Source organism: Lepidochelys kempii, chromosome 13 (assembly GCF_965140265.1).
Source record: "Lepidochelys kempii isolate rLepKem1 chromosome 13, rLepKem1.hap2, whole genome shotgun sequence".
In the NCBI taxonomy this organism is placed as follows: Eukaryota; Metazoa; Chordata; order Testudines; family Cheloniidae; genus Lepidochelys; species Lepidochelys kempii.
Genome location: NC_133268.1, coordinates 37699503 through 37830149, shown reverse-complemented (window position 1 = coordinate 37830149; position 130647 = coordinate 37699503). Strand labels below are relative to the sequence as shown.

Below are 130647 nucleotides of genomic sequence, written 5' to 3'. Positions count from 1 at the left end.
GAAGAGGGAATATTTGAAAGTGAATGTACCCCAAACATGGTGGGTGTTGTGGTGGGAGGGAGGCAGGGAGGGAGGAGAAATGGATGTGGGGGGAAGGATGAACGGACGGAGGGGGAATGGAGGGCAGGAGAGGTGGGTGAGGGTAGGATCTAGAGGATGGGTGGGAGAAAGAGAGGGATGGATGGAAAATGGAGGGAGGGAGAGATGAATGGGTGGGGATGGATGGAGAGATGAAGAAGAGGGTGGATGGAGGAATGGAAGGAAGGATGAAGAGGAAGATGGATGGGGTAGATGGAGGGATGAAGAAAATGGTGGAGGAAGAGAAGGAGGAATTAAGATGGTAGATGGATGGGGTAGATGGAGGGGTGAAGAGGATGGTGGAGGAATGGAAGGAGGGATGAAGACGGTAGATGGATGGGGTAGATGGAGGGGTGAAGAGGATGGTGGAGGAATGGAAGGAGGAATTAAGATGGTAGATGGATGGGGTAGATGGAGGGGTGAAGAGGATGGTGGAGGAATGGAAGGAGGGATGAAGACGGTAGATGGATGAGGCAGATGGAGGGATGAAGATGAGGGTAGCTAGAGAATGGAAGGAGGGATGAAGACAATGGATGGGTAGATGGAGGGATGAAGAGGAAGAGGGATAGAAACACTGACTCTCTCTCTCTTGTTCCCCCCATTGGCATGGGTTGGCACAGCGAAGAAATTCTGACCTATATTCTGGTGCAGGCCCCACCGCCCACCCCTGCCGCCCCCCGGCCCCGCTTCTCCCTCTATCTCTCCGCCCAGCTGCAGTATGGGGTAGTGCGGGTCTACAGCCGACAGTGCCACTACCTCATTGGTGAGTGCCCCCACATCATCCCAGCTGGCCCCACAGCCTCCATTCCCCAGTTCAACCCAGCAGGAGGGTTGGGAGGGCACGTTGGGGGAATGGAGAGACAGCTCGTATGATGTTGCCAAGGCAACAGCTCTCAACTGGGGGGGACATGCCCCCCAGAGGAGTCCCACTCCAATTTCAGGGCCCCTTGCTCCGACTTCTCACCCGCTTGGCGAGACACCTCTCACTAAGCACCAGACTTTGGGGAACAACCCCTCGGACCCACCCATTTCCACCCCTGCTCCAAAAAATATTTCAATTTGCTAAAAAGTTCCAAAACTGATTTCCCATCCAACTCTAGCCTCAACCTGAAATTGGTGTGAAACCGGTTTAGCTAAATAGGTGTGTGGATGCTCTTAATTTGGATTAAGAGCCATCAATGGCGAAGTGACTGACGCAGATTCAGGAAGCCAGTGGAGTTCGGGGTGTGATGCTGAAGTGGTTTAGCTGAAGGGGGTGTAGACACAATTCACTTCCAACTCAGCCTGGGTTGGGTTTAGGAACCAGTTAAAAACATTGTGGAGACAAGCCCTGGGGGTGGTCTAGATTTCTCCTCCTGCTGGGTATCCCCTTCACCACCGGATCTCACCCCCACCGCCTAGAGGAACTCCAGGCCCTCCAACCTCCCACCCCCTTTCCTGCCCCCCCGAGGAGATCCAGGCCTCCCATCTTACCCCACCCCCTGCCTGCCTCCCAGAGGAGAAGCAGCCCGCCCAATCTCACCCCCACCTCTGCCTGCCCCCCCGAGAAAATCCAGCCCCCCATCTCACCCCCACCCACTGCCTGCTCCCCAGAGGAGATCCAACATACTTTGGAGCGCCTGAGCCGGGCCCAGCAGCAGATCCGCATTGACATGGGAGACCTCGAACAGTGAGTCATGGGGAGGCGCTGGGGCCACCCCATAACCCCTGGGGCACTCCTGAACCCCCTTAGCACTTAGGATATGCCTGTAACCCCTCCCCTGGGGGTGGGAGGCCAAATGGCAAGGGAGAGGCCATGAGGGAAGCCTAGCAGTGGTCAGGGGTCAGTACCGAGGAGGGGATTAATAGTGGGGGGAGTAGAGGGAAGGGGGCTCAGTAGCAGGTTGGGGGGTAGAAGAAGGTCCTGGTAAGATTTTGGGGACCAGTTTGGGGTGGGGGAGGCTTTGGGGGGAGGCAGGAGGGCTGTGTGGGGGTCAGGGGAGCTGTGAGGGGAGTGGGTGTCTTTGGGGGGTCACTATCTCTCTCTGGGCTCTGACCCACATCTACCCCCAGGCCGGGGCTGCTGCTCCCTGACAACCTGTTGTTGATGGAGGCCCTAGAGGATGCACCCGACCCCTTCTTCGGGGTGATGGAGCCACCGCTGCCCAGCCCCACTGACATCCCACAGGTACCCCCCCGTCCTCCCGCTGCCCAGCCCCACTGACATCCCACAGGTCCCCCCCCGTCCTCCCACTGCCCAGCCCCCTTGACATCCCACAGGTCCCCCCTGTCCTCCTGCTGCCCAGCCCCACTGACATCCCACAGGTGCCCCCCGTCCTCCCGCTGCCCAGATCCCCATCCCACAGGTATCCCCATGCCCTCACTGACCAGCCCCACTGACATTCCACAGGTATCATCATGCCCCCGCTGCCAAGCCCCACTGACATCCTACAGGTCCCCTAAAGACTATCTGCAGGCCTCCCCTCTAGGGTCAAGTGGGGGATGGGGCTAACCTGTGACATTGCTTCTCCCCCAGATTCAACATATTCTGGAGGCTCCCACCCCCCCAGAGAGACCCACCCCATCCCCCCGGCGCAGGAGGCCAGGTGAGTCAGCGGGTTGTGGGGCAGGGGGGATGGTACGGATGGAGTCCCAGTGCAACCAGCATCCCACTCTAAACAGTAACCACAGATCCCCAGTATGACCAGTAACCACCGCCTCCCAGTATAACCCCTTACCACCATCTCCTAGTATAACCAGTAACCACAGCATCCCAGTATAACCCCTTACCACCATGTCCCAGCATAACCAGTAACCACAGCATCCCAGTATAACCCCTTACCACCATGTCCCAGCATAACCAGTAACCACAGCATCCCAGTATAATCAGTAACCACCATCTCCTAGTATAACCAGTAACCACCGCCTCCCAGTATAACCCCTTACCACCATGTCCCAGCATAACCAGTAACCACAGCATCCCAGTATAATCAGTAACCACCATCTCCTAGTATAACCAGTAACCACAGCATCCCAGTATAACCCCTTACCACCATGTCCCAGCATAACCAGTAACCACAGCATCCCAGTATAATCAGTAACCACCATCTCCTAGTATAACCAGTAACCACAGCATCCCAGTATAACCCCTTACCACCATGTCCCAGCATAACCAGTAACCACAGCATCCCAGTATAACCCCTTACCACCATGTCCCAGCATAACCAGTAACCACAGCATCCCAGTATAATCAGTAACCACCATCTCCTAGTATAACCAGTAACCACAGCATCCCAGTATAACCCCTTACCACCATGTCCCAGCATAACCAGTAACCACAGCATCCCAGTATAATCAGTAACCACCATCTCCTAGTATAACCAGTAACCACAGCATCCCAGTATAACCCCTTACCACCATGTCCCAGCATAACCAGTAACCACAGCATCCCAGTATAATCAGTAACCACCATGTCCCAGTATAACCAGTAACCACAGCATCCCAGTATAACCAGTAATCCATCACCAGTAACCACTGTGTCCCAGTATAACCAGGACATCCTGGCTTCCCAGTCTAGCTGATGTCAGAGTCCTGTCATGATCAGTGCAAGCTAGCAATGCCAGCAGTCCAGAATACCTGGCATCCCACTGTAACCAGTATACCCACTGTGCCAGTATAACCAGTAAGCCCAGGGCCCCCACACTTCTGATGTAACCAGTGGCTCAGTATAACCCCAGTACAGGCATCTTACTGTACCCGGTGCCCCAGTTCCAGGCCAGTTCATCCCAGTGTAACCAGTAACTCCAGGCTCGCCCAGCCCATCTACTCTCCCTTGCCCTCTGAACCTCCCTTTCTAATGCCCCCAATATCTGATCTGATGTCATTGCCCCCCCTCAAATTTCCCCAGGGCTCTGTGGGGGTGGCTGGGAATCAGGGTGGGTGTTAACTGCCAGCTCAACCCTTCTCTCACTCCACTCAGAAGCACCCCCCATCACGGTCGTGTCCCCTGAAATTATTACCATGAAGGAAGTGGAGCCCATCACTCTGCTGGAAATCGAGGTGTGGGGGGAACCATGGGGGCTGGCATCTGGGTGGAAGTGTGCGGGAATCTAGGGATTATGGGGGTCTGGGATCAGGGGGAGTCTAGGGGAACCAGGGCCTGGGGGGATGGGAATCTCAGCGTAGGATTATGGGGGATATGAGAAGTGGGGGAGCACATCCACAATGTGACACCCCCCTTTCTCCCCCCTCCCCGCCCAGGGCGAGCGCGACCTCCCGGAGATCACAGCACGTGAGATCGACCTGCTGGCCGAGCAGGAGGACTTTGTTTTGCCCCCTGCCTCACCCCGTGCCCCCCCCCGGAGACGCCCCATGGAAGGTGGGGGGGGGTCGCAGGGATCCTGGAGGGCTGGGGTGGGGGCAAGGGGCTCATCCTGTTGCCGCAGCCCCATCTCATGCCTCCTTCTCCCCTCCAGAGCTGGAAGAGATAAGAGCCCGGGAGGCTGAGATCACGGCCAGACTGTCACCCCCAACCCGGTAAGGGAGCAAGTGTGGGCCATCCCCATTAGGGCATGCCAGCCCCAGGGCAGGGTGGGGTTGGCTGGGGGGCTTGGGACCTTTCCCTCTTGTGGGGACCAGGGTGGGGCTGACTGGGGTTGGGGAATGAGGCACAGGGCCTTTCCCCACTGTGGGGATGCAGGGGTGGGGTGGGCTTGGGGAGCAGGGAATGGGGCATGGGGTCTTTCCCAGCTAGGGGATGTCAGGGTGGGGCTGGCTAGAGACAGAGAATGGGGCACATGGCCTTTCCTCTCTAGGGTGTACTGGCCCCAGGGCAGGGTGGGGCTAGTTGGGGGGCAGGGAAAGGAGCACGGGGCCATTCCCCTCTAGGGAGTATTGGGGTGGTGCTGGTCAGAGGGCAGGGAATGGGGCACGGGGACTTTCCCCTCTAGGGTGTGACTGGCCGGGAGCTGGGAATGGGGCATGGGGCCTTTTCCCTCTAGGGGGCACCGGGGTGGGGCTGGCCAGGGTCAGGGTCTCACCATCTCTCCCCACAGGGTGGGTGAGGAGCCCCCAGCCGAGGTGGAGACCCCCATCCTGCCCGAGGAACTGGCTCGGCTGCCAAAGGAGGAGCTGCCCCCACTCCCCGGTGAGTGTGGGGCATGAGGGGGGAAGAGAGCTGTGGGGGCGGGGCTCCAGCCTCTAACCCTTGTTCTGGGCTCTGCCCCACAGAGCTGAGCCCCCCGAGGGAGCCAGGGCTGCCACCCCCTCCCCCTTCCCCAGCTGTGACCCCCAAGGTGAAGCGGAGCCCCCCACGCAGCCCAGAGGTAAGTAGGGGGTCTGGGCCAGCCAGTGGCCTCTCCCAGCCAGGGCGCCCGTGGCTCACCCATGCCCCCTGCGCCCCACAGCTGGAGCTGGCCGTATACGAACCGGCCCCCCTGCCCACCCCCCGGCGCCAGCTCCGCTTCCTGGACGAGGTGACCCAGATCCCGCGGGACCAGTTCAAGAAACAGATCCTGGATGTGCGGGCCCAGTGCCGGCCCCTGGTGAGTGCCAGCCCCCCGGCAGGTCCCAGCCCTCCAGCACTAACCACTAACTCCCCCTGCCCTTCCCAAGCCGGGAGAGAACCCAGGCATCCTGGCTCCCAGCCCCCTGACTCCATCTGTTCTGCTCCAGGTGGTGGTGGAGGTGGCGGCCCGGCAGCGGAGGACCCCTGCGGAGCTGCTAAGAGCCCCCACCTATGGTGAGTGCCCCCCCCGCTCCCTCGGTCCCTGCACTGGGTCCCTAGCCCCCTCACCCTGTCTGTGTCCCCCAGGCTGGCTGCCCCCCGCACTGCATGCCCTGTGGCAGCACTGTGCCATCCTGCGGCCCGTGGACTACGCGGCGCTCTGGGCCGAGGAGGAGAGAAAAGAAGAGCCGGTCAGCGAACTTGAGGTACCTGGGGCCCCCCTGGCAGTTCCCGCTGTGTCCCCTGGACTCCACTGGCCGCCCACAGCCAGGGAGAGAACCCAGGAGTCCGGGTTCCCCGCCCCTCCCCGGCTTTATTCCCTAGCCCCCACTCCCCTCCCAGAGCCGGGGAGAGAACCCAGGCCCCCCTGCTCTAACCACTGGACCCCACTCCCCTCCCCAGGCTGTGAGTGTCCCCCTCTTTTGTAGGTTGCACGTGAAGCGCTAGAGCCCAGCATCCCCGTGATGGTCTCCTCAGGTGAGTTGCTCATGGGGGGGGGGGCACCGTGCTCCAGGGAAGGGGGAAAGGGAGCTCGGACGGGGGCACCATGCCATAGGAAGGGGGCTCAGCCAGACACTGTGCCACAGGGAGGGGTTGGGTCAGCCAGGGGTGCCAAGCTACAGGGATGTGGTCAGGGGGCTCAGCTCGGGGCACGGGGAGGGGCACTGTGTCACAAGGAGGGGCTCTGGGGTGGTCTCTCCCCTACACCAGGAAGAGCAGTGTGGATGGTAGTGTCAAACTGACCCCCCTGCTCCTGGCCCCCGGCAGAGATCTCCCTGGAGACCACCGAGGAGGAGGTGCCACGCCCCAGCCTGGTGACCCCTGAGGAGAGAAGGTGAGACCCAACATGGAGGGCAGGGGTATAGCCCCCAAGGATCTCCATTAACCCTCTGCCCTGCCCTAGGCTGGTGCCGGAGCCTGAGGAGGCCCTGCCCATCGTCCCTGAGCTGCCCGAAGTCAGCCTGGAGCTGCCCCCCGACAGAGACTTGATCACGCTGGAGTACATCCGCAGGTGGGCCAGGGCCCGGTGTGGGGCAGGGGAGAGCCGGGAAGCCGGACTCCTGGGTTCTACGCTGGCTCTGTCTCCCCTCCAGGTTGGTGGCAGCAGAGTTGGAGCAGGTCGGGGAGATGGATTTCCGGTCCCTGGTGCCCACCACGACCTCACGTGGCATCGCCAGCCGCATCTTCTACCTCTGCCTCGGTGAGCGGAGCCCTGCTGCCCCTAGCCGGCGGGTTGGGCTCCAGTGGGTGTGGGGACCTGCTGACTGGATGAGCCCCGGTGGGTGAGGGGCCCTGCTGCCCCCTGCTGGTAGGGTGAACCCCAGTGGGTGTGTTGGCATCAGCCCTGACTCCTCCCCGCTCTCTTGCAGTTCTCTGCGGGCTCCAGTTCCTGCAGCTGCACCAGACTGAGCCCTACGGGCCGATTCTCCTCAAACGTGGGGCCCGATTCCGCACAGGCTAGAGCTCCTGGTGTGGGGAGAAGAGGCTCCCCCCTGCTGACTGGGGCACATTTGTCTCCCTCACCCCCGTTACAAATCTGTTCTAATTAAAGTGTTTTGCCAGGAACCTGCTCCTTGAGTTATTAGGGGGCAAGGGGGAGCAGGTGCTTTTTCCTTTCATCTAGTGCTGCCCCCCCCACCCTGGCACCAGCAAAAGGGAGGCTAAGCATCGCCCCTGAACCCCCGCTGACAGCACGCCGCTTTCCTTTCTCACCTGCCCCCCTTCCCCTGGCAGGAGGGCAGAAGTGGGTCTCACCATCTTCATATCCCCCCTTCCCCCTAGTAATGGGATGGGTCTTTCCCCCAACCCCCTCCTTTCCCCCAACTTTGAGGTTCATGTCCCCACCCCCCCATCCCAAAGAGGCCCCCTGCCTCAGGCAAACATTATTTTATTCCAAAGATATAGAATATAGATTTTCTCTCATCAAAAACAACACAACTGTCAAAGAGGTGTTAAATACAGGAATGGGGGGGTATTGCTCAGACCTAGAACCACCCCAAAACACCACCAGCACTAAGAGCATTGGCTGATCTGGGAGGGGTAGAATGACAGCTGAGTGAACAACCAGACAAATACACCCGGCAGCGGGTGAAAAGTAAAATCACAGGTGAACTGATTAAGAAACAGGATGGAAACCGCTTCTCGCAAGGTGAAAACACAGGCAGAGCAGACTGCCTCTGAGACAAAACCACCCTCGGAGTGCTCGGCGAAGATACAGCCGAACCACTCACCCTGTGATTCAATTCTCCCCGTGCCATTGGAAGACACAGACCAACACATTAATGCCAAGACTAAAACCCTGCTGTAGATAGCGGGTGAAGAAATACAGGTGGCCTGGAGGACAATGCAACTGAGGCTCACCCCTGCAGTGTGTGTGGGGTGGGGTGGGGGGATGACACAGGAACACTGGTTCACACTTGGAAGTCAACTCTTCCATAGAATAAGTAACAGCTACGGGTGAAATGGGTAACAGGAAGACAGACTTCCATGTGAGATACTGGTTGGTGAAAATCTACAGGCAAACTGAGCAAAGAAATCCCCTCTCGTTTTGGCGGGGGGGGGGTAAGGGGGTGTCCAACAAGTGAACCGGGGTAACTACAGGATTCAGACTCCCTGCAGCCATGGTGGGTGAAAGAACAGGCAAAGTGGTTGAACAGCCAGACAAAATCCTCCCTCGTGGCAACAGTGAAGCAGCTGAACATGGTCATCCTATGAGTGTGCTGCATGGAAAACCTACAGGTGAACCGGTTAGCGATGCAACTCCCATCAGCAGAGGAAGAATAAATACAGGCAAGCAACGGGATCCAAAAACAACAGGCCAACTGGATAACAATGAGACTAATACTCCCCTTTAGGGCAGCAACAATTACAGGTGAGACTCCTCTCAAATCCATGGTGAAATACACGGGAGGATCCAGTTCAACACCATAACAATGGTGCTAACCACCGACAGAGCCAGATCACAACATGACTTGGTTTCGTCCCACACCAGTGCTGCATAGAGGTGGAAGAAGGATCAAACACCGTAACCGAAGTCCTCCTCCCGCTGGTGACAGGTACAGGCAGAATCCATTCATACCATGTCTCTAATATGCTCTTACATTGGCGGAGGAAATCAAACGAGAGGCAGCTCTGGGGAATGACGGGAGCTACCCCCTCCATGGGGGCAGTGGGTGAAAGTTACAGGCAACTGGTGACCAAACAGTACTCGGATCCCCCCTTCGCAGTGGTGGCAAGTGAGAAGACAGGCGAAGCAGACTCAAGACCACAGACTGAGTCCTCCCACGACAGTGCTGGATACAGGCAGACACAGTTCAATTATATGCCCCAAAGGGCCCCCCCAGTGATGAGAACAAGCTGGGGGGCCCAGAGTTGACCATTTGGGGGGAAGAACAGGTGGAGTTGGGTCCAGTTGGCCAATGGTGGGAGAACAGGCAGAGGGAGCTTGACTGTCCTCGCCAAGGGTCACTTGACCAAGGAGGGGCCGTGTCCCTGGAGGGGAGAGAAGGTGTGGTGAGAGTCGTTCTTGTCAGGACCCCCCACCTCCTCGTCCCGCCCCACTCACCTCACGCTGAGCTGAGGGCCCCGCGGATCTGGGCGCCGGCGTCGGGGGGCAAGGCCAGCAGGGCCGCCTGGAACTCCGTGGGGCAGCGGTCGGAGAGATGCCGCAGCAACGACAGAAGGGAGACCTGGGCGTCTGGGGGGAGCTGGGGGTTAGATGGGAGAGAGAACCCCCAGACCCGCAGGATCCCCCTCCCCAAGGCAGGGACACCCCTTCTTGCCCAATGGTGGGATCTCCAGCCCCCTCCCTTCGGGACACTCCCCAAACTTACCTGCTGGGAGATGGTCGGTCCCCAGGACGGTGCTGCTGGCCCGCACCACCTCCCGCACCTCCTGCAGCACCTGGGGCGGGGGGGGACACAGCGGTGAGACCCCGATACCCTCATCCCGTCACCCACCAGAGAACCCCCCCAGTCACCCCCCACCTGAAGGGGAGACACCCCTCTGCATGGTGTTCTGATCCCCATTGCGGTTCACACCCCCACTCCCCCTTAGTCAAGGGGATTTAACCCTCCCAAATCCTCAGATAAGACACCCAAAAGACCCCCCCCCATTCCTGGAACAGGGGCCCCCCACAGGCGCCATCACCCACTGGAACAGGACCCCCCCAACCTGCCTCCAGGCCTCCCATGGGGCGGTACCTGCTGGGGGGCGTTCTCGTACAGGAAACTGATGCACCGGAAAACAGTTTTATTTTCCTCGAAATCCTCCGTGAGGGGCAGGGAGCGGAGCAGGGCGGGGAACACCTGGGGGGAGACCCCGTTAGAGATCCCCAGCTAGCTGCCGAGCCGGCTGGGGCCAGCGCCCCCCTAGAGGAGCAAGGCCCTGCCCCCCCGCAAGCCAGCCGGTGCCACCTAGAGAGGCAAGGCCCAGCGCCCCATTCCCCGCCTCCCGGGGAAGGCCCCCATCACGCCCCCTCACCTGGCTGAGGGGCAGGGCCTGGGGCTGGCTCAGGACCATGCGGGCGACGGCCCCACAGACGTTGTCCCGCACGCGGGCGCTCGACTCCTGGGTGCTGCCCCCCGCCAGCAGGGCCAGGATCTTGGGGTAGTGTCTGGGGGGGGGCGGGTGTTAAGGAAAAGGGGAACAGCAAGGGGGAGATGGGGCCCTTCCTCCAATCCATCCCACAGCCTCTCACCCCCATGTACCCCTGGACCCCAAACAGAGACCCCCAGGTCAGACGCCCCCTCCAGACGATCCCCCCTAACTCATCCACCTAGCTGACCCCTAGTAACCCCCATAACCCCCACACGCAGCAGCCCCCGCCATGGGTCAGGATACGGGAGCAGGGCCTCCCCGCCGTGCTCGGCCAGCACTCCCAGTGCGAAGATGCCGTTGCTCCGCACCTCGGGGTCGGGGTCCCGGGCAGCCCGCAGGAAGGCGGGCAGGAGCCGGGGCACGAAGGGGGCCGTGGCCCGGCCCAGCCCCCCCAGTGTCTCCGCCAGCGTCCCCACAGCGAAGGAGCGTTCTGCCACCGAGCAGCTGGGCTTCTGGGGGACAGCGAAGGGGCCCGGATGCCTGGGTTCAGCAGGGGGTGAGTGGGGGGGCCCGCAGCCACCCAGGTTCAGTGGGGTGGCAGGATCCTGCCTGGACCCCTGGGTACCCAGGGGTGGTGGGGGAGAAGGGGGAACCGGCCCGGACGCCTGGGTCCCTGTGGGAAGGGAGAACTGGCCCGGACGCCTGGGTCCCCGGGGGAGGTGGGGCAATGGGAGAAGGGGGAACCGGCCCAGATGCCTGGTCTCTGTGGGAAGGGAGGGGAGAAGGGGGAACCGGCCCAGACGCCTGGGTCCCCGGGGGGACACACGACATACTCACCATTTTGTTGAGCAGCAGCGGCAGGAAGCCGGCGAAATACGGGGCGAAGGTGTCGCCCCCTGCCGCCGCGGCCAGAGCGGGGATCCCCTCCCCCGCGTACTCCAGCAGCATGGCATCGTACTCCGCCTGAGGGGAGTGGGGGTGAGCCCTGCTGCACCCCACGGCCCCCCAAACCCCTCCGCACTGCGCCTCCCATGGCCCCAGAATCCCCCCCAACCCCTGACCCCATCTCCAAATCCCCCCCCCTGCCGCCCCCCCCACAGCCCCCATTTTTTCCTCCCCTCCCCCCGATCTCCAGCCCCTCTGCTCCATGCAGCCCCCACAAAGCCCCCCACCCCCGCGTCACCTGCTCTTCATCCTCCTCATCTTCCTCGTCCAAGCCATCATCCTGGCAGGCTGTCTGGGGGGGGGGGGGGGGAAGATGGGAGCTCAGTGCTGGGACCCACCCCCCCCCCCCCATGTTCCCCCCTTCCTGTGTCCCATCCCCCACAAGCCAGCTGGTCCTCCCCCAAATCCCCCGTGTCCCGCCCAAGCCAGCCAGTCCCTCCTCCCCCGCCCCTCCTCAAGCCCCCCCCCGCCCCCCGAGACCCATATGTTCTGCCCCCCCTCGGCTGGTCCCCCACCAAGAGGGGAAAGGCCCCATGTCCCCCCAGCTGGTACCTTCCTCTCCAGCACGGCGCGAAGGGCCCCGCAGAGCTCGGCCAGGCGCCCTGGGCTCCGCAGCGCCTCCTGCTGGCAGGCGGTGAGCACCGCGCCCAGCGCCTCCAGCACCGCCATGGCCACCAGCCGCTCCCGCTCCCGGTGCACGCCCCGCGCCATGGCCGGCAGCGCCAGGCCCAGCAGCCGCTGCAGTGCTGGGGGGGCGGGTAGAGGGGTCAGTGCGGGTCTGCGAGCTTCCCGCACAGTGTCGTCCCCGCCCCAACCCCACGAGCTCCCCCCGGCCCCCAGAAGCATCTCTCCCTGGCCCTGGGGCTGCGAGATTCCTGCACGGTGCCCCTCTCCCCTGCTCTGTGAACTCCACCCCGACCCTGGGGCTGCGAGCTTCCCCCAGAGGTGACCCCCCTTCACTCTCCCCCGACCCTGGGTCTGCAAGTTGCCCCTGGTGGTGCACCCACGTTCCCCCCAGCCCAGCAACACCCCCAAAACCCAGGGCTGTGACTTCCCCCCACCCCCCCGATCTTCCCCCCTCCCCGCAGCCTGGTGGGGGTCCCTCCCCCAACTCACCGGCAGCGTGGGGCTCAGAGGGGTCCCGCTCGCAGACCCGATGCAGCGCAATGCAGAACTGGCCCAGGGCTTCGTAGGCGGCTTTCCCGGACCCCCAGATGAGGGAACTGGGGGGAAGGGGGGCGATTTGGGGGGTCACAGCTCCCTGCACCCCCCACATTACCCCGTTGGCTCCCCCACAGAGCACTGCCCAGGATCAGCGAGGAAAGAGTTAACCCTGAGGGGCCCCCCAGCCTGCACCTCCCACCCCCATCCCCTATCGCTAACCCCCTGCCGCCCCCCAAATCCCCCCTCCCCCAAACTTGCCCAACACCCAGAACTGCCCCCCGCATCTGCCTCCCCACTACCTCCAGCAGCTGGAAGACCTCCGGGACGCAGCTCTCCAGGTGGGGCAGGAAGGCGACGCTGGGACAGACGGACAGACAGGTTAGGGCCCCTGGAGATACAGCCCCCAGACAGACAGACGTGCCAGACCCCCTCCCGCTGCCCCAAGAGCCCCCCCCCATACCTGGCGTTCGCTGCGATCTCCCCCAGGGCGGCACAAGCGTCCTCCTTCTCGTCCACGTAGGCGCTTTCCACGCTCAGTCTGGGGGGGGTGGGGTGGCAGGGTCAGATGGGGGGCCCTTCCCCACCCGCTACAGCCCCCTTCTCCTCCCACCCGCCCTCCTTCTCCGCCCCCACCAGTCTCTGCCCCCACCCAGGACTCTCTCCCACTGCCCGGGGCTCCCCCACCTCAAAGCCGCCCCAGGTTCTGCCCCCCCACCATACCCGAACAGCTCTTCCTCCTCCTCGTCGTCCTCCCCGTCCAGATCTTCCTCCCCCTCCACCTCGGCCTCCTCGTCCTCGAACAGCAGGAAGGAGCTGGTGTCCCCGGCGGGGGGCTGGGGGGGGATGGGGGGCACGTCATGGTGCGATTGGGGGCATTTCCCCTTCCCCCAACACCCCCTGGTGCCCCCCAGCCTGAGTCCCTTCCCCAGGCCCCGGCTTGTGGGAGCACTGCTGTCGGGAAGCTCACAAGCCTCAAGGTCCCCTCCCCCACCTAGGTCCCGAGGCACGGCGGGGGGGGCAGGCTCCCGGCCCCGAGGCACGGCCCGGGGGGGGGGGGGGGGGGGAACGTCCCGAACTCACCACGAGGCCCTCGGTGGATTTGAGGGAGTAGAGAAGCAGGGTGGTGATCCGGGGCAGGTGGGGGGCCAGGTCGTTCCCCATGGCACAGGAGAGCGCGGCGAAGAGACTGTACCTGGGAGGGAGACGGGGGTCAGGGACTGCGGGTCGGGGGAGGTGGGGGCACCACCCGTGGGGGGCTGGGGGGGGGTCACTCACGTGCAACGCCGTAGGTCGGGGTCGTCCTGCCCCTCGGCCAGGCCCAGCCCCAGCTGGCAGCTCTCCTCCGCCAGGGGTCCCACGGCCCTCGCTCCCCAGCGCCCGCACCAGGGCCCCCAGCGTCTCTGCGGGGGAGGGGAGCATCAGACACTGCGGGCCGGGGGGGGGGGGGGGGAAGTCACCCACGGCCTGGCCCTGCAGGGGGCACTGCGCTGGGGGGGGGTGGGGGGAGAGGGACTGGTGGGGGGGGGTTAGGGGTCACTCACCCACAGCCTGGCCCTGCAGGGGGTGCTGCGCTGGGGGGGGGGGGGGGAGTGGTGGAGGGGGGGTTAGGGGTCACTCTCCCACAGCCTGGCCCTGCAGGGGGCGCTGCGCTGGGGGTGGGGTGGCTGGGGAGGTTGGGTTAGGGGGCAGGGTTAGGGGTCACTCACCCACGGCCTGGCACTGCAGGGGGCGTTGCTCCTGGGGGGCGGCGGGGGGCAAGAAGTGGCGAAGCTGCTCCAGGATGTGGGGCAGATACGGCCCCATGGCGCGCTGGGCGGCCGAGGCTGTGACGGATGGACGGACAGACAGGACACGGGGTCAGATGGAAACACGGACCTGCCCTCGGGGGAGACACCGAGCGCAGGGGGCTCGGGGATGGAGCTGGGGGTGAGGGCTCAAGGGGGGGCCAGGACCCGAAGGGGGGCCTGGAAGTCACTGACCAGTGGCCCCTGGGAGTACTGAGTTCGGGGGAGGGGGGTTGTCACTCACCCATGGCACCAGGGGGGCCGTGTGGGGGAGCCGAGGGGAGCAGTTCGGGGGGGGGGGGGGGGTCAGTTATCCGTGGCCTCGGGAGCCGTGGTGGGGAGCCGAGGGGGACGGTTCTGGGGAGTCACTCCCCCACCGGCGCCAGGCAGCTGTGGGGGGCGGTCACTCCCCCACGGCCCCAGGTGGCTGTGGGGGCGGTTCGGGAGGGGGGGGTCACTCCCCCACGGCGCCAGAGGGCTGTGGGGGGGAAGCCGAGGGGGACGGGTCGGGGGTTCACTCACCGATGGCCCCCAGCGTGCTGATGGCCAGCTCCTTGGGGCGGGGCCCCCCCGGGGAGCGCAGGGTCCCCAGCGTCTGCTCCATCAGCACTGGCAGGAATGGCTCGATCCCGGCCCCTGCGCGAGGGGAGGTTATAGCCCTGCCCGGACGCCTGGGTTCAGGGGGGAGGTTATAGCCCTGCCCGGACGCCTGGGTTCAGGGGGGAGGTTATAGCCCTGCCCGGACGCCTGGGCCGGTGGGGTCCGGATACCGGGGTCCCCCAGCAAGTGGGACGCTGGCTCCTCAGCCGGGGCTCAGGGGCACTGGGGGGTCCCGGGCGCCTGGGTTCTCCAGCAGGCAGGTAGGGGAATGGGGTGGTGCACCCGGACTCCTGGGTTCCCCAGCTGAAGACAGAAGGGGGCGTCCCGGGTGCCTGGTCCCCCAGCCCAGACGGGGAAGGGGCGCTGTCCCGGACGCCAGGGTTCTCACCAAGGCTCTCCACGAAGTTCTCCAGGGCGTAGTAGGCTTTGGCCAGGTGGCCCCCCCGCACCGGCTCCACCCCCCCCAGGTAGGACAGCAGCAGCGGCAGAACCTCCCCCGCGTAGGCCGCGATGTCGGGCTGGGGGGGGGGGTCGGTGAGAGTCAGCCAGAGCCCCCCCCATCACACCGTGTCCACCCCTCCTTACCCCACCCCCTCCCATCCATCCAGCCCCTCCCAGCGCCCCATGACTCCCCAGTCATGCCTCTTTACCCCGCCCCCCTTGATTTCCCTGTAACCCCCTGCAGTGCCCCCTCCTCACCCCAGCCCCCCCCCATCACCCCAGCCCTAGCCTCCCAATCTCCCCAATAACCCTGTGACCCCAGGGTACCCCTCCTCGCCCCAGCCCCCCAATCTCCCCAATAACCCTGTGACCCCAGGGTACCCCTCCTCGCCCCAGCCCCCCCTTCGCCCCTTGACCCCTCACTCCGCACAGACCCCCCCACTCCCACCCCTAGCCCCCCCGACCTGCAGGTTCTCCGAGAACTGCCCCAGGGCGAAGAGGGCTGCACTCCGCACCACTAGGCTCTCGTCGGCCAGCGCCCGGCAAATCACCCCCAGCAGGGACTGTAGGTGCCTGGAGGGGCAGAAGGGGTCAGTCAGGGGGCCCCCAAAACAAGCCTCCCTCCCCCGATTGCAATGGGCTCTGGCGAGCACATGTCCTATGCCCCGTAGTGCCACCGGTGAGGATTCCCCTGGGGGACAGGACAACGCTGTGCACCCAGCCCCCTGCTGCTGCTGAGCCCAGGGGTCCACAGAGCAGAAATGGGGCCCCCCAGCAGCGTGTGTCCGTCCCCTATGACCCTCGCCTACCTGGTGCGGATGTGATCCCCGCAGCCCTCGGCCAGCACCGCCAGCACCATGAGCCCGGCCTTGCGCTCGTAGGGCCGGGGGCTCTGCAGGGCCGGCTCCAGGTGCGGCATCTGGGGGTGGACAGAAGAGGTTGTTACCTGCCCCCCACCCGCAACAAGCCACAGGCCCTGCCCCACTCCAATGGCCCCGCCCCCTGCCCCAGTCTCACCCCTCCAGCCAGCCATAGGTCCCGTCCCAACCCCCATGGCTCTGCCCCCAGCTAGCGCAACCCCTGCCCCGCCCCGAGCCAGCCTGCCCCAGCCCCCATTCCAGCCCCACCCCCAGCTGGTCCACTCCTGCCATGTCACTGGCCCACCCCACAACCAGCCACAGACTCCGCCCCCAGCCCATCAGCCCCACCCTCCCCTTGCCCTCTAGCCAGCCACAGGCTCCAGCTCCCCACCCCCCCCACTCACCAGCTGGGGGAAGAGTTTTTCAGGAGGCAGGTGCAGGGCCAGCATGTCGATCACCTGGGGGGAGAAATGGAGGTGACGGTGGGGGGGTGATGGCTCTGGATTCCCCCCCGCACACACACCAGCCAGGGGTCCCCTCCCCCCCGGGCTCCTCAACCCACCCCCAGCGCGTTGTAAGGCCGGGTGGGGGGGGGGCACTTGGGGGTCTCACCTGGGCAGCCACGTGTTTGGGGGTCTGGGCCTCATCCCCCTCGTCCTCACTCTCCTGGTCCTCGGCATCCAGCTGCCCCAGGGGGGGCTCCGCACTCAGGATGGGAAACAGGGCGTCCAGCACGGGGGGCAGCAGCCGCTGCTTCAGCATGGCCTGGGGGGGCAGAACCTGAGCCCCGAGCCCCACCCCCCAATCCCAACCCCCCCCCCGATCCTCTGGCCCGCCCACAAGCCCTGCCCCAGCCCCCGAACCACTGGCCTGCCCCCCCGATCCCTAATCCCCTGGCCTGCCCTCCACACACTGAGCCCTGATCCCCCGTCTGCCCCGTCTCCCAACCCCCCAGATTTCCCCCCACCGTGCCCCCCCAAGCCCTGAACCCCAATCCCCTTGCTGCCCCCAAGCCCTGAACCCCACCCCAACCCCCCAATCTCCCACCTGCTTCCTACATCCTGAGCTCTGATCACCTGGCTGTCCCCCGATCCCTGACCCCAGCCCCCCAATCCCAATCCCCCGATCTACCCCCACACCCTGAGCCCTACCCCAGCCCCCCAAGCCCCTGGCTGTGTGATAAATGAAAGGGGGGGCGGGGGTAGCTCCCTTTTATGGACCCCCAGCCAGGCAGTTAGCTACAAACCCCGTTAGTAGCTGTTCTCTTCTTGCTTTACCTGTAAAGGGTTAACAAGCCCACAGGTAAAGGGGAGCGAGTGGGCACCTGACCAAAGAGCCAACTGGGGAGGGCGGGGGGCGAGAATTTTTTAAAATTGGGAAAAATGTCCCCCTTTGCCTGTCTGTTCTCCGGAGAGGTGACACAGGGCCGCAGGGCTGTAAGAAGCTGTAAACCAAGCCCGAAAAGCCAGCAGCTCAGACCTGGAACCAACACACCCGAACCCGAGAGGTCGGCTGGGGAGACGCCTTGTGGACGCCTCCCGGCTAACCCGGGTGCTTTTGATTTGCTGGGAACCGTTAAGCTGGACCCCAACAAAACCAGTCTTGACGCTTGGGGATTGCCTTGGCTCTTTTTCAATCGAGCAAGAGCCGAAGTTGCTGATGTATTTTCTCCCGTTCTGTTTTTGATACAATGTCCGGGATCGGATTTCTGTCCCCTACGCTGCTTAATTAGCAAGTGGCAACAGCTGATTGCTGGTGTTTTTCTTTCTCAGCTCTTCCCCAGAGTGGGGGTGAAAGAGCTTGAGGGTGCCCCACAGAGAGGAATTCCCAAGTGCGCCCTCCTGGGTTCTCGGGGGGGCGGGGGCGTTTTGCACTGGGGTAGCGGCCGCATCTACCCATCCAAGCTCAGAGAGAAGTTGGGACCTTGGGAGTTTAATACCCGCCTGGAGTGGCCAGGATTAAATTTTTAGAATCCTTGGGGGCCCCCACCTTCCGCACTCGAAGTGCCAGAGTGGGGAACCAGCCTAGACGCCCCCAAATCCCAACCCCCCCGGCTAGCCCACTGAACTCCAAGCCCCGAGCCTGCACCCCTGAACCTGCAGCCTGCGCCCCACACCCCAACTACCCAAACCCCAATCTGCCAGCCCGCCCTCAAACCTCCATCCTTCAGTCTGCCCCACAAACCCCGGCCCACCCCCAATCTCAATCCGCCAACCACCTTCCCCCCCCCCCAGCTCCATCCCTTGCTCCACCCCAAACCCTGCCCTCTCCCAGCTGCCCCCTGAATCCCGATCCCTGCCCTCCCCACCCCTATCCCCCCACGCCAGCCTCGTTCCTCCCAGCCAGCCAGCGCCCCCTGAACCCCAATCCTCATCCCCCTGAGCCCCCAGGGCCCTACCTTGCCCCGCAGTTTGATGAGGAAGCTGAGGGTGGAAAGTGCCTTCACCCGCAACACATCCCCCAGCACTCGGTTCGACGCCACCTGGGGAGAGAAGCAACCGTCGGCACTGCCCGGACGCCTGGGTTCCCCACTGGGGGAATGGGGCTCATGGAGTTGCCCGGATGCCTGGGTTCCCCCACCGAGTAGAGGAGGCTCATGGCTGTTCGGACGCCTGAGTTCCCCAGCAGGGATCTCTGTAACCCCGGGAAGTTGCAAGGGGGAATGTTGGGGATCAGGGAGTTACCCACATGCCTGGGTCCCCCCGCGGAGGGGAAGGGGCTTGCGGCCGCCTGGGTCCCCCGACTCACCTCCAGGCAGAAGCCGACAACGTCGGAGAGGTGCTGGACGATGACGGAGACCTCGCTCTCCATCAGCTCATCAAAGACCTCCATGGCCTCGCTGGCGTGCACCTGGGGGGGCCGGACACGCACTGGTCAGGGAGCCTCGACACATTTTGATACCTCAGACAACCCCCCAGCCCCTCCCCCACGCCAGTGCCCCCCAATGACCCTTCATTCCCCCCTCTCACCTCGTTAATGGAAATCAGCTGCCTGACGGCTGAGATAATCTTCGGGACCAGGGAGTGCATGAGATTCTGGGGGGCAGAGACAGAGACAAGATGAGGGGGGACCCCCAAGATACCGGGGGCAGGAGAAGGGAATGGCTGGGGGAGCCGGGGGATAGGGACTCGGGATCAGTGGGTTCTAGGGAACACGGTACGGTGGGGGACAGATAGGAGGCCCAGGGGGTTCCGGTGCATAGGGGGCTCAGTGGGGGACTTGTGAGGGGCTCAGGGGGGTCGGTGAGTTCTGGGGTATGTGGAGTCAGTGAGGGGCTCGGGGCGCATGGGGAAGGCAGGGGTGGGCGGGGGCTCAGGGAAGATGTGAGGAAGGCAGAGGTAGGTGGGGGGCTCAGGACACACCGGGGTGCACGGGGAAGGTGGGGTGCTCAGGGGGATGGGTGGGGCCAGGCTGGGGCTCAGGGGGCCGGGGCTCACCAGGTGGTCGGCGCCCAGCCCGGCGGCCATGGCTGCCAGCCCCCGCAGGCAGTAGTAGAGCGCCCCCGGCTGGCCGTGCTGGCCCAGGGCACTGTGGAAGAGACGCAGCAGGGCAGAGTAGTGGGGGGCGAAGGCCTCGGGGTCCGACTCCAGTGCCGAGCTCAGCACCAGCAGCGAAATCTGCGGAAGGGGGGAGGGACTCCATGGATCACAGCCCCCCACCCCCTCTGAGCCCCAAAATCACAGCCCCCCCACCTATCCCTGCCCCCCTTCCCCCCACCTATCCCCGCCCCCCTTCCCCCCCAATCACAGTCCCCAGCCCAACCCCCACCAACCAGTCCCCTGACGCCCCCCCTCCACCCTCAATCCCCAACTGGCCTCCCACAGATCAGAGCCCCACGACCGACCGGGTTTGAGAGACAGCCTGACCCTGCCGTCCCCAATCAGACCCCCTGTTCCCCCCTACCTGGCGGAGGTGTGGGTCAGGGCCGCGCACCCCCTGCTGGATGAGCTGCAGGAGCTGGGGCCAGCGCTCCAGCCCCTGGTGCCGCAGGAGCAGCGCAGCCAGCTGGGCCAGGGCCACCGAGACCTGGTGCCTGGGGGGAAAGACATGGGTGGGGGCACAGCGGGTGGGTGTGGGGGATAGAGGGGGGACCCGGGAGGGGGTTGGGGGGGACCCACACCGTTTGGAATTGCAGGAGGAGCAGGGGGGCTCTGGGGATGGGGTAGTGGGAGCTAGGGGGCTGCAGGAGTGGGAGGGATGGGGGTCCAGGGGCTGCAGGGACCGGGGCGGGAGAGCAGGAGACGCCTCCGCAAATCTTCCATTTCCTGCTGTAGGGGAAGGGGGCTGCGGAGGGGGTTATGGGGCAGCCGGGGGGAGGGAGAATGTCCCCCCCAACACTCACTCTGCTTCCTGCTGCAGGGCTCCCAGCACCAAGCTCTTCAGCCTGAGAAAGAGAGACGGGGGGGGGTCAGGCAGGGTGAACCCCAGCCCCCCAGACAGGGAGGGGGGACCCCTCGCACCCCAGCACCCACCTGTCCTGCTCCTCGGGGTTCAGCTTCCGCCAGTGCTTGGTGAGACGCAGGCGAAGGAGCACAGCTGCCAGCTGCCGGATCTGGGGGGGCAGAGAAGGGGGGGGGCTCAGCCAGGGGATGGGACCCCTGGGGGGGAGATGGGGGATCCCCTCGGGGGACAGACAAGGAGATGGGAGATCCACGGGGGATCCCCTGTGGGGAAGGGTGTCACTCACCTGGGGGTCCGGTGCCCCTGCCAGCAGCTGGCAGAGCTGGGGGAGCACCTCGGGGTGTCTGAAGGCCTCACGCAGCTGGGCCGTGGCCTGCAGGGGGGAGCAGAGATTGTCACAGAGGGGCCCAGATCCCCTGCCCCCCACCCCAGCGCCCCCCAGCTCTCCCTTCCCAAGTACCCCCCTCCCCACAGTGAGGCCAGCTCCCCCCAGCGCCTCCTTCCCCACCCCGTCCGAGCCCCTCAGCCCCGGACTCCTGGGTTCTCCCCCCACCTACCTGCTGGATCAAGGCGTTGTCCGGCTGCAGCAGGTCGGACAGGACCCGGCCCAGCCCGCCGGGCTCCATGGGGGGAGAGGGGTCCTGCAATGGGGGTGCTCAGGCCGGGGGGAGGGGGCCCTGCAATGGAGGGCTCAGGCCGGGGGGGAGGGGGCCCTGCAATGGGGGGGGGCCTCAGGCCGGGGGGGAGGGGGCCCTGCAATGGGGGGGGGCTCAGGCCGGGGGGGCCGCAGCAGGGAGCAGGGCCCTGCAATGGGGGGGGCTCAGGCCGGGGGGAGGGGGCCCTGCAATGGGGGGGGCTCAGGCCGGGGGGGCCGCAGCAGGGAGCAGGGCCCTGCAATGGGGGGGCTCAGGCCGGGGGGAGGGGGCCCTGCAATGGGGGGGGGGGCTCAGGCCGGGGGGGCCGCAGCAGGGAGCAGGGCCCTGCAATGGGGGGGGGGGGGAGACTCAGGTCGGGTAGGAGGAGCCTGGGCTCAGCAGCCAGCGAGTCCCGCACAGCAGCACGTGTGGGGGGGGAGCAGACGAGTCCCAGCTTCCGGGAGATAGAGCGGCCCCAGGCCCCGCCCCTCGTGCCCCGCCCCTCCGTGGCCCAGGAGGACTCGTGCAGCCAGAGGAAAGGCCAGGGGTTAACCCCTTCCGCGCCGCACAGCTGAGAGTTGGACACCTGGGTTCTCTCCCTAGCTCGAAGAGAGGAGTGGGGTCGGGGAGCCAGGACTCCCGGGTTCTATAGACACCCCCACACTAATTTTTATTAATAAACTTTATTCCGAGATCCATAAAAAGAAAGAGTCAGAACCAACCAAATCAAATACAAATAAAATAATCAACTGCCCCAGCCCCCCCCCCGGCGCACCCAGCTACCCCCCCCCATATACAGCAATAGCACTATCGGTGTCTGCACGCAGCCAGCAATGGGGGGGGGGTTGTGGGGTATAGCCCCCTCCCGACTGAGGTCTCTGGGATACTCTGCCAGCCCTACATGGGATCTGCTCTCCACTAGATCCTGCCCCCCCCCCGTGATCCATGCCATCACAAGGGGATCTTACCAGGCAATCCTGCTTGCTGGGGGGGATCTACTGCCAGCCCCACATGGGAGCCAGTTGATCTGGGGAAGCCCCCAGCGATCCAGCCAATTGCCCATGGGGTTATCTACTCCTCCCCATCAGGGATCTTATCATAGGATCTGCTCCCAGCCCCACAAGGAATCTGGCCTCCCTCTGCTTGCAACCTACCAGGGGATCCAGTTACCTGTGGGGGACCCAATCAGGTATGGGGGCCCATCCCCAAGAGGGGACTCAGCTGGCTGCAGGGGATCCACTTCCATAATGGATCCACTCTCAACCCCATGGGGATCCAGCAGATCCACCAGGGATCCACAATCTGCCCCATCCACATGCAGGGATCTCACATGGGGATCCACTCCCAGCCCCAAACAGGATCTACCTGTGCCTCCCCCTTTGGGAGGGATCCACTTTCAAGCTTTAGCCCCCAAGGGAATCTCATGGGGATCCAGGGAACTGGACACCTGCCCTCTTCCCCCAAGTCAGTCCATTCCCATCACCTGATTGGCCAGTCATCCTGACCAATAGGAGTGGAGTAGCTGGTCCCCCATCACAAGCAAACTGGCCAACAGTCCCAGCCAATGGGAGTGAACCGGTCAGTCGGCTGGTCATCCTACCCAATTAAAGGCAATGATGGATGTGGGACAATCTTTAATGGTGTCCTGTGACTGGCCAGACATCTCAGCCAATAGGAGGGTAAGATCCTTAATGGTCCCAGTCAATGGAGGGGCGCTTTTTAGGGTCGCCATCTTTTGTCATGCCGGCCGATTGGCTGAACATCTTGGTCAATGGGAGGGGAGCTCTGTAGCAGTCCCATCCAACGGAAGGGGAGCTCTTTGGAGGATCCATAGCCGCTGACTAGCCGGACATTACAGCCAATGGGAGAAGAGATCCTTAGGGGATCCATACTTGCTGATTGGCTGGACATTACAGTCAATGAGAGAAGAGATCTTTAAGAGAGCCATCTCTAACCACCAGCTGGCCAAGCGTCATGGCCAATGGGAAAGGAACTCCATAGAAGCCCCAGCTTATGAGACAGATCTTTAAGGGAAGTAAATTTGACCATCCCCACCAGTTGGCCAGCCACCACAGCCAACTGGAGAGGGTCCCTCAATCCATCTTGAGGTTGACGTAGATGTAGCGGATAAACTTGAGTGAGGCGAAGAAGGAGACGGTGCCCAACATGAGGAAGAAGATGTAGCCTGTGAGGAGGGAGTAGCCGAAGAACTCCACGGTCTGCACCGCGCCCGACATGTTGGAGCGGCGTGAGTAGTAGAAGACAGAGTAGAGGAAGATGAAGACACCGGTGGAGCCGGCGCTGAGCACCGAGCGCCACCACCAGCGGTAGTCCTCGCCCGAGAGCTGGAAGTAGGTGAGGGCGATGGAGATGCAGGCGCCCACGCTCAGCAAGATGGCGAAGACGAAGAAGAGGATGCCGTAGAGGGTGTACTGCTCCCGGCCCCACACCGTGGCGAAGATGTAGTAGAGCTCCACAGAGATGGCACTGGAGGATAAGAGAGAGACCGGGTCAGCTGCGGGGCAGAGGTGGGATCCCACTGTTTGGGGGATGAAATAGGCCGTCCGGAGAGGCGAAGGGGTGTGATGGGCTCATGCCAAGGAGGTGATGTCATCCAGTGCCCAGAAGACAGAAAGTGGGAAGGGCGACACAGGAAGTGGCGTACTCGGGAGAAAGCGACATGACTGTCTAGGTAAGAGTAAGCGGGAAAACGAAGGTGCCAACCTGTGAGGTGGGAAGTGGCAGGGAGGGGTGAGACAGGAAGCAGTGGCATCTCCTATGGAGAGCATGGCAGACAGGAAGTGGAGGGGGTGCTCACTGGGAGGGGAGGAAGTGAGGTGGCAGGCGCACAGAAAGCAGGAGTGGGGCTCACCTGAAGGGCAGGAAGCCCCCGATGGTCATGTGCACCAGTGTGGCCTTGTACCAGGGCTGTGGTGGGATCTCGCGGGCGATGTTCTTGGTGCGGCAGGGTGCGTCGAAGGGGCCAGCCCGGTTCTTGCCGAAGATGCCCCCGATAACGGTGAGGGGGAAGCCCACCAGCAGCCAGACCGTCAGCAGCAGCAGGATGGTGGTGGCTGGAAGGGCCTGTGTCGAGCCATTGGCCCAGTGCACCGAGTTCACCACGCTCCACGTCACGAAGAAGGGGGCTGGGAGGACAGGGGGCAGGTCAGGGGGACCAAAGAGACCCAGACCACCTCCCCAAGGGATCAGAGAGACTCCCCTGGAGACCAGAGAGACACTCTGCTTCCCACTGGAATCACAGAAGCGCAACCTACCACCCCTAGGAGGCCATGGAGATCCTACATTTTGCCCTCGTGGGAGGGGCCAAAGGCACTATGAAGCAACAGAGGGGACCACCCAGACCCACCCAGTGCACCCAAATCGCCTCCCCTGGGCAAGAGGAACCCCGGGGAACCTGGGCAGAGATGGGGGACTCCAGGGCCTCACCAGAGAAGAGGCTGGTGGTCAGCATGATGTTCCAGACCCAGCGCTCGCCCCCGACTTGCCGGTAGAAGTTGCTGGAGATGTAGCCGGAGATGCAGCAGGTCAGGGCGTAGAGCAGGATGGCGGCGGAGTTGATGGCGCCATGCCGGTGGACGTTGAACATGCCCAGCAGGGCCATGGCAATGATGCCAGTGCCCAGCGCCAGGAACTGGCTGCCTACGCCCAGGATGGCGCAGAGGAGGCTGCGGCAGGGAGGGAAGCGGAAGACGTCCGTGTGGATGATCTTCCAGCCGTTGTCCCCCTGGTCAAAGTCGTCCCCGGAGGAGGAGGAGGAAGCTTCTTCATCCAGGTTGTACCGGGCCAGATCATTCTTTAGCACCCGCATGAGGATGACCACCACGAAGCCCACCAGAAGAAAGACCAGCACCATGGAGTTGATGATGGAGAGCCAGTGGATCTCCAGGGTGTGGGGGAAGAAGCCCCCGTCATCTCCTCGGCCCCGCCGCTCCCCCCGCCGCTCCGAAGCCGTCTCAGACCAGCGGACACTGTAGGTGTGGGTCAGGGAGAGGGGCCCGGGCCCACGGACGTCGTCCAGGCTGTGCGGCTTGACATCTCGCACGCTGACGTTAGCGTAGATGATACGGTTGCCGTTCCACTCCAGATGGAAGTCCAAGTGGGTCCACAGCCCGATCTTGTGGCTGTGGGGCAGAAAGCCGCTCTCCTCCATGTACCCCACAAATCCTCGCAGCGGGATGTCATCCACCACAAACTCAAAGTAGTACAGCTCTTCAATGGCCTGTCGGAGGCGCTCCACCTGCCAGGAAACAGACAGGAGTAGGACCCAGGAGTCCTGGTGCCCAGCTCCTCCTGGTCTATCCCACTAGAACCCACTCCCCTCTCAGAGCTAGGACAGAACCCAGGAGTCCTGGCTCCCAGCCCTCACCCACTAGCTCCTGCTCCCATCCAGAGCTGGGTACAGAACCAGGAGTCCTGATTCCTGATCTGAGCTCCCATGCTCTGTTCCTGGGACAGAACCTAGGCAGTCCCAGTTCCTGCTGTAAACTCATTGGCCCATGCTCACATTCCTCGACCCAGGGATGGAACCCAGGCATCCGGGCCCAGTCTACCTGATCCAGCGTGAGCGTCTTCACGCACAGGACTGTCTTCTCCACGCTCTCCCGAAAGCGGATCTGGTACATGGACTCGGCCATGCGGTCCCCATCCAGGACCTCCCCGAGGCTCAGGCTCTTGTGCTGGATCTTTTCCGGAGAGCACACGGGCAGCTGGTAGTAGTGGTAGGTCTCCTGGGGGTTGTGGTATGGCCCCACCTTGTTGACGTAGAGCACAACGGGATCCCCAGGCTGGTAGCGGGTCTCGGAGGAGCCCGGGAGCGGCCAGGAAGCCAGCAGGAGGAGCAGCAGCCAAGGCTGGTGGGGCGCCATGGGGTGGGCGGTCAAGGGGGAGATGGGGTGGGGTCTGGAGAAGGAAGGCAGGAGACAAGGGACAAGAGGCAGTGAAGCCAGGTCCTCAGGACACCTGGGTTCTCTCCCACCTGGGGTGGTCAGCACCCAATGACAGAGCCCCCCAGCCGCCCCTGCGGTGCTCTAGCCATTGGATATCCCTGGATCACGCCAACCCATGCTCCTGGGACCCCTGCCCCGCACGCACGCCCTGATGCCAGGCTTGACATACTCACGATGCCCACAAGCTGGACCCGAAATTGGTGCGTACGTGCCTGGCAAACGAGCCTAGACGAAGGGCCGGGGATTTGCTTCTCTGACCCGCCTCGTGCCGGTGGTGACAGACTGGCAAGGCGCCCGCGGTGCCAGCTGGGGGCGGCCGTTGGCCCAAACGCCCTCGTGGTGCCCACACTGGTGGGGCCAGAGCTCCTGAGAGCCCCGAGGGCCCCGGGCGCGACGAAGCGGGTTTTTCCGACTATTTTGTGTGCAGAGAGCACGTGCCTCAGTTTCCCTGGATCTCTGGAGCCTTCCGCACAGATGCCTGCCCCTCCCCCTCGTGCTTCGTGCAGCACGTCGGGGAAACTGAGGCACGCACACTACACATGGAAAACAACCTGCCCCAGCACACGGGGACCAGCGTCCTCGCCCCCCCCCACCCCGCCACGGCTCCCCCCCCCGGGGTCCTCGCCCCCCCCCCCACCCCGCCACGGCTCCCCCCCCGGGGTCCTCGCCCCCCCCCCACCCCGCCACGGCTCCCCCCCCGGGGTCCTCGCCCCCCCCCCACTGAATCACCCCCCCGACCCGCCGCCCGCCTGGGGTCCTCACGCCCCCCCACTGACCCGCCCCCGCTGACGCTGCTGCGTGGAAGGTCCCGTGGCCCCTCGCCCGGCAGCGGGTGTCCCTAGCAGCCGGCAAGCAGCCAGGCAACTGCACCCAGCCGGGGGCCTCGCGGCTCTAGAACATGCTCCTGGCGCCTGATCCTTGGGTCCACCCCACCCCACTCCCTGCCGCTGGCCGCCACCCAGGCCGGCTCCCCCAGGTCCCCACCAACGGGAAGCGCGGCCCCCACCGCCGGGGTCCCTCCCTGGGCGGAGCCAGGGACCAAAACGCGTCGAGGTCCTTCAGGCGATCGCCAGGGCAGCACCAGCCACGTCCGTCCCCTACTTCCGCCCTCAGCGCCCCTAACGGGCTTCGTGCCCTCAACGTGACGCACTTCCAGCGCCTGAGGGGGCCCCGCCCCGCCGTCGGACAGTCTCTTAAAGGGCCAGGAAGCTGTTTCCCGGAGGGTCAATGTTAGGGTGTGCGGGGCAACAAATGGGGAGGGGGCAGCTGGTCTCCCCCAAATAAGGGTCCTCCACAGACCCCATTATCCCAAGGCCTCCCACAAATTAAGAGCCCCAAATTCCACAATGGCTGCAATATAACCCCCCAATTTCTCAGGGACCCCCCAAATTCCAATGGCCCTCCAAAGCACCCAGTTTCTCAGTGTCCCTCAAGTTGATCCCCATGACCCACAAATTAAGAGACCCCAAACCCCCACTGCCCCCAAATACCACAGTGACCCCCATATAAAGACCCCCAATTTCTCAGTGCTTCCCCAAATTGAGACCCCCATTTATGAGCCTTCAGATGCCCCATTACCTCGTCAATTTAAGACCCCCCCAAATTCCTTAGTGGCCCTCCACTGCCTCAGTGGTTCCCCCAAAATGAGGGTCTTTTGTGACCCCTCAAATAAGTCCCCCAATGCTCCACCTTTCCCCATGATCCCCAAACAAAGCCCCATTGCCCCCTACAAAAAAGACCTCCGTAGTGTCCCCCAAATCCCAGTATCCCCCAAATGCTGAGGGCCCCCCCAATGCCACTGTGCCCGCTCCCAGTGTGGACCCTGCCCCCCCGGTAGCCCCGGTAACAGGGATCGGCCAATGGGGGCTGGTGGAATGCTGGGGCGACATTGGCGGAACCGTGGAGTCGGGGGGCGATTCTGGTCACCGGGTTGGGGGACCGAGCAAAGCAGGTGAGGGGGGTCAGCGGGGTCACAGCCCCAGTGGGGAGCTGTGGGAGGCCAAGGCAGTTCTTGGGTGGGGTCACAGCCCCAGTGGGGAGCTGGGGGAGGTCAGGGAGGTTCTTGGGGTGCTCACAGCCCCAGTGGGGAGTGTGAGGGTTCCTGGAGGTCACAGCCTCATGTAGGGAGGGAGGTTAAGGTGGGTCAGAGCCCCATGGGTTGGCTCATTGGAGACCCAGCCCCACTGGGGTCCAGGGGTTTCATTGGGGGTCCCAGCTAGGATCTAACTGCCTGCCCCCCCCCCCAGAGGGGTGACTCTCTGGCACCAGATGCTCTGAGCCCCCCAGCGCCCCCAGAGGGGCAAGAGGCCGTCATGGTGGAGACAGCCCCCTCGGCCCCCTACCTGTCCGTCATGGACCAGTACGGCTACCAGCTGGGCAAGATCATCGGCCACGGCTCCTATGGCATTGTCTACGAGGCGTATTTCACCAAGCAGAAGGCCAAGGTGGCCATCAAAATCATCTCTAAGAAGAAGGCATCCGATGACTATCTCAACAAATTCCTGCCCCGCGAGATCCAGGTAGCGAGGGGGTGCCGTGGGCTGTGGGGGCCAGGCTGTGGGCGCCGTGGGGTGGGGAGCCGGGCAGGCGGGATGGTCATGGGATGCTGAGGGGGCAGGACAGGAGGCGCCGTGGGGCAGGAGGTGCCGTGGGGCAGGGGGGATCAGCAGGGGACGCTGTGGGGCAGGGGGCAGGCCAGGGGGAGATCATCAGGGGATGCTGTGGGACCGGGGGCTCAGCAGGGGGCACTATGGGGCAGGGGGTGCCATGGGGCGGGGGATCAGCAGGGGGCACTGTGGGGCCGGGGGCACCGGGGGGCAGGCGGGCGCCGTTAACCCCTCGCCGCCCGCAGGTGATGAAGGGCCTCCACCACAAGTACTTGATCACCTTCTACCAGGCCATCGAGACCACGTCGCGGCATTACATCATCATGGAGCTGGCGCCCAGCGGCGACATCCTCGAGTGGATCCAGAGCTCGGGGCCCTGTGCCGAGCCCCTGGCTGGCCGCTGGTTCGCCCAGCTCACCCTGGGCGTGGCCTACCTGCACAGCAAGGCCATCGTGCACCGGTGAGGGGCCGCGCCCGCCAGCCCCCGCAGAGCCAAGCCGCAGGCTGCAGCCAGTAGGGGGCGCCCACCGCCACTGGGGAATTACAGTGGGTCCTGCTCTATTGGGGGTTGTGCCATTCCCCTCCCTGCTGGGGGGCTGGCTCCCTGGCACCACCAGCCCCCCAGTCCCACCGCCTTTCCCGGTGCCCCTCTGCCACCTCCAGCCTTGCAGAGCCGGCCTCAGTTTACCAGCTTCCCCTCCGCCACCTGCACCACACGTGGCTTGAGGCAGCGGGTTGGGGGAATATTATCTCACCCAGGCACCGCCATAAAACCGATCAGCCCCCAACCTGGCTGGCCAAGCCTGCCCCCCCAGCGCTCCCCCCCAGAGCTCCCCAGCCCTGAGTCCCAGCCATGCTGCGTTCCACCTCTTGGATCTGCCCCTCAAGCCCCAGACAGGCCACTGAGTGCTCTGCAGGCTACCTGGGGGACACCCCACAGGCCTTCTGGGGGACCCACAGACCCCTGGGGGCCCCCCTGCCCACTGGCACCATGAGCCAGTGCCTGTAGAGGGGAAAGGCTCCACGCCCCATTCCCTAAGCCAGCCAGTCCCTGCCCTGCGGCCGGATCAGAGCCGGCACCCCCTAGAGGGGAAAGGCCCCGCGCCCCATCCTCACCCCCGGCGCCCCCTAGGGGCAGCCCTGCACCCCCGCCGACCCCCCGCTCCCTCCTGCAGGGACCTGAAGCTGGAGAACCTGCTGCTGGACAAGCGGGAGAACGTGAAGATCTCGGACTTCGGCTTCTCCAAGCAGGTGGTGCCGCAAGGCCAGCCGCCGGCCAGTCCCTCGTACCCACTGCTGGCGGGCTCCAGCCCCCTAAGCCAGACCTACTGCGGCAGCTTCGCCTATGCCTGCCCCGAGATCTTGCTGGGGCTGCCCTACAACCCCTTCCTGGCCGACACCTGGAGCATGGGCGTGATCCTCTACACGCTGGTCGTGGCCCACCTGCCCTTCGACGACACCAACCTCAAGCGCCTGCTGCGAGAGACCCAGAAGGAGGTGACCTTCCCTCCCCAGCCGCACGTCTCCGAGGAGTGCAAGGTGGGCGGGGAGGGGGCAGCAGGGGGCGCCAGGAGCTGGGAGGGCTGCAGGCCAACAGGGGGCGCTGAGTGGCCGGCAGGGAGTGGGGGAGCTGGCCAGCAGGGGGCGTGGTGGGTTGCGGGGCCAGACTGGCAGGCGGCACCCAGCAGACCCGGCTGTGGCTGGGCAGATGTAGGGAGATAGGTGGAGCGTGGGGGGCTGGGCAGACAATGCGGGACACAGAGCAGGGGGCTGGACACTGGTGGGTGGACTGGAGGGGCTGGGTGACCCATGCGAGGCTGGACAGATCATGGGGGGCTGGGCAGTGTTTGAGGCGGGCTTGGGGGGTCATAGGGTGGCCAGGTGGATAGAGGGGGACTGGGCCTCATGACAAGGCAAGCGGACCACAGGGGGCTGGACAGATCGGGGGGCGCGGGTCGTGTGGATCGAGGGGGTCCAGACCCAGTGGAGGGGAGTGAGCCAACTGTGAGGGGCTGGGTGCCATTTGAGGTCGGGCCAGGTGGATCATGGGAAGCCAGGCCCAGTGGAGAGGGGAGTGGCTCATGGGGGCTGGGTGGACCATGGTGGGGCTGGACAGATCGGGGGGGGGGGCAGATCAAGAGGGGCCAGGCCCAGTGGAGGGAGCAAGCGGGCCACGGGGGCCAGGCAGACAGCAGGGCCCTTAACGCTCCCCTTTGCCCCCCCAGGACCTAGTGCACCGGCTGCTTTGCCCGGTGCCCCGGCGCCCCACGGTGCTGGACCTGCTGCAGACGCCGTGGGTCCAGCGTTTCCAGGGCGAGCGGCCCCACACCGAGCTGCGGGCGCTGGAGGCAGCCTGGGGAGTGCGGGCTGAGGGGGGGCGGGTGCTGCCCAGGACCCCCTCCTTGCCCCTGCACAGTGAGAAGAAGCGGGGGGGCAGCGGAACCCAGCTGAAGGTTGCAAAGCTGCCAGAGAAGGGGAGCTGAACCCCCAATAAAGAGAGCCCAAACCTATGGGGTGCAGTGTGAGGAGGCTGGGAAAAGGGGGGGGGCTCAGTGGTGGGGACCTAGGGGCACCGTGCCAAGGGGGTAAAGAATGCCGCTCTATATTCTCAACCTTTTATTTTGGGGTCCTCCACCTGAACCCCGATTTCAAGGCAGCTAGAAAAGGGGGGCTCGGGGCTGAACCCCCCAGAATTGTAAACCCTGAGGTGGTTGTGGTTGGGACCTAGTGGGGAGCACAACACTGCACCCAATACTCTGACCCCACACATAGAGGGGGCAGAACAGCCCCCCTGAAGTTCACACCTAGAGAGGGACCTCTCTACCACCCTTTGGCTTTTCGGATGCAGCCCCCGACCTTCACATCTCGGGTGCCAGGACTCTGCCGTGCTCCCAGCGACACCCCCAAATTCCTCCCCACAGGCGTGGGGGGCAGAGGGAGTTCCCCTTAGTGTTCACTCCGATGGGGGGGTTCTCCCTAGGGCCCCAACACCCCAGAGTTTAGGAGATGGCACAGCCCCCCCCCAAAGTTCAGTACAAGTGGGAGGGATTGGGGCGGGGGGCTCAGCTGCGGGGGTGGGGACATTCAGGGTTCCACCCCAGAGTGGCCGGGCACTGCTGGCAGCAGCAGTAGGTTGATATCTCCCCTCCCCCACAGCATGGGCTGGGCTCGAACCTAGGCGTGTGGTCCAGAGCAGGGCCGGCCCAGGGAGGGACAAGGGGGGGGGCGGAGCTGGGGCAGGGAGCAGCCCCCGCCCCACAGCCAGCAGCAGTAGGAGGTTATCTCACTTAGCCACACGCACACACGGCAGTAGTAGGTTGTTATCCGTCTCTTATACCCCCCCATCACCAGCAGTACCAGGTTCTCTCTCTCACACACACAGCAGTAGTAGGTTGTTCTCTCTCTCTCTCTCTCTCACACACGCACACACACACATAGCAGTAGTAGGCTGTTATCTGTCTCGGACACCCCCGTCCCACCCCCACAGCAGGTTGTTATCACACACTCGTGCCTGCAGCTGTAGTAGGCTGTTATCCCCCCCCTCCCCCGTGCACACAGAGGGACACAGAGGCTCAGTCACTCTGGAGTTTATTCTGCCCCTTGGGGAGACGCAGTGGGGGGCACCGGTGCGGGGGGGCAGGAGCGAGCGAAGGCCTCCAGCCCCTGGGTGAGGAGCACCTGGGTCATTCCATTGGGGACCAGGACGCAGGTGACACCTGGGGGAGGAGAAGAAGAGAGGGGGGGTGACCCCCACCATTCAGCCCCGCCCCCACCCCTCCATTTGCTCCCCTCCCCCCGCAACATCCCAGTCCCTGACTCCTCCCCCCATTCCCTCCCTGGACCCTCCCCCAACATTCACCCATGTGGGGCTGGCAGGGAAGTCCTGCCCAGGAGGGCTGGGGGCACCCGGGGGGGCGGAATCTGAGGTCACCCCGCCTTGCCCACCTAGCTTGCTGACATCCCGGATGTTGCGCTCCTCGTCGTCGAAGAACAGCATCTGGGCGAAGGGGACCCCGGTGTCCTGCTGCAGCCTGGGTGGGGGGAGGGGCAGACTCAGGGCTGGCAGTATAGGGGTTCGGGGGGGGTTAAGGGTGCAGTGGGGGTTGGGATCTGGGGGGTTACTTGGGGAAGTGGGTGCTCTTCCCCCTAGGCTGGATCTCAGCTGGGGCAGTGGTGTTTAGGGGTGCAGGGGGTACCTGATGCTTTGGGGACTTGGGGGTACCTGTGGAAGAGGGTGGAGTGGGGATTGGGGGATTTGGAGGCATAGGGGGTGCAGTGGGTACCCATGGAGGTGGGTTTGGCAGGGTTGGGGGTTCAGCGGGTACCCGTGAAAGTGGAGGGATGGAGGTTAGGGGGGTGCAGCACTGTTTGGGGGTGCAGTGGGTACCTGTGAAAGTGGGGGGTGGGGGCTTGCGGGTGCAGCGGGGTTTGGGTGTGCAGCGGGTACCTGTGGAAGTGGAGGGGTGGGGGTTTGGGGGTGCAGTGCTGTTTGGGGGTGCAGCATGTACCTTTGGAAGTGGAGGGGTTTGGGGGTGCAGCATAATTTGGGGTGCAGCATGTACCTGTGGAAATGGAGAGGTTTGGGGGTGCAGCAGGGTTTGGGGGTGCAGTGTGTACCCATGGAAGTGGAGGGGTTTGGGGGGTGCAGCGGTGTTTGGGGGTGCAGCAGCTACCTGTGGAAGTGGAGGGGTTTGGGGGTGCAGCAGGGTTTGGGGGTGCAGCAGGTACCTATGGAAGGGGAGGGGTTTGGGGGTGCAGCGGCTACCTGTGGAAGGGGAGGGGTTTGGGGGGGCAGCGGGGTTTGGGGGGGCAGCAGCTACCTGTGGAAGGGGAGGGGTTTGGGAGTGCAGCGCGGTTTGGGGGGGCAGCGGGTACCTGTGGCAGGGGAGGGGTTTGGGGAGGCCGCGGGTACCTGTGGAAGTGGGCGCTCTTCCCCCCGGGGTAGATCTCCACCCGGTGCAGGAAGCGGTGCAAGCCGAAGAGCTCCAGCAGCTGGGTGGCGCCGCGGGTCTCGCCTGTCCTGGGGGGAGGGGGGTGGTCAGAGGGGCTGGGGTGTCGGGGCCGCAGGGGGGCGCAGGGGGGTGCAGGGGGGCGGGGGTCAGACACTCACCGGGAGGCGGCTGCCATGGGGACGCCCAGGCCCTGCAGTCGCTCCAGCACGGCCAGCACCTCGGGGTACAGCTGGACGGGGCGGCCGCGGGCATCCAGCACCGAGCCAGCCCTGGGGGCAGACGGGGTTACCCGACTCCTTGGAGCCCCAGTACCCTCCCCGCTGACCCCCCCGGCCCCCTATAGCCTCCTCTGATCCCCTCTAGCCCCTCCCCTCCACCCCCTATGGTCCCTTATAGCCTCCTCTGACCCCCTATAGCCCCTCCCCTCTGACCCCCATAGCCCCCAATCCCCTATAACCTCCCATGGCTCCTAGTCCCCTCCCCTCCCTCCTATGGCTCCTTATAACCTCCTCTGACCCCCATAGCTCCCAATCCCCTGTAGTCCCTCCCCTCTGACCCCCATAGCCCCTGATCCCCCATAACGCCTCTTACCCCCTGCAGTCCCCATAGCCTCTTCTGACCCCCTATAATCCCTTCCCTGACCCCTATAGTCCCCATAGACCACATAACTGCCTCTGACCCCGTATAACCCCTCCCTGGCCACATATATCGCTCCCTTATAGCCCCCGATCCCCTATAGCCCCCATAACCTCCACTGACCCACCATAGCTTCTTCCCCTAGCCTCTCTGAGCCCTATAGCTAGGACCCTACCAGATTCAAGGTGTCACAGACTGTGAAGTCTGGTCTCTCCTGTGCTTTTACTGGGCAGATTTCACGGGGGGCGGGAACTTTTCTCAACCTGGGGGTCCCGACCCTAAAGGGATTATGGGGGGCGGGGCTGCTGGCCTGGAGTGTCGCCACCAGCAGCAGCACAGATGTCAGGGTGGCAACACTGCAACCCCCCCAAGAACCGTGTGACCCCCCCTAGCCCCCTCTTGGGTCGGGGCTCCCCGGTCACCGCAGGGGACTTTTCTGATTTCAAGATCTGGGATCATGAAACTGACGATTTTTAAAATCCTATGACTATGAAATTGACCCAAATGGACCCTGAATTTGGTAGGGCCCTTCCCTATAGCCACCTCTGACCCCATAGCCCCTCCCCTGACCTCCTATAGCCTCCTCTGACCCCCTATAGCCCCATCCCCCATAGCCCCTCCCCAACCCCCTATCACCACCTCTGACCCCCTATAGCCCCATCCCCCATAGCCCCTCCCCAACCCCCTATCGCCACCTCTGACCCCCATAGCCCCTCCCCTGACCCCCTACAGCCTCCCCTGACCCCCTATAGCCCCATCCCATCTCTCTCTCTCCCTTATAGCCTGCTCTGATCCCCATAGTCCCTCTCTGACCCCTTGCATCCCTCCCTTATAGCCTCCCTAACCCCCTACAGCCCCCATAACCTCCTCTAACTCCATATACCGCTCCCTCATAGCCTCCCTGACCCCCTATAGGCCCTCTCAGACCTCATATATCACTCCCTTATAGCCCCCCAGACCTGCTTTAGCCCCATAACCTCCTCTGAACTCCATGGCCCCTGACCTCCTCTGGCCCCTCCCGTGACCTCCTATATCCCTCCCTTATAGCCCCACAAACCCTATATCCCCATCCATAGCCCGCTGGCCCCTCCCCATCTTACCCCTACACTCCTCCCTCTTAGGCCAACTTCCGTTCCCCCCCGCCCCCTCCCCATGTTCCCCTTGCCCACCTGCCCCGCTGGAAGGGGGGGTCCACGTGGGTGTCAACCCAGAAGGGCCACAGGGTGTAATCTGTAACAAGAAAGGAGGGGCGTCACCCTCCATGGAGACCCCCATCACCAGGACCTGAACCCAGGGCTGTGGGGAGACCCCACCTAGCAACTGCCCCACTGGGGGGTGCCCCACACTACCCCCCCCCAGGATCCCAGACCAGTCTCTGGAGACACAGACCCCATAACCCCCTGGTGACCCCCACCCAGATCTCCCCAAACCCTCCAGTCACACCCCCCCCACACTGCCCCAAACTCACCCAGAGCTAGGACCCAAAGGCAGGGCGCGGGGAGACCCCCCCGAAACCTCCCCTCTGCCCCTCCAGCATGCCAGCCAGAGTCGGGGGACACGTGTAACCCACACACCTCCTGGGGGTGGTGCTCTGTCCCATCTGATGGCACCGAGACCACTAGAGAGAGTGAAATGGGTCTGCCACAGCCTTAGCTAACAGGCAGTTGGCTTTTAGCTCATGCAAGAAGCTCCAGAGGTCCCCGGTTCGATTCCCCTCGTCGGTGCTACACAGGGACCCCCCACCCCGTACCTCAAACTCACCCAGGTCAAACACAACCAGCCCAGGGAGGTGGCACATCGGGTCCCCTTTGTCGGGGGGAGGGTAACAGAGAGAGATGGGGGGTGTCTGGGGGCTGGAGAGAGGGACAGACGGGGAGCAGGGGGAGCGTCTGGGCTGGATGGGGCAGACCCGGCTGATCGCTGGAGTGGGCCGGGCTGTGCCAGCTGGGCATCACGTGTTGGGCCATAGAGACTCAGGCTAGACAGGCTGCTCTGCAGTTAACCCCGCCCGCGCCAGGGCACAGAGCTAAAGAGCCCAGTGCAGAGACTCACCCCCAGCCAGCTGCAGCTCAGTGCCAGGCAAGGGGTCCCCATGTAACCAGCCCCCCACACACCACCCCAGAGCCAGCTGCAGCTCAGCAACCTGCGAGGGGGTCACCATGTAACTGGCTCCTGCGCCCCATCCCAGAGTCAGCTGTATGTCAGGGCCGGGTGAGGGGTCCCCACAGGAGTGAGGGAAGCTCCGTAACAGAGGAGGGGGCCCACCGGTGCCCAAACCACGGCCCGGCCCTACCTCTCCGCCCCGTCTCTTCGCTGCAAGTCTTTGGCCCCCGCTCACTCCTCCTCGCCCCCTCCACCCTGGCTTGCCCTTACACTGGTAAAAAGTGGGTGGTCCATGGCCCCCTGACTGCACCTCTTCTGGCACGCTGGGTCCCTGTATACCAGCCCTTCCGCCCACCCCAGACGGGCCCCCTCTCAGTGGGGCTCACTATATAACCAGCCCCTCCCCCCCTCGGAGGGGGCCACGTCTCAGCGCCAGGTCCCCAAATACCAGCACCCGTACCCCACACGAGCAGCTGCATCTCAATGCTGGGCAAGGGGACCCCATATAACCAGCTCCCCCCAGAGGGGCCGGGCCATGTCTCAGCATCGGGTGAGGGGTCTCCCTGTAAGCAGCCCCCCAAACCTCCTCTCAGTGCCAGGCAAGTGGCCCCCCCTCTATCCAGCCCCACCTCTTCACCCCAGAAGCAGCTGCATCTCCACACCCTGCTGCACTGAGACACCTTTATTAACACTCAGCGATCCAAACACAAGGAACAAGACACCAACGGGGACCCCCGAGCGCTGGCCACTGCTACAACCACGCCACCCCAGCCCCCCACGGACGGCCACCCACACTGAGAGTCCATGGGGGAGGGGGAAGCAGCCATCCGGACAGCGCTAGCAGAGCGGGGGGTGCTTGTGGGGGGCTCTGTCGCTCCAGTAGGGGGGTCCCATCACCGTAGCTGCCCCCCCCGCAGAGCCAAGACCAGGTGGAGGACGGAGCCACCCTGGATCTTGTAGTCGGCCGCAGTCTTCTCGTCGTTCCTGCAGGGCAGATGGAGGGACACACAGACAGAGGGGGCATGAGCCGGGCATAGCCACCACACAGCTGCCAGCCATGGGGGTGGGGCCAGGACTCCGGGGTTCCATCCCTGGCTGTGGGAGGGGAGTGGGGTCTAGTGGTTAGAGGGAGCGGGGGCTGGGAGCCAGGACTCCTGGGTTCTACCTCAGGGGAGTGGGGGCTAGTGGGTTAAAGGCGGTGGCCCTAACAGCCCTTAATGCCAGCTGGCAAAGGGCACCCCCCTCCCCGTAGTGTGAGCATTCAGCCCAACAGCCTCTAGTCAGGAGCCCTGTAACCCCTGGCGACCCGAGAGCCGTGGCACGGTGCAGGCCCCGAACACACCGTTCCTCACAGGTGCGGCCAACATGTCCCGGAGGCAGCAGGCCACCGAGCTGGCCCCGGCAGCAGGAACGGGGATTTTACCTGCCTGAGCGTGGACATATTCGTCCATGCCATGCAAAGCAATGGTGCCCATCGCCCAGCAGAGGCGGCAGCCGGCCCGGCGCCCATGGGGATATCTGGCAAAGCGTCCCTGGGGTATCCAAATGGGGGAGACCCTCTGCCGGCGTGCCAGGAGCTGGCCATGCCAACAGCTTGATGGCTAGGAAAAGCTGGTCCGTGCCCCTAGAACCGGCTCTGCACAGAGGGCGCATCCTCAGTGGGGCCAGCCTCCTGCTGTGGCCTCCGTCTCTCTCTCTCTCTGCCCGGAGATCCCACTGGGGGGGGTCTGAGAGATGGGCAGCACCTGCCAGGGAGGGGCAGAGCCTGGAGGGGTTGGCAGGGGAGGAGGGCAGGCTGTCATCGGCCACCCAGTTTAAGCACCAGCAAAGCTGCTGCTGCTGGGGGAGGCTGGGAGCCAGGATGCCTGGGTTCTGTTCCAAGCTCTGGGAGGGGAGTGGGGTCTAGTGGTTAGAGCACAGGGGGCTAGGAGCCAGATCGCCTGGATTCTATCCCATAAAGCGCTAGGGAACGTTCTGCTGGCAGTGGGAGCAGAACCTATCCCACAAAGCACCAGAGGCTGCTACACTTCAGATATCCCAGAACGGCCCTGGGCTGCATCGACCATCACGCCCCTCCTCTCCACTCACATCTGCTTGCCGCTATAGATGAGACGCTGCTGCTGGGGTGGGATCCCCTCCTTCTCCTCCACACGCTCCTTTATCCGCTCCACCTGGGGTATGAGAGAGAGGTGAAAGCCTGGAGAACTCCCCCCCAACCCCGAATAACTCCCTGCCCCAGGGGCTTCTGGGACAGAGAGGACAGGACCAAGGTCCAGATCCCAGGAGAGTGGGGAAGGGATGGAGGGGGCGGGTCTGAATGCTGGATCCCAGGAGAATGGGATGGGGGAAGGGTCTCCAGAAGGGCAGGGTCTCCCCCAGCCCCACCTCCTCAGGACAGGTACCTTGTCTGTGGGCTCAATGTCGATCTCGATCTCCTTCCCAGTCAGCGTCTGGAAGCAGCAGGGGAAGCCTCGGTTAGCAGCAGCTCCCCTGGGATTCCCCCATGCACAGGAGCCGGGCTGTGCCCACGCTCCCTGCCCCTCTATCCCATGGTGCGCCAGAGCAGAGAGACGTACTGCGAGCTTCTCCCACAATGCCCTTGGGGCCCGGCTTTCCCATCATGCACTGGGGCACCAACTCTTGCTCACTTGCTCTGCCCCCCCATGCAATCCCCTGAGACCCCCCCTTCACCCATCATGCACCAGGGCAGGGGCAGCCCCTGGCCCCCAAGGCACTGGGGGGGTCACACGCTGCTGTCAGCTTGTTCTCCCAGCATGCACCAGGGCAGGGAGTGGGCAGCACCTATCCCAGGATGCTCTGGGGCAGCAACTCTTGGTCACCCGCCGCCCCCGTTTCCCAGCAGCCCCCGCGCCAGAGTACCCCGCTCACCTTCACTTTGATCAGCATCGTGGCCCGGCAACTCCTCACCTCTGACCCGGAACCAGAACCGAACCCCCGCCGTTCGGAGGCTTTTACCCAGCAGACTCCGCGCGCGCGGCCCTCTCCCTGACGTCACTTCCTTCACCTTTCCAGCCCAACCCCGCGGGGCACGACGGGAGCTGTGGTCCCCTCAGCCCCGCCCCCAGTTCAGAACAAGGCAAGAGACTACAGCTCCCATGGGGCAACGCAGAGGCTGGGGGCGGGACTAGGGGCGATCCCTGAGCCCAGTGCATGATGGGAATTGTAGTCCTCGCACAGCTGTTACCCCTTGAGCTCGACCAGGGACCGGACTACATTTCCCATGGGGCAAAGCGGCTCGGCGGGACTAAGAGCGCGGGAGGTGCAAAGGCGCATGATAAATAAAACACTCCCCGCCTTCGCGGTGCATGATGGGAGTTGTAGTCTGCTCACACCCACTAGTCTTTCAGAATGGCAAGGGACCGGACTGCATTTCCCATGAGGCGCCGCGCACACAAAATGGCTGCCCAGCCTCACGGGAGATGTAGTCCCGCCGGCCGCCCACGCCCCTCCCGTAAGGCACCGCGCGCGGCAGCGGCCTGGGCAAGGGGCGGGGCGCTGGAGGAACCGTTGGCTGCGGAGCGGTCGATCGTTCCGGGGCGCTGGTAGCCACCACCGGAAGTGGAGGGGGAGGGGCGCACCGGAAGTGGGGCCCGCACCGGCCCACCTATGGGCCCCCCACAAAATTAACTCCGCGTTGCCAGTCTGGGTTCCAGGCCTGCCGCAGAGTGGGGTGGCGGACAGGGGTGTTGACACAGGGTTGGCGTTGGTCATGCTGGCCCTTTAAGGGGTGGCCTGGCGGGGGTGGTGTTGGGGTCAGCGCCCAGGCTCAGCCCCCAATGGCGAGATGGGCTGGGCCAGGTTGAGACACTGGTGAGGGGGTCAGAGGTCACAGAGGCAGCCTTGGGGTCAGCGGTTACCAGGGAGACACAGTTTGCACTGCAGGAAGGAGGCTGTGATGGGGTCAGAGGTCATGGCGGTATCTGAATCAGCGTTCCAAAGGGGTCAGAGGTCACAGGCGGAAGGCCACAACATGGAGGTTACAGCCTGGTCAGGGGTTTCCGTGGGGGCTGAGATTATGAAGGGGACAGAAGTCGTGAACTAGATGGGGGTCACCGTGGGGCCAGAGATCCAGTGGGGGTCGGCTGTCGAGGCAGAACTGTCGTTAGCAGTGGTGTCGGAAGTCATGCCGGGGTCAGAGGTTGTGGTGGGGATAAGGACCCAGAATTGGGACTGTTAGACTTGACCTCACTCTGGGATCTCTGGCAACTTGCCCTCCAGCACATTGAGCCAGAACCCACCACGCATGAGACCCACGGGGAGTCGCCTCAGGTGAGGCCATCAGATCTGGGGGTTTGTTGTCTTATCGTTAGCCAGTCACCCTTCTGCCTTTCTGCTTCAGAGTGCCGCACTGGATTCATGATGGACGCCTGGTTGCTGAGCCTCACGCCCCAGTAAGGCACTTAGGGTAGGGTGCCAGGGCTGGAGTGGGGTCCCCTGGGGCCTCTGGGATTGTGGAGGAGTCTCCCCAGCCTGTCCTGAGCCACAGACTCTGCCTCCCCGACCATGCCGCACATCGATAACAACATCAAACTGGACTTCAAGGACGTCTTGCTGAGACCCAAGCGCAGCACCCTGAAATCCCGGAGCGAGGTGAGTGCCCCAGCCCGGCTCTCGCTCTGCTAGGAGTCCCCAGGCCTTCCTGGGGGGAGACCCACAGCCTATCCCTGAGTGGCTGGGGGCAGATATGGTACACCCTTAGGGTTCTTCCTCTGGGTGCCCTGCTAGTGCCTCTCTCCCTCTCTGGCATAGGTGGATCTCCTCCGATTGTTCACCTTCCGCAATTCGCACCAGAAGTATAGTGGGATCCCCATCATCGCCGCCAACATGGACACTGTGGGCACCTTCGAGATGGCCAAAGCCCTTTGCAAGGTACCTGACCCAGGGATCCCCCAGCCATCTCCTGTAGCAGCAGCATCACTGATTCCCCAGCTAATCAGCAAAGAGGATCCACACACCCCCATGTGTTCTTCTTCCCAGCCAATCAGCACTGGGGATCTCCCCCACACAACCAACCCTGGGGCAAGTCATACACCATGTGATTAACTGCCGCAGCCATTCAGCATCAGGGATCCCCTCTCCTCCCTGCAGGACTGTAGCAGCATTATAAGCCATGTGATTGACTTCCCAGCCAATCAGCATTAGGGATCCCTCCCTCACCCCCTCAAGGCTGAAGCAGTACTGTAAACCACCTGATTAAGTGCACAGCCAATCAACAATCAGGGTGTCCCCTGGAATCTTCCACTATACGAAGGGGAGTTCATGACTATGATTTTGGGCTGTTCCATTATAGTAGGGGGGGAATATTCTCACCTGCTGGTGGGCTGTTCCATTATAGCAAGGGGAAGAATTTTCTTTTCTCTGTTCCATTATATCTTCTTGGTGGGTTGTTCCATTACATGGGGTGGAAGGATATCTCTGTTCCTGGTTGGCAATTCCATTTGGGTGTGGGGGGGATCTTTTCTCTTGGTGGATTATTCCATTATGATGGGATGTCGGGGTGAGGGTGTCCCTCTGCTCAGTGTCACACCCCTATATCCTCCTCTCTCCCCAGTTCTCACTCTTTACTGCCATCCACAAGCACTACAAGCTGGAGGAGTGGAAGGAGTTTGCTGCCCGAGAGCCCGATTGCCTGCAGGTGCATGGGGTGTGGGGGGGTGTTGGCCCCACCCCCCCAACTACCTCCAGGGGAATCAACCCTGATGCTGTCCTGGGAGCCATCCTAGCCCCCGCTTTCCCCCAACTGCCCCAGGGCCGTCTCCTACCCTATGGGGAGCCATCCCATCCCCTCCCCACTCCCTCCTTATTGCCTCGGGGGGATGTTCTCTCCCCAGAAAACAATCCCAGTACCCCACTGCCAGGGAGTCCCCTTCCCCCACAGATCACCCCACTCTCCCCGTATTGCCCCAGGAAGCCATCCCAACTCCCTCCTCCCCAGATCTTACCCCTGGAGGTCTCTGTCTCGGAGTGTCCTCACATCAGTGTCTCTCTCCAGCACGTGGCGGCTAGTTCAGGCACCAGCCCCTCAGACTTGGAGCAGCTGGAGAAGATCCTGGAGGCCCTACCCCAGGTGCGCTACATCTGCCTGGACGTGGCCAACGGCTACTCGGAGCACTTTGTCCAGTTCCTGCGGGACGTGCGCAAACGCTTCCCCGACCACACCATCATGGTACGCACCGCCTCACCCCCGTCAGTCACACAATCATGGTTGGTACTGCCCCACCCCCACCAGTACCACCATCCTGGTACGTGCCTCTCCCACCCGTCAGTCATACAATCATGGAACGTACCACCCCACCCCCACCAGTCATATAATCATGGTATGTACTGCCCCACCCCCGTCAGTACCACCATCATGGTACGTACTGCCCCACCCTTGCCAGTACCACTATCATGGTATGTACCACCTTCTCCCCTGCCACCCATACAATCATGGTATGTACCGCCCCACCCCCATCAGTCATACAGTGATAGTACGTACCAGCCCAGCCTGCTTACCACCATCATTGTACGTACTGCCCTCTCCCCCACCAATTGCATCATTGTGGTACGTACCGCCCCATCCCTTCCAGTCACAACATGGTGGTACATACTGCCCCCAGCTGGTACCACCCTCATGGTATGTACCCCTTGTCAATCACACCATTGCCCCCGCCCCCCCGACCACCACCACCACTATGGTACATACTCCCCTGTCAATCACATCATGGTATGAACCCCACCCCTGGTATGTACAGCCCTCCCCACCATGATGGTACATTCCACTGCCCCCCACCCCAGGGCATGTGGGGACTTGAGGGCTCCCTGCTCTCCCTGCAGGCCGGGAACGTAGTGACAGGGGAGATGGTGGAGGAGCTGATCCTCTCTGGCGCCGACATCATCAAAGTGGGCATCGGACCAGGTGACTGGACCGGGGCGGGGCTAAAACGTGGGGGGCTGGACCATCTCAGCATGATGGGGGGATACACACCCAGGGGGGTGGGAGGGCTGGACCATCTCAGCATGATGGGGAGTGTGGGGGGATACACCCCCTGCAGGGGGTTGGACCATCTCAGCAGGGTGAGGGGGATACACACACTCCAGGGGATGGAGGGAACCGGACCATCTCAGCAGGATGGGGGATCACCCATTATGGGGTGCTCTCGCCCACTGGTGGGCACTGATGCCCATCCCTGCTGTGTCAAGGTTCGGTCTGTACCACTCGGAAGAAGACAGGGGTGGGGTACCCCCAGCTGAGCGCTGTTCTGGAATGTGCCGATGCAGCCCATGGCCTCAACGGGCACATCATCTCGGTGAGCAGCACCAGATGGCTGGGTTCTATCCAGCGAGGGGAGGGGAGGGGGGCCAGTGGTTAGAGCAGGGGACTGGGAGCCAGGGCTCCTGGGTTCTATCCGGTGAGGGGAGGCGGGGACCAGTGGTTAGAGCAGGGGACTGGGAGCCAGGACTCCTGGGTTCTATCCGACTCTGGGAGGGGAGCGGGGTCCAGTGGTTAGAGCAGGGAGGCTGGGAGCCAGGTCTCCTGGGTTCCATGGCTGGCCTGAGCAGGGGAGTGCCTCAGTTTCCCCTCCTGATTGCTCTCTCTGTCTCTCTCCCCTAGGATGGGGGCTGCAGTTGCCCGGGGGATGTGGCTAAGGCGTTTGGTAAGTGCAGCCCACCTCGGGTTGAGCGAGCTGGGGGTCCTGTTTCCTCACTAGCCCCCCTCTTGTGGTTGCAGGTGCCGGCGCAGACTTTGTCATGCTAGGGGGGATGCTGGCAGGACACACGGAGTCAGGGGGGGAGCTGATCGAGAGGGGGGGCAAGAAATACAAACTCTTCTATGGGATGAGCTCCGACGTGGCCATGAAGAAATATGCTGGGGGAGTGGCAGAGTACAGGTATGGACCAGGCTCGCTCTGCAGGGGGCGCTGTGAGAGTGGGGCAGGGCCTGTGTGGGGCGGGCAGGGATTGCCCCAGGGGGTACTGTCCCCCTGGCAGGAGTGGCAGGAGGGACAGGCTGGGCTCTTCCCGGGAAGTGCTTTGGGGATGGGCTCTCCTCCTGAGGGGCGCCATGGGGCTCTCTCACTCTCCCCCGCAGGACGTTGGAGGGCGCTGTGGGGCAGGCTGGGCTCTCTCCCGGGGGGCGCCTGGGGGCCCTCATGCTCTCCTCCTGAGGGGCGCCGTGGGGCTCTCACACTCTCCCCCGCAGGGCGTCGGAGGGCCAGGCGGTGGAGGTGCCGTTCCGGGGTGCTGTGGGGCAGGCCAGGCTCTCTCCTGGGGGGTGCCTGGGGGCTCTCATGCTCTCCTCCTGAGGGGCGCCGTGGGGCTCTCACACTCTCCCCCGCAGGGCGTCGGAGGGCCGGGCGGTGGAGGTGCCGTTCCGGGGCGCCGTGGGGCTCACGCTGCGGGACATGCTGGGCGGGCTCCGCTCCACCTGCACCTATGTGGGCGCCGCGAAGCTGAAGGAGCTGAGCCGCCGAACCACCTTCATCCGCGTCACCCCTCAGGGGCCCCCCCTATTCGGGGCAGGGGATTAGGGGCCCCCAGCACACCCCAGCTCCAGGGGATCAGGGCCCCATAATGAACCCCAACTTCGAGGGTCAGGCCCCACCCCAAGGAGTTTTGCCTATTAATCCCCCTCTTTGAGGGGCTGAGGCCCAGCCACGAGGAAGCCCCTGCCCTGGGCACCCCAATATTTCCCTCCTGAAAGCATGGGAGCAGCAGTGCTCAGCCCTGCCCCCCCAGGATGGAGGGGACAGAGCCCAGGGCTCTTCAAATTTTCCCCGATCGTTCTATTCCCCGGAGCAGCCCGACGTTAAGGGGGGCAGAAGGGACCCCCTAATTCCCTCCCCGTCTCCTCCTGGGGACCCATCCCCCCAAAGGTCATCTCCCCCTGCTCCACCAGAGGTGGGCTATGGGGCACCCCCCAAATGAAGGAGACCGAGGCGGGGGACCGGGCTGAATCATGTGCCATATTTATTTGGTGTCACCAATAAGAGGCTTTGTGGGGCACCCTCCGGAGGCTGACGCATCTGTGCCGTGGGGTGGGGGAGCTGCCCCCCCTAGAGGGGGGAGGGTCCCGGGAGCGCAGCACCCAGGGCACCTGCAGAGAGAGAGGGAGAGTGGGTGAGGGGGGGCACAGGAGCGCCCCTCGTCCCCAGGGCACACGGAGGGTCACTCACCTGCTGGGGGTCCAGGTGGTCGGAGAAAGTGGGGATCAGGGTGTTGTGCCGCGTGCGCTGGTAGCTGGCCTGGGGGTGACGGGGGCGTGTGTGAGTGATGGAGTCTGAGCAGGCCCCCCAAGGAACCCCTGAACCCCAGCCTGAGAGCCAGGCCCCCCAAGGAACCCCTGAACCCCAGCCTGAGAGCCAGGCCCTCCGCCTAACCCCTGAACCTCAGCCTGAGAGCCTGCGCCCTCAAGTTACCCCTGAACCCCAGTGTGAGAGCCTGGGCCCCTGAGTGACTCCAGAAGCCCCCTGAAAGCCAGACACCCCACATGACCCCTGAACCCCCCTGAGTGACCATTGAAGCCCCCTGAGACCCTGGCCCCCCCGAGTGACCCCTGAACCCCAGTGTGAGAGCCTGGCCCCCTGAGAGCCAGGCACCCCACGACCCCTGAACCCCCCTGAGTGACCACTGAAGCCCCCTGAGAGCCCCCTGACCACCCCCAAGCTCCAACTGCCCCCCTTGAGCCCCCAGACCCCCAAGCCGCTCTGCACTAGCCTGAGCCCTGGCAGTGTCTCGTGCCCCCCCACCCCCCCGCTCACCTTCCTGCGGGGGCAGCAGCTCTCCTCCTCTTCCGACTCCCACACGATGTCCCTGCTTGTGTCTGGAGGGAGCAGGGGGTTACACATGGGGCCCCGGACGCCTGGGTTCAACCCATCCTCGGTCTCGCAGGGGTGCGTGGGAATGGGGACACATGTGCACCCCCCCCAGGGTTCACCACGACACACCCAGGCTCCTGGTTCCTCCTGGCATGGGGGTGGGGACATACACACGGACTCCTGGGTTCACCACTGGCCCCTGCTCCTGTGGGGGCGGGGGGAAAAGGCCAGGGAATGACAACCCGGGGTTCCTCCCTGTCCTGGTCCCTGCGTTGGGGGACCCCACCCGGCCGCCTGGGTTCCCCCCTTTCCGAGCGGCCGATACCTACCCAGGTCCTGCTCTCCGGGCGGCTGGCAGTGCAGGCCAAGGTCGGGGGGCAGCCTGGGGGGAGAGAGGGGTGGGGGTGAGCAGGGCGGAAGGTGAGAGGGGACAGGGAGCGGGGAGGAGACAGACTCACTCTTCCTGCGTGGGCGCCGCCCCCTCTTGGCTCTGCCTCTGGTGGGACCCAGGCGTCCTGGGCAGTGGCTGCTCCGCCCCCGGCTGGGGCAGGGAGGGTGTGCTGGTCACCACGCCTGGGGGGGGAGAAGGGAAGTGGGTGGAGCCTGGGATGAGTTCTGCCCCCCCATGTCTTGCACCATGAGTCCTGCCCCATCCCCAGGCGCTCCCACCCAGCCACATGCCACACCCCTAAGTGCTCCCACCCACGCGCCCCGCCCCCTAAACACTCCCACCCAGCCACCTGCCCCACCCCCAGGCACTCCCATCCACCCGCGTGCCCCCTCCAAAGCCCCGCCTACCCGTGGGCTGGTGGTGGCCCATGTCGGTGAGGTACTGGGCCAGGACGCCGAGCTGGGGGGGGCGCTGGGGGGACCCAGCCAGGGGGCACTCGCTCCAGGCAACCTCCTGCAGCTGAGGGGAGGGGGGATTAGAGTGTGGGATCCAGAACGGACCCCCGCTTCCTTCCCGCTCCCCCCCATTCCCTCCTCATACCTGCTGGAGCTGGGGTGGGGACAGGGAGCTCTCCAGGCGCACCAGATACTCGTAGAGCAGCCCCTCCAGCCCCCCCAGGAAGGGCTCCCCGTATTCGGCCTCCAGCTGTTCCTGCCGCGAGAGCACAGATGTCAGCGTGCGGACCCCCCAACACCATGTGCCCTGGGCACAGCCCCCCAGCTCTCTGTGCCCCCCATGTGGCATGCAGCACAGCCCCGCCCCTTTGGGTCCCCCCAACCCTGTGTGCCCCCGGCATAGACCCCCAACTCTCTGAGCCCTCCAACCCCCTCACACAGCTCCTTGTGCTCCCAGCCTCCTGTGCCCCCCTGGCACAGCCCCCTGTGTGCTCCCTAACCTCATGTGCTCCCTAGCACAGCCCCCCAGCTGTGTGCCCCCAACCCCCTGACACAGCCCCCCAGCTCCCTGCGCCCACATCCTCTGGCACAGCCCCCCCAAGCTGCTACACCGCTGGTGCAGCCCCTCAACTCCCTGTTCCCCCCAACCTCCTGCATTCCAGAATAGCCCCCCCTGTCTCCAACCCTCTGCGCTCCCCAGCACAGCCCACCAGCGCCCCCAACACACCCACCTTGCAGCACCCCAATTCCTCACCCCCTTTATCCTCCAGAGCCCCTGCAGGCCACGCCCCATCCCAGCTCACCTCCAGGTAGGTCTCCCGACGCTGCCGGTCGCTCAGCAGCCCCAGCACCAGCTCCCGGAAGGTCTCCTGGGCTTCTCCCACCAGGCGTAGGTCCCGGGGGGTCTGGGCGGGGGGCAGCAGATGTGAGGCCCTGGGTCCAAGCAGCTGCTGAAATGCAGCCACCTGTAGGGTGCAGCGTGGCGCCCAGCAGCAACACGGCAGGGGAACCAGCCACCCCACCCACAGCGCCCCCTACTGCCACACAGGGGCAGCTCTAATTGCCAGGGGAGAGCGCTCCCTCCCCGCAGCACAGCGCCCCCTAGCGCCAGCACTGAGCGTGGGGGGAGAGCGCCCCACTGAGCCCCCCCTCCCCGCAGCACAACGCCCCCTAGTGCCAGCACTGAGCGTGGGGGGAGAGCGCCCCACTGAGCCCCCCCCCTCCCCGCAGCACAGCGCCCCCTAGCGCCATGCTGGGGCCAGGTCTGACGGCCAGGGAAGAGCGCCCCCTGCTGATCCCTGGGCCCCGCCCCCTGCAGCACAGCGCCCCCTAGTGCCCCGTGGTGCCCAGGGAGCCGTCCCCTGCTGCAGGGCGGCACTCACGGCCAGCGGGTGGCGCTGGTGCTCGCCCTCAGGGAAGTAGGTGTCCACGGCCTGGTAGATCTTCCCGTCCGGCTGCTCCTCCTGCAGCATCCCCATGATCACCTGCGGGGGAGCAGAGCACACTGGGCTAGCGGCCGGAGCTGGGGGGGAGGCGGGGGGCGGGGACAGCTGCCCCCCCTTACCGCAGCCTGCAGGCCCAGGCGCAGCCGGGCGTAGTGGCGGAAGCAGACGATGTCGGGGGCCGCCCGCCCCACGGCCTCCAGCAGCCCCAGCACCCGCGGAAAGTCGCGCACCTGCCGCGCCCGCACCACTTGCCAGGCGGCCGCCGCGGCCAGCCGCAGGGGGGCGCAGGGGTCCTGGTGGGGGGGGGCCGGCGCGCTGCCCCCCGCCACGCACCTGGGGGGAGAGAGACCGAAAGGGGGGGGTCAGACTGTCTCCTGCACCGCACCTCCAGGCCCCTCCCCGCCCCACCTCCATCCCTATTGCCCTGCCCCTCCTCTGCAGCGTCTCTCTCTAGCCCCTCCCCTGCCCCACCTCCAGCCCCACTGCCCCGCCCCCTCTCTCGCTCCGCCCCCGCCCCCTCCATCTCCATTGCCCCACCCCTTCTCTACCCCGCCCCTCTCTAGCCCCTCCCCCACCCCACCTCCAGCCCCACTGCCCCGCCCCCTCTCTCGCCCCGCCCCGCCCCCTCCATCCCTATTGCCCCGCCCCTCCTCTGCAGCGTCTCTCTAGCCCCTCCCCCGTCCCACCTCCATCCCTATTGCCCCGCCCCTCCTCTGCAGTGTCTCTCTAGCCCCTCCCCCGCCCCACCTCCATCCCTATTGCCCCGCCCCTTCTCTACCCCGCCTCTCTCTAGCCCCACCCCCTCCCCACCTCCAGGCACCTAGCCCCACCCTGCCCCCACTCTAGCTCCTCCCTCGCCCCACCTCCATCCCTATTGCCCCACCCCTCCTCTACAGCGTCTCTCTCTAGCCCCTCCCCCGCCCCATCTCCAGCCCCACTGCCCTGCCCCCTCTCTCGCCCCGCCCCCTCCATCTCCATTGCCCCACCCCTTCTCTACCCCGCCCCTCTCTAGCCCCTCCCCCGCCCCACCTCCAGCACCACTGCCCCGCCCCCTCTCTAGCCCCACCCCCTCCTCACCTCTATCTCTATTGCCCCGCCCCTTCTCTACCCCGCCTCTCTCTAGCCCCTCCCTGCCCGTGCCTCGCCCCCTCTCTTGCCCCGCCCAACTGCCAACCCCAATAGCGCCGGCCCCGCCCCTCGTGTCCCCGTCCCCGGACCCTCTTACCCCCACCGCCGCTCACCCGTTTTCTCCCACGTCACTTCCGGCCATGGCTGGCCCCGGCCCGGGCCGCTGGCGGCTCTTCCTGGCCCGCGCCGCTCGCACCGCCCGCCGTCGGGCCAGTCTCCCCACGTCACTTCCGGGTCGGGTTGCGCGAGTCGGGGCCGGAGGCGGCCGAATTAACCTGACTCCAGCCGCAGCCCCGCCCCTTATGGGAGGCCCCGCCCCTTCCTCGTGCCCCCGCCCCCATCGCGGGTGGCTCCGCCCCCTTGGGCTGGGCCCGCCCCGCGCCCCCTCCCCCCCAGGTCCCTGCGCCCCGCGGCGCCGAACCGCTGCTGGCCGCGGCCGGATCCTGCCCCCGGCGGCCCCCGCGGGCGGAGAAAACGTCGGAGGCGGGAGTCTGGGGCAAACGCTTTATTGCAAACAACGCCGGGTCCCCCCGGCTCGGGAGCGCCCCGGCCCCGGCCCCGGCCCCGGCCCGATCCGCCTCCGCCTCCGCCGGGGGGCGGCCCGGGGAGAGCTGCTCCCTCGCTGTGCGGCGGGCGGGAAGCAGGGGCGATGGGTCCGCGGCGGGCAGGCCGGCAGCGTGGGGACTTCAGCGGGGGCTGGCTGGGTGCAGACGGGGCGGCGAGGGGGGGGGTGGAGCCGCATTTCAACGCCGCTGGAGGGGTCGGGGGTGGGGTGGGCAGACGCCCCGCTCCCGCCCGCGGCACAGAGCGTCCCTGTGTCCCTGTGGGGCTCAGCCGGCCCGGCCGGGGTCTCGGTGACGGGCGGGGGAGTTCCGGGGGTCTGGCTGGCGCGAGGGGGAGCCCCGGGCGGGGGAGCCCCTGGCCGGGGAGCCCCTGGCCGGGGAGCTGCGGGCGGGGGAGCCCCTGGCCGGGGAGCTGCGGGCGGGGGAGCCCCGTGCCGGGGAGCTGCGGGCGGGGGCCGGCTGGCCCCCTGCGGCCGGGGCTACATCCACGGTCACCACCCCGTGGACCTGGGAGAGCTGGGGGCTGTCCAGGCTGGCCACCAGCTGGCGCCGCCCGGCCCGGAGCGGCACGAATGTCTGGCGGAAGGAGATCGTCTGGTGCCCACCGATGGTCCTGTGGGGAGAGGAGAAGGGGTCAGGGCGCCCGAGTTCCGTCCCAGCCCTGGGAGTGGAAGGGGGTCCAGCGGTTAGAGCAAGGGGAAGTGGGTTGGGTGCTAGGACTCCTGGGTTCCATCCCTGGCTAGGGGAGGGGAGGGGAGGGGGTCTAGTGATTAGAGTGGCAGGGGGTGGGGAGACTGGGAGCCAGGACTCCTGGGTTCTCTCCCCAGCTCAGGAAGGAGAATGGGGTCTAGTGGTTAGAACAGGGGGGCCAGGTGCCAGGATTCCTGGGTTCCATCCCAAGCTCAGGGAAGGGGGGGGGTCTAGTGATTAGAGTGGCAGGGGGTGGGGAGACTGGGAGTAAGGACTCCTGGGTTCTCTCCCCTGTTCAGGGAGGATAGTGGGGTCTAGTGGTTAGAGGTGTGGGCCTAGGAGCCAGGACTCCTGGGTTCCATCCCTGGCTCTGAGAGAGGAGTGGGAGCGGAGGAGGGTGGGGGGATCACTCACCCTAAGGTTGTGGCCTTGGGGCTGGACACCCCCGACCCCTCCATGTGGAAGACAGCACCCGTCAGCGTCTGGGGCAGTGGGTTCTTGAAGAGGACTTGCACCTGGGTCTCCTTGCCCACCACAGCTGGGCCCAGCACCTGAGAGAGAGAGGTGAGAACCCAGGTGTCCGGGCCAGCTTCGTCCTCCCCCACACAGCCCCCCACCCCCAAGCAATCCCAGGTGTCTTGGTCCTGTCGATTCACCTGCCCTTGCAGTGAGAGAATCCAGGCACCTGGACCCCCCTTTACTGTGAGCCTCAGGTTCCCCCTGCCCCCCACAGTGCAAGAACCCAGGTGTCCGGGCTGTCCCCAGCACTCAGAGAACTCAAGTGTCAGGTTTCCCCCCATAGTCAAAGGACACTGGTGTCTGGGCCCCCCCGGCAGTCAGAGAACCCAGGTGTCAGGGCCCCCTTACCGTGAGCGCCAGACTCTCCCCCCATAGTGAGAGAACCCAGGCATCCAGGCCCCTTATCGTGAGCGTCAGACACCCCCCCATAGTGAGAGAACCCAGGCGTCCGGGCCCCCTTACCGTGAGCGCCAGACCCCCCCCATAGTGAGAGAACCCAGGCGTCCGGGCCCCCTTACCGTGAGCGCCAGACCCCCCCCCCATAGTGAGAGAACCCAGGCGTCCGGGCCCCCTTACCGTGAGCGCCAGACCCCCCCATAGTGAGAGAACCCAGGCATCCGGGCCCCCTTACCGTGAGCGCCAGACCCCGCCATAGTGAGAGAACCCAGGTGTCCGGCCCCCTTACCGTTAGCGTCAGACCCGGCCATAGTGAGAGAACCCAGGCATCCGGGCCCCTTACCGTGAGCGTCAGGCCCCCCCATAGGGAGAGAACCCAGGCGTCCGGGCCCCCTTACCGTGAGCGCCAGACTCTCCCCCCATAGTGAGAGAACCCAGGCGTCCGGGCCCCCTTACCGTGAGCGTCAGCCCCCCCCCCCCCATAGTGAGAGAACCCAGGTGTCAGGGCCCCCCCCCATAGTGAGAGAACCCAGGTGTCAGAGCCCCTTTACTGTGAGCGTCAGACTCTCCCCCCATAGTGAGAGAACCCAGGGGTCCGGGCCCCTTACCGTGACTGTCAGCCCCCCCCCATAGTGAGAGAACCCAGGCGTCAGGGCCCCTTACTGTGAGCGTCAGACCCCCCCCCATAGTGAGAGAACCCAGGCATCCGGGCCCCTTACCGTGAGCGTCAGGCCCCCCCATAGTGAGAGAACCCAGGCGTCCGGGCCCCTTACCGTGAGCGTCAGACCCCCCCATAGGGAGAGAACCCAGGCATCCGGGCCCCTTACCGTGAGCGTCAGGCCCCCCCATAGGGAGAGAACCCAGGCGTCCGGGCCCCCTTACCGTGAGCGCCAGACTCTCCCCCCATAGTGAGAGAACCCAGGGGTCCGGGCCCCTTACCGTGACTGTCAGACCCCCCCCATAGTGAGAGAACCCAGGCGTCAGGGCCCCTTACTGTGAGCGTCAGACCCCCCCCCATAGTGAGAGAACCCAGGCATCCGGGCCCCTTACCGTGAGCGTCAGGCCCCCCCATAGTGAGAGAACCCAGGTGTCTGGGCCCCTTACCGTGAGCGTCAGACCCCGCCATAGTGAGAGAACCCAGGCGTCCGGGCCCCTTACCGTTAGCGTCAGACTCTCCCCCCATAGTGAGAGAACCCAGGCATCCGGGCCCCTTACTGTGAGCGTCAGACCCCCCCCCCCCATAGTGAGAGAACCCAGGCGTCCGGGCCCCTTACCGTGAGCGTCAGGCCCCCCCATAGAGAACCCAGGCGTCCGGGCCCCTTACCGTGAGCGTCAGACCCCCCCCCAAAGTGAGAGAACCCAGGCGTCCGGGCCCCTTACCGTGAGCGTCAGACCCCCCCCCCAAAGTGAGAGAACCCAGGCGTCCGGGCCCCCTTACCGTGAGTGCCAGACTCTCCCCCCATGGTGAGAGAACCCAGGCATCCGGGCCCCTTACCGTGAGCGTCAGACCCCCCCATAGTGAGAGAACCCAGGCATCCGGGCCCCTTACCGTGAGCGTCAGGCCCCCCCATAGGGAGAGAACCCAGGCGTCCGGGCCCCCTTACCGTGAGCGCCAGACTCTCCCCCCATAGTGAGAGAACCCAGGGGTCCGGGCCCCTTACCGTGACTGTCAGACCCCCCCCCATAGTGAGAGAACCCAGGCGTCAGGGCCCCTTACTGTGAGCGTCAGACCCCCCCCCATAGTGAGAGAACCCAGGCATCCGGGCCCCTTACCGTGAGCGTCAGGCCCCCCCATAGTGAGAGAACCCAGGCGTCCGGGCCCCTTACCGTGAGCGTCAGACCCCGCCATAGTGAGAGAACCCAGGCGTCCGGGCCCCTTACCGTTAGCGTCAGACTCTCCCCCCATAGTGAGAGAACCCAGGCATCCGGGCCCCTTACCGTGAGCGTCAGGCCCCCCCATAGAGAACCCAGGCATCCGGGCCCCTTACCGTGAGCGTCAGACCCCCCCCCAAAGTGAGAGAACCCAGGCGTCCGGGCCCCTTACCGTGAGCGTCAGACCCCCCCCCCCCCAAAGTGAGAGAACCCAGGCGTCCGGGCCCCCTTACCGTGAGTGCCAGACTCTCCCCCCATGGTGAGAGAACCCAGGCATCCGGGCCCCTTACCGTGAGCGTCAGGCCCCCCCATAGTGAGAGAACCCAGGCGTCCGGGCCCCCTTACCGTGAGCGTCAGACCCCCCCCCAAAGTGAGAGAACCCAGGTGTCCGGGCTCCCTTACCATGAGCGTCAGACCCCCCCCCAAAGTGAGAGAACCCAGGCGTCCGGGCCCCTTACCGTGAGCGTCAGACCCCCCCCCAAAGTGAGAGAACCCAGGTGTCCGGGCTCCCTTACCGTGAGCGTCAGGTCTGGTGTGCGCAGGCGGAAGCTGTGCTGCTTGGCGAGTACCTGCCCGGTCTGAGCCACCTTCCCCGAGACGCTGAGCATGAGGGCCGCCTGGTCCACGAGGTGGGGCTGGTACTCGGCATAGGACACCACCATGCGGACGGACTGGGCTGCAGGGGGCAAGGAGGGGGTCAGAGAGCCCGGTGGGGGTAGGGGGCAGCTGTCCAAGGGCTGGGGCACCCAGGGTCATGGAGGGGCCAGGGCTGAGAGGATCAATGGGTCAGGAGGGGATCGGGGGTGTGTGTGGGGCTTCTGAGATCAGGGGCTGGGTTTGAGGGTTCGGGGGGATATGCAATGGTGGGTTGGGTTTGGGGAGACTTGGGGGGAGAAGGTTTGGGGGGCCCTAGAGGGATGGGTTTGGAGGTACCCATTTTTGCCAGGCAGGAGCCGGTCCTGTTTGAAGTTGCTTTGGGTCACCTTGGCGTAGTTTGGGGTTCTGGGGGGCTGGGCATCGGCGTGCAGGGGATTGGGGAGTTCAGAAGCTGGAGGTTCAGGGTGACTTTGGGGGCTAAGTAGGGTTTGGCTGCGCAGGAGATGAGATTGGGGTTCACAGGGATGTGGGGGTGTGGACTGAGACTTAGAAGACAGGGTGGATTTGTGGGTTCGTGATGGGGAGATAAGAGGTTGGGAACCGTGGGGCTCAGGAGATTGGGATTCAGGGGTGTGGATTGAGGTTTTGGGGGTTTAGGAGCTGGGGGGATTTGGGATCCGGCATCAGGGGAATGGATTGTGGACCAGGGTTTCAGGGGATTGGGGTTCAGAGGCATTTGGGGGTGGGTTGGGAGTGCGGGGCCCAGGGGATCAGAGTTGCAGGGAGTCAGGATTCAGGGGGATTCCCTGGGGGCTAGGAGGTCAGGCTTCCGAGGCATTTGGGAGGTGGGTGAGTGGTTTTGTGGCTTCAAGAACTGGAGGATTTGGGCTGGGGTTCAGGGGATGGATTGGGGGTCAGGGTTGCAGATGGTTGGGGTTCAGGGGGATGGATTGCAGGCTGGGGGATCAGGGTTCAGAGACTCTGGGGGGTGGGCTGGGGATCGGGGTGTCAGGGCTGCAGGAGATCAGGGCTGCAGGGGGTCGAGGTTCAGGGTGTGGGCTAGGGGGCCGGGGGTTCAGGGCTGCAGGGGGTGGGGGTTCAGGGCTGCAGGGGGCTAGGGTTCAGGGGTGTGAGCTAGGGGGCCAGGGGATCAGGGCTGCAGGGGGTTGGGGTTTGGGGAGGTGGGCTGGGGGTCAGGGGATCAGGGCTGTAGGGGGCAGGGGTTCAGGGCTGCAGGGGGATCGCTGTTTGGGGGGTGGGCTGGGGGTCAGGGCTGCAGGTGGATTGAGGTTCAGGGGGGTGGGGGCCAGGGGGTCAGGGCTGCAGGGGGTTGGTGTTTGCGCGGGTGCTCTGGGTGTCAGGGGATCAGGGCTGCAGGGGGTGGGGGTTCAGGGGGGTGGGGGCTTGGGGCTGGTGGGGGGTCGGGGGATCAGGGCTGCAGGGGGTCAAGGTTCAGGGGGGTGGGGGCTTGGGGCTGGTGGGGGATCAGGGCTGCAGGGGGTCAAGGTTCAGGGGGCCGGGGCTCACCTCCTCCCGGCGGGATCTGCACCTGCCGGCTCTCCTGTTTGAAGGTGCTCCCCGTCACGCCCGTGTAGAACATGGGGGCCAGGTGCAGGCTGAGGGCCACGCTGTGGCTGCTGCTGCCCCGGTTGCTCAGGGCCACCTGGATGCTCACGTCCTGGCCCATGATGGCCTCGGAGGTCTCCACGCTCAGCGACACGTCCTCGCCCCACTCCTTGTTCTTGTAGATGTGCGCCTTGGTGCCGTGCCGTGCCGCCGTCTCCACCGCTTGCCGCTCGGCTTCCGAGCCTGGTGGGGGGGCCACGAGGAGTCAGCGAGGGTGGGAGCTGGGCCTCCCCCGCCGGGACCAGTGTCCTTGGGCAAGGGTGGGCGCTTGTGCGCAAACAGCAGTGCCTGAGCATGCATGGGTGTGCAAACACCAGGGCATATAAGAAGGTGAGTGTGCAAAGAGAAATGGGTGAGTGTGCAAAGAGAAATGGGCGAGTGCAAGTGTGTAAATTCAGGAACAAAAGTGGGTGTGCACGAATGAGCGTGCAAATGCAGGGGAAATGATCGTGACCAGGATTGTGGGTGTGCTAACATGGCAAATCAGTGCACAGGTGTGGGCGTGTGACTGTGTGGAAATGCGTCTGTGGAAGAATGAGAGTTCAAGTGCAGAAAACGGAGCATGTGAACAGATGTGCGTGTGCATGAGTAAGTGTGCAACAGTGACCAAGCAAGCATGCAGATGAACGTATGGGTGCAAACAGAAAAGTGAGTGCTCAAACACAAACGTGAGTGCACAAGAGGGCGTGGGAAGGCCAATAAGCGAGCGTGGAAACGTGTTTGGGGCGCACAGGTGAGCGTACACACGTGGAAAAGTGAGTGTGCAAACACGGTTGCGTGTGCAAAGCTAGCCAACACATCTGTGTCAGGTTAGTGTGTACCTCGGTATATGAGCGCTCGGCTGTTGCAGGAGCTCGCTGGGGCTCTTTCCCCCACGCTCACCCGCACACCCGACGCTAGCCCAGGCCCGTGTTTGGCACAAGCGGCGAGGAAAGGTGTCCAGATCCGGCCACGCTCAGTCCAGGTCTCAGTGTGTGCCGGGGAGGGGCCGGCCTGGCCCCTGGAATGCCATTCTCCAACTCGGAGATGAGCCAAGACCCAGAACAAACCCGAAGGGAACCGGCCCGACAGGGTGGGTTGGTAGGGGTCAAATCCTCCTGGAAATGCTCCGTGTGAGGGGAGTGTCACAACTCTGCACGGGCCAGCTTCCCGGAGAGCGTGGTCGCACCGAGCGTCTCACTCCTGCCGGTGTGCAGCAAGAAAGCAGACGGCGATGGGCGGGGTCCAGGGATGGAGCGTACAATGGATCGACAGCGCCCAGGGAGACGGGAGCACGCAAACCTGGACGGGTGAGGGCACAAGAACGAGCGTGCAAACAAAACCAGCAGGCAAGCATGCAAATGGAGTGCGCAAGACATGCAGACAGGAGCCCGCAAACACTGACACTTGAGCGTGCAAACAGGATGGTGAGAGAGGACAAGAGTGCCCAGTGAGTGGCTATAGACGTAAGAGAGTCCAAAGGAGTGTGCAAGAGTGAGTGTGCAAGTGAAGAAGAGGGCATGTGAAGCATGCAACAGTGAGCATGCTCGTGCAGGAGAGGGCGTGTGCGGCATGCCAGAGCCAGTGTGCAAATGCAGCCGAGGTGCCATGAGCAGGCGTGCACGGCAAGGATGAAAGCCTGCGTGGCTGAGTGTGCACATGCGAGTGTGTAAGGCGGTGCGAGGGCGGGGGGGCCCGCCCCCCCCGTGCCCGACGCATACCCTCAGGGTGCTTGTAGAGATCGGTGATGTCGTGACGCTGGTGGGAGCCCACGGCCTTGGTGCTGATCAGGTGCCCGATGGCCTTTTCCTCCACGTAGACGATCTTGTAGGTGCCATCGGCCTGGCGCTGCCAGTAAACCTTGTCGCTGTTCACCTGGGGGGCGGGGATTGGGTCAGCGCCCCACGGAGACCCCTCCCCTTCACAGCCCCCATGGACTGTCCCCGCCCCTTCACAGCCCCTAGGGAGAGACCCCGCCCTAACACGGGGTCCCACAGAAAGACCCTGCCCCCACGGAGACCCGTCCCCTTCACAGCCCCCATGGACTGTCCCCGCCCCTTCGCAGCCCCTAGGGAGAGACCCCGCCCCAACACGGGGTCCCACAGAGAGACCCTGCCCCCATGGAGACCCCTTCCCTTCACAGCCCTCCCTCCCCCCCAAATACTGATGTTCATCTTTGGGGGGAGCAGACTTTTTTGCCCTCCCCCCCCAATACCTCAGCAAAGATGAAGGGCGCGTCGTACTTCAGATACACCTGCCCTTTCTTAATGGCCTCCACCGAGCAGGGCCCGCAGCAGAAGATACCTGGGGGGAGAGGTTAAGGGGGTCAGATAGGGGCAGGATTGGGGGAAGAGGTAGTGGGGGTGGGAGACACACACATAGTCACACCCAACAGCCCCTGTGGGGCTCAGGGCCCCAAAAGCCACATTCCTGTTGTCCTGGGGAACTCCCCAACACCGGATCACACCACCAGAGGGGAAGTGCGCCCTGGGGGAGGTGCATTGTGGGAGGGGGCTTCTCACGCTCCAGCAGAAGGGGACCCCTCTGTCCAAGACCCCCCCCATCTCATCCCCTGGCTTCGCCTTCAAACCTATTCCTCAGCCTCCCCCTCTTCTCCCCTCCCCCTTCTTCCTCTGCCCTCCACCCCCTTGCTTCCACCCCCTCTGCCCCCCACTCACCACTGCTGGTCTCTTGGGGGGTGGCATCGACCACTTGCCACCCGTCATACCCCGAGGGCAGGTCGGGCCGGGTCATCCAGCAGTCATTCCACACGTGGAAATTCCTAAGGGGCAGAGCGGGGGGGTTACCGGTTGCATCAGAGCCCCTCTTCTCTCCCCCACAGCCAATGCCTCCCTCTCCACAGCGCCTCCTACTGGAGTAGCCGGGAGCTGCCCCCCGGTGGCTGCCCCCTCACCAGACGGAGTCGGCGTTGAGCCGTTCCAGCGGTTTCATGTTCTCGTCGAAGTAGATGTCCATGGTGAGGCTGACGTCCGTGTCGTGGGCCGAGTTGTAGTTGGTGACCGTGCGGGTGGCGATCCCAAAGCACCGCAGGACTGGGGAGGGGGGCAGAACGGGGGTGTGTGTGTCGGGCTGTCGGGAGGGACACAGCCCCCCTACCCCCTGCAGGATCCCCCCAGCGCTAGCCCTGTCTGGCCTCTTCATTCTTTCCCTCCATTCTTTCCTTCATTCATTTCCTCCCTCCCTCTTTCCCCTCCATCGCTTCATTGCCTCCATTCCTCCCTCCCCTCCTTCATCCTCCATCTGTCTCCATCCCCTCCGTCTCGCTCTCTCTTCCCTTCCCTCGGTTGTTTCATTCCTCCTCTCCTTCCGCCCCCCACGCCTCTCTTCTTTCCTTCTAGTCCTCCTTTCTCTGCATTCCTCCATTCCCTCCTTCTCGCAAGCCCTGCTTTCATCCCCTCTCCTTGCTTTTCATTCCCTCTATTCTTCCTCTCCCGGCCAGTGCTTCTCTCTCTCCAGTCTTTCCTTCCCGCTTCCCATTCGTTCATTCCCTCGGCCCCCTACTGACCAGTCAGACCACAACCTCCCCCCAGCGGTGCCCCCTGGTGGCCAGCCAGGCCTGGCGTGTTCCCCCCCAGCGGTGCCCCCTGGTGGCCAGCCAGGCCTGGCGTGTTCCCCCAAAGCAGTGCCCCCTAGTGGCCAGCCAGGCCTGGCGTGTTCCCCCAAAGCAGTGCCCCCTAGTGGCCAGCCAGGCCTGGTGTGTTCCCGCACAGCGGTGCCCCCTGGTGGCCAGCCAGGCCCGGTGCTGCCCCAGGTGGTGCCCCCTGGTGGCCAGTGGGGGGCAGTGGTGCGCCCTGATTACCAGTTGTGACGACGCCGGCGAAGACCCAGCACTGGCCGTAGAGGACGGGGTAGCCGGTCCGGTGGTACTGCCGGAGGATGTCCACGCTGCCCACCCAGGCCGAGGGGTTGGTGCCCCGCGAGTAGTCACCCGTCCAGTTCCCCACCAGCACCCCGTTGTCGTCCAGGGAGTTCACCTGCCCCATGCCGGGGGGGGGGGAGAGAGCGGTGAGCGGGGGTAGAAAGGTCAGGGGAGGGACTGCAGGGACAGACAGGCGTGGAGGGTGGAGGTCAGGATGGGATGGGATGGGGGGGTGGAGGTGCCCCCCCGCCCATGGGCCCCTCCTCCACTCACCATGGCGGAGACGACGCGGGAGACGCTGATGGGGTCCCCGCGCCCCGAGTGGGGCATCCCGCGCCGGTCCAGGATGTACAGGCAGGCGTCCAGCAGCCCCCGGTCAAACTGGGGGGGGGAAGAGATGGGGGTCAGCGCCGAATAGCCCCCTCCGGCCCGGGGACCCCTCTCCTGGGGTGCCCCCTCCTCCATCCCCCTCCCTTCTCCTCCTCCTGCCCCAGGACCCCTCCCCTGGGGTATGCCCTACCCCCATCCCCCTCCTGCCCCAGGACCCCCCATCCCTGCCCCCCAGTCCCACCTGCCCGTAGTTCCAGGTGCGCTCCCCGATTTGGCTCTCGGTGCCGTAGTAGATGCGGCCGCTCTCGTTGAGCACGTATTCCTCCAGCCAGTCGTCCTGTGGCAGGTACACGGCGTCCTCTGGGGGGGCAGGGGGGGAGACAGCCCGTCAGCTCCGCCCACTGCCCTTGGCCCCGCCCACCGCCCCTCGGCCCCGCCCACTGCCTCACAGCCCCACCCACCACCCCTGGGCTCTGGCCTCTCCTGCCCTAGATACGCCCTGTCCTCTTTGTCCACACCGAGTCCCCTCGGGAGGAAGGGACCATCAGTCTGTCCCACCCTTCCCCCATGGCTCCACCCCAAACCTTCCCGCTCCAGGTGTTCCGGGTCCCCCATGTGCTGTGAGCTTCCCCCTGGCCGTGCCCCCACGCCCTGCGAGCCTGACCCCCAGCGGTTGCAAGCTTCCCTCCGGCAGCATCCCCACGCCCTGCGAGCCTGACCCCCAGCGGCTGCAAGCTTCCCTCCGGCAGCATCCCTGCGCCCCACAGGCCCTGCGAGCCTGACCCCCACGTGCTTCCCCCCGGCCGCTGCGCCCCACTCACCGCGGCACCAGGGGTTGAAGAGGATGTAGATCTCGTTGCGGGGGTCAAAGGGCATCTGGTACTCGCCTGCCCGGCTCCGGGTCTTGACGCTGAAGCGGTACTTGCCGATGACGGCGGTGGGGGCGGTGTTGACCCGCAGGGACAGGCTGTTGCTGCTAGAGTCCCTCACTTCGGCTGCCCAGCCCAGCCCAGGCAGCGGGGCCCCCACCGGCACCAGGATGTGGGTGGCCTTGGACACCTGGGGCGTGGGGCCTGGGTGGGGGGGAGACAGGGAGTCAAAGCCCCCGCCCTGTGGTCAGCCCCCCTCCAGCCAGCCCCCTGCCTCTCCCTGCCCAGCCCCTCTCTATTCCCTGACACCCCACTCCCCAAACCCTCCGGCCAGCCCCCTGCCTCTCCCTGCCCAGCCCCTCTCTATTCCCTGACACCCCACTCCCCAAGCCCTCCGGCCAGCCCCTCGCCTCTCCCTGCCCAGCCCCTCTCTATTCCCTGACACCCCACTCCCCAAGCCCTCCGGCCAGCCCCCCGCCTCTCCCTGCCCAGCCCCTCTCTATTCCCTGACACCCCACTCCCCAAGCCCTCCGGCCAGCCCCCCGCCTCTCCCTGCCCAGCTCCTCTCTATTCCCTGACACCCCACTCCCCAAGCCCTCTGGCCAGCCCCCCGCCTCTCCCTGCCCAGCCCCTCTCTATTCCCTGACACCTCATCCCCCAACCAGCCAGCCAGACCCCCACCAACTCTTCCCCCCTCTGGCCAGCCCCTTCCAGGAGAAACCTACAATCCATCCCCCCCACACTCTGTCCATCTACCCCCCCCCCGCCATTCTCTACAGATGGACCAGTCGCCCCCATGTGCCCCCATCCCTGGGCCCAGACACCCAGAGGTATCTGATCTCACATAGCATAGGACTGGAGGGGCACTGCTGGGGAGAAGCTTGCAGCCCCAGGCTGTTCCTAGCCAGGAGCACTGCTGGGGGGAAGCTCATAGGCCCGGCATATCCCTGGCCGGGGCCACTGCTGGGGGGAAGTTCACAGGCCTGGCGTGTCCTGCCATCCCAGCCCTGTGATCTCAGCTCCACCAGCAGGTCTGGGCAGGAGGGGCCCCTCCCAAACCTGTTCCACCCGAGTGTGGGGGAGCGGGGGTGGGGCCCAGTGGGGTGCGGTTGCCCCGCTTCCCTTCCACACCCTGCTGCCTCCCACACCCTGTCTCTCACCCATCTTGGGACTGCCACGCTGTGAGCTGCTCCCCAGCAGTGACCCCAAGCTGGGAAAGTGGGGTCTCCAGGGCTGCGAGCTTCCCCCCAGCAGTGCCCTCAGATGGGACAGGGGGCGAATCAGGTGTTGTGAGCTCCCCCACACTGGTGCCATGTGGCCTTGGGGTCTGGCCAAGCAGAGAGGGGTGTGGGAATGTGGCCACCACATCTGGGGAGCTGCCCGTGCAGTTGGGCCGCTAATGATGGGGTGGGTTTGTGGCCCCAGGGTGTGGGACCTGGGAAGGGGGTTAATTACAAAGCCAGCTGGGCTGGCAACCAAGGGAATGGGCCACGCCTCACAGCCAGTCCCATGGAGAGGCAGAATTCCTTCCCCACCCCGCCGATCAGCCTCGGCCTCTCATAAGAGCAGCCAGACTGGGTCAGACCAAGGGTCCATCTAGCCCAGGGTCCTGTCCTCTGACAGTGGCCAACGCCAGGTACCCCAGAGGGAATGGAAGACCAGGTGATCATGCAGTGACCCTCCCCTGTCTCCCATTGGCCCCTGGCAAATAGAGGCCCGGGCCACCTATCCTGGCTAATAGCCATTGATGGACCTGTCCTCCATGAATTTATCTAGTTTTTTTTTTATCCCTGTTATAGTCTTGGCCTTGACAACATCCTCTGGCAAGGAGTTCCCCATGTTAACTGTGCATTGTGTGAAAAAAAATACTTCCTTTTGTTTGTTTTAAACCTGCTGCCTATTAATTTCATTGGGTGACTCCTGGCTGTCGTGTTATGAGAAGGGGTAAATGACACTTATTCACTTTCTCCGCACCTGTCATGATCATATCCCCCTGCCCCGAGTCATTTTTTTCCAAGCAGAAACGTCCCAGTCTTATTAATCTCTCCTCATATGGCAGCCGTTCCAGATCCCTCATCATTTCTGTTGCCCTTTTCTGAACCTTTTCCAATTCCAATAGGTTTTTTTGAGGTGGGGCGACCAGAACCACATGCAGGATTCAGCGGGGGGCGCTTTGGGGAGTGGGGCCGGAGATCCAGCAGTGCAGGGTCCTGTCTCCCATCAGGTGATGCCATGGGGCATTGGGGAGAAGCACAGGGAGGCAGGGGGCACTATGGGATGGAAGGGGGGAGCGGCAGGGGGAGTTGCAGGGCACCGGGGGCTGCTGGGGGCAGCAGGGGGCAGTAGGGGGTGCCAGACGGCAGCAGAGGGCAGCGGGGGCAGGAAAAGGGCAGCAGGGAGGTAGCAGGGGGTGCTGGGGGGCAGCAGGACATAGAAGGGGCCCCAGGGATCAACTCTCACCAATGAGCAGCTCCAGGCAGACCAGATGCAGCTTGGAGCAGCAGGGGGTGCTGGGGAGCAGCAGGGGGCAGCAGGGTGGAAGGAGGGAGCAGCAGGGTTGCAGTGGGGGGCGTCTCTCACCAACAAGCAGCTCCAGGCAGACGCGGTGCAGCTCGGGGTCGTAGGGGGAGCAGTGGGGGGTGGGAGCAGTAGGGGGCGCTGGGGAACAGTAGGGGGCGCTGGGGAGCAGTAGGGGGCGCTGGGGAGCAGTGGGGGGAGCATGGGGGGCGTCTCTCATCGACGAGCAGCTCCAGGCAGACGCGGTGCGGCTCGGGGTCGTAGGGGGAGCAGTGGGGGGTGGGAGCAGTAGGGGGCGCGGGGGAGCATGGGGGGGCGTCTCTCACCGATGAGCAGCTCCAGGCAGACGCGGTGCAGCTCGGGGTCGTAGGGGGAGCAGTGCGGGGTGGGAGCAGTGGGGGGCGCTGGGGAGCAGTAGGGGGAGCATGGGGGGCGTCTTTCACCGACGAGCAGCTCCAGGCAAACGCGGTGCGGCTCGGGGTCGAAGGGGGAGCAGTGGGGGGTGGGAGCAGTAGGGGGCGCTGGGGAGCAGTAGGGGGAGCATGGGGGGCGTCTTTCACCGACGAGCAGCTCCAGGCAAACGCGGTGCGGCTCGGGGTCGTAGGGGGAGCAGTGGGGGGTGGGAGCAGTAGGGGGCGCTGGGGAGCAGTAGGGGGAGCATGGGGGGGCGTCTCTCACCGACGAGCAGCTCCAGGCAGACGCGGTGCGGCTCGGGGTCGTAGGGGGAGCAGTGGGGGGTGGGAGCAGTAGGGGGCGCTGGGGAGCAGTAGGGGGAGCATGGGGGGGCGTCTCTCACCGACGAGCAGCTCCAGGCAGACGCGGTGCGGCTCGGGGTCGTAGGGGGAGCAGTGGGGGGTGGGAGCAGTAGGGGGCGCTGGGGAGCAGTAGGGGGAGCATGGGGGGGCGTCTCTCACCGACGAGCAGCTCCAGGCAGACGCGGTGCGGCTCGGGGTCGTAGGGGGAGCAGTGGGGGGTGGGAGCAGTAGGGGGCGCTGGGGAGCAGTAGGGGGAGCATGGGGGGGGCGTCTCTCACCGACGAGCAGCTCCAGGCAGACGCGGTGCGGCTCGGGGTCGTAGGGGGAGCAGTGGGGGGTGGGAGCAGTAGGGGGCGCTGGGGAGCAGTAGGGGGAGCATGGGGGGGGCGTCTCTCACCGACGAGCAGCTCCAGGCAGACGCGGTGCGGCTCGGGGTCGTAGGGGGAGCAGTGGGGGGTGGGAGCAGTAGGGGGCGCTGGGGAGCAGTAGGGGGAGCATGGGGGGGCGTCTCTCACCGACGAGCAGCTCCAGGCAGACGCGGTGCGGCTCGGGGTCGTAGGGGGAGCAGTGGGGGGTGGGAGCAGTAGGGGGCGCTGGGGAGCAGTAGGGGGAGCATGGGGGGGCGTCTCTCACCGACGAGCAGCTCCAGGCAGACGCGGTGCGGCTCGGGGTCGTAGGGGGAGCAGTGGGGGGTGGGAGCAGTAGGGGGCGCTGGGGAGCAGTAGGGGGAGCATGGGGGGGCGTCTCTCACCGACGAGCAGCTCCAGGCAGACGCGGTGCACCTCGGGGTCGTAGGGCTGCTGCAGCTGCAGGCGGATGTCGAATGGCTGCCCCCGGCGCACGATCAGCTCGTCGTACTCGAACTCGTCCGTATGGTGGGCTCGGCGCGTTGCCCCCGAGCGCTGCCCCATCAGGTCCACGCCGCTCACCACCAGCATCCCCTCTGCAGGACAGGGCGCCGGTCAGTGGGGAGCCCCAGTGGGGGAGGGGTGGGGTCAGCAGGGGATCCCCCAGACCCAGAAAAGGGAACCCCAGTGGGGGAGGGGCAGGGGACACCCCAAGTCCAGAATCTGGACCACTGGAAATGCAGCGGGATCCCCCGTGGCAGTGGGGGGAGGGGAAGGGGCCAGATGCCCAGAAGTTGTATGAGAGGGGAGCGTCAGCAGGGGCCCCCCGGAGCAGGAGGACTGTTCTGGGGGGAAGGGGGACCCTGGGACAGGGGATCAGAATGGGGCAGGTTGCTCGGGGGGGGGGAAAGAGGAGTGAAGGGGTCCCACGTGGAGGCTGGGGTTCCTGGTGGGGAATTGGGGTGCCATGGGGGGCCCCAGGTGGACTCCGGTGGGGAGTAGCATCCAGTTTCTCCTCCACTCCCTGCTGCACTCAACAGCCACCTGGGGGACCTCCTGCTCCAGGGGCTGCGAGCTTCCCTGCAGCGGTGCCTGGATCAAGCCCAGCACTGGTTCAGCAGCATGGGGGACCCCTCCCGCCCCCAGGGAACCCCCCTCACCCCGGATGACTGGCTGGGCCGGCCGGGACCCCGGCACCTCCCCCGGCGCCGGCCCCCAGTCTGTGTCATCCCTGGGCCCCGCGCAGCATTTGCAGCATCTGCAGAATTTGCTGAAAAAGGATCGCTTCCTCCTTTCGGGCTGGGGATCAGGGGGGCCGGGCTGGTGCACCCGGTAGCTGGCACTCGCCCACCTCCCCACATCCATCCGGGTATTGGGCTCCGGCATCCTGCCTGGGGTGGAAGAGAGACAAGCAGTGAACACAGTTCCCCAGCGCTGTTATATACGGCTGTTCCCCAGCTGCGCCCCAGAGGTGGCTGCGTTTCAGCACTGGGCACATCACTTCTTGACATGTGTCAGGGGGAGGGCTGCCTGGCTGGTGGACCGCACAAACCGAGCGATGGGGAAATCGGCCTCGGGACAGTGAGGAACTAGGTCAGAGATGCTTCACCCTCGTTCTGTGTCAGATGCCGAGTCTGAGCCGGGGAGGGAACCCAGGAGTCATGACTCCCCCACTTCCAGCCCTGCTGTAACCACTAGACCGCACTCCTCGTGCAGAGAACCCAGGCGTCCTGAGTGGGGCATGCAGAGCTGGGTGCTCGCCTGGCCTTTGGGAGCGGGAGGACGGTTCCTGGAGCCAAATATCAGTTTCCTTCCCTGGCATGCACCCTGCCCCTGGCCCTAGCTGGAGAGAGTCCAGATGTGAACAGCTGCTGGGAGGGCCAGGGCTGGGAACACAAGAGTGGGGGAGGGGGGCATGGGGAGGGATGGATGGATGGCCGGACAGGGGCCAGACGGGGGCGTGGATGGACAGACAGACGGAGGGATGTGTGTGAGGACTAGAGAGATGGACGGATGTGGGGACAGATAGACAGATGGGGGTGTGGGGATGGACAGGCAGACAGCGAGGGTGCGGGGATGGGGAAGGACGGACAGGCAGAGGGATGTGCATGGGGATGGATGGATGGACAGACGGACATAAGGGTTTGTATGGCAATGGATGGATGGATGGGTGGACGGACAGAAAGAGGGATGTGCATGGGGATGGATGGATGGATGGACAGATGCAGGGCTGTGGGGGAGATGGATGGATAGAGGGGCATGTAAGGGGACAGACGGATGGACAGACAGAAGGCTGTAGGTGGACGGATGGATGGACAGACGGAAGGCTGTGGGGGGGATGGATGACCGGATGGAGAGATGTGCATGGAGACAGACAGACGAAGGGACAGACAGACAGGGCTGTGGGGGGCGTGGGTGGACGAATGGCTGGAGGGACGGGTATGGGGACGGAAGGAGGGACAGACAGACAGGGCTGTGGGGGGTATGGATGGATGGAGTGACGTGTATGGGGACAGACAGACAGGGCGGTGGGGGGGGGATGGATGGATGGACGGAGTGACGTGTATAGGGACGGACAGACAGGGTGGTGGGGTGCGTGGGTGGATGGATAGATGGAGGGACGGGTATGGGGACAGAAGGAGGGAGAGACAGACAGGGTTGTGGGGGGTATGGATGGATGGAGTGACGTGTATGGGGACGGACAGACAGGGCAGTGGGGGGCGTGGATGGATGGACGGACGGAGTGACGTGTAAGGGGACGGACAGACAGGGCGGTGGGGGGGGATGGATGGATGGACGGACGGAGTGACGTGTATAGGGACGGACAGACAGGGTGGTGGGGTGCGTGGGTGGATGGATAGATGGAGGGACGGGTATGGGGACAGAAGGAGGGAGAGACAGACAGGGTTGTGGGGGGTATGGATGGATGGAGTGACGTGTATGGGGACGGACAGACAGGGCAGTGGGGGGCGTGGATGGATGGACGGACGGAGTGACGTGTAAGGGGACGGACAGACAGGGCAGTGGGGGGAACGGATGGATGGAGGGACGGGTATGGGGATGGAAGGAGGGAGAGACAGACAGGGCTGTGGGGGGGATGGATGGATGGATGGACGGACGGAGTGACATGTATGGGGATGGACAGACAGGGCGGTGGGGGGGGGACGGATGGATGGAGGGACGGGTATGGGGATGGACAGACAGGGCGGTGGGGGGGATGGATGGATGGAGTGACGTGTATGGGGACAGACAGACAGGGCGGTGGGGGGGACGGATGGACGGGTATGGGGACGGACAGACAGGGCGGTGGGGGGGATGGATGGATGGATGGACGGACGGAGTGACGTGTATGGGGATGGACAGACAGGGCGGTGGGGGGAACGGATGGACGTAGGGACGGGTATGGGGACGGACAGACAGGGCGGTGTGGGGGATGGATGGATGGATGGACGGACGGAGTGACGTGTATGGGGATGGACAGACAGGGCGGTGGGGGGGACGGATGGATGGATGGGGTGACGTGTATGGGGACGGACAGACAGGGCGGTGGGGGGGATGGATGGAGTGACGTGTAAGGGGACGGACAGACAGGGCGGTGGGGGGGACGGATGGATGGAGGGACGGGTATGGGGATGGAAGGAGGGAGAGACAGACAGGGCGGTGGGGGGGATGAATGGATGGACGGACGTGTAAGGGGACGGACAGACAGCCGGGGAGGTGATGTCGTGGTGGCCCTGGGAGGGTTCGGGGGTCCCCCGCAGCCGGGGGGCAGGCATGGCAGTGGTGCTGGGTGCGAGGAGAGCCCAGAGGCAGCCAAGCTGCAGTACCCGGCTCGGGCACTGGGGGGGGCTGTGATGTGGGGGCGTGGCCAAGGCCCAGGGAAGCCAATGGGAGCGCAGGGCAGGGTTGGGGCAGAGGGGTCGGAAGGGGTTACCCTCTGCCCCAGGAACCCCACCACGCCCAATGGGAGCCGGTCCCAGTGATGTCATGGCGGGGGGCGGGGCTCCAGTCCCACCTCCTCACAGAGTGGAAATTTAACGGGGATTCGAGGAATTCGATGACGACTCTGGAACCCAGGAGTCCTGCCCCCCACACTGTGCTCTAACCACTAGTCCCCCTCCCCTCTCCGACCCGGGGAGAGAACCCAGGAGTCCTGCCCCCCACACTGTGCTCTAACCACTAGTCCCCCTCCCCTCTCCGACCCGGGGAGAGAACCCAGGAGTCCTGCCTCCCACACTGTGCTCTAACCACTAGTCCTCCTCCCCTCTCCGACCCGGGGAGAGAACCCAGGAGTCCTGCCCCCCACACTGTGCTCTAACCACTAGTCCTCCTCCCCTCTCCGACCCGGGGAGAGAACCCAGGAGTCCTGCCCCCCACACTGTGCTCTAACCACTAGTCCTCCTCCCCTCTCCCACCCGGGGAGAGAACCAAGGAGTCCTGCCCCCCACACTGTGCTCTAACCACTAGTCCCCCTCCCCTCTCCGACCCGGGGAGAGAACCCAGGAGTCCTGCCCCCCACACTGTGCTCTAACCACTAGTCCCCCTCCCCTCTCCGACCCGGGGAGAGAACCCAGGAGTCCTGCCCCCCACACTGTGCTCTAACCACTAGTCCTCCTCCCCTCTCCGACCCGGGGAGAGAACCAAGGAGTCCTGCCCCCCACACTGTGCTCTAACCACTAGTCCCCCTCCCCTCTCCGACCCGGGGAGAGAACCCAGGAGTCCTGCCCCCCACACTGTGCTCTAACCACTAGTCCCCCTCCCCTCTCCGACCCGGGGAGAGAACCCAGGAGTCCTGCCCCCCACACTGTGCTCTAACCACTAGTCCTCCTCCCCTCTCCGACCCGGGGAGAGAACCAAGGAGTCCTGCCCCCCACACTGTGCTCTAACCACTAGTCCCCCTCCCCTCTCCGACCCGGGGAGAGAACCCAGGAGTCCTGCCTCCCACACTGTGCTCTAACCACTAGTCCTCCTCCCCTCTCCGACCCGGGGAGAGAACCAAGGAGTCCTGCCCCCCACACTGTGCTCTAACCACTAGTCCCCCTCCCCTCTCCGACCCGGGGAGAGAACCCAGGAGTCCTGCCCCCCACACTGTGCTCTAACCACTAGTCCTCCTCCCCTCTCCGACCCGGGGAGAGAACCCAGGAGTCCTGCCTCCCACACTGTGCTCTAACCACTAGTCCCCCTCCCCTCTCCGACCCGGGGAGAGAACCCAGGAGTCCTGCCCCCCACACTGTGCTCTAACCACTAGTCCCCCTCCCCTCTCCGACCCGGGGAGAGAACCCAGGAGTCCTGCCCCCCACACTGTGCTCTAACCACTAGTCCCCCTCCCCTCTCCGACCCGGGGAGAGAACCCAGGAGTCCTGCCCCCCACACTGTGCTCTAACCACTAGTCCCCCTCCCCTCTCCGACCCAGGGAGAGAACCCAGGAGTCCTGCCCCCCCCACTGTGCTCTAACCACTAGTCCCCCTCCCCTCTCCGACCCGGGGAGAGAACCCAGGAGTCCTGCCCCCCCACACTGTGCTCTAACCACTAGTCCTCCTCCCCTCTCCGACCCGGGGAGAGAACCCAGGAGTCCTGCCCCCCACACTGTGCTCTAACCACTAGTCCCCCTCCCCTCTCCGACCCGGGGAGAGAACCCAGGAGTCCTGCCCCCCACACTGTGCTCTAACCACTAGTCCTCCTCCCCTCTCCGACCCGGGGAGAGAACCCAGGAGTCCTGCCTCCCACACTGTGCTCTAACCACTAGTCCCCCTCCCCTCTCCGACCCGGGGAGAGAACCCAGGAGTCCTGCCTCCCACACTGTGCTCTAACCACTAGTCCCCCTCCCCTCTCCGACCCGGGGAGAGAACCCAGGAGTCCTGACACCCAGCCACCCCCCTGCTCGACTTCCATCTAAGGCACTGCACACCCCTCCCCCCCTTCAGTGGCTGAGGACCAGGGCTCTGGGGACGGGACCCGGGAGAGTCTGCCAGGGCCCAACTCACCCCCAGGCTAAGCACCCCACAACCCCAGCTCCCCAAAACGCCCAGCTCCCAAATTCCACCCCATTCCTTCCCCAGTCTGCAAACATCCCAGCCCCCCAAAATCCCCAGCCCCTCGTCCCCCCGCCCCCAAATAACCCAACACCTCTTCCCCCAGCACCCCAAACTTCTCAGCAACTGTTCCCGCAGCACCCGAATATCCCAGCACCTCACCCCCAGCACCCCAAACTTCCCAGCCCCTCTTTTCCCAGCCCCCCAAGCCCCCAGCACCTCTTCCCCCAGCACCCGAATATCCCAGCACCTCACCCCCAGCACCCCAAACTTCCCAGCCGCTCTTCCCCCAGCACCCCAAACTTCCCAGCCCCCCAAGTCCCCAGCACCTCTTCCCCCAGCACCCGAATATCCCAGCACCTCACCCCCCAGCACCCCAAACTCCCAACATCTCTTCCCCCAGCCCCCTAAACTCCCAACATCTCTTCCCCCTGCCCCCTAAACTCCCAACATCTCTTCCCCCAGCCCCCTAAACTCCCAACATCTCTTCCCCCAGCCCCCCGAATATCCCAGCACCTCTTCCCCAGCCCTCCAAACCCCCAGCCCCGCTTCCCCCAGCCCCCCGAATATCCCAGCCCCTCTAACTCCCAGCCCCCCAAACTCCCAGCCCCGGAGCCCGCACTCACTGGCCGGGCGCTCGCTGAGCTCTGGGGCCAGGCGCTGCGCGCTCCGGAGCTGGGAGCCGGGGGGGGGAGGGGGCGGGGCCGGGGGCGGGGCCGCAGGGGGGCGGGAGGGTCCCGGAGGGTCCACACCTAGCGACCCGCGAGTCACCCGGGAAGGGGCGGGAGGAGCCGGGTGACCTCAGCTGCCCCCAGGCGCTTCCTCTAGCGGGGGAATACCCTGTCCATCCCCCCTCCCCCAAGACACCCCCTCCCCACGCTGCACCCCCATCCCCACCCTGCAGCCCCATCCATCTCCCCACCCCTGCCCCAGACACCCCCGGTTCATCCCCACCCCCTACATACCCCACACCCCCATTCATCCCCGCACTCCCTCCCCAGCCCCACCTCCCCGCCTATCACCTACCTCTGTTCCCTTCCCCCCCCAGTCTCTCTCTCCTGATGGACACCAGCTAATCTAGCTCCATTCGCCCCCCCTCTGTGCATCCACCCCACTCCACTCCGCAGAGGATGTGCTGTAGGGAGCCCCCCAGTCCCCTGGTGGCTGGGGGGACCCCCAAGCCCTTGGCTTCCCTGCTGTAACCAGCTCCCTGAGGGCAAGGCAGTTTCTCCTGCTCCCCCAAAGCTGCCGGGCAGGTAAATGGCCCCCAGTAACCATTCCCCACATTGCCAAGAGAGCTGTGAGAGAACCCAGGAGTCCAGCCTGCCAGGCTCCCTGCTCTCACCACTGGACCTCCCTCCCCTCCCAGAGCAGGGACAGAACCCAGGCATCCCGTGATGGGGCTGCATTGGGACAGGCCCTGGGAAGAGAGTGAGGCTGGAGGGCGGGCATTGTCTCAGCTGGGGGCAGAGGGGCTTGGGGCATCTCCCCCACCCAGAACCCCCCAGCTTGCCCCTCCTCCCAGAAGCCCCAGAGATGCTCATTAGGGCCCCAAATGTCCCCCTCCCTGGTGCATTCGGGCCAAAGCTGGAACAGAAAAACCTGCCCAACCTGCCCCATGGAGCCCAGGGATTCTCCCCCTGCGGGGAGGGCTCAGAGCCAGCCCCAGGGTGGGGGCCTGGCTGGCTGAGGGGGGCAGAGAATGGGACACAGGGCCTCCGCCCCCAGCTCGACCGGTGCCCCTCACTCCCGCCCTGCAGCCCGTGCTAGCCCAGCCCGTGCCCCTCGCTCCCCACCCACAGCCCCTGCTAGCCCAGCCCTGGGCTCCCCCTCCACCCAGTCAGGAATTTGGGAGGAGGCTCTGAAGTGTCTCCCCCTTGAACCTGGCTCCCATCCCAGGGTTCGTGGCACTGTGGGGCTGGGGAGTGGAGTGGGAGGAGGGGCTGGCCGGGTGTTGCCCCATATCACTCAAGGCCTGATGTGCCAGGAAACACCCGGGATGTGGTAACCTCTGCAGTGGCTCCAGTTGCGTATCGGGGTGTCACCGTTCCCACAAAGACCATGAAGCAACCGCGGGCGAGTGGCGGACGTCGTGGCTTCCGCTGGGGTGCAGCAGCCCAGCGGAGCTAGGAGTGCGAGGAATTCGGTGCAACAGCCAGGGCCCCACCCCAGAGAGGGGACGTCAGAGCAAATTCCTTCTGCCCAGGGAGCGGGCCGGCAGCCTGAGGGGCCGGGCTCGTGGGGGCTGCGGGTCGGGAGTGAGGGGCACTGGCAGGGCGCGGGAGGGCAGGGCTGGGCATGGGGGGGGGACTGCAGGTCGGGAGTGAGGGGCACCGGCTGGGCAGGGGGGGGCAGGGCTGGGCATGGGGGCGCTGCAGGTCAGGAGTGAGGGGCACTGGCGGGGGGGGCAGGACTGGGCATGGGGGGGGACTGGGGGTCGGGAGTGAGGGGCACCAGCTGGGCAGGGAGGGGCTGCGGGTCAGGAGTGAGGGGCACCGGCAGGGCGTGGGGGGGCAGGGCTGGGCAGCGGGTCGGGAGGGGCACCGGCAGGGCGGGGGGGGGGCAGGACTGGGCATGGGGGGGACTGGGGGTCGGGAGTGAGGGGCACCGGCAGGGCGTGGGGGGGCTGCGGGACGGGAGGGGCACCAGCAGGGCAGGGAGGGCAGGGCTGGGCATGGGGGGGCTGCAGGTCGGGAGTGAGGGGCACCGGCAGGGCAGGGGGGGCAGGGCTGGGCATGGGGGGGCTGCAGGTCGGGAGTGAGGGGCACCGGCAGGGCGTGGGGGGGCAGGGCTGAGCTTGGGGGGGCTGCAGGTCGGGAGTGAGGGGCACTGGCAGGGCGTGGGGGGGCTGCAGGTCGGGAGTGAGGGGCGCACAATGACTCAATTCACACCAGGGCGTTTTTAACCTTTTATTTCTCAGGTCCAATAAATTATTGGCGGGCAGGGGAGGGGAAGGGGCGGGGCCAGCCCCTGCCAGCCAATCAGGCGAGGGTGATCTCCACCCGGGGCAGCAGTGCAGCCAGCTGGGATTGGGCGTCGGGGAGGGCGCCCAGGGGGTTCCCCTGCAGGGCCAGTAGGCGGAGCCTGGGGAAGGAGGCCAAAGGTCGGAGGTCGGAAGGTCGCTGGATGCCTGGGGGTGGGGAGTCAAGGAGGGTGCAATGGCTGGAGGGGCCCAACCCCCCGCCCCAGCCCTCCTCTGCCCCGCCCCTGCCCGCTGCCCGTGGGGGCTCCCTGCCCCATGGGGGCGGCTGGAGGATACGGTTGCTGCGGGCTGAGAACTCCTCCAGGCGGGGGAGGGGAGGCAGCCCCTCCAGGGTCTCGATCTGGTTCCCCTCCAGCTCCAGCACCTGGGGACAGAGAGAGTCAGAGACATGGGCCGCCCCTGGCCCGGACGCCTGGGTCCCTCCACCTGCTCCAGGGCCGTGGGGGGGCTAGCAGTGAGACTGGGGTAGGGGGGCTGGGGCCCTCATGGTTCCGGGGGCGGGGACAGTAGTTAGACTGGTGGAGGGGGTTGGGCGCCCGGACGCCTGGGTCCCTCCCCGCTCCGGGATCTCTCACCTCGAGGCAGCGCAGCATGGCCAGGGTGGGAGGGAGGCGGCGCAGCCGGTTCCCCGCCAGGTTCAGGTGGGTGATGAGCGGCAGCTGCTCCAGGTGGCAGAGGACGGTCAGTCCCTGGGGGGCAGAGAGAGCTGGAGGGAGGGGGTCTCTGCTCCTCAGCGCCACGCACCTACGTGGCCCCGCCCTCTCTTCCTCCACCTCATCTGGCTCCACCCACCCCTGCTGCCCCCTCCTGCACATTCAGCCTCCTGGCTCCACTCCCTGCATTTCTGGCCCCGCCCCTTCTCCTAGCTCCACCCCATCCCCTGCTCCTTCTCCTCCCCTAGCTCCGCCTCTTGTATTAGCCACGCCCCCTGCTCCCTCTCATCCTGCCCACTTCCCACTTGGCCTCACCCATTCGTGCTTACCCCTCCATCAATCCTCTAGCTCCACCCCCTGCCTCTCCCTCTTCTCAGCTCCGCCCACTAGTCCTCTCTTGACCCCATGCTTTGTTCTCCCGTACCCGGCCGGACAGGTCCACCACCCTGGCCTCGGCGTACTCCATCCGCAGGATGCTGTTCTCCACAAGGAATCTGCTGCGCAGGTCGTCCAGATAGGCCGAGCGCATGGGGTCAGCGGCCTGGGGGTGGGGACAGAGGGACAGGGTGGAGGGGGCTGGGAAGAGCAGCTCAGAGCCCCCTCCCCCCAAGATTCCCCTTTCTCCTCCCCCCGCCCCTCACCTTCAAGGTGTCGAAGTAGCTGAGGGTCTCTCGTTCGTACACCAAGGGGTCCAGGGCCCGCATGAGGAGGATGATGGTGAGGAGACACCCTGTCGAGACAGAGAGAACCCAGGAGTCCTGGCATCCAGCCCTCCCCCCACACTAACCACCAGATCCTGCTCCCCTCCCAGAGCCAGGAGAGAACCCAGGTGTCCGGGAGGTACCTACACTTGTTCTCCGGCTCCAGGGCCTGCAGCTCCTTACAGGACTCCAGTTCTGACTGCAGCACGGTCGACTTCTCCACGGAGAGCTCGCATCTGGGGGGGTGGGGGGGAGGTTAGGGGGCCAGCCAGCACCTGAGATGGGTGGGGGCAGGGCCCATCCTGGGGGCGGGGGGGCTGCTCTGCACTCAAATGGGGGAGGCAGAGCTAGCTCTGACTACACACCTGTGGGGGGATGTTTTATTCAAGATACTCAAGGGATGGGGGCTACTGTGAAACAGGCACTTAAAGGGGGGGAGGCAACCCCCCAGTGGAAGGAGCCTATCCGCCTACACATAATCAGGAGGCGTGGTTTATCTGAGGGGCGGGTCTAGTCTTGAATGGAAAGGGACAGAGCTGCTCTGTAGGGAACGTATCAGGGAGGCAGGGCTACTTAGACAGCCTGGGGTAGGGCCCTTCTGAGTGGGGAGGGCCTGTCTAGAACATGCACACTAGGGAAAGGGGCTACTCTGCGAGGGGAGGAGCTTCTGGGGGAGTAGGCGGGACTTCCTGCCAGGGGGCGGGCCCTCTCAGAGGCAGATGACCCAGGGTGGGGGGAGGGGTCTCCTACCTGAACACCTGCTCCTCCGTGACGGAGTCCCGGCACCAGCCGTCGCTGCGGCCTTGGGGGCAGAGGCAGAGTGTCAGGGAGCTGGGGGGAGGATTTTTTTGGGGGGGCAGCTGTTGGGGTGGTGTATGGTTACCTTTGAAGAGGACACACTCCTTCTGGGACTCCCCGCCTGCCCACTGCACCCGGAAGGTGTGCTGGGGCCAGTGGTCGTTGAGGGCCGAGGCCGGCAGGTCGCACAGCTGGGTGGGGTGGGGGGGGTCAAGGAAAAAGGTTCTAGCCTCCCTCCCCTGCCAGAGAACCCAGGAGTCCTGGCTCCCAGCCCCCACTGCTCTAACCCACTAGACCCCACTCTCCACCCAGAGAGCCCAGGTTCCCGGCCACCATCCTCTTGCTCTAACCCACTAGATCCCACTCCCCGGAGAACCCAGGAGTCCTGGCTCCCAGCCCCTCCTCCCCCGGCTCTAACCCACTTGACTCCACTCCTCTCCTTGAGTGGGACGAGAACCCAGGCATCTGGGAGGATACCCACATGAGGCCGGGGCGGTTTCTCCCGTCGGGTGTGCGCCAATTCACTGCCAGGGGGGCCTCGTCTGCGAAGAGCAGCAGGTCGCAGGATCCTGGTGTCACCTGCCGGAGGAGAAGCTTGTGAGCCTCGGATTAGCACTGCCTCCCTCCGCCCCGGCTCATGGGTACTCACCACCACGGGCTGGGAGAAAGCCACCGCCAGCGAGGAGTCCTCTCGGCTCACGTAGACACACAGGATGGTCGGCTCCGGCTCAGCTGCAGGGAGAGAAGGGGGGTTAGTGTCATGGGACCAACTCCTGGAGTAACATTACTCAGTGCAGTGAGGTACTCAGGTACCTTCAGGGTATGCTTGAGAGGGGGGGATCCCCATGCATCACTGGATCATATCCTGAAGTAACGTTACTTAGTGCTTGAGTAGCAGCAGTACTTGGGTGCCATCTGGGGGAAATAGCATAGGAGTCTAGTGCCATTGGCCAATTCCCTGCAGTAACGTTACTGAGAACTTGAGTATCCTCCGTGCTATCCGGGCCGTGGGGCACTGTTAGGGTATGCTCGGGGAGATCTTAAAGACTCGTATAATACTCCAGTATCATTGCACAATGCCCTGGAGTAACTCAGGGTTACAATGTCACCAGTGCTCTCAGGTTACTCGGGTACCATCTTGGTATACTTTGGGGGAGGAATCTGCATGCATCACACAGCACTTGGGTCAAACGGACAACACCCTACAGTGACGTTGCTCGCCAGTACTAAACAGTACTCCGGTACCATCAGGAGACATTTTCATGGATCAAGCGGTACTCGAGTACCAGTAGAGCAAACTCTGGAGCAATATTACTCAGCACTTGAGTAAAACCAGTACCACACAGTACTCAGATAACATCAAGAGGCGTTTTGAGGAAGCAGCCCTGCTGTACCAAGCAGTATTCAAATACATCACAGCGAACACTCACCTACGCTCTAGGACAATACTACATAGTACTCAGGTATCTCATTGAACTCTGGGGACGTAGCAGATTTCATACAATACTTGTGTAATAGCTGCATTCTCCCCCAGGCTGGTATTACTATTCTGCACGAAGTACTGCGGTATCAATGCAGTATACCAGCCCTGGACAATGTAGTAACACTCTACTATACAGTAACTCCTCGCTAAACGCTGTAGTTATGTTCCTGAAAAATGCGACTTTAAGCGAAATGATGTTAAGCGAATCCAATTTTCCCATAAGAATTAATGTAAATGGGGGGGCTTAGGTTCCACGGACATTTTTTTTGCAGACAAAAGTCTCTCTCTATATATACACACACACATACATACACCGTATACGTTTTAAACAAACAATTGAATACTATCCACAGCAGTGCTGATTGTGAAGCTTGGTTGAGGTGGTGAAGTCAGAGGGTGGGATATTTCCCAGGAGATGCCTTGCTGCTAAATGATGAACTAGCACTCGGCTGAGCCGTCAAGGGTTAACATGTTGTTAACGTAGCCTCATACTCTACAAGGCGGCACAAAGGAGGGAGGGGAGACAGCATGGTGGAGAGAGACAGAGTATGTATGTGTGTGTGAGAGAGATGCGCATTGCCCCTTTAAGTAAGTACATTGCCTTTTTAAGTAGATCAGCAAGTTCAGACAGCAACTGCTGCCTGCAAGCTCCCTCCCTCGTGAGCCCTGTCGCATCCCCACCTCCCTGCTCTGTGGAGATGGGATACAGGAGCAGGGGGGAGGGGGACAATGTCAGGGTTCCCTCCTGACTCTGAACTCTAGGGTACAGATGTGGGGACCCCCAAGAAAGACCCCCTAAGCTTATTTCTACCAGCTTAGGGTAAAACTTCCCCAAGGCACAAACTCTTTGCCCTTGGAGGGTACGCTGCCACCATCAAGTGATTTAACAAAGAATCAGGGAAAGGACCACTTGGAGTTCCTATTCCCCCAAAATATTCCCCAAAGCCCTTATACACCTTTTCTGGGGAGGCTTGAGAATAATATCCTAACCAATTTACAAAGTGATCACAGACCCAAACCCCTGGGTCTTAGGACAATAGAGAAATCAGTTAGGCTCCTAAAAGAAACAGAACTTTATTAGAAAGAAAAAATGTAAAAGAAGCACCTCTGTAAAATTAGAAGGGAAGCTAATCTCACAGGGCAATCAGTTTTAAAACACAGAGGATTTCCCTTTGGGCAAAAACTTTAAAGTTACAAAAAGAAAACTAGGAATACACCTTGCTCTCAGCACAGAGAAAATCATAAGCCAAAACAAAAGTAAACCAACACATTTTCTTGCTAGTACTTACTAATTCAAATGGAGTTGGATTGCTTGCTTTCTTGATCTCTCTCCGGCAAGCACACAGAACAGACAGACAAAAGCCTTCCCCCCCCTCTCCCCAGATTTGAAAGTATCTTGTCCCTTATTGGTCCTTTTGGTCAGGTGCCCCCCAGGTTACCCGAGCTTCTTAACACTTTACAGGTAAAAGGATATTGTGCCTCTGGCCAGGAGGGATTTTATAGTACTGTATACAGGAAGGTTGTTACCCTTCCCTTTATATTTATGACACCCTGACATTAGCCCCCCCCACCCCGCACAGCAAGCAGGAGGCTCTGGGGAGCAGCTCCAAGGCAGAGGGCAGGAGCAGCTCAGGGCAGTGGGGGGAGGGACACCTGAACTGCCGGCAATTGGTAGCTTGCTGGGTGGCTGCAGCATAGGGAACTTAGGGGAGCTGATGGGGGGGCTGCCGGCCCCCCCTGGCTCCAAGTCCCCACCAGCTCCAATGGCTGCTCTCCCTGCAAGCAGTGGAGAATGCAGGCGGCTGCCAAAGAAGGTTATACAGGAGCATTGTGCAACTTTAAACGAGCCTGTTCCCTAACCGATCAGCAATGTGACAACGAAACATCGTTAACCGGGACGACGTTAAGGGAGGAGTTCCTGTACCTGGATACCACTGGACAATACGCCAGGGAGGGGTCTCCCAAGTACTCAGGCACCATGGGACAATTCTCCCTCATTAAGCAGTACTTGGGTATCAGCGGTCTACCCTTCACAAGGATATTTCCTTACCCCATACAATACTCGGGTATTAGCCGATTGTAATCCAGTGAGGAATTTAGTATTACAAACTACTTGAGTACTGCTGTACTATACTCCCGGGTGGTATTGCCCCAATGCACCCAGTACCTGGGTAACAATAGGAGATGTATACCACAGAATAGTATACTCAGGTATCATCCGGAGTACAGCCTAGTGGATCTCCTATCATCAGACAATACTCTCTCCTCGCTAAACAGGAGTTGTGTCTTGCTGGCCCATACCCTAAGGGATATGGCTTCCTTGCCCCATGCAGTACTCAGGCATCATGCAATCATACCCCTAGCACAAAAGAATACTCAGGCACCACTGGACTACACTCCAGGGGGGCGTTATCCTCCAGCATGCAGTAATTGGGCACCAATTACTTTGGGTGCGTAGTTGCGGGCTGTGCCCACAGTGTGAGGTACCACTGGGCTATACCCCAGACTGCTATTGTTGCTCACAGTACTTGGGTACCAATTGAGTATAGTCCAGAGTTGGTCTCTACAGCCAGGTACCTTGGATGATGCTCCAGATGGGATCTCTCAAGTACTCCGGCAGCATCACTCAACCCTCGGCTGGCCAGAAAGCGCCCAGGTATTATGGAATGCATCCCTGCCCCCTCCAGTACCGTTCTGGCCAGCAAGGAGGTGCCTACCTCTGCCCAGCAGCCAGCGATGGTAGAACCAGGCGCTCTGGTCATTGGGGTCGGTGAAGAAAGCATTTTGCACCAGCTCCAGCTCTGGCAGGGCAAGAGAAGAAAGGTGGGGGATGGGGCGTGGGGCCTTTCTCCTCTGGGAGGCGCCGGCCCCGGTCCGGGCCCAGGGCAGGGACAGGCTGGCTCAGGGGGGCCCAGAATGGGACATGGGGCCTGTCCCCCATAGAGGGTGCTGGCCCTCCCCATGAGCTGTCTGAGGCACAGTTGCTGCAGGGCGGGTTCCCAGGTGCCGTCCCTGTCTCTCCGGCTGGCGGCGCTCAGCTGGGGCAGTCGTGCCCAGGGCAGCAGGGAGCCAGGTGGGGCCAGTCCCTCCTCTGGCATGCGGAACCTGTCAGTGATGTCCCAACTGGGTCAAGCTTCCAGGAACGGCATCTCCGCCAAGTTCAGGGCAGGGCTCACTGATCTCTCTGAGCAGGTGAGGGCCTTCGCCATAAATGAATCCACCCCTGGGCTGGGCCACTGGCTGGCAAGGAACCCAGGAGTCCTGGCTCCCAGCCCGCTCACTCTACCTACTAGCCCCACTCCCCTCCCAGGGCCAGGAGAGAAACCAGGAGTTCTGCCTCCCAGCCTCCACCCCAAGACGGCAGAGGACCTAGCAGTCCTTGCTCCCAGGCCCCACGCCGAGATGGAGAGAGCGCCCAGGAGTCCTGGCTCCCAGCCCCCGCCCGGCGCCCTGACCTTTGAGCAGCACGGCCTCAGTGGGGCGGCCCGGCTGCCGGGGGTCAGGGTGCAGCTGGGGCAGTAGGCGGCTGCGGTAGTGCCAGGATGAATAGTTGGAGAAGTTGCGGGTGATGAGGTGGTCAGTGAAGCGCAGCTCGTCCGCGGCTGGCACCTGGGCGCGCTGCACCACGAAGCGCCGGTAATCCCAGCAGTGAACTGCGGGGACACCAGAGAGCGGGGGGTGAGAGATGCCGCATGCCCCCATGCCACCCCATGCCTCACACCACCCCAGCACCCGTGGGTGGTTTGGGGGTCAAGGTGCGGCTAGAGTTCAGAGGTTGGGGCAGTGGGATTCTGGGGGTTCAGGGGTGGATCCAGGATTAGAGGTAAAGGCAACAGGGTCTGGGGATTGATCTGGGGTCAGAAGTCAGGGGGGTTGGGAGTGGATCTGGGGTTGGAGCATATGTGGGTGGATCTGGGGTCAGAGGTCAGGTGAGGTTCAGAGGTGGATCTGGGGTCAGAGGTCAGAGCAGCGGGGTTCGGGGGTGGATCGGGGGTCAGAGGCCAGGGTGGTAGGGTTCAGGGGTGGATCCGGGGTCAGAAGTCTGGGGGTTTTCAGGGGGTGGATCTGGGGTCAAAGGCTGGAGTGGATCTAGGGTGAGGGCAACGGGGTTTGGGGTTGATCCGGGGTCAGGGCAGCAGGGTGGGTCCGGGGTCAGATATCAGAAGTGGATCTGTGGTCAGGGCAGGAGGGTCCAGGATGGATCTGGGGTTCAGGAGGATCCGGGGTTAGAGGTGGACCTGGGGTAAGAGGCTCAGGTGTGGATCTGGGGTCAGTGGCTGTGGGTTCAGGGTGGATTTGGGGTCAAAGGTCGAGGATTTGGGCAGGATCTGGGGTCAGAGGTCTGGGAGTTTCAGGGGGATCTGGGGGCAGAGGTCAGGGGTTTGAGGGTCAATCTATGGTCAGAGGTTTGGGGGCGGACCCGGGATGGATCCTGGGATAGACATCAGGAGGATCCAGGGGCAGAGGTCAGGTTTTTTGGGGCGGACCGGGGTGAAGGGATTTGGTGGGGATCTGGGGTCAGGGCTCCAGCTCACAGTTGCGCTCGTCACTCTCCAGGAACTTGGCGCACAGCTCCAGCTCACGGGCCCAGTCGGGGTGGGGGACGTGCCCCATCACCCAGCAGCGGTGGTGCCACGTCCCGTATGACTTGGGGTTCACCCGCAGGCAGGTCTCCAGGAACGAGAGCTCCCCGCGGCACAGTGACTGCGTCTCCTCTGGGGACCTGCCACAGGGGGTGGGTCAGAGCCAGGGACTCCCCTGGGGACCTGCCACAGGTGGGGGGTCAGAGCCAGGGACTCCCCCGGGGACCTGCCACTGTGGGGGGGTCTGAGTCAAGGATCCCCCCCAACCCGACCCCCCAGGGACCTACCACTGTGGGATCAGAGCCGGGGAGCCACCCGCAACCCCAACCCAACCCCCCTGGGGACCTGCCATGGGGAGGGTCAAAGCCAGGGACCCCCCAAACCACGCTCACTCCCATATGGACCCCAAGACTCCCCCTCTTCCAGGTTCTTTGTGACCCCCTGAACTACCCCCCTTCTCCTCACCTTTCCCCCCACCTCCAACCCCCTCTCTACCCCATATCCTCTATACCCCCCTTCTCCAACTCCCCCATCCCTTCCCCTTCATACCTTCCTTCCCTGCCCCTCTGGCCCCCTCCCCCTAGACTCCCCTCCAGACCCTCCCCCCATCCATCCTCCCCTCACCCCTCCCCCTCCAGGCGGAGGATGATCTCCCGGCGGAAGTTCCAGAGGGTGGCGAAGTCGGGGTTGACCCCCAAGATCTGATTGGTCAGCTCCAGCGCCTCTTTGTCCAGCTGCCCCATCTTCCTCTGGGGAGAAGAAAGGTCAGGGGTCAAAGGTCATGCCACGACCCTGTCTGGAGCCACCGTATCTCGCCCAGCAAAGGATCAAGAGGTCGGGGTCACCATTCACGTCAATGTCCCTCCCGCAGTGGGGGGAAATGTCAGAAGTGCTGAGGTCAGAGGTCAAAGGGCAACTAGTCTACCCACCCATGCCAACAATTGACCAACAGACGGGGTCAAGGGTCACCTGATCACATCTGCCTCTGATCAAGGGTCAAAGGCCAGGAGCCAAAGGGCGTAACGTCATGACCACTCATGAGCCAGAAGAAGGTCAAGGGTCAACATTGACCCAATTCTTCAACCTCAGCTATCTCCAGTCACCCAATTGGAGTACAGCAGTGTCAAAGGTCATCCTAGAAAGGTTAAAGGCCACCAAGCACATAACTGCTTCTGGCCCAGAGGGGAACAGTCAGGGGCCAAGAGTCATACACTCATCCAACCATTTCCAACAGAGGTCAAAGGTTGCCATGCACCTTAACTACTCATGCCTCTGAGGGGAAGAGTTTTGGGGGTGACAAACAACATCAATGAGCCAAGGACAAAGGTCAGAGACACCCCACAAACCAGGGAGGAAGATGTCAAGTCAAAGTTCACTCTGACCAGGAGGGATCCAGGCTAAGGGGGCACTGGGTCAAGGGTATCACGCACCCCACCCATTGGGAAAAAGGTCAAGGTTCAAAGGTCAGCATGCTCCCCAATCACCCATGATGGGGAAGGCCAGGGTTCAAGGATCACTGTGCAACCAATCCAAATAAGGCATAGCGTAAGGGGTCAAAGGTTACAGCACAGACCACGCAGAGTGAGGGAAAGGCCATGGGATCAGAGGTCAATGTGTAGTGACCGATCATAACGGTCAAAGCTCATACTGCGCTCCAGGAAGCAAGGCTGAGCGCAAGGGTCAGGGGTGAAAGGTCAGCAGGAAGCCGGCTCCCCCCACTCGTGCCCAGCCTTTGGGGCACAGGGCATGCTCCCGACCCATCTCACCTTCTCAAAGATGGCAGTTGTGGCGGCTACATATTGACGTAGCTTCTTCTCCCGCTCCAGGCGCTTGGCCTCAGCCTGCTCCTCCGTTGTCTTCACCTTCAGACGGCCGTGCTGGGGGGGGTCCGGGGGGGACGACTGTGTAAATGGGGAGGGGTGGCTGCTGCCCCAGGCCTTCACGCCGTGCTCCCCACCCAGGTGCATTATGGGATTGAGCAAGGGCAGGTGTCGGGGCCACGCGATTTCACCCACAACCCTGAATATGTAAACCAGATCCCGTGGGGCAATTCTAGGGGGCAGGGACACCCCTGGGGGGGTAGCAGTAATCCCCTGGGAGGTCACTGGGGACTGCCCCTCTATTGGGCACGGGGCCAGGAACCCAGGCATGCAGCGCCCCTGGGGTTGTGTGCACAAGAAGTCCGGTTACCCCAGGGCAGTAACTGGGGAGTGGGGACTCGGATCACCCCCCGAGGGGGCAACGGGTGGGGGCTGGGGTAGCCGACGGGACCCCACTCACCATGGCGACTCAGCTGTGGGGGGGAGGGGGCCAAAGGCAGGAATCAGGGTCCCGACTCTGAACCTACTGGATCTAAAGGAGAGGAGAGGTGAGGGTTAGGGGGGATCCCCGACCCATCCCAAACTCAGGGAACCCAGGGCCGCGTGCACAAGGAGGACCCAGGCGTCCGAGGCTGCGTGCACAAGGACCCAGGTGTCCGGGGGGAGGGGGGGGCAGTGGGTTCACACTGCCGCTCATGCTAACCCCAGATCATGTCCCCAGGTGCATTCTGGGATTGAGTCAGAGTAGCCACTGGGCCAGGCCATTGCATGCCCCCCACCCGCCTGCTTAGCCCCGCCCCAGGGGCGCTGAACCCGGAGGCGTCCCCCCCTTGATACGGATTCTGAGGTCTCCCCCCGCCCAGTACACGGAATGGTCTCTCCCAGGGAAACTGGCCAGCTCCCAATGCGGCGATACCAACCTGCGGAGGGCCACGGGGGCCGGGCGGGCTGCACCAAGATGCCCCGAAAGTGCGGGCGAGGGGCAGGAGTGAGATGGACCCGTCCGGTGGGCTGCGCGCAGGGCTCCTGCGGGCAATACCAACCACCGCTCACAGAGAGGGGAGAGTCAGCTGGGACTCTACCATCCCTCTTTCCCTGCACAGAGCATAGAGAACAGCCCGCCAAGCAGGAGAGAATGTCTCCATTCTTAAAGGGGCTGCTTCACTCTTAAAGGGGCCGGTTTTGAGTAAATGTTGGGCGGGGAGAAAGTTTCAAAACTTTCATGGGGTCTAGTTGGTTGGTGCGTGAAACTAGGGCCCAGGACTTCTGGGTTCTATCCCCAGTTCTGGGAGGGGAGTGCGGTCTAGTGGTTAGAGCAGAGGGCTGGGAGCCAGGACTCCTCGGTTCAATGCCAGCTTGGGGAGGGGAGTGGGGGCCAGTGGGTTGGGGTCCTGGGTTCTGCTCCCCGTCTGGCCCTGACACTCTGAGCCAGGCTGAGTGTTCAGGCCGAATGCACCCTAATTGCTTTCGGTGGGTGTTGGCGTCCCAACTGGGAGGGGAATTGTGAGTCACACACGGCCGGGAAGCCTGTCCCGTTGGCACCAGCCCAGCATTCCCCAGTATCCTCTCATACCCGGACACCTGGGTTCCTCCCCGTCTGCCCCGGGGAATGCCGACTCCCCACGCACAGTCAGTGTTGGTTGCCCAGGTAGGTATGTAGATGTGACGCATTAGCTTTGCACAGCCAATGCAGTAAAGGCTGGGTGATGTCAGAGACCAGAGTCATTCAGGTGCTCCCAGGGCACACGGGGCGTGGCTGTGGGTCCCTGTGGGGCTCGGGGTCCCGGCCCTGTCCCGCCTCTCGGGACAGTTTTTGACCAGAACGCCTGGTCGAAAAGGGACCCAGGTGGCTCCAAAGGGGGCCCCGGGGCTAAGGCAGGGTCCCTAGCTCCACGTGGCTCCTGGAAGCAGCTGTCAGGTCCCAGCGGCCAGGGAGGCTCCATATGCTGCCCCCTCCCCAAGGGCTCGCTCCACAGCTCCCATTGGCTGGTGCCTGTGGGTGCGAGGGCACCATGTGGAGCCTCCCTGGCGGCCACTTCTGGGAGCCGCGGTAAGTGTTGCCTGGACCCTGAACCCCCCCCTCCCCCAGTCCATAGCTCCCTCCTGCACCCAAACTCCCTCCACCCTGCACCCCAACCCCCTGCCCCAGTCCATAGCTCCCTCCTGCACCCAAACTCCCTCCACCCTGCACCCCAACCCCCGCCCCCTGCACCCCAACCCCCTCACCCCCGGCCCGACCCCAGAGCCTGCACCCGCAGCCGGAGCCCTCACCCCCGGCTCTCCAACCCCAGCCCAGCGCCCCCCCAGCCCAGCGCCCCCTCCTGCACCCCAGCCCCGTCGTCTCTGGCCGGAGCCCAGATCCCGCACCCCTGCCCCAGCCCGGTGAAACTGGGCGAGGGCGGGGGGAGAGCGAAGGCTAGAGGGAGGGCGATGGAGCGGGCGGGGGCGGGGGCGGGGCCTAGGGCGGGGGGCGGGGCAGCGCGTTCTGGTTTGTCTCACGAGACAGTTGACAAGCGGAGCTCAGGCCCCGCCCCGAGCCATAGGACATGGGTCTAGCGTGCGGGGCATGCCGGGACAGGGGCGGGGCTGGGCGCGGGGTATGCCGGGACGGGGGTGGGACTGGGCGCGGGGCATGCCGGGGTAGCCGAGCCCCTCTCGCGGGATCCACGTGCGCTCCGGGCTCGGCTATGGCGGACCCGCCCCGAGGCGGCGGCGATGGGCGCAAGCGGCGGCGGGCCGGGTCGGACCCCTCCGGGCTGGGGGCGCGGCCCCGCCTGGATCCCGACGCCGCGGGCTACTTCCGCCGGGCCGCCGAGAGCCTCCGTGCCGGGCTGGGGCCGGGCAGCGAGCGGGGTGAGTGGGGTCCCTGCGGCGTGCGCGGCGCTGCACGTGTCTCACTGTGCCCCCCCCCCCCGGTCTGTTCGTCACCAAGGCGCTGGAGGAGGCGACGGGGGTAGTGGGGTCGCTGCGGGGTGCGCGGCGCTGTACGTCTCACTTTGTTCTTCCCCACCTGCCCCCCAGATCTGTTCGTCACCAACGTGTTGGAGGAGGCAGTGGGCTCCGCGCTGCCCCTGGCTCTGGACCCCTCTGGCTCCCTGCTGCTCCAGGCCCTGCTGCCCGAGGCCTCGCCCACCCAGCTGGCCCAGCTCCTGTGCCCCCTGCTGCCCGCCCTGCGCCAGGCCGCCTGCCACCCCTGTGGAGCCCACGTTCTGGAGGCTGCCCTGCTCCGGGCTCCCCGGCTGCTGGGACGGGAGGATGCTGGGACGCTGGAGGAGCTGGTGCTGCAGCTGGGGCGGGCTGTGAGAGAGGAGCTGGGGACCTTTGCCCGGGACCCCCATGCCAGCTTTGTGGTGAGGACCATGCTGCAGGTACTTGGGGGGGTCCGTGTCGGCTCTGATGCGGCCCGGGGGCTCTCGGGGACAGGTGAGTATCGATCAGGGCCGGTGTCATTTCCACACACCACCACTGGTGGGTACTGTTGCGGGGGACGGGACTGGGGCACTGGGCAGCAGGATGGAGGCACTGGGCAGGGAGGATGAGGAGGCAGGTGGAGAATCAAGAGGAGGTAGAGACTGGAGGAAGCAGATTGGGGGATTGTGGGGGAAAGGACCTGGGGGGCAGGGAGAGAGAACAAACATGGGGGGGGCACATTATGATGGGGCAGGCGACAAGGGACTCAGTAGCGGGGAGATGTACAGCAGCTGCGGGGGACAGTGGGGTCCAGGTGGGAAGGGGAGGTTGTGAGGGGGAAGGTAAGATGGGACCTGTTATGTGTGTGGGGGTTTGAGACTGAGAAGAGGGGTGGCAGGATGCCCCACAGAGATGTGAGGGGTATGAGGGTCCAGCACAGGGGGGTGTAGAAAGAATGGGGGAACTGATCCTCCGCATCCCTGGCCTTTCATGTTTCTGCCCTCTGAATATCCAGTGGTCGTGAGTTCCACGGGTTAACGACTCACTGTATCGTCCCCTTCGCTGCCTGATGCTCCCATTCATCCTGCTCTTCCTATCTTGCCCCTCCAGGGCTCCCTGCTCTACGGAAGAAACGGGCCAAAGCCGAGAGCGAGGGGCCGGTGGAGTTTGAGGTCCCGGACTCGTTCCTGGCCCTCCTGCAGGAGTTCATTGCTGCTTTCCAGGAGAACATTGCAGGTGAGCTGACCCCAGCGTCCCCCATGGGATTGGGAGCACCCCTGCCACCGCTGGCACTCCTACCCCGCTCCCCACAGTGCCCCCTGCTGGGAGAGGCCAGGGCTACAGTTGCTGGAGGCGTCCCCCCCCCACTCACCCTGTCCATCTGTCCCCTGCCCAGAGTTCATCACCCACAGAGTCGCCAGCCTCTGCCTGCAGGTGGCGCTGGAGGTTTTGCACAGGAAGCTGCCGGAGGCCTGCGCTGAGCTGTGCAGCTCTGTGATTGGCTACTTGAGCTCGCGGAATCCCTCTGCTGGATGCAGGTGAGCCTTCTGATTGGCTATGGCCATGAGGGCTCTGATTGGCTATGGGACTATTTGGGTAGGCTCTGATTGGGTGTGGAGGTGGGGATGGTTCTGGGGGGTGCTTAGTGTGGTGGGGGGGGTTGGGCAGGTGGCTTGTGATTGGCTGTGGGATGAGTATGTCCTCCCCTCCTCAGAGTAGTGGGTACTTCCTGATTGGCTGGATGGTAGGCTTGGGAACATGCGATTGGCTGTGGGTTGGACCCATTTTGATTGGCCATGGGGGAATGGTGTGTGGCTTGGTAAGGTGGCTGCTTTCTACTTGGGTCGGTGGGTTGTGATTGGCTGAGTTGAGGTCAGGTGCTTTTTGATTGGTCAGGAATGGAGTCCAACAAGTTGTGATTGGCTACAAGGTGTGTCAGGATGGGGCACAGAGGCTGCTTTCTCATTGGTCAGCAGCTGTCTTAGGTGGGTTGTGGATGGCTAGAAGCTGGCTGTGTAGTTTTTTGTTTGGTCAGGAGAAGGGCAAGTGGGCTGTGATGGGTGATCTGGTTCTGGTTTGTAATTGTGCCTACCTGGATCATGATTGGCTGAGGCTGTGAGCAGCTGCTTTCACATTCGCCAGAAACTGAGCCAGATGGCTGGTGATTGGCTGTGCGTGGGATGGCAGTACTCTAATTGGTTGTGAGGTGGTTGGGGGATTGGCTAACGCCCCCTCCATCCCTGCAGCCCCCTGCTGGTGTTCCTGAAGGACCCGGTCTGCAGCCGAGTGCTGGACAAGGTGCTGGAGGTGTCGGAGCGGCGGGCGCTGCGGGCGCTGTACCGCCAGCACTTCCGGGGCCAGCTGCGGGCGCTGGCGGGCCACGGGGTGGCCAACTTCACCCTCCAGCGCCTCATCGGGGCTGCGCCCCCCAAGCTGGTCAGTGGGGCCACAGGGGCTGGTGGGGAGTGGGGTGGAGGGGTAGGGAGGGGTAGAGGGGAGTGAATGGGGGGTCATATGGAGGGAGGTTGGACCTGATGGGGGGCAGCCAGTGGGTGGGGCTTGACCACGCCCCCTGATGCCCCCTCTGTTCCCTCCCAGCTCGGGAAGGTGCTGGCGGAGTTGGGCCCGGGGCTGGAGGAGGTGCTGGCCCAGGGGCACACGGGCGTGGCCACGGCGCTGCTGGGAGCCTGCCGGCGGTGTGGGGCTGGCCAGCAGGAGGTGCTGCAGCTGCTCATGGAGGTGAGTGGCCGCCCTCCCCCCGCTCCTGCTCCTCTCCTCCCTCGCCTGGTTCTCATCTCAGGCTCCCCCTTCCTGCCCACAGGCCTTCCACTGCTGGGAGCCCCCCACCCGGCGGGTGGCCTGCGCCCCCCTCTTCGCTTCCTTGCTGCCCTACGAGGTGTACTATGCCCTGGGGGAGGGGCAGGAGGTACAGCCCCCCCTGGAAGAGCAGGTGAGTATGGGGAAAGATGGGGGGGCAGGGGTCACTCCCCTGGGCAGTGATCAAGCGGCAGTGGTGGAGTTGTGGGGGGCTGGGCTGGCTCTCGGAGGGACTGGGTTATAAGGGGAGGAGGGAAACCGGGGAGGGGGTGGATTACTGCTGGAGCAGTGACTGGAGGGTGGGGGCTGGCTGGAATGCTCTCCCCCCTTCTCTCTCAGCCGGATCCCCCACCTGCCCTGGCCTCGGTTTCCCTCCATGGCTCCCTGCTGCTCCAGCACCTGCTGCACTTCGACGACCCCTCCCCCGTGCTGCGCAGCCTGGCCGCCCTCCCCCCCGGTGACCTGGTGACCCTGGCCTGCAGCCCTGCCGGCAGCCATGTCTATGACGCCCTCCTGGCCAGCCCTTCCGTGCCCCGCAAGCCCAGGCGCAAGGTGCTGCGTGGGCTCCAGGTGAGTGCAGGGCTGGGGGCACTGTTGTGGGGAAGCTTGCAGCACCCGGGCTACGCATTTGACTCTCCTCCCTTGTCCTCAGGGTCACTACGTGTCTCTGGCTTGCAACAAACACGGGAGTAGAGTCCTGGACGCCATCTGGAGCCGGGCCACCCTGCCAGCCAAGAGACAGATTGCTCAGGAACTGGGTAGGAGCTCCCTTTCCCTCCCATCACCCCAGTTCCAACCCTAGCTTCTCTCCCCACCCTGGCGTCCCGGTTGAATCCCAGTTTAGGCCAGTCCATCCTAATCCCTGGACTGGATATAGGATCCTTGATCTCTTCCTGTCCTGTTAAAAGCACCCGTGCCCCACCCATCTCTCACCCCACTCCATCTGTTCCCCCAGCCGAGCAGGAGACGCAACTGCGTAATGACCCCTTTGGGCACCATTTGGTGCGGAACTTCGCCCTGACCCATTTCCTGAAGCGCCGGCGAGACTGGGACCGGCACCAAGAGGCGGAGACCAAGCGCAAGGAGCTGTTCGCTGAGATTCTGGAGGACTGAACGCTGGGGGGTGGCAGTGGGATTGCTGAAGGAACCCTTCTGGCTCCCGGAGAGACTCGCCTTCCAACCATAGAGATCCTGGAGGACTGAATACCAGAGTGGGTGCTGCCCCCATCTACTTCTACCCATAGAGATTGTGGAAGATGAGGGGGTGCTGTGGCGTTTTTATGCCTTTCTTGGCTCCTAACCATAGAGACTGTGGGGGACTGAGTACCAGAAGGAGTGCTGTGTGGGGGTGTTATGCTCTCATCTGCTTCTGACAAGAGGGGCTGGAGGACTGAATACCAGAGGGGATGCTGTAGGCTTCTTTATGTCCCTGTTGACTCCTAACCATAGAGATCCTGGAGCACTGAATGCCAGATGTCCCTGTTGGCGCTTAACCATAGAGAGATTGGAGGACTGACTGGGGGGGTGTTTGTGTTGGGGTCCTTGCCCCTACCCACCATTTGTTCTGAACCATAGAGATCCTGGAGGACTCACCCCCACTAGGGGCTGCTCTGGACTCCCTTTCTCCCTCTTGTCTGCTCCCAACTGCCCGGAGGGGGGTACAGCCCTGATTTTCTAGGAAGGTTTCTCTTTCCCTACATGCTGTGCTGCGTGTTCAGTGTGTGTGGGGGCGGTTAGTCAGTAGGGGGACTCTCGTGCCCGAGACAGCCCCCTTCGCCCCACGGTAACCCTCCTATCCCCTTAGCTGCCCCCCCTTCGGCTCCTGTTCTTGCCTGGAAAGAGAGGGGGACTAGAAATGGACTAAAATCGCCTTTTTATTGTAATAGCAGCAGCTCCGCGGGTGCACTGAGTTCACCGGGACGGGGTAGGGATGGGGCCGGGCCCAGGCCTCAGTCTTCATAGTGGCTGAGCCGGGCGGGCTGGTGCCAGGTCTCCACCCCCTCCAGGAGGCGCCGGATGTAACTGGAGGCTCCCAGCAGCAGCTGCCCCATTCCCTGCATCACGGCCGAGGCCACTCGCAACACCTCCCTGCGGGGGGGAGAAGGGGGTGAGAGGTGGTGCTGCCTGGGGGGGGGGGCGGGGGGCTCCAAATTTGTGCCGCCCCTGCCTTGCCCAATGGGCGATGTCCTGGGGTGGGAAGGGGGAGCGACCTCACAGGGTGGGAGGCGCTGTGGGGGGTGGGGTGGGTGGCCTGCTCTGCCAGCAGAGGGTTGGGGGGGGCAGAGGCAAGGGGGCCCTGTTCATGGGGGGGGCTGCTGTGGGATGGGGTGCCTGCTGGTGGGGGAGGGATCAGGGGGGAGTGCAGGGGGAGCAGGGCGGGGTCCCTGCCAGTGGGGGGTGCTGGGGAGATCGGGCTGGAGGGGGGGCTCTCACCCACCTCAGCACCTTCTTGGGGCCCAGGCATTTGAAGTCGCAGCTCATGGAGTAGAGCCCGTAGAACGTGGCCTTCACGTTGAGGCTCCCGAAGAGGTCGCGGGGGCCCAGCTTGTAGACGTCGAAGGTGATGCGGGCGATGTCCTGCCCCTGGCGCGGCCGATCCCGGCTCCACCTGTAGGCCTGGGCCCCTCCCTGTGGCACAGTGGAGTCAGGGGGCGAGGGGACCCCCGGCGGCCCCCCAACTCCCGGCCAACCACTGGTACTGTAGGGGTGGGGCTAGTGATGTCAGCACTCCCTGCACCCTGGGTGGGCCACTTCCATTAGCTCCACCCCTTAGCTGTAGTGATGTCACCCCCTGAGTTCTGGCCACACCCCTTGGGGTAGTGATGTCAGAATCCCCCCTCCAGCTCTGGCCATGCCCTTTCACTTCCCCCCCCCCAAAGTCCACTCCATTCCCAGGATCCCTCCCCCCCCTTTGTCCACCTCCCTCTGTGGGGCTCCCCTGCCCCAGGGGGGTGAGCGGTGCCCATCCCCCTTTGCTGCCCCTGGGGCAGGATCCTGGGGTGGGGAGGGAAGTTGGGTGGGGGTGTGCATATGGGGTATCTCACCTGTGGGGGCAAGATGAGTGCGCTATGGGGTTGGGTATCACTGGGGTGCTGTATCTAGGGCTTGGGGGTATATGGGGAGGATCTTGGGGAAGGGCATTGTGGGTGGGGGGGCTCAGGTGTCCTATGGGTGGGGTATCATCTTGGGCAGGTGTGATGTGTGTCTCATGGGGTGGAGGAGGGCCTGGGGGGGGGGTCTTCCGGGGGTGTGTATGTGCATAGGGAGTTTCTCTTTGTAGGGATGTGGGGGATCTCACTTTGGGAGGGGGGTGTCTCTCCTGTGTGTGCTGTATGGGGGGGTGTCTCTCCGTGGAGAGGGTGAATTGGGGGTTCCCCTGCAGAGCTGTATGGGGGGCAGGATGGGTGGTGGGTCTGTGTGTGTGTGTGTGGGTCAGGGCAGGTGGGGTCTCCCCTGGAGGTGTATGTGGGGGGGTGTCTCCTTAGGGGACGTACTGGGTTGGTGTGTTGAGCATCTCCCCTGTAGGGGGACGGGGGACCAGGGTGTGTGTGGGGGCTTATGGGGTCTCCATTGTGGGGGTTGGGGTGTGTTTGTGGGGTCTCCCCTGCAGGGTCTGGAGGGCAGGGCTGGGCTCACTCACCCGTGGGGGGCTCCAGCTCTGCCCGGGGCCCAGCAGCATCAGGGCCGTGTCGGGGGGCAGCGCCTGGAAAAAGGCCTCGCTCTCCACTGCCGTCCCGTCCTCCTCCAGCACGAGCCCTGCCAGCCCCGCCACCAGCAGTGCCTCCATCGCCTGGGGGGGCAGAGTGGTGAGGGGGGGCACCCTGAGTGTGGGGGGGAAGCAATGAGGGGTGTAGGGCACAGGAGCAGCGGGTGGATGGGGGAGCAGGAAAGGGGTGGGAGCAGTGAGGAGTCAGTGTGGTGAGCAGGGGATGGGGGAGCAAGGAGCTGTAGGGGGGAGCAGGTGGGGGGAGGGGAGCAGGAAGGTGGGGGTGGCTCAGCTTGGCCACCAGGTCCTGCAGGTTGCTGAGGGGGGGGGGGGCGGGAGGAGGAGCAGGCTGGCTGTTGGGGGACAGTGGGGCAGGGCTGGGTGAGCTGCAGCAGGGTGGGCCTGGGGGAGTGGGGTTAGGGGAGCATGGGGGGCTGAGGGTGAGCGAGTGGGGGTCGGGGGAGTGAGGGGAGCGAGGAGGTCTGGGGGTAGCAGGGTGGGGGAGTTGGGGTAACAAGGAGTTAGGTGGGGTCAGGGGGAGTGGTGAGGGTCTGGGGGAGCGAGGCAGTCAGGGGTAGCAGTGTGGGATAGTTGGGGGAGGGGAAGCAGGGGGTATCAGTGGGGGTAATATGGCAGGTCGGGGTGGCAGGGTGGGGGAGTTGGGAGTGGAGGGAGTATGGGGAGGTCGGGGGGGGGAGAGGGAGGGATGTAGTCAGGGGTACTAGGGGGAGCATGGGGGGGGCTCACCTTGGCCAGCAGCTCCTGCAGGGTCCCGGCCATCAACCCTGTGCGGCCCCCCCGCCGGTGGTCACAGACACGGAAGGGCCGTTGCGGGGGGGCACGGGGGGCCAAGACCCGACGGGTCAGCTCCGAGCCAGCGCTGGACACCGACCTGGGGGATGAGGGGGTGAGTGGGGGGCACTGTCCTGGGGTGGGACAACATGTGGGGTGAGGGGGTGCTTGGGGTGGGGCAGACAATTCTCATGGTTGAGGGGGTGGGGGACCCACTGTCCTACTGGTGGGATATGGAGGGGGTCGGGGGGTCCAATGTCCTGTTCTGGGGTACCATTCCTGGGGGCACAGGCTACCTCTCGGGGTCCTAGAAACCATTCTCCTTGGGGGGGGGCAGGAGGCGAGAGCTCACCCCCATGGAGGGAGGGGGGAGAAACCATTCCCTTGCTGGGGGGCTTCTTCTGTGGGGTGGGTCAGGCGGGGACACACCAATGGGGGGTGTCAGGGTGGAATGGCCCATTCCTCGGGGTAGGTGGAGTTGACACCCTATGTCGTGGGGGAGGGGCCCTCCAGTTTGGGGGGTCTGAGCCCACTCACTGCAGCAGGGAGGAGGGGGCCAGGGCGCTGATGTAGTCCATGGCGTTAGCAGGGTTTGGGGGGGTCCTTGTCCTAGGGGTCAGGGCGTCTGTCCGGCGTTAGGCTCCCCGTCCATCCGCCGCCAGCCAGCCTGGACTCTGGACTCCACAGCTCAGAGGCGGGGAGGGGGGAGGGTGACACATAGCGGGGAGGGGGGCAAACTCCAAGGTCCCCCAGGGCAGGGCGGGGAGGGAGGTGGGTACTGGGACAGGAAGTGAGGTCACCACCACCAGTGATGTGTTAGACCCCCACAGCTCCCCCTTGTGCTATAAGGGGAGAAACTGAGGCACAGCTGGGGATGGAACAGGGGCGTCCTGGCTCCCAGACCCGCCCCCCCTTTAACCACCAGCCCCCACTCCCCTCCCAGAGCCAGGGAGAGAACCCAGGAGTCCTGGCATCCAGTCCCACCAGTCTCAGCCACTCTAACCACTAGACCCCGCTTCCCTCCCCAAACTAGGGATGCAGCCCAGGCATCCTGGCTCCCAGCCCCAACCCCCTGCTCTCTGGACTGCAAGCAGGCAGCTCTATCCCCCAGGGCCGGGACAGGCTGGGTGCACCCCGTGCGCTGCCCCCCTCATCCTTCATGGAGCTGCGGAAGGAACCAGATCAAATTGCAAAGACACTTTTATTAGTGGCCCCCCAGGCCGGCTTCCGGGGCAGCTGGGGGCGTAGCCGTTTAGTCTGCTCCCGAACCATCCTCGGATCTCTGGGCTCCTTCCTCAGTTACAAGGGGCCAGTGGAGTATGAACGGCTCCCCCAGGAAAGGCAGGGGGTGGGGATAACAACTCAGTTATGCCCCCTTTGGTGGATGAAGAGACCCCAACAGTTCAGACGTCTTCCCCCCCCCCCACTAGATCCCTCTCCCCAAGCTGGGAATAGAACCCAGGAGTCCTGACTCCCGGCGCCCCCCTGCTCTAATCACTAGACCCCACTCCCCTTGCAGAGCCGGGGATAGAACCCAGGAGTCCTGGCCCCCAGCCGCTGTAACCTCTAGGCGGCCGGTGGGGGTGCAGAAGGAAGGTTGCTGGAGAGCCATCCCCAGTGGCAGGGGTTGGGGCTGGGGGGTGCCGTGGTCACAGGTCGGGGGTGCTGCACACGTGCTCCAGGGAGGCCGAGAGCCCCTGGCCCTGGCGGAAGGTGGAGCAGGAGAACGTGAGTTGCGTGTACGTTGGATCGATGTCCTGGAAGGGTGGAGAGAAGGTGGATCTGTTATGGCAGCCAGGGGGCGCTGTGGGGTGGGGGGAGGCAGGGGGCACCAGAGGGTGGGGAATGGGGCAGGGAGCGGGGTGGGGCACTGGGCAGTGTGGGCAGAGGGTGCCGCAGGCAGGGAGCGGGACAGGGTGGGAGGCTGAGCAGGGAGTTCTGTGGGGTGGGAGTGGGGACTGGCCAGGGGCATTGTGGGATGGGGAGAGGGGTAGGGGTTGGGGGGCTGGGCATGGGGCACCATGAGATGGGGAGCAGGGTGGGGGGTTGGGCCCTGGGCAGGGGTCGCTCTGTGGTGGGGGCTGGGCAGGGAGTGCTGTGTGGTGGGGAGCGGTGTGGGGGGCTGGACAGGGGGGTGCTGTGGGGCAGAGAGCATGGCTGGAGGTGGGGCAGTGGGTAGGGGGCGCTGTGTGGTGGTGAGCAGGCTGAGTGTGGGGCACTGAGCAGGGCTGTGCCATCGGGCAGGGAGTGTGGGGCTGGACAGGGGATGCCATGGGGCAGGGAGCAGGGCTGAGGAGAGGGGTGCTGGGGAGTGGGAGTCTGGGCAAGGGGTGCCATGGGACAAGGAGCAGGGAGTGAGGGGCTGGGCAGAGGGGTGGTGGGGGTGGTCCTTACTGGGAATTCAAACTCAGCCCCGGAGTCTGCGTCGTCTTCCTCCTGGCCTTTAAGGGGCGCTGCCCCCCCAGCCGCTCGCCCCGGCCTGGGCCGCTCCGCTGGGAGCTTGGGGAGCAGCCCCCAGTCCTGGGACGCTGCCTGGGGCCAGCCCCCCTTGGTCGTCTGCTGGAGAACTAATCACAAGGGGGGGGTCAGAGTGAGCTCCCCCCTGCCCACCCCCATATCGCCCCCTTGGGCCCATCTCTGCCTCCCCATATCAGCCCCTCAGCTCCGTCTCTGCCCCATGGCTCGGCCTCTTGGCCCTGTCTCTCCCCTCCCCCCCATATCGGTCCCTTGGCCCAGCCAGCTTGGTCCCCCCTTACCCTGGGGTCTCCCCATGGATGTGACACCATGTTCCCTCCTCTGGGTGCAGTTCTCACATTTCACCTCTAGGTGGCAACATCATATCCCACTGAAGCCAGGGCGTGGCTGTCAGAAATTCCCCTCTTAAAGGAGAGGCTGGCGGTGCCTCCCTCCCTCCCCCACCGTGCCCGTCGATGCTGGGACGGGCACCCGAGGCCCTGGCACCAGGCCCAGAGGTGAGGGGGCTGCCCTCAGTGGGGGTGGGGCAGTCGTTACTCACATATATTGACTCCGGAGATGTCGGTCGACCTGCAAAGGCAGAAGCGGAGGGTCAGTGGTGGGGCGGGAGACTGCTGGGGTCCCCTGTCCTCTATGGGGGTGGGGACAGGTCAGCCCATACGACCCCCAATGCCCCACGCTGCTGCAAAGGATTCTGGGTCACTACTTTCTCTTCTCTCCTCCTTTCCTAGCCATTCATCCTTTTTGTCCTCCTCCGTCTCCTTCATTCTCTCTCCTGCCTCTGTCCCCCTTTTCCTTCTCTCCTCCTTTTCCTCTCTATTTCCTCCATCAATTTCTCCTGTCTTCGCTCCATTCCCTTCTCTCGTTCCCTCTGGTCACACTCCAGTTCCCTCCTTTGTTCTCTTTTCCTTATCCTCCCCCCGATTCCCCCCCAACCTCCCTCTTGTCCTGTGCATTATTTGACCCCCTTCTGCCCCAGCCTGGTCTCCCTGCCCCCCATCTTCCCCTGAGATCCACCCCAGTCTCCCCCACCCTCCAAATGATCCCTGCTTCCCTTGATGTTCCCCACTGAGATCAGCCCCTGGGTGTCTGTAGCCACAGAATCCTAGAATCTCAGGGTTGGAAGGGACCTCAGGAGGTCCCAATCCTCTGCTCAAAGCAGGACCAATCCCCAACTAAATCATCCCAGCCAGGACTCTGTCAAGCCTGACCTTAAAAACTTCTAAGGAAGGAGATTCCACCACCTCCCTAGGGAACCCAGTCCAGTGCTTCACCACCCTCCTAGTGAAATAGGGTTTCCTAATATCCCACCTAGACCTCCCCCACTGCAACTTGAGACCATTACTCCTTATTCGTCACCTGCCACCACTGAGAACGGTCTAGATCCATCCTCTTTGGAGCCCCCTTTCAGGTAGTTGAAAGCAGCTATCAAATCCCCCCTCATTCTTCTCTTCCGCAGACTAAACAATCCCAGTTCCCTCAACCTCTCCACATAAGTCATAGAATCATAGAATATCAGGGTTGGAGGGGACCTCAGGAGGTCATCTAGTCCAAACCCCTGCTCAAAGCAGGACCAGTCCCCAATTTTTGCCCCAGATCCCTAAATGGCCCCATCAAAAATTTAACTCACAACCCTGGGTTTAGCAGGCCAATGCTCAAACCACTGAGCTATCCCACGTGTTCCAGTCCCCTAATCATTTTTGTTGCCCTCCGCTGGACGTTTTCCAATTTTTCCACATCCTTTTTGTCATGTGGGCCCCAAAACTGGACACAGTACTCCAGATGAGGCCTCACCTCAGTGTCGAATAGAGGGGGATGATCACATCCCTCGATCTGCTGGCAATGCCCCTACTTATACAGCCCAAAATGCCATTGGCCTTCTTGGCAACAAGGGCACACTGCTGACTCATATCCAGCTTCTCGTCCACTGTCACCCCTAGGTCCTTTTCCGCAGAACCGCTGCCTAGCCATTCGGTCCCTAGTCTGTAGCAGTGCATTGGGTTCTTCCGTCCTAAGTGCAGGACTCTGCACTTGTCCTTGTTGATCCTCATCAGATTTCTTTTGGCCCAATCCTCTAATTTGTCTAGGGCCCTCTGTATCCTATCCCTGCCCTCCAGCGTATCTACCACTCCTCCCAGTTTAGTGTCATCTGCAAACTTGCTGAGGGTGCAATCCACGCCATCCTCCAGATCCTTTATGAAGATATTGAACAAAACCCGGCCCAGATCCAATGCCCCACATGGGCCCCAGCCCCCACTTATCATTCACAGTGTCCCAGCCACAGAAATCCCCCCTTTTATTTTCTATGGGCCATGTACCCCCATAGATTGACCCCCCGGCCACCTGGATCCATGGACCGGAGCCCCTATCACTTGAGTTCAACACCCAGCTCCCATCCAGGACTGTGGATGTGACCCTTACATACCGTGTCATTATCCGTGACTGGCGCAGCTCCTGGCTCTTCCAGTAGGACCTGGAAGGGAAATGGGGGTGTGGGGGGGTCAATATGGAGCTTGGCCTGGAGGGGGGGCACTGCTGGGATTAGCTGGGCGCAGGGGGTGGTGGCTGCAATTCCCAATGTGACCACCAGGGGGCTGCGAGGGACAGGAGGAGAGAATGGGGGGAATTGGAGAATTTTGCCCTATGGGGCGGAGGGTGGGGGAGAAGCCAGGACTCCTGAGTTCTATCTCAGGGGATGGAGGGACCTGTTGGAACAGATTTGCCCTTCCAGGGACAAATGGCTCCCGGCCCCACGGAGGGGCCTGGGGACCTGGAGGAACTTACGTGGAGAGCCGGCGGGTAGCTGGAGAAGGAAGGGAAAGAGACTGAATTAAAGCCAGATTCCACAGAGTCTCTCGTCCCCATCTCTCCCCAGCTGCAGTGCCCCTTAAGGGGGAGCACCCTGCCATCCCGGACGCCTGGGTCCCAGTCCCCCTCCCAGTTTCTCCACCCCCGGGTCTGGGAGGTGAATGGCTCCCCCAGGGGTCAGGTGCCTGTCCTGCTTCTTGGATGCCTGGGTCCCATCCCCCATCCTGCCCCCACCCGAAGTTGGCTGGGTCTCAGCCCCATCCTGGGATTCCCTCCCCCAAAAGCCAAATCACTCACAGTCCTTTGTATCAGGAGTCTGCTGTGCCAAGTTACCCACAGTCCTTTGCACCAGAGTCCTGTGGTACCCAACTACCCATGATCCCTTGTGTGGCGGTCCTGCTCTAGCCAGATACCCACAGTCCTTTGCAGCTGGCTCTTGCTATCCCACATCACTCCTTGTGGGGGCTGAGAGCGCTGAAGGCGCCCCCAAGGTGAGACCACTGCCGTCCCGGATGCCTGGGTCCTATTCCCCCACAGGCACTGAGAGCTGCGGTGCCCCCTAGGGGTGAACGCCCTGTGCTGCCGTCCCGGACGCCTGGGTCCCATTCCCCCACAGGCATGGAGAGCTGCGGTGCCCCCTAGGGGTGAACGCCCTGTGCTGCCGTCCCGGACGCCTGGGTCCCATTCCCCCACAGGCATGGAGAGCTGCGGTGCCCCCTAGGGGTGAACGCCCTGTGCTGCCGTCCCAGATGCCTGGGTCCCATTCCCCACCCTACGCCTCACGCACCTGCCTTCTTCTTCCTGCAGAGACAGATGAGCAGCAGCAGCAGAGCCAGAGCCGTGGCAGCCCCCCCGCTCCCAGCCACCATGGGGATGGGCAGAGACCAGGCTGGTAAAAGGAGGGGATGAGTTAACAGCCAGGAACAAGGGAAGGGCAGCGTCTGGGGACCCACTAACTGCTCCAGACCCCAGCTAGGGCAGGGGACAATTTGGGCCCTCCCCTTTAAGGAGGGAATTTTTTTGCCTGCCAGATGCTCCTGGTACTGCCCGTGGTGAAATGCTGCCACCTGGTGTCAGGCTCAGGTAGTGCACCCTTGGGGCCGCATGTGGTTCTGTCGCCACCCCCCGCCCCGCTAACACATGCAGTGTCTTGGCTCCAGGGTCTCCCTGAGGGGTAGCAGGTGTTGGGGTCCAGGGGTTATTGCGGGGTGCGATTACAGGCCTCACTTGTCACAGTGACGTTCACAGCCTGGCTCCTGGGGGATGGGATCCACCTCCCGCCCATGTTCGCCTCGTACCCGCAGCTGAATTCCCCAGCGTTATTGGGACCGGCCCGTGGGATGCTGAGCACAGAGAAGTTCATGGAGCCGGTGCTGGGCTCCATGGTGCTGATCTCAGACCCTGTGTCCCCAGGGATGATCTCAGCTCCGTCCTTGTAGAAGTGAAACCTCCTCTCGCTGGTGTTTCCGGGGGCCAAACAGGTGATGAGCAGGGGGAGCCCTTCGCTCACGACTCTGGACGGGGGAAACATGCTCAGCACTGGCTGGGGAGGGGGATCTGAGGGAAGCAGGACAGGGGAGAGGTCAACAGAGAAACCACAGTGCTGAGTGTGGGGAAGGGGCAGCTATACTGTATAATGGGCACTAGGGGGCAGCAGAGGGTGAGGGTGGGGAAGGGGCGGCTGTACTGTATAATGGGCACCAGGGGGCAGCAGAGGGTGGGGTGGGGAAGGGGCGGCTGTACTGTATAATGGGCACCAGGGGGCAGCAGAGGGTGGGGGTGGGGAAGGGGCGGCTGTACTGTATAATGGGCACCAGGGGGCAGCAGAGGGTGGGGTGGGGAAGGGGCGGCTGTACTGTATAATGGGCACCAGGGGGCAGCAGAGGGTGGGGGTGGGAAGGGGCGGCTATACTGTATAATGGACACCAGGGGGCAGCAGAGGGTGGGGGTGGGGAAGGGGCGGCTATACTGTATAATGGACACCAGGGGGCAGCAGAGGGTGGGGGTGGGGAAGGGGCGGCTATACTGTATAATGGACACCAGGGGGCAGCAGAGGGTGGGGGTGGGAAGGGGCGGCTATACTGTATAATGGGCACCAGGGGGCAGCAGAGGGTGGGGGTGGGGAAGGGGCGGCTGTTCTGTGTAAGGTTTCAGAGTAGCAGCCGTGTTAGTCTGTATTCGCAAAAAGAAAAGGAGGACTTGTGGCACCTTAGAGACTAACCAATTTATTTGAGCATAAGCTTTCGTGAGCTACATCCGATGCATCCGATGAAGTGAGCTGTAGCTCACAAAAGCTTATGCTCAAATAAATTGGTTAGTCTCTAAGGGGCCACACGTACTCCTGTTCTTTTTGTACTGTATAATGGGCAGTAGGGGGCAGCAGAGGGTGGGGGTGGGAAGGGGCGGCTATACTGTATAATGGACACCAGGGGGCAGCAGAGGGTGGGGGTGGGGAAGGGGCGGCTATACTGTATAATGGACACCAGGGGGCAGCAGAGGGTGGGGGTGGGGAAGGGGCGGCTATACTGTATAATGGACACCAGGGGGCAGCAGAGGGTGGGGGTGGGAAGGGGCGGCTATACTGTATAATGGGCACCAGGGGGCAGCAGAGGGTGGGGGTGGGGAAGGGGCGGCTATACTGTATAATGGGCACTAGGGGGCAGCAGAGGGTGGGGAAGGGGCGGCTATACTGTATAATGGGCACCAGGGGGCAGCAGAGGGTGGGGGTGGGAAGGGGCGGCTATACTGTATAATGGGCACTAGGGGGCAGCAGAGGGTGGGGGTGGGGAAGGGGCGGCTATACTGTATAATGGGCAGTAAGGCAGCAGGGTGCAGGGGAAGGCTGAGTATAATGTAGAACGGGCGCTGTGGGGGTCCGTACCAGTCACGCTCAGTGGCACCGGGTTGCTGGGCGGTGAGCGGAGGTGGCGCCCATGGAGCTCTGTGCTGTACCCACACCGGTAGGTCCCGCTGTCGCTGGGGGTGACGTTCAGGGGGAGCTGGGGCTCTGGCGGTTCTGGAAGGGGCTCCCCGTCTCGCAGCACCCAGTGGGCCGAGGGGACATAGGTCCCATTGGGGATGATGCACTCGGCTGACACCGTCTCCCCCGTCACGTAGAGCGGCAGGGACGGGATGAGCCGGAGGGATGGGGAGACCAGCGCCAGGAACACGGAGACAGAGACGGAGTGGCTGGCATAGGAGGGCACTGCCCTCCCCTGGATCAGCTCCGTGTAGGTGCAGGAGAAGGAGTGGGTGGCGTTTCTGGTGCCATTGACTTGAAGATCCGTCAGCCAAGTCCCAGTGTCTCCCAGCAGGGATCCTACCGGCTCCTCATTCTTGTAGAGCCCGTACTCCACCGGGGAGGCACCGGGGGGAGCCAAGCAGTTAATTTCCACCCGTTCTCCAGCCACATAGGCCAGATAGTCCGGAGACAGGGACACCGAGGGCCTCCTGGGGGGATCTGAGGGGAAAACGTACCTCAATCTCGGCCTCCTGCCCCAGCCTCTGAGCAGCCCAGGGGGGAGCTGAGGACAGTGGATCTTTGCCCTGCTTGCTCCTACTGGAGGCCGATCTAGGGCATCCCACCCTCAATGGTCAGAAACCTTCTCCCCATGGCCGGCCTCCAGCGATCCCAGCCCGGCTCATCTCATTCCCTTTGTTCTCTTGCCTCCTTTGGCCACCATCGCTCGCCCCCTCCCCCTCATGGTTACAGCACCATCAGACCCCGCTCGGCCGGCGATTGGGGTGAACCAGCTCAGGTCCCCCAGTCCCCTCTGCTGGGACCGGCTCTCCGTGCCCCTGGGTGCCCCCCCCCCCCCAGCCCTATCCCAGCTCCAGCCGGGATCCACGTCTCCCAACATTGGTGCCCAGAACAGGAGTCAGGCTTCCAGCTGAGCTCGGCCAGCCCCTCGGAGCCCAATGTGGTCACCTTCCCCCCAGACCTGGCTCGGTGGAGCTTGGCGGGGGAGGCGGTTCGTCCCAGCCTCTCTGGGGTTCAGTGTGTAGGGGTACAGGGGGATGGGGTGCAGGGGAGCCAGGGATGGGATGCAGGAACCCAGGGGGTACAGGGCAACAGGTGCAGGGATAATGGGGGATGGGGTGCAGGGGTGACTGGTGTTGGGGTGTGGGGGCATGGGGGCATGGGGGATGGGGTGTAGAAGTGATGGGAGATGAGATGTAGGGGGGATGGGGGACAGGGCACAGAGGTGCAGGGGTATGGGATATGGGGCCCAGTGGGACAGCGTGCAGGGGAGCCTGGGGACAGGGTGCAGGGACACAGGTGTGCAGGGGCCATGGGGTGCAGGGGTGATAGGAGTTGGGGTGCGGACCCCCAGCCCGAGCCCTCACCCCCCTCCTGCTCGCCAGCCCTGAGCACCCTCCTGCACCCCAAACCCCTCATCCCTGTCTCCGCCCCAGAGCCCAGATCCCCAGCCCTAGCCCTCACCTCCCTCCCGCACCCCAACCCCCACCCCAGCCTGGTGAAGGTGAGTGAGGGTAGGGGAGAGCGAGTGACGGAGGGAGGGGGGAATGGAGCGAACAGGGGGCGGGGCCTAGCAGAATGGGTGGGGGCAGGGGGTGGGGCAGGGGGTTTCGGTTTTTTGCGATTAGGAAGTTGGCAGCCCTAGAAGGAGCTCCTGGCTGGCTGCGGGGCCTGAGTGGGGAATGAGCCTGGGGAGGGCCGCAGGAAGATCATGTCTCCAGGGAGGAAGCCCTGGGGCTACAGCCCCATACCAGGGCTGGGACTACTTAAAGACTGAGCCCAGGGAGGGCTAGAGAGACACCACCAGACGGGTACGGGGACAGGCCCTGGTGGACGGTGGACCCCGGAAGGGATCTGTTCTGGTAAACATGCAGACCGTGTGCATGACGTGGCCGGAGGGCTGGGTGGCTGAAAACACCTCCCGAGAACCACCGAAAGGGGTTACCAGAACTGAAAGGGCACAGAGACACCCAACCACAGGGGGGGCTCGCGAGAGCTGGGTGCCCACCCTGTCACGTCGGAGCGGGGGGGAGAAGGAAGGGCTGTGGCTCAAGGGGGGGTCTCTGGTGCTACAGCCTCACCACTGATTTGTGGGGATCAGCCATGGCCTGATGGAAGGACAGATGGAGAGCTCACGAGGGGGGACCCATGCAGACCCTGGGTACCACCCGCTCTCCCCGACAGCACCCAGCAGGAGAGCCTCACCCGTCACGCGTATGGCAATGGGCTGGCTGAGCCCTGAGGGGAGCTCTCGTCCGGGCCCCCTCCTCCAGTACCGGCAGGTGTATGGTCCTTCGTGCCCCACCGCAGCCAGGATCTCCCACCGGGGTCCCCCCCGGGACGCTGGCAGCTCCTCAGAGCCCTGCTCTGGCTGTAGCTTGTACAATCTGTAGCCTGTCACTTCCTGGGCCCTGGGAGCCGAGCAGCTGAGGTTGACCCGTTCCTCTGGGAGATACACGCTGTGCGGGGGGTCCAGCCAGAGCGTGGGAGCTGGCAGGGGGGCTGGAAGAGAGGTCGAAGAGGCAGGAGTTTAGGGTGGAACCACGGTGCAGGTTTTAGGGCTGGGGTTTGATCGAGGGGTGCAGGGGCTTCTCCATCCCTGGCCATGTTTCAATCCAGCCTGCTGGGTTTCTGAGGGCATCTGCTCTAGTCCCCCAGGGACTAGTTTGGGGAGCTCCCTGTGCAGATGTGAGGACCCTTCTGACTCCCGGCCCAGAGCTCCCACCCCCAACCGGCTCAGTTTTAGATCACCGGGGCTCCCTAGGGGGCTGTATGGGGGTCAATATCCCTCCCAGGAGCTTGAGGAACTGGAGTCCCTGCTGGAAAGGGGATCTCCCCATAACACATGTCCCAGGAGTCAGAGGGGGACATGGAGCTCATCTGTTACAGTGATGGAGACGAGGCGACTGTCCGGGGACTGGATCTCCCGCCCAGACAGGCGTATCCAGTATGCACAGGTGTACAATCCGGAGTCCTCCGGCCCCGTGATGCTCAGGGCTTGGGCATCGCTGCCTCCGGATGAGATCCTCCGTCCCCCATCCCTGGAGAACCGGAATCCGGCAGCCACCGGCGTCCCCCACGGAGGGGAGCATGTGAGCGTGACGGACTCCCCAGGGAGGTACACGGGGTGCAGGGGGCTCAGGGAGAGGGACGGGGCTGCCGGGGGGGCTGAAAGAGAGAGGAACAATTCCTTGCCCTCAGCGTCCAGCCTCAGAGCTCTCAGCACTGGACACGGGAGGGGCGTTGGGGCGTTGTCCCGATTCTGGGGGGTGGGGGGCATGTGATGCAGCCGAGAGTGGAGCAGATCCCAGTCTAACCACTAGGCAGCACTTCTGCCAGGAAGGGAAGCACAAAGAGAGGGTCCAGCAGAGAAAGTGGCTCCTGCTGGGGGGACTGCTGCCTTGGGGAAAGGGGGACACCTTGCCAAGCATATGGGGGGCAGAGGGAGCCAGGTGGCTAGTTGGGGGTGAGGTTTGTAGGGAATGGGGGATCCAGGGCTAGGGAGGTGGGGAGAGACCCCAGGGGAGAGGATACCCCCTATATCCCATTACATCCCTCCCGGGGAAAGAGGCCTCACCTTGCACTGACAGGGACACTGGCCGGCTTCCTTCTGACAGGATATGTCTCCCAGATCGCAGGGTCCAGTACGCACAGGTATACACCCCGGCTTTCCCCATCTCAGCCACGATCTCCAGCCTGGCACCCCCATCTGGGGCGGGGACCTCTTCATGGATCAGCCTCTCCTGTTCCCCGTAGAACCTGTATCCCTGCAGCCTCTTGCCCCCTGGAGCTGAGCACCTGAGGGTCACACGCTCCCAATGGAGATAGAACGGGTGTGGGGGGTGCAGGGAGAGGGTGGGGGCTGCCAGGGGGGCTGAGATAGGGAGAGAGGAGATGACAGGGGGAGGGGAAATGAGGAAGAGTTTGGAGTGAGAAATACCTAGCTGAAGAGCCAATGGCCCCCCCCAATTGAGGGAGCTGCCCCCTTCCACAGTGAGTCTACCCCCCACCCCCGTGCCTCCAACTGACCGTCCCGTAACCCCCTTCACACCCGGCCCCCCACGTGTACCTGACATAAGCACTCAGTCACTGCACTTGGGGTGCAGCATCCCACTGGGCTGTGGGTGCCAGCCATGCTGCGGGGCAGCAGGGTGCAGAGCTGAGGGGCTGGTGGAGAGCAATAGCTGGCGGGGGCTGAACGTTGCTCAGAAGTGAATTGTGGGGGAGACCTTGGAACCTGGGGATCATTGGGGCAGGCTGTGGGGCCCAGGCTGTGGGGCCCAGGCCCCGGTTCCAAGGTCTAAGACTGGCGTGAGGCACCTTCTGGTATAAACACTGGGCCCCACCATAATCCAGATCAGCCTTGCTCAGCCGGTCTGGCCCCCTCTCTTCCTTCCCCTTGGATCAGCCCCGCCAGCCCTATCTCCCCTGGGCGAGGGTAACAAACAGCCCTTTATATACCTGGCCAAAGGGCACTCACCCTGCACGGTTATATAGACCTTGTTACTCTCCGTGGATGGGATCTCCAACCCAGACTCCTTTCTCCAGTACTGGCAGGTGTAGGGCCCCTGGTTCCCCGTCTCGGCCCTGAGCTCCAGCCGGGATGCTCCGGGGGCAGATTGGAGCTCCTCTGGGGTCTGGTCCCCTCTTCTCCTGTAGAATCTGTATCCCGTCACTGCCTCGCCGCTGGGAGCTGAGCAGGTCAGGCTAACACGCTCCCCCTGGTAATACACAGGGTTCTGGGAGCCCAGAGAGAGTGTGGGGGGCGGCAGGGGGTCTGGAACAGAGGCGGAGGGGGAGAGAGCTGGGGGAGGGAAAAAGGGGCTGGTGAGATCCTGAAAACTGATAAAAACCAGCCACATTTCCCTGCCCGCTGCACTCCCCCAGCCTAGGAGACAGCACACGGCAGGTAACTCACAGAAGAGATCATCCCTCCCCACCCTGACATCCCACTGCCGCTGGGGGCTGCATGACAGCCTGCGGCCACTGGGGGGGTCCTGGTGGGGATGGGGCTGCATTACTGCCTGCTGCCACTGGGGGGTCCTGGTGGGGATGGGGCTGCATTACTGCCTGCTGCCACTGGGGGGTCCTGGTGGGGATGGGGCTGCATTACAGCCTGCTGCCACTGGGGGGTCCTGGTGGGGATGGGGCTGCATTACTGCCTGCTGCCACTGGGGGCTGGGGTGGAAGGGAGGGTATTGGTGGGTTTTAGGGGGTGTCTGTCATCTGCAGCCCCACCATTTATCTAGGGCACCAGGTGGTGCTTGTGGGCATGAGAGACCTGAGCGGAGACCTCCTAGCCCCCACACCCCACATGCCAGGAGAACAGGGCGTCACCAGTCACTGTGATGGAGACAGGGCGGCTCTCGGGGGATGGGCTCTCCTGGCCGTCCTTCTCTGCCCAGTACTTGCAGGTGTAGGTGCTGGCCTGCTCCAGGCCGAGCCGGGGGATCTGGTATCTGCGGGAGGCCTGAGGGGTGGCCCTTAGATCACACACGGACATTATATGATAGAAGAACCAGAATCCCAGCCGCCCGGCCTGCAGGGGGGCCGAGCACGTCAGGGTGACGGAGGATCCTGTCAGGTACCAGGGACCCGGTGGGTGCAGCCGCAGAGTTGGCCGTAAGGTTTCCTCAGAAACAGAGGAGTCTGGGGGGTGGGGGTGGGGGGGCCTGGCATGTGTGTGTAAGCAGTGTCAGGATGAGCTCCACCCTGACATCTGGTGGTGAGGTGTGGCAAGTTGTGGAAAAGAACTTCAGGGGCTGATCTCATTTGCATAGGCACACCCACCCCGCCTAGAATGAGACCATAGCTGCCCAAATGGTCACTTTGGCTGCTGTGGGATCCCCAGTGTCTCTGTTATTGGGGCAGGAAGAATAAATTGTTATTACCCTGATTATGGGAACTGTGCTTGGAACTGTACGTGGCCTTTTGTTACGATGGAGGGATTCACCATCAACTAAGTAGCACTCGCTAGGCAAGGGTCATGGGTTCCAAAACTCTGTGAATAGAGAGAGGCTGGGGACAAGTATTAATACTTGGTGGTATGGGCCCCTTGGTGAGGGTCTTACATGCTAATTGCACTTCTTCCTCTCTCCACTGTGGAATATCAGAGCTAATTTTGATTTCATTAGGAGTCTAGTTATAGGTTGCTGAGCTCACTTGGGGCTAACAGTGCACCAGCACTAGCTGAATTCACCTAAGAGCTGAAATCACTGAGTGTTGTGTTAAGTAGTGGGGGAGCCTGAAGGTATATTGTGGAGCAGTTTGCGGCCGGCTGGAGTGCCTTGTGGACAGGCTGGTGAAGCAGTTCCATGCGGAGCAGTTTGTGGATGGCAGGAGCTGCTTGTGGGCTGCAGAGCTGAGTGAAGGAGTTCGTGGGGCGGCTGGCAGAGCGGAGCGCAGCTGAGCGAAGGAGTTCGTGGGGCGGCTGGCGGAGCGGAGCGCAGCTATGGAGCTATGGGGCGGTCAGCTTCAGATCACGTAAGGTGCCTCTTACCCCCGTCCCATCTCCACCCAGGTTGGGAGGTAAAGCTCCGCAGATAAACTTTCGAACTCTGGGGCTGCCCTGACCAGGGACAGAGACTTTTGGGGCATTGGGTGATTTGGGGTTGCTGGACTCAAGAACCCAAGGGAAAGGACACGCACCAATTTGCTTGGGGTGGGTTTTTTTGCTCATGGGTTGTGTTATGAATCCTGTTGGTGGTGTTTCCCCAACATAATGCCACATTGTTTCTCTCTGTTATTAAAAGGCTTTTGCTACACTCAGACTATGTGCTTGCGAGAGGGGAAGTATTGCCTCTTGGAGGCGCCCAGCGGGGGTGGTATATATTTGTCCCAGGTCACTGGGTGGGGGCTCGAGCCGGTTTGCATTGTGTTATTGGAATGGAACCCCTAGATATTGAACCCGGCCCTTGTTGCTGCCAACTCTGACGGGCAGAAGGGTTGCATGCGGTTAGATCTGTGGGCACAGAGCGGGTGTGGGTGGAGGTAAATCCAAGGCAGACACCTCAAGTCCAGCTGGCAGGATCACCTCGGATCTCCACCCGGTGTCTGAGCTCTCTGCCCTGGCCCCCCACCCTGCTCCTAGGGGATCCTTCCTCCCGGACGGGCCTTGAACTCACGACCTGTGGGTGGTGCCAGGTCCAATGGCGAGAGGCCGCCACCCAGTCAGTGCCAAAGCCTGCAGTCCTGGTACGGCCCCCCCAGGACAGGGGTCCCAGCCATTTGCTGGCTGGGGGATGGTGAGACCCCCAGGGTCTGTCTGTGTCCAGCATCCCCAGGAGAGAGTCTGCTCATCCCGGGCCTGGCTCTGCTGGGAGGGCCCCAGCCCCCCTCCCCCACTCCCCACCCCATGACCTGGGAGTCCCAGAGAAGGAGCCGTTGTGGTTGTGGTCAGAACAGACAGCTCGACAGAGACACGAGAAATGGGGGGAGGGGACAAGAGATGGCACTCCCCCAGCCAGCCAGTTCCCCCCATGGGGTCATATTGGAGTTGGTGCTCGATGTGACGAAGCGGGACTGCTCTTAATGTTTCCTCTGAATAGTGTGGGGGTGCCTCAGTTTCCCCTGTGCAGTTCTTAAGTATCTAGGGGGTGGGATAAGGGGGTGTGATCCTTGCAGAGCCCTAGAGGGCAGGTGTGTGCAGGGGTCTGGACACAGACAATGGCCGACACCCTGTTTCCTGGCCACTGATGGCCTGGGCCCTTCCCCCCTGCAAGGGGAGAGCTAAAGGGTTGGAGAACAAAGGAATCCGGTGACCTCCTGGCCCAGGAAAGGGACAAAGCCCAGGGGAGGAGGGGCTGGAGGGGGAGTCAGTTTGGGGCTGGCTGGAGACATGGAGTGAAGTGCGGACGTGGTTGTCTGGCTCACTGCCCCCCAAAATGGACCCAGCTGAGGGGTCCTGTTCTCTGCACCTACAAACTCTGTGTTAGACCATGTTCCTGTCGTCTAATAAACCTCTGTTTTACTGGCTGGGTGAGAGTCCCATCTGACTGCGGAGTTGGGAGGCAGGACTCTGTGGCCCCCCCAGGACCCCGCCTGGGCAGACTCGCTGTGGGAAGCGCATGGAGGAGCAGAGAGGATGCTGAACGCTCCGAGGTCAGACCCAGGAAGGTGTGAGCCGTGTGTCCTGCAGACAGTCTGCTCCCAGAAAGGAGACTTTCCCAGAGTCCTGACTGGCTTCATAGGGAGCAGTTCCAGAGCATCGCCTGGGGACTCCATGACACCCCCTAAAGGGGAAAGGCCCCATGCCCTCCCTCCCCACATCCCCCCCCCCCGAGCCAACCAGTCCAACAATGACACCCACAGACCCCCATGCACAGACCAGATGATGAACTAGGTTCCTCGGTCCCCTCGGATGACACCAGCCGGGTGAGGATCTGCAGCCAGGCTGTAAGAGAATAGACAAGAGGGTGGTGAGAGCTCTGGGGTGGGATGGGTAATAAGGGGCAGGATCGAGGGGTGCGGGGCATAGGACTCTGGATACCGGATTTACAGTCCATCCCAGTATGTTATGGGGAGGAGGGGAAAGAAAGAAAGATTGATTGATTCAGTGAATGGGGCTGGGGCTGGACATGGAGGCGGGCTGGTGGATGGTCCGGGCTGGATATGGAAGAAGGTCGGTGGATGGGCAGAGGCTGGATACGGAGGAGGGTCAGTGGATGGGCTGGGGCTGGACACAGAGGAGGGTTAGCGGATGGTCCGGGGCTGGATATGGAAGAAGGTCGGTGGATGGGCAGAGGCTGGACATGGAGGAGGGTCGGCGGAAGGGACTGGGGCTGGATACGGAGGAAGGTCGGCCGATGGTCTGGGGCTGGATATGGAGGAAGGTCGGTGGATGGGCTGGGGCTGGACACGGAGGAGGGTCAGCAGAAGGGGCCAGGGCTGGACACAGACGAGTGTTGGTGGATGGGGCTGGGGCTGGACGTCAGGACACCTGGGTTCTGGTCCCACAAGAGCTGGTCCTGGGAAAGTCTCAGGTTCAACAGCCTGTCAGGGAGTTGCAGGCCGGGCTCCTGGCAGGCTGCAGGGGATCCTGGGCTCCCAGGCCCGCAGATGTGGGGCAGCCCTGCCAGGCCTGGCCTTCCCGCTGCCTGCCGGGGAACCAGCCGGCCCTGAAGCCCAGGAGCTCTGGGGGAAGAGCCCCCTGCTTGGCAGGGCCTCCTGACCTGCTGTGTGAAACTGACACAATTTTTGTCAGTTTCACTATGTGTATTCACAAGGGGGGCCCTGATCCATGTCTGTGCAGAGCGCAGCACAAGGTGGGGTCCCTGATTGTGGCCAGGGTCTGGGCAGAGCCTGGTCTGATGGGGTCTGTTGCTCTAGGAAACTCCCCATCAAACAATACACTTAGGCTCCATGCTGCAGCTCCCTGCACAGCAGCACACACTGTGCTGCAGGGCAATGGGGAAACTGAGGCAGGGTGTCACGGAGTGTGGGGGAGTCCAGGCCCTGCACCCCTCTTCCTGGGATCCACTGAGACTCTCAGCCAGCCAGTAAAACAGAAGGTTTATTGGACAACAGGAACACAGTCCAAAAACAGAGCTTGTGGGTACAACCAGGACCCCTCAATCACGTCCTTCTGGGGGAGCAGGGAGCTTAGACCCCAGCCCTGGGGTTCCCTGTGTTCCTCTCCCCAGCCCCAAACTGAAACTAAAAACTCACCCAGCAGGTTCCCTGCTGCAGCCCCTGTTCACATTCCTGGGCAGAGGTGTTACCTCCCCCTCCCCCTCCTGGCTCAGGTGACAGGTTCTCAGGTCTCCCATCCCCAGGGCACATTCCCAGGTCAACACTCCCCCCTCCCTGCTGAGTCACATCGTCACATCTCTCCCCCCTTTGAGACTGAACTGAGCGGGGTCACGCTGGCCAGTGACCTGGGGAAGTTCGGGGCCCCCTCTCCGGGACAGCGCATCCGCTATCAGGTTGGCACTTCCCTTCACGTGGACCACGTCCATGTCGTAATCCTGCAGGAGCAGGCTCCATCTCAGGAGTTTGGCGTTGGCTCCTTTCATCTGGTGCAGCCAGGTCAGGGGAGAGTGGTCGGTGTAGACGGTGAAGTGCCGCCCGAAGAGATAGGGCTCTAGTTTCTTGAGGGCCCACACCATGGCCAGGCACTCCTTCTCGATGGCCGCGTAGTGTTGCTCCCGGGGTAGCAACTTCTTGCTCAGGTACACGATGGGGTGTCTCTCCCCCTTTTCATCCTCCTGCATTAACACCGCCCCCAGTCCCGTGTCTGAGGCGTCGGTGAACACCACAAAGGGCTTGTCAAAGTCTGGGTTTGCCAGAACTGGGCCACTGACCAGAGCCTTCTTCAGCGCCCGGAAAGCCACCTGGCACTGCTCGGTCCAGACCACCTTGTCTGGCTTCCCCTTCTTGCATAGCTCCGTGATGGGGGTGGCGATGGCGCTAAAGTGGGGCACAAATCTTCGGTAGTATCCTGCCATCCCAATAAAGGCTTGGACCTGCTTTTTGGTGTGGGGAGCGGGCCAGTCTCTGATCACCTCCACCTTGGCTGGTTCCGGCTTTAGGCGGCTGCTCCCCACCCGATGGCCCAGGTAAGATACTTCCGCCATCCCCACCTTGCACTTCTCCGCTTTTACAGTCAGCCCAGCCCCCTGGAGTCGGTCCAGCACTTGTCTAATCTGGGACACGTGGTCCTCCCAGGTCTGGCTAAAGACACAGATGTCATCAATATACGCCACGGCAAAACTCTCCATCCCCCTCAGGAGCTGGTCCACTAGGCGCTGGAAGGTGGCCGGCGCTCCCTTGAGGCCGAAAGGCAGGGTCAGGAACTCATAGAGCCCCAGAGGGGTGATAAAGGCCGATTTCAGTCGGGCATCTGCATCCAGCGGCACTTGCCAGTAGCCCTTTGTAAGGTCCATGGTGGTAAGGTACCGAGCTCCTCCCAGCTTGTCTAGGAGCTCGTCCGGCCTGGGCATGGGGTAGGCATCAGATACAGTGATGGCATTGAGCTTCCGATAGTCCACACAGAACCGGACCGACCCGTCCTTTTTGGGGACCAGCACCACCGGCGAGGCCCAAGGGCTGGCAGATGGCTGGATCACCCCCAAAGCCAGCATGTCCCGGACCTCTCTTTCCAGGTCCTGAGCAGTTTTCCCTGTGACTCGGAAGGGGGAGCATCTTATCGGCGGGTGCGACCCTGTCTGCACCCGGTGGACAGTCAGATTAGTGCGTCCAGGCTGGTTGGAAAACAGCTGTCGGTACGGATGCAGCACCTCCCTGACCTCAGCTTGCTGGGCAGGGGTTAGCTGATCCGAGAGGGGAATTGTTTCCAGGGGGAAACCAGCTCTGGTCCCAGGGAATAGATCTACTAAAGGGTCATCTCCCTGCTCTTCCCACTGTCCACACACGGCCAACACCACATTCCCCCTGGCATAATATGGCTTCATCATATTCACATGGTACACCCGGCGGTGGTGCGCCCGGTTTGACAGCTCCACCACATAGTTTACCTCATTGAGCTGCTTGACGACCTTGAAAGGGCCCTCCCAGGCGGCCTGTAGTTTGTTCTTTCTCACTGGGATGAGAACCATCACCTGATCCCCGGTGGCGTAGGCACGGGCCCGTGCCGTGCGGTCATACCAGACCTTCTGCTTCCTCTGGGCTCTGGCCAGATTCTCCCTGGCCAGGCCCATGAGTTCAGCCAGTCTCTCTCGGAAGATCAGGACATACTCCACCACTGTCTCTCCATCGGGAGTGGCCTTCCCCTCCCACTCGTCTCTCATCAGGTCCAGGGGGCCCCTCACCCTCCTGCCATATAACAGTTCGAAAGGCGAAAATCCGGTAGACTCCTGGGGCACCTCCCTGTACGCGAACAGCAGGTGCGGTAAGTACTTGTCCCAATCCTGTGGGTGCTGGTTCATAAAGGTTTTCAGCATCATCTTTAGCGTCCCGTTAAACCTCTCCACCAGCCCATTGGACTGGGGGTGATAAGCTGAGGCCCAGTCGTGCCGGACCCCACATTTCTCCCACAAGCACCGGAGCAGGGCCGACATGAAGTTGGAGCCTTGGTCTGTCAAGACTTCCTTGGGGAACCCCACTCGGCTGAAAATGGTCAGGAGCGCATCGGCCACGGTGTCTGCTTCAATGGAAGCTAAGGGCACTGCCTCGGGGTAGCGGGTGGCAAAATCTACCACCACCAGAATGTATTTCTTCCCCGACCGGGTCGTCTTGCTGAGAGGCCCCACGATGTCCATGGCCACCTTCTGGAAAGGTTCCTCTATGATGGGCAAAGGTCTCAAAGCCGCTTTCCCCTTGTCCCGGGCCTTCCCCACCCTCTGACAGGGGTCGCAGGATCGGCAATACTGCCGGACCGTGGTAAAGACCCCGGGCCAGTAAAAGTTCTGTAGCAACCTCTGCTGGGTGAGCCGGATTCCCTGGTGCCCTGCGAGGGGGATGTCATGGGCCAGGTACAGGAGCCTGCGGCGATACTTCTGGGGGACCACCAGCTGCCTCCTGATCCCACAGGACTCTACTTCCCTTGTGGGAGCCCATTCTCGGTACAGGAACCCCTTCTCCCACAGGAACCTCTCCTGGCAGCCTCTCCTCATGGTCCGTACCACACTGAGGTCGGCCAGGTCCCTGAGCTTCCGCAAGGAGGGATCTTTCCTCAACTCGGCCTGGAACTCAGCGGCTGGGGAAGGGATGGGGCCCGGTTCCCTCTCGCTGGCCAGGTCCGAGGCCTCCGCCTCTCTGAGCCGTGCCCCTCGGCCCTCCCTCCCCACCAGGGTAGGGTCCTGCGCCTCCGGTGTGATACCCTCCCCGAGGTCAGGGCGCAGTGCCCCTCGCCGGCTCTGGCTACGCGTCACAACCAGGGCGGCCTGGGGCTTGCTTGGCCAGTCCTCTAGGTCTCCCCCCATCAAAACTTCAGTGGGCAAATGGTGGTGTACCCCCACATCCTTGGGGCCCTCCTTGGCCCCCCATTTCAGGTGTACCCTTGCCACGGGCACCTTAAATGGGGTCCCGCCCACCCCTGTCAGGGTCAGATAGTGTTGGGCACCACCCGATCTGGGGCCACCACCTCGGGCCGGGCCAGCGTCACCTCCGCGCCCGTATCCCAGTATCCATTGACCTTCCTCCCATCCACCTCCAGGGGAACAAGGCACTCTCTCCGGAGGGACAGCCCCGCGCCCACCCTGTAAACTGAGCACCCTGAGTCCAGAGCCTCCAGCCCTCTGGTGGAGCTGGCCTGGGGTACTCTTCCCTCCGGGGCAGGTGGTAAACTGGTAGGCCCCCTTTCCTGGGTCGTCTGCCCCTCGTCCAGCTGGGTCCCTACCCAGTTAACCCTGGGTAGGTTGGGTCTGCTCAGTTTGTCCCTGAGCCCGGGGCACTGGGACCGTACGTGGCCTCTCTGGCCACAGTGATAGCAGCTCAGGTCACGTTGGTCCCCTCGAGCGGGTCGGAGGGGCCCGACGCCAGGCGTTCTCCGTGGGAGGGGGTTCTCCCTATTTCCCCGCTGGGAGGTCCCGTGGTGACTCTCTCTCTGCATCGGGGGGGGCCTGTTCTTTTGGGGCTCCTCCCGGCTACCCCCTGACCGACTGTTCACAAACTCGTCGGCCAGCTGCCCTGCGTGCTGGGGGTTCTCGAGCTTTTTGTCCACCAGCCACAGCCTCAGGTCGGAAGGGCACTGATCATACAGCTGCTCCAGTACGATTAGGTCCAGCAGGTCCTCTTTAGCTCGGGCCCCAGCTGTCCACTTGCGGGCATACCCCTGCATCCGGTTGGCCAGTTGTAGGTAGGTGACCTCAGGCGTTTTACGCTGACTCCGGAACCTTCTCCGGTACATCTCGGGGGTCAGCCCAAACTCACGGAGCAGGGCCTGTTTGAACAGTTCATAGTCCCCTGCCTCCGGCCCTGTCATCCGGCTGTACACCTCCACGGCTTTGGGGTCCAGTAAGGGGGTGAGAAACTGGAGCCTGTCTGCAGGGTCAACCCTGTGCAGCTCACAGGCATTCTCAAAGGCCGTCAGGAAGCTATCTATGTCCTCCCCCTCCTTCCGCTGGGCCAGGAAGCACTTATCAAAGTTCCTTGCAGTCTTGGGTCCCCCCGCACTCACCGCAGCCGCAGCCGGGGCCCCACTGCTCCTCAGCCTGGCCAGCTCCAGTTCATGCTGTCTTTGTTTCTCCTTCTCCTCCTGCTCATGTTGACGTTGTTTCTCCTTCTCCTCCTGCTCATGTTGACGTTGTTTCTCCTTCTCCTCCTGCTCATGTTGACGTTGTTTCTCCTTCTCCTCCTGCTCATGTTGACGTTGTTTCTCCTCATGTTGACTTTGTTTTTCATGATCCTCCAGCTCCCTCATTTTCATCTCCCTCTCCCATTCCAGCCGCCTCCGCTCCAGGGATGGGGAGCTCCGCCGGGAGGATCCCCTGCTGGGTGCCGGGGTCAGGGTGCCCTCGGTATTCGCCGGGCTTCCCCCAACCCCTCCCCCGGACATAGGTAGGAAGGGTCTCGGGATGTCCTCAGCAGCAGTCTGACCCCTCCCAGCCCGGTCAGGCCCCAGGGCCCACGCTGCGTCTGCCGGGCGGCTTCCCTCAGGGACAGGGATCGGGTCATCCAAGCGATCCCTCTCCTCCAGCTGGGCAATCAGCTGTTCCTTGGTGGACCTCCCGATGCGCAGCCCCCTCTGCCTGCACAGCTCCACCAGGTTGCTCTTCAGGCGTTTAGCGTACATCTCCCTGCTGGCCCCTCGCAGGCCGGGCAGCTTCCCACGGTTTCCAGGAAAAGCCCCTCGTGTGCCAGTCCTTCTCGAGGTCACCACCTCTTTGCCAGGGTCGAGCTGCAGATTCCTCCGCCCCTGGGACCGCTCGCTGCAATCCCCCGGGGGACCCTGTTACTGCAAAAGTCTTTCTCTCTGGTCACACATTCCCAGGGGTTAACCGCCCCCCGAAACCGTCTCTCTCTGAATCTTCAGCACGCCTGGTCCCCGTCAATTCCCCTTCGTTTTACTGCTCCCCAGTCACTTACTGCAGGAAGCGCCGTTCACGGGGTGCAGTAGATCCCACCGCTGCCACCAGTTGTCACGGAGTGTGGGGGAGTCCAGGCCCTGCACCCCTCTTCCTGGGATCCACTGAGACTCTCAGCCAGCCAGTAAAACAGAAGGTTTATTGGACAACAGGAACACAGTCCAAAACAGAGCTTGTGGGTACAACCAGGACCCCTCAATCACGTCCTTCTGGGGGAGCAGGGAGCTTAGACCCCAGCCCTGGGGTTCCCTGTGTTCCTCTCCCCAGCCCCAAACTGAAACTAAAAACTCACCCAGCAGGTTCCCTGCTGCAGCCCCTGTTCACATTCCTGGGCAGAGGTGTTACCTCCCCCTCCCCCTCCTGGCTCAGGTGACAGGTTCTCAGGTCTCCCATCCCCAGGGCACATTCCCAGGTCAACACTCCCCCCTCCCTGCTGAGTCACATCGTCACACAGGGCCTCACCTAGTGGAGAATAACCAACTGCAGAAGGGGGTGCCAGCCCCCATGAGCTCAAGGAAGGGACCACTGCCTTTGGGGAGCAGGGAAAAGCCCTGGGGAGGGGGACCCAGGTGGGTGTGAGGGGCACCATCCAGAGTCTGCCTGTGGGGAATTGAACATGCTGAAAACAGGCTCCAGTCCTCTTAATCTCTGAGGAACCCAGGCGTCTGAGGTGCGGAGAGCTGATGGAGGGAGAGAGGGAATGAGACAGGGGCCGAAGGAGGGGAGCAGAAGGTGACTAGGGGAGAAAGAACAGACACAAGAGGGAATCAAACAGGTGCCGAAGGAGGGGTGCAGAAGGTGTTACCTAGCAGCTCTGTGTTCTTGGGGAACTGGGGCGCAGTACCCAGCCTGTCTGACACATGAATGACCACCCCCCAGCCTCTGCTTGAACCAAATGTGCATCAGAAGAAAGGCTTACAAAAAGCAATGAAAAGGCAGTGGGAGACACACCTAAACCCCTGGGGAAAGGTTGTTAATATTAGGGAAACTCCCCTAGGCTCATTTGCGTGGAAGATGGGACAAGGAGGCATCTCCATTAGCATACAGAATGGAGAACGGAGATTCCAAGGCAAGAACCACACTGAACGCTGGGACCAGAAAACCAGGGAAGCGCACTGCATGATGGGGGATCTCTGCTCCAGATGTTAATGGACCCATGTCTGCACACACCCAGCTCAGTGGTTATCAGACCAATTCTAGTAATCAATCCTTTATTGGTATCCAAAATAGCAAAGCTCCCTAATTGCATTGTGAGCTCCCTCTGAGGAACACCGCCCATAGCAAGGAATGATCAGCTCCCATTGTCTAGCCTGAACAAAACAACTTTGGTATCCTCCCTTGAGCCATGAGTTTACACACAAACAAATCTAATCTTCTCCCTTGAACCATTGTTCTTTCCCTAGAAACCCCCCTACCCACACTCAAGTAAGTGTTCTGATGCCTGGATCCAAACTCTGCAGCAGTTCCACTGGGACTTCATCTTCTCCGGACTGATCGTGCTGGGGGCTCTGCCTGTCTCCAGCCCTCCGGACCCTCAGCTACCACCAACACCTGGGACCCCTGATCCATTCCAGCTTCATGGAGTGGTGAGACCCCAGCTCTCTCTCTCTCTCTCGAGGTGTAGCCTTCTGACCCTGACTTGTGTGACCAGTTATAGTTTTCTAAACATGATTTTTATAATCAAGTTTAAGTTAGATTTAATATTATTTTTTCCCCAGTTTTGTTTGTTTGGCTCCCCGATGGTTATTACCTGGCAGTAAATAACTCTCATGATTAAGCTGGTTGCTTCTCTCTCTTTCTGTCTCTCTCTCCCCTCATGGGTGGCTTTTTTTTTTTGGTTTCCTCATTTGCTCTGCAGCAACGCTCCTCGTACCTAAGCTGAAAGATCCCTGTAGTGCCCACAAATCCTGGGGGGTTTGCTCATCAAGTGGGTTCCTGCCAGAACGATTGTAACGTGAAAGTGGAGATAGGAACGTGCTGAGCCTGGGATGTATGAGGGTGGCAGCTTGGAAGTGCTGCTCGACCCAGCTTGCTGAGTCCAGGGACATATAAGGGGTCAGCTCGGGAGTGCTGATTAACCGGGTCCTCTCAGATGCGCTCTGTTAGTGTGTGTGTGTTCATCTGATTCTGGGGCTGGAAGAACCCAGCCCTGGGGAACCTCGGTCCTGCAGGATGGCTCCATTGCGAGGGGACTTGCAGCAGGGAGAAGTAGAGCTTTGTATAGAAATACAGAACGCCCCCCCCCCAAAAAAAGTAACCCTAATAAATGAGTGTACCGCAAAGTAACAGGCAAAACTGGTAACAAAGGTGACGAGAGAAAGAACAGACACAGAGAGGGTGAGACAGGAAAGAGGAGGACTGCGGAGGTCGCGTGGGATTTATTGATTGTTTTGTGGACACAATCGGGTCCAGCCAAACCACAGAGTCTTATCAGCCATGCTTAAGGTGCAAAGACTCGCAGGAAACGGAGTCATTTTACAGCCCTCACCAAAGTGTATCCTGGTTTGGGGGATGGAACCAGAGCGGAAGGAAGAAGGAGACAAGAGTGAACAGGCCGGAGTGGGGAGGGGGTGAGGGGTGTGAGTGGGAGGAAGAGATGGAGAGAGAATGAAAGTGGGTGAAGGAGGAGAAAGACAGAAACAAATTGTAGAGTACGACAAAGAGCAGAGAGTGAATGAGGCAGGGGCTGAAGGAGGGGGCAGAGGGGAAGGGGGAACGAGGCAGGGGCTGAAGGAGGGGGCAGAAGGGAAGGGGGAACGAGGCAGGGGCTGAAGGAGGGGGGCAGAGGGGAAGGGGGAACGAGGCAGAGGCAGAAGGAGGGGCAGAGGGGAAGGGGGAACGAGGCAGAGGCAGAAGGAGGGGCAGAGGGGAAGGGGGAACGAGGCAGGGGCTGAAGGATGGGGGCAGAGGGGAAGGGGGGAACGAGGCAGAGGCAGAAGGAGGGGGCAGAGGGGAAGGGGTAACGAGGCAGGGGCTGAAGGACGGGGGCAGAGGGGAAGGGGGGAACGAGGCAGAGGCAGAAGGAGGGGGCAGAGGGGAAGGGGTAACGAGGCAGGGGCTGAAGAGGGGGCAGAGGGGAAGGGGGAACGAGACAGGGGCTGAAGCCGGGTCGGGGGGTCACTCACCCAGCACTGGGAGAAGGCCAGTTAGCTCCATACTGGGTTGAACTGGCTGAGGCTGGGAGCTGCATCCCCCGCGCCCGGCCCTGGATCTCTGCTGACAGCAGCCGGGGCCCCGGAGCCGCTCTCGGTGCAGCGAGAGGAAGTGTTGTCCGAGGGATGCAGCCATCGCCCCGCCCCAGCACCGAGGCGTCAAGCGCTGCGGGCTCAGAGCCAGGCTGACCACGGCCCAGCCTTGGGGCTCCCAGCATGCCTTGCAGTGACCAGCCGCTCTGCACCGCCCGGGCTGACAGCTCCAGCCACACAGAACGCCGGACAGGCTGTCTCACTGGGGGCTGAGATGCAGCCGGCTCTGGGGTGGGGCGGCTGGGGAACAGCCGCAGAGCGACACTGCCTAGGGCCGCCTCATTCCTGTGGACAAGACAGCGCCCCCTGTTGCCACACTGCGGCACTGAGATAAGCACTGATTCCAAGGGACAGTGCCCCCTACTGAGCCCCCTGCCCCTCCCCGCAGCACGGTGCCCCCCCAAAGCGCTGGCCAGGGTCTCAGTCCAGCTCTGCTCCCCACTTCCTGCGGCGTTTCCAGGAGCTGCTATTTGGGGCCAGGGGCCGGGCTGTGGCCGGTGCAGTCCCCGTCCTGGGGACACGCGGAGGCCGGGCCGAGGGGACATGGCTGTTACTGGAGCCGCGGCCGAGCTGAGAGCCGACCTCAAGCCACAGAGTTCAGCTGAGCCGGCTGCAGGCTCTGGGCGCTGGGGAGACCTGCTGCTCGTCACCCCTGTACTGTCCCCCTGGCCCCAAATAGCAGCTCCTGGAAATGCTGCAGGAAGTGGGGAGCGGGGCTGGACTGAGACCCTGCCTGGCACTTTGGAGGAGGGGCTGGGGGTCTCGGCGGGGGGGGGCCGTGCTGCGGGGAGGGGCAAGGGGCTCAGTAGGGGGCACTGTCCCCTTGGAGTCAGTGCTGCCGTCTGTGCCCCAGCATGGCACTAGGGAGCACCGCCTGCTCCCCGGAATGAGGGGGCCCTAGACAGTGTTACCCTGCGGCTGTTCCCCAGCTGCCCCACCCCAGAGCTGGCTGCATTTCTGGGATACAGGATGTAACAGGATCCAACCCCCCAAAGCCCTCTTCACTGCAAGGCATGCTGGGAGCCCCGAGGCTGGGCCGGTTGGCCTGGCTCTGAGCCCGCAGCGCTTGACGCCTCGGTGCTGGGGCAGGGCGGTGGCTGCGTCCCTCGGACAGTACTTCCTCTCGCTGCACCGAGAGCGGCCCCGGGGCCCTGGCTGCTGTCAGCAGAGAGCCAGGGCCGGGCGCGGGGGATGCAGCTCCCAGGCTCGGCCAGTTCAACCCAGTGTGGAGCTAACTGGCCTTCTCCCGGTGCTGGGTGAGTGACACGCCGACCCGGGTTCAAGCCCTGCCTCAGTTCCCCTTTCCCCTCTGCCCCCCTCCTTCAGCCCCTGCCTAGTTCACTCTCTGCTCTTTGTTGCACTCTACAATTTGTTTCTGTCTTATTCCTCCGTCGCCCACGTTCCTTCGCTCTCCATCTCTTCCTCCCACTCACACCCCTCACCCCTCTCCCCACTCCGGCCTGTTCACTCTTGTCTCCTTCTTCTTTCCGTCGGTGAGGGCTGTAAAATGACTCCGTTTCCTGCGGGTCTTCGCGTCTTGAGCGAGGCTGTTAAGACGCTGTGGTTTGGTTGACCAGACTGTGTCAGCGAAACAATAAATAAATCCCACACGACCTCCGCACTCCTCCTCTTTCCTGTCTCACTCTCTCTGGGTCTGTTCTTTCTCTCCTAGTCACCCTTTGCACTCCTCCTTCAGCCCCTCTCATTGCCTGTCTCCCTCCATCAGCTTTCCGCACCTCGGACGCCTGGGTTCCTCAGAAATTAACAGGACCGGAGTCTATTTGCAGCTGGTTCAGTTCCACACAGGCAGACTCCGGATGGCGCCCCTCACACCTGCCTGGGTCCCCCTCCCCTGGGCTTTTCCCGGCTCCCCAAAGGCAGCTTGTGGAGGCTCGGTATCTCCTTGGGCTCTAGCTCTGCAGCTGGTCATTCTCCGCTGGGCGAAGCCCTGCCTCAGTTTCCCCATTGCCCTGCAGCACAGTGTGTGCTGGTGTGCAGGGAGCTGCAGCACGGAGCCTAAGTGTGTTTGATGGGGAGTTTCCCAGGACAGCCGTCCCTGTCGTGCTCTGTTCTGCCCAGACCCTGGCCGAGATCAAGCCCCCCATTGCTCTGGGTGCTGCCCAGAGGAGGATCAGGGCCCCCCTAGTGAATACACACACTGAAACTGACAAGAATCGTGTCAGTTTCACCCAGCGGCTGCCAGGGTCTGGGGGCTCTGCCAGGTGCCAGAGTCTGCCTCCAGGGATCCCGGGCTTCAGGGCCGGCTGGTTCCCTGGCAGGCAGCGGGAAGGCCTGGCCTGGCAGGGCTGCCCGGATCTGCAGGCCTGGGAGCCCAGGATCCCCTGCAGCCTGCCAGGAGCCCGGCCTGCGACCCACTGACAGGCTGTCGAACCTGAGACCTTCCCAGGCCCAGCTCTTGCGGGACCAGAACCCAGGTGTCCTGACGTCCAGCCCCGGCCCCATCTGCCGACCCTCCTCCGTGTCCAGCCCCGGCCCCATCTGCCGACCCTCCTTTGTGTCCAGCCCCAGCTCCTTCTGCCGACCCTCCTCCTTGTCCAACCCCGGCTGCATCAACCAACCTTCCTCTGTGTCCAGCCCTGGCCCCATCCGCTGACCATCCTCCATGTCCAGTCCCAAGCCAAGACACTGAATGAATCTTTCTTTCTTTCTTTCTTTCTTTCTTTCTTTCTTTCTTTCTTTCTTTCTTTCTTTCTTTCTTTCTTTCTTTCTTTCTTTCTTTCTCACCCTCCCCATAACATACTGGGATGAACTGTAAATCCAGTATTCTGAGTCCTTTGCCCCACACCCCTCGATCTTGCCCCCCATGACCCATCCCACCCCAGAGCTCTCACCCCTCTCTTGCCTCCTCTCTTACAGCCTGGCTGCAGATCCTCCCCCGGCTGGTGTGGTTGGATTCATCCCCGGTCTGTGATCGGGGGTCTGTACAGTGTAGTTGGAAGGGGGGCCCTGGATGGCTCACGGGGTGGGAAATGGGCACGGGGCCTATTCCCCTGTAGGGGGCGCTGGCTCCCATGGCTCCCTGGAGTGGGGAACTGGCTGGCTGTGGGGAGCGGGAGATGGGCTGTTGCTGCCTTTTGTCCCCTCCTCTACTTCCTGTCTCTCACTGGAGCTGTCTGCTCTGACCACAGACCTTGGGTGGGCTGCTCCCTCCCCGCAGAGCCAGGCCCTGGCTGAGCAGACTCTCCTGGGGTTGCTGGGCACAGACAGACCCTGTGGGGCTCTGCATCTCCCGGCTGGCGCTTCCCAGCCTCGCCATATGGGGTCCCCCTGAGTCCACCCCTCTGCAGCCAGGGATAGGGCAGGGGGGAGCTCGGTGTGGGGTGGGGGCAGGTATTTGGGGCCCTAGGTCTCCCTGTGGAGATGGGGGAAATGGAGATTTCACGACTTGTCTGGGGGTCATGAAACCACCTGGGGTGATGGAATGGGAGGCTGAATGGGGGGGAAAGAGGGTGGGTGAGGACCCAGAGGGGTTAGAAGCTGGGGGGGAGGAGGGGTTGTGTAACAGGTGCTGAGAATCCCCCGAGAGCCACCCCGTCTCCATCGCAAGGACCGGTGAGGCCCCGTTCTTGTGGTGCCTGGGACGAGGGGGCTGGGGGGGTGTCTCTGCTCAGGTCTCCCACAAGCACCAGCTGGTGCCTTATGTAAATGGGGGGGCTGCAGATGACAGACACCCCCCAAAATTCACCCATCTCCTTACTTCCTCTCCAGCCCCCAGCGGCAGCAGATGGTACTGCAGCCCCAGCCCCACCAAGATACTCCGAGTGGCAGGAGACAGTATTCGGTCCCCAGCCCCACCAGGATCCCCCCAGTGTCAGCAAGCGGTACTGCAGCCCCCAGCCCCGCCAGGGGCCCCCCAGTGGCATCAGGCTGTACTGCAGCCCCCAGCCCCACCGGGGCCCCCCAGTGGCATCAGGCTGTACTGCAGCCCCCAGCCCCACTACGATCCCCACAGTGGCAGCAGGCGGTACTGCAGCCCCCAGCCCCACCAGGATCCCCCCAGTGGCAGCAGGCGGTACTGCAGCCCCCAGCCCCACTACGATCCCCACAGTGGCAGCAGGCGGTACTGCAGCCCCCAGCCCCACCAGGATCCCCCCAGTGGCAGCAGGCGGTACTGCAGCCCCCAGCCCCACTACGATCCCCACAGTGGCAGCAGGACGTACTGCAGCCCCCAGTCCCACCAGGATCCCCCAGTGGCAGCAGGCGGTACTGCAGCCTCCAGCTGTAGCAGGATGTCAGGGTGAAGGATGATCTGTTCTGTGGGTTACCTGCCATCTGCTGTTCACAGGCTGGGAGAGTGCACGAGGCAGGGAAATGTGGCTGGTTTTTTATCACTGTTTTCAGGGTGTCACCAGCCCCTTTCCCCTCCCCAGATGTCTCCGTCTCTGCCTCTGTTCCAGGCTCCTGGCCACCCCCTACACTATCTCTGAGCTCCCTGTACCCTGTGTATTACCGGGGGAGTGAAAGAGCCAGCTGGTTCAGGCTGAATGGAGGTCTGACCCTGCTACCATAGCCCCACCCCAATGTCAGCTCTGAGATCTCCTCTTCCTACCCCTCAGGTGAACCCGACCATGACATTTCAGCCCGCATGGAGCCCTGTGGGACCCCAGAACCATCCTCCTCTGGTTCCACCACTCCCCAGCCTGCCCCATCTGCCCTGTGATGGACCCGTAACCAACCAGCAGGAAGCACTGGTGCAACATGATGCTCACGGGTGGGTCCTGGGCAGTGGGGATTGACCCTGGGGTCTGAATCCAGGGGTTCCACAGATTGACCCATGGCTGGCAGTGCTGGTTGGAGGCACCCACCTCTGCGTGTGGCCTGGTGAGGCTGGCACTGGGGGGGATGAGGGTCAAGTGGGGCTCTCAGTGGTGATCTAACATGCGCCATGACACCAGCCACTCTGGGCCCGCCTGGGCTGCAGGGAGTGAATGGGGGAGGGGTTGGGGGCACTGACTCACTGGGGGGGCAGGGCCCCATCCCTGGGCTCACTGGCAAATGATCTGGGGGGGGGTTCTCATCTAAGCTGTCTCTTTCCCCCTTTCCCACCCCATTCTGTCCATCTACTCCAGAGCTGCCCCTTGGCCCCTGGCTTGCTCTGCCTCTCACGCACACCATGTACGTCCCAGGGGAGTGGGTGACCCTCAGGCGCTCAGCTCCCCGGGGCGAGGGTGTGTCCAGGTACAGATTCTACAAGCAGCCAGTGGGGCTGATTGCTGACGGGGATAGCTGGGCTTTATGTCTGTGTACTGGACACTGCGCTCCGGGCAAGAGGTGTCATCTGGGGAGAGCCGGCCCATCACCATGTCCATGACAGGTGAGCTCAGTCCGGTCTCTGATACCCGTCCCCCTGCACTGCCATACCCCCTCTGCCTGCCACCCTGTGCCCTGTCCCTCTGCACCGTATCCCCCTGCACCCTGTACCCTGCCCCTTGCACCCCATCCACCTGCACCCCTGAACCCTGCCCCTTGCACCCCATCCACTTGCACCCCTGAACCCTGTACCTGTTAGCCGACGGCCAAGGATGTTTGGTGAGGTGCCAGCTATGCCCGTTTATACCATCCGTGACTTTAACCGCTAGGACGCACTGTCCCTTCGCGGCGGGCAGCCCGGGCTAGGCTGACGGATGCCCCAAGGTCCTAACCACCCGTGACTTTAACTGCTAGAGCTCAGAGCTCCTTCGCAGCGGGCAGCCAGGATTGACTGACAGGTGCCCCAAGAGTTTGCCCCGTGGAGGCGGCACAACTCAACGCTAGGCTCTTAGTACTCTCACCTAATGGCCAGGCTTTAGAGCCAAAACGGCTGAGGTTCTTTAATTGTGTTGGCTGCTTTACAGTAAACCAGAGAAAACAAGTCAGGCTTATGCATAAATGGTTACCAAAAATTTATTAAGCTAGATTCTAATCATGTGGTTACAAAATTGCTAGTGCCTACTTATTTAAATGTAGAGATGTTACACACACAAACAAGTTACAAAACTGAAGCCACAATCCCAAAGAAAGAAAACAAAGTATAGAGCTCTATTTCAAAATATGTGTACACTAAAGATAGGAGATCAGGTGTGGGTGCTTCTTACCCTCCTTGCATCTCTCGATTCCAGCGGTGCCAAGCCAGGATCGGTCACTCAATTCCGCGGAAAGACGAATAAGGGACAAGGCGTAGGGACCCTCTTAGCTGCAGAAGCCTTGGGAGGCTGTCACTTATCTGACCAGCAGATAGATAGTGAAAAGCACTCAAAAATCATGGTGCTGTAGGTCCCCTACTTATACCTCTGTACTCCTTTATTCTCTTTCTCCTTTCTTATGCCAAATTGAGGCTGGTCTGTCGGGGTGACGCCAGCTTTCGCAAGAGTAGTTTACACTTGCAAAGGAGAGAAACAATAAGTGTCGACGACTGGACATTTCTTTTATCAGGGTAAATATTTTCCCACCTAGGATGTTGGTGTGTGTGCATCACGCTATTTAGTAGGGGCTAAGAGCCATGTCTGTCACAGGGCCTCTGCCTGCTGTGAGCTTAATCCTTGTATCTGTTCCCAGAGGCACATTGTAGCAGCACACCTGTGCTTTCACAGCTTCAAAGGCTGTGCTGGAATATATGTTAAGTGCCCTGTTCCTGCTTCCTCCTGTGTTTCCAGCAATGCTGGTCTGAGAGGGGGGGGCTGGCTGTCTGGCTACAGTACCCCATCATCCCTGCACCACACACCCCAGCCCCTTCCACCCCAGCCCCTGCTGCCCCTGAACCCTGTACCCCATCATCCCTGCACCACACACCCCAGCCCCTTCCACCCCAGCCCCTGCTGCCCCTGCACCCTGTCCCCCTACACACCATCCCCCACTCCCCTGCACGCCACACCCTGGAGTGGTTAGTGGGAACTGTCCTCCATTAAGGCCCACCAATCCCCAACATGGCCAGGTCTGCGGGGGAAGGTGACCCCATTGGGTTCCCAGGGGCTGGCCAAGCTCAGCTGGAAGCCTGACTCCGGTTCTGGGCACCCGTGTTGGGAGATGCTGGATCCTGGCTGTAGCAGGGGCAGGGAAGGGCTGAGGGATGGGGTGGGTGGGTGCCAGGGGCATGGGGATCTGGTCCCACCAGAGGGGACTCAGGGAGCTGGGCTGGTTCACCCCAATCACCAGGCACGCGGGGTCTGATGGTGCCTGCTTCCATTCAGGGAGGGGTTGGGGAGGGGCTGAATGATGGAGGCCAAAGGAAGCAGGAGAACAAAAAGACAAGCTGGGCAGGGCTCGCTGGAGGCTGGTGATGGGGAGAAGGTTTTTGACCATAGGGAGAAGGTTTCTGACAATGGGGGTGGGATGCCCTGGGCCAGATTCTGGCAGAAGCGGGGGCAAAGACCCAACCATCCCCAGCTCCCCCCTGGGCAACTTGTATGAGATGCGCCAACTTGGCGGACACGTCTTGAAGCCAGTGGCACCGGAAATGCCACCCAGTCCTTCTCCTGCGTCTATGTGCAGCTGACCCAGGGGAGGGAAGTACTCTCTTATTCCAGTGACCCTGTCTCTGTCTCCAAGTTCCCAGTTGAGCCTGCCCCACCCACTCTACATGAAGGGGGAGATGGTGATGGCTGAGTGCATCGTCTCTGCTGGGCCCTATGTCCCCCAGGTCCCCTGGGTGCTGCGAGATGGGTAGCCTGGGCCCTGGCTTGTCCTGAATGTCACCCCCAGCGACAACATGACCTACTGGTGTGGGTAGAGCTCAGAGCTCCACGGGCGCCACCTCCGCTCACCCCCCAGTGACTCGGTGCAACTCGGCGTGACTGCTACGGACACCCACAGCGCCCATTCTACATTATAGACAGCCCTCCCCCGCCCCTGCTGCCTTACTGCCCATTATACAGTATAGTCGCTCCTTCCCCACCCCCACCCTCTGCTGCCCCCAGTGTCCTCTTCCCCATGCTGAGCGTTGTCGTTCCCCTGTTGACTCCTCTCTGTTGCTGCTCCCCTCAGATCCCCCTCCCCAACCAGTACTGAGCATGGATCCCCCATCCAGAGTGGTGAGTGAGTGATCACCGGTGCAGCCCCCAGGGATGCCAGCGAGAGGAGGTTTCAATTCTACAGGACAGAGTTGAGATTGTCCCTGTGGACGTAGAGTTTGAGATCGGCACTGTGGAGCCCGGGATTTGATCTATGAATGTCTCTGTGCTCAGCGTCTTGTGGGCCGGTCCCAACAGCACTCGGGAATTCACCTGCAGGTACTAGGAGAACATGAGTGGGAGATGGATCCCGTCCACCAGGAGCCAGGCTCTGACTCACCGGGAATGTCACAGTGACAGGTGAACTCATAGTCTCCAGCCCTATCACACATAACCCAGCCCCTCTGTGTCTGGCTTCCAGGATAGTGGCATGTCTGGAGCCCAGTACCCCTCATGGGGAAGAGTCATAGAGTTCAAGGCCAGAAGGGACCCCTGGATCAGTGTAATCTGATCTCCTGTATAGCACAGGCCACCACCTTTGTGGGATAGACAGAGAGGGAAGGAGCCTGACTGGGGGCTGGAGAGGTGCCAGTTGAACCCTACCAAGTCAAGCAGTGGGAATTATCTCCAGCTGGCTGTATCTTGGAGAGATCCCAACACACCTGAAATTTTAGGAGTGAATCCCTTCTGTCCACAGCGCAGTGCGTCACTTTCCCATTGGCCGTAGATCTTGCAATGGGAGGCTCCTTCTTCATCATCAATGCCCTCATCTTCTTCGTCACCCACCGCTGCCTCTAGAGTGAAGGTTGATGTCCCATTCAAGGCCGGCTGCCTCTTGGTGCTGCATCATTCATTTTCAAGGGCCTGGTGCTTTATGGAGACAGCCAAGAGGTAGGCAAGGAGGGGACTTATCAGCTGGAAGAGGAGGCGAGAGACATGGGTACATTTGTTGATCACAGCATGACTATGAGCCACCAATGTGATGTGGCCATGAAAAAGGCGAATGCAGTCCCAGGATGCATCAGGCGAGGCACTGGTGAGACCTCATCTATAATATTGTGCGTCTCATGTTTAAGAAAGATAAATTAAAACTGGAACAGATGCAGAGAAGGGCTATGAGGATGATCTGAGGAATGGAAAACCTACCCTATGGTAGGAGACTCAAACAGCTTGGCTTGTTTAGCGTAACCAAAAGATGGCTGAAGGGAGATACAATTGCTCTCTGTAAATACATCAGAGGGATAAGTACCAGGGAGGGAGAGGAGTTATTTACAGTAAGTGCCAATGTGGACAGAAGAAGAAATGGATCTAAACTAGCCATCAACAAGTTTAGGCTTGAAATTAGGCGAAGGTTTCTAACCATCAGAGGAGTGAAGTTCTGGACCAGCCTCCCAAGGGGAGCAGTGGTGGGGAAAAAGCCTAACTGGCTTCAAGAAAGAATTTCCATCCAGGTCAGACTGGCAGAGACCTGGGGATTTTTCACCTTTCTCTGCAGCGTGGAGCATGGGTCACTTACAGGTTTTAACTACTGTAAATGGTGGATTCTCTGTAACTTGAAGTCTTTAAACCATGATTTGAGGACATCAGTAACTCAGCCAGAGGTGAAGGGTCTATTACAGGAGTTGGTGGGTGAGGTTCTGCAGGAGGTCAGACTAGATGATCATGACGGACCCTTCTGACCTTAAAGTCTATGAGTCTCTGAGCAGCGGGAGTTGCAGCCAGGGCTGTGCCCGGTGGGGTGGGGGCTGGAGGCAGAAGGGTCCTGCCCCAACGTGGAAGTGAAGTGCAGAGTAGAGGTTGGAGGGAAGTGAGCTGGGATCTCAGCAGCAGAACAGTGGGTGTGGCACATCCAAAAGGGAGAGGGTGCGGGGGTGGAGGGTGGGGCATTTCAGATGTCACAGCATCAGACTCACAACTGGGTCAATGCCTTTTCATTGCTGTCAAGTCTCTGTTACAGTTTTCCCGGGGAGCCCGGAGCCCAGAAAAAAAGTCTTGTTTTTTCCCCAGGATCTCCCTTTTGGTTCTTTGCATTTTGGACCTGTCTCTCCAAAGGGGGTAACCCTGCCACAGACCCCACAGCAGCTGTCTGGCCTGGCTGAACCTTCCATTCAGTCTCCCCTTGATGTGATCACCAACGCCAATGGGCAGCTCCCTCCAACTCCCCTAGGTGGGAAGGATGTTCTTCCTGATCCGCTTCTCCCTGGGGCTCGGAGTTTCCTTTCTCCTCCCAGCAACAGCACCGCACAGTTTGGGACAGAAACAGCCATGCCTTTCTAATTGAAATTGAGTTTATTCTCTGTCCTTGGAGAATGAATGTTAATGGAACAGCAAATGCAGCG

The 130647-nt window shown here is 63.0% G+C and overlaps 13 protein-coding genes across 33 annotated transcripts in view; 4 read left to right on the top strand and 9 right to left on the bottom strand.

Annotated features, from left to right (window-relative positions):
- Window positions 1-7244, top strand: part of REC8 (REC8 meiotic recombination protein) — a 7461-nt gene extending 217 nt beyond the window's left edge. The window contains exons 2-19 of the mRNA XM_073308814.1: window positions 1-39; window positions 699-841; window positions 1672-1747; window positions 2131-2245; window positions 2594-2663; window positions 4037-4116; window positions 4318-4435; window positions 4533-4593; window positions 5112-5203; window positions 5287-5381; window positions 5463-5600; window positions 5731-5797; window positions 5870-5988; window positions 6211-6259; window positions 6551-6617; window positions 6687-6794; window positions 6877-6983; window positions 7153-7244. The exon at window positions 1-39 is cut by the window's left edge and continues 30 nt beyond it. Of these exons, the coding sequence (XP_073164915.1) occupies window positions 1-39; window positions 699-841; window positions 1672-1747; window positions 2131-2245; window positions 2594-2663; window positions 4037-4116; window positions 4318-4435; window positions 4533-4593; window positions 5112-5203; window positions 5287-5381; window positions 5463-5600; window positions 5731-5797; window positions 5870-5988; window positions 6211-6259; window positions 6551-6617; window positions 6687-6794; window positions 6877-6983; window positions 7153-7244 (1636 nt within the window). The remainder of the gene's footprint in view (window positions 40-698; window positions 842-1671; window positions 1748-2130; window positions 2246-2593; window positions 2664-4036; window positions 4117-4317; window positions 4436-4532; window positions 4594-5111; window positions 5204-5286; window positions 5382-5462; window positions 5601-5730; window positions 5798-5869; window positions 5989-6210; window positions 6260-6550; window positions 6618-6686; window positions 6795-6876; window positions 6984-7152) is intronic.
- Window positions 7245-9185: 1941 nt separating this feature from the next.
- IPO4 (importin 4) lies at window positions 9186-21224 on the bottom strand. The gene is given in 33 exon segments (XM_073308636.1): window positions 9186-9274; window positions 9348-9479; window positions 9616-9685; window positions 9985-10089; window positions 10265-10397; window positions 10625-10833; window positions 11159-11284; window positions 11505-11558; window positions 11819-12012; window positions 12383-12467; window positions 12469-12489; window positions 12730-12787; window positions 12891-12968; window positions 13151-13263; window positions 13511-13622; window positions 13706-13791; window positions 13793-13830; window positions 14137-14253; window positions 14737-14850; window positions 15203-15332; window positions 15720-15828; window positions 16065-16174; window positions 16520-16573; window positions 16728-16880; window positions 18514-18597; window positions 18864-18965; window positions 19085-19150; window positions 19553-19732; window positions 20019-20148; window positions 20458-20499; window positions 20588-20667; window positions 20803-20889; window positions 21074-21224. Coding segments are annotated over 32 exon segments (3240 nt in total). The 5' UTR covers window positions 21143-21224; the 3' UTR covers window positions 9186-9274; window position 9348.
- Window positions 21225-21845: 621 nt separating this feature from the next.
- On the bottom strand, window positions 21846-27059 carry TM9SF1 (transmembrane 9 superfamily member 1). Of its 3 annotated transcripts, XM_073308633.1 has the most exons (6): window positions 26895-27059; window positions 26292-26530; window positions 25723-26071; window positions 24599-25409; window positions 24024-24297; window positions 21846-23638 (listed from the first exon to the last, which is right to left on the bottom strand). In XM_073308633.1, exons 3-6 carry the CDS (start codon window positions 26035-26037, stop codon window positions 23245-23247), a joined length of 1794 nt encoding a protein of 597 aa, XP_073164734.1. In that variant the 5' UTR covers window positions 26038-26071; window positions 26292-26530; window positions 26895-27059; the 3' UTR covers window positions 21846-23244. The 3 variants fall into 3 exon arrangements, with proteins under 3 accessions (XP_073164734.1, XP_073164735.1, XP_073164736.1); XM_073308634.1 differs by lacking the exon at window positions 26292-26530; XM_073308635.1 differs by lacking the exon at window positions 26895-27059 and having other exon boundaries at window positions 26331-26683.
- Window positions 27060-28469: 1410 nt separating this feature from the next.
- On the top strand, window positions 28470-31207 carry TSSK4 (testis specific serine kinase 4). The gene is made up of 4 exons (XM_073308812.1): window positions 28470-28637; window positions 28970-29184; window positions 29900-30263; window positions 30950-31207. The coding sequence occupies exons 1-4, from the start codon at window positions 28470-28472 to the stop codon at window positions 31205-31207; spliced, it is 1005 nt and encodes a 334-aa protein (XP_073164913.1).
- A 1088-nt stretch (window positions 31208-32295) lies between these two features.
- On the bottom strand, window positions 32296-36286 carry MDP1 (magnesium dependent phosphatase 1). Its single transcript, XM_073308630.1, has 6 exons — window positions 36074-36286; window positions 35482-35542; window positions 33835-33945; window positions 33637-33744; window positions 32670-32755; window positions 32296-32440 (listed from the first exon to the last, which is right to left on the bottom strand). The coding sequence occupies exons 1-6, from the start codon at window positions 36108-36110 to the stop codon at window positions 32313-32315; spliced, it is 531 nt and encodes a 176-aa protein (XP_073164731.1). The 5' UTR covers window positions 36111-36286; the 3' UTR covers window positions 32296-32312.
- Window positions 36287-37082: 796 nt separating this feature from the next.
- NEDD8 (NEDD8 ubiquitin like modifier) lies at window positions 37083-39434 on the bottom strand. Its single transcript, XM_073308632.1, has 4 exons — window positions 39305-39434; window positions 38818-38865; window positions 38504-38586; window positions 37083-37399 (listed from the first exon to the last, which is right to left on the bottom strand). The coding sequence occupies exons 1-4, from the start codon at window positions 39320-39322 to the stop codon at window positions 37309-37311; spliced, it is 240 nt and encodes a 79-aa protein (XP_073164733.1). The 5' UTR covers window positions 39323-39434; the 3' UTR covers window positions 37083-37308.
- Window positions 39435-39826: 392 nt separating this feature from the next.
- On the top strand, window positions 39827-63105 carry GMPR2 (guanosine monophosphate reductase 2). 7 transcript variants are annotated; one of them, XM_073308629.1, is made up of 11 exons: window positions 39894-39978; window positions 40776-41026; window positions 41186-41305; window positions 41988-42071; window positions 42429-42602; window positions 43253-43334; window positions 43619-43725; window positions 44031-44073; window positions 44148-44307; window positions 58737-58871; window positions 62773-63079. In XM_073308629.1, the coding sequence occupies exons 2-10, from the start codon at window positions 40940-40942 to the stop codon at window positions 58825-58827; spliced, it is 948 nt and encodes a 315-aa protein (XP_073164730.1). In that variant the 5' UTR covers window positions 39894-39978; window positions 40776-40939; the 3' UTR covers window positions 58828-58871; window positions 62773-63079. The 7 variants fall into 7 exon arrangements, with proteins under 7 accessions (XP_073164727.1, XP_073164730.1, XP_073164729.1 ...); XM_073308626.1 differs by lacking the exons at window positions 39894-39978; window positions 58737-58871; window positions 62773-63079 and adding exons at window positions 39827-39887; window positions 44757-45426; XM_073308628.1 differs by having other exon boundaries at window positions 58737-63105.
- TINF2 (TERF1 interacting nuclear factor 2) lies at window positions 45361-49942 on the bottom strand. Of its 4 annotated transcripts, XM_073308618.1 has the most exons (11): window positions 49766-49936; window positions 48644-48857; window positions 48462-48563; window positions 47883-47984; window positions 47225-47335; window positions 47032-47143; window positions 46692-46806; window positions 46563-46615; window positions 46177-46238; window positions 45592-45660; window positions 45361-45512 (listed from the first exon to the last, which is right to left on the bottom strand). In XM_073308618.1, exons 1-11 carry the CDS (start codon window positions 49792-49794, stop codon window positions 45396-45398), a joined length of 1086 nt encoding a protein of 361 aa, XP_073164719.1. In that variant the 5' UTR covers window positions 49795-49936; the 3' UTR covers window positions 45361-45395. The 4 variants fall into 4 exon arrangements, with proteins under 4 accessions (XP_073164719.1, XP_073164723.1, XP_073164720.1 ...); XM_073308622.1 differs by lacking the exon at window positions 48462-48563 and having other exon boundaries at window positions 49766-49938; XM_073308619.1 differs by lacking the exon at window positions 45592-45660 and having other exon boundaries at window positions 49766-49935.
- On the bottom strand, window positions 50149-71291 carry TGM1 (transglutaminase 1). Its single transcript, XM_073308617.1, has 15 exons — window positions 71251-71291; window positions 65753-65983; window positions 64997-65188; window positions 60926-61177; window positions 60346-60464; window positions 60048-60155; window positions 59715-59889; window positions 58809-58947; window positions 58573-58676; window positions 58110-58198; window positions 57616-57769; window positions 55817-56098; window positions 54208-54368; window positions 51320-51456; window positions 50149-50828 (listed from the first exon to the last, which is right to left on the bottom strand). Exons 2-15 carry the CDS (start codon window positions 65976-65978, stop codon window positions 50483-50485), a joined length of 2484 nt encoding a protein of 827 aa, XP_073164718.1. The 5' UTR covers window positions 65979-65983; window positions 71251-71291; the 3' UTR covers window positions 50149-50482.
- A 2229-nt stretch (window positions 71292-73520) lies between these two features.
- On the bottom strand, window positions 73521-84806 carry RABGGTA (Rab geranylgeranyltransferase subunit alpha). Of its 6 annotated transcripts, none has more exons than XM_073308614.1 (16): window positions 84566-84805; window positions 84106-84177; window positions 83592-83726; window positions 82450-82574; window positions 81778-81965; window positions 80698-80895; window positions 79960-80043; window positions 76409-76491; window positions 76237-76338; window positions 75845-75950; window positions 75712-75763; window positions 75109-75197; window positions 74902-74990; window positions 74685-74801; window positions 74183-74296; window positions 73521-73971 (listed from the first exon to the last, which is right to left on the bottom strand). In XM_073308614.1, exons 2-16 carry the CDS (start codon window positions 84106-84108, stop codon window positions 73606-73608), a joined length of 1851 nt encoding a protein of 616 aa, XP_073164715.1. In that variant the 5' UTR covers window positions 84109-84177; window positions 84566-84805; the 3' UTR covers window positions 73521-73605. The 6 variants fall into 6 exon arrangements, with proteins under 6 accessions (XP_073164715.1, XP_073164716.1, XP_073164714.1 ...); XM_073308615.1 differs by having other exon boundaries at window positions 83592-83702; window positions 84566-84804; XM_073308613.1 differs by having other exon boundaries at window positions 73521-73754; window positions 73884-73971; window positions 83592-84177; window positions 84566-84802.
- A 1456-nt stretch (window positions 84807-86262) lies between these two features.
- Window positions 86263-91228, top strand: NOP9 (NOP9 nucleolar protein). Of its 2 annotated transcripts, XM_073308606.1 has the most exons (10): window positions 86263-86498; window positions 86667-87068; window positions 87666-87791; window positions 87952-88093; window positions 88802-88991; window positions 89154-89294; window positions 89377-89505; window positions 89712-89942; window positions 90025-90130; window positions 90328-91228. In XM_073308606.1, the coding sequence occupies exons 1-10, from the start codon at window positions 86333-86335 to the stop codon at window positions 90483-90485; spliced, it is 1791 nt and encodes a 596-aa protein (XP_073164707.1). In that variant the 5' UTR covers window positions 86263-86332; the 3' UTR covers window positions 90486-91228. The 2 variants fall into 2 exon arrangements, with proteins under 2 accessions (XP_073164707.1, XP_073164708.1); XM_073308607.1 differs by lacking the exon at window positions 89712-89942.
- On the bottom strand, window positions 91229-94574 carry CIDEB (cell death inducing DFFA like effector b). Of its 2 annotated transcripts, none has more exons than XM_073308608.1 (5): window positions 94408-94574; window positions 93826-93970; window positions 93013-93193; window positions 91810-92000; window positions 91229-91460 (listed from the first exon to the last, which is right to left on the bottom strand). In XM_073308608.1, the coding sequence occupies exons 1-5, from the start codon at window positions 94446-94448 to the stop codon at window positions 91329-91331; spliced, it is 690 nt and encodes a 229-aa protein (XP_073164709.1). In that variant the 5' UTR covers window positions 94449-94574; the 3' UTR covers window positions 91229-91328. The 2 variants fall into 2 exon arrangements, with proteins under 2 accessions (XP_073164709.1, XP_073164710.1); XM_073308609.1 differs by having other exon boundaries at window positions 93013-93162; window positions 94408-94572.
- A 470-nt stretch (window positions 94575-95044) lies between these two features.
- Window positions 95045-120317, bottom strand: LOC140896653 (Fc receptor-like protein 5). 3 transcript variants are annotated; one of them, XM_073308605.1, is made up of 13 exons: window positions 120243-120317; window positions 110460-110525; window positions 106614-106937; window positions 105711-106007; window positions 104339-104635; window positions 102035-102613; window positions 100381-100710; window positions 99941-100042; window positions 99130-99148; window positions 98771-98818; window positions 96887-96915; window positions 96265-96437; window positions 95045-95627 (listed from the first exon to the last, which is right to left on the bottom strand). In XM_073308605.1, the coding sequence occupies exons 1-13, from the start codon at window positions 120271-120273 to the stop codon at window positions 95520-95522; spliced, it is 2403 nt and encodes an 800-aa protein (XP_073164706.1). In that variant the 5' UTR covers window positions 120274-120317; the 3' UTR covers window positions 95045-95519. The 3 variants fall into 3 exon arrangements, with proteins under 3 accessions (XP_073164706.1, XP_073164704.1, XP_073164705.1); XM_073308603.1 differs by lacking the exon at window positions 120243-120317 and adding an exon at window positions 112009-112205; XM_073308604.1 differs by lacking the exon at window positions 120243-120317 and adding an exon at window positions 111983-112136.
- Between the last annotated feature and the right edge of the window lie 10330 nt (window positions 120318-130647).

Excerpts from the sequence above, each read along its gene's own strand:
- TM9SF1 (XM_073308633.1), bottom strand. The coding sequence starts at position 26,037 with ATGGCGCCCCACCAGCCTTGGCTGCTGCTCCTCCTGCTGGCTTCCTGG. Across the intron at positions 24,298-24,598 it reads GACCACCAGCCTCTTCTCTG|CCCCCTTCTTCGTGACGTGG; the intron begins GTGAGGCCCTGG and ends CTGTCCTCCCAG. Across the intron at positions 23,639-24,023 it reads GGGGGCTTCCTGCCCTTCAG|TGCCATCTCTGTGGAGCTCT; the intron begins GTGAGCCCCACT and ends CTTATCCTCCAG.
- TSSK4 (XM_073308812.1), top strand. The coding sequence starts at position 28,470 with ATGGACCAGTACGGCTACCAGCTGGGCAAGATCATCGGCCACGGCTCC. Across the intron at positions 28,638-28,969 it reads TCCTGCCCCGCGAGATCCAG|GTGATGAAGGGCCTCCACCA; the intron begins GTAGCGAGGGGG and ends CGCCGCCCGCAG. Across the intron at positions 29,185-29,899 it reads AGCAAGGCCATCGTGCACCG|GGACCTGAAGCTGGAGAACC; the intron begins GTGAGGGGCCGC and ends TCCCTCCTGCAG.
- MDP1 (XM_073308630.1), bottom strand. The coding sequence starts at position 36,110 with ATGTGCCACCTCCCTGGGCTGGTTGTGTTTGACCTGG. Across the intron at positions 33,946-35,481 it reads CCCCCCTTCCAGCGGGGCAG|GGCTGGCTCGGTGCTGGATG; the intron begins GTGGGCAAGGGG and ends GTCTGCCCCCAG. Across the intron at positions 33,745-33,834 it reads CCCATGGCAGCCGCCTCCCG|GACAGGCGAGACCCGCGGCG; the intron begins GTGAGTGTCTGA and ends CCCTCCCCCCAG.
- NEDD8 (XM_073308632.1), bottom strand. Across the intron at positions 38,587-38,817 it reads ACATTGAGCCCACAGACAAG|GTGGAGCGGATAAAGGAGCG; the intron begins GTACCTGTCCTG and ends CTCATACCCCAG. Across the intron at positions 37,400-38,503 it reads ATCTATAGCGGCAAGCAGAT|GAACGACGAGAAGACTGCGG; the intron begins GTGAGTGGAGAG and ends TCTGCCCTGCAG.
- GMPR2 (XM_073308626.1), top strand. The coding sequence starts at position 40,940 with ATGCCGCACATCGATAACAACATCAAACTGGACTTCAAGGACGTCTTG. Across the intron at positions 41,027-41,185 it reads CCCTGAAATCCCGGAGCGAG|GTGGATCTCCTCCGATTGTT; the intron begins GTGAGTGCCCCA and ends TCTCTGGCATAG. Across the intron at positions 43,335-43,618 it reads CAAAGTGGGCATCGGACCAG|GTTCGGTCTGTACCACTCGG; the intron begins GTGACTGGACCG and ends TGCTGTGTCAAG.
- TINF2 (XM_073308618.1), bottom strand. The coding sequence starts at position 49,794 with ATGGCCGGAAGTGACGTGGGAGAAAACGG. Across the intron at positions 47,336-47,882 it reads GTCGGGAGACCTACCTGGAG|GAACAGCTGGAGGCCGAATA; the intron begins GTGAGCTGGGAT and ends CTCTCGCGGCAG. Across the intron at positions 46,239-46,562 it reads GCCCGGAGAGCAGGACCTGG|ACACAAGCAGGGACATCGTG; the intron begins GTAGGTATCGGC and ends TGCTCCCTCCAG.
- TGM1 (XM_073308617.1), bottom strand. The coding sequence starts at position 65,978 with ATGCCGGAGCCCAATACCCGGATGGATGTGGGGAGGTGGGCGAGTGCC. Across the intron at positions 56,099-57,615 it reads TCTCTACAAGCACCCTGAGG|GCTCGGAAGCCGAGCGGCAA; the intron begins GTATGCGTCGGG and ends CCCCCCCACCAG. Across the intron at positions 54,369-55,816 it reads GCAGATCCCGCCGGGAGGAG|CCCAGTCCGTCCGCATGGTG; the intron begins GTGAGCCCCGGC and ends TGCCCCCTGCAG.
- RABGGTA (XM_073308610.1), bottom strand. The coding sequence starts at position 83,975 with ATGCCTGGGTTCCTGGCCCCGTGCCCAATAGAGGGGCAGTCCCCAGTG. Across the intron at positions 82,575-83,591 it reads CAACTGCCATCTTTGAGAAG|AGGAAGATGGGGCAGCTGGA; the intron begins GTGAGATGGGTC and ends TCTTCTCCCCAG. Across the intron at positions 75,951-76,236 it reads ACCGCCCCGGCCTCATGTGG|CTGTGCGACCTGCCGGCCTC; the intron begins GTATCCTCCCAG and ends CACCCCACCCAG.
- NOP9 (XM_073308606.1), top strand. The coding sequence starts at position 86,333 with ATGGCGGACCCGCCCCGAGGCGGCGGCGATGGGCGCAAGCGGCGGCGG. Across the intron at positions 89,295-89,376 it reads TGCTGCAGCTGCTCATGGAG|GCCTTCCACTGCTGGGAGCC; the intron begins GTGAGTGGCCGC and ends TCCTGCCCACAG. Across the intron at positions 89,943-90,024 it reads AGGTGCTGCGTGGGCTCCAG|GGTCACTACGTGTCTCTGGC; the intron begins GTGAGTGCAGGG and ends CCTTGTCCTCAG.
- CIDEB (XM_073308608.1), bottom strand. The coding sequence starts at position 94,448 with ATGGACTACATCAGCGCCCTGGCCCCCTCCTCCCTGCTGCA. Across the intron at positions 93,971-94,407 it reads GCCCCCTCCTCCCTGCTGCA|GTCGGTGTCCAGCGCTGGCT; the intron begins GTGAGTGGGCTC and ends CTCATCCCCCAG. Across the intron at positions 91,461-91,809 it reads GGCCCCAAGAAGGTGCTGAG|GGAGGTGTTGCGAGTGGCCT; the intron begins GTGGGTGAGAGC and ends TCCCCCCCGCAG.
- LOC140896653 (XM_073308603.1), bottom strand. The coding sequence starts at position 112,117 with ATGGAGCCTGCTCCTGCAGGATTACGACATGGACGTGGTCCACGTGAA. Across the intron at positions 110,526-112,008 it reads GGGGCCCCGAACTTCCCCAG|CCTGGCTGCAGATCCTCACC; the intron begins GTCACTGGCCAG and ends ATTCTCTTACAG. Across the intron at positions 106,008-106,613 it reads GGTCTATATAACCGTGCAGG|CCCCCCTGGCAGCCCCCACC; the intron begins GTGAGTGCCCTT and ends TCCCTATCTCAG.